The 124,288-nt window shown below is 37.5% G+C and overlaps 5 protein-coding genes across 9 annotated transcripts in view; 2 read left to right on the top strand and 3 right to left on the bottom strand.

Annotated features, from left to right (window-relative positions):
* Positions 1-18,076: 18,076 nt before the first annotated feature.
* Positions 18,077-38,968, bottom strand: LOC129279361 (adenylate cyclase type 2-like). 2 transcript variants are annotated; one of them, XR_010292605.1, is made up of 7 exons: positions 38,812-38,968; positions 33,078-33,210; positions 32,302-32,463; positions 23,949-24,007; positions 23,166-23,246; positions 19,981-20,711; positions 18,077-19,125 (listed from the first exon to the last, which is right to left on the bottom strand). XR_010292605.1 is itself a non-coding variant. In XM_064094853.1 (6 exons), the coding sequence occupies exons 1-6, from the start codon at positions 38,934-38,936 to the stop codon at positions 20,612-20,614; spliced, it is 660 nt and encodes a 219-aa protein (XP_063950923.1). In that variant the 5' UTR covers positions 38,937-38,968; the 3' UTR covers positions 18,083-20,611. The 2 variants fall into 2 exon arrangements, 1 of the variants encoding a protein (XP_063950923.1); XM_064094853.1 differs by having other exon boundaries at positions 18,083-20,711.
* Positions 38,969-60,550: 21,582 nt separating this feature from the next.
* On the bottom strand, positions 60,551-86,398 carry LOC129279373 (adenylate cyclase type 2-like). Of its 2 annotated transcripts, XR_010292604.1 has the most exons (6): positions 86,049-86,398; positions 81,183-81,332; positions 80,643-80,806; positions 72,898-73,009; positions 61,860-63,883; positions 60,551-60,958 (listed from the first exon to the last, which is right to left on the bottom strand). XR_010292604.1 is itself a non-coding variant. In XM_054915469.2 (5 exons), the coding sequence occupies exons 1-5, from the start codon at positions 86,232-86,234 to the stop codon at positions 63,752-63,754; spliced, it is 744 nt and encodes a 247-aa protein (XP_054771444.2). In that variant the 5' UTR covers positions 86,235-86,398; the 3' UTR covers positions 60,551-63,751. The 2 variants fall into 2 exon arrangements, 1 of the variants encoding a protein (XP_054771444.2); XM_054915469.2 differs by having other exon boundaries at positions 60,551-63,883.
* Positions 86,252-92,832, top strand: LOC135153236 (uncharacterized). Its single transcript, XM_064095656.1, has 3 exons — positions 86,252-86,256; positions 91,254-91,256; positions 92,025-92,832. Exons 1-3 carry the CDS (start codon positions 86,252-86,254, stop codon positions 92,830-92,832), a joined length of 816 nt encoding a protein of 271 aa, XP_063951726.1.
* A 17,724-nt stretch (positions 92,833-110,556) lies between these two features.
* Positions 110,557-120,422, top strand: LOC129260174 (uncharacterized). 3 transcript variants are annotated; one of them, XM_054898206.2, is made up of 10 exons: positions 110,557-111,230; positions 112,932-113,084; positions 113,852-113,945; positions 114,337-114,643; positions 114,983-115,550; positions 115,810-115,996; positions 116,424-116,678; positions 116,901-117,072; positions 117,280-117,428; positions 117,630-120,422. In XM_054898206.2, exons 1-10 carry the CDS (start codon positions 110,898-110,900, stop codon positions 117,794-117,796), a joined length of 2,385 nt encoding a protein of 794 aa, XP_054754181.2. In that variant the 5' UTR covers positions 110,557-110,897; the 3' UTR covers positions 117,797-120,422. The 3 variants fall into 3 exon arrangements, with proteins under 3 accessions (XP_054754181.2, XP_063950920.1, XP_063950921.1); XM_064094850.1 differs by having other exon boundaries at positions 116,901-117,059; positions 117,630-117,801; XM_064094851.1 differs by lacking the exon at positions 113,852-113,945 and having other exon boundaries at positions 114,537-114,643.
* Positions 119,105-124,288, bottom strand: part of LOC129278654 (uncharacterized) — a 5,236-nt gene continuing 52 nt past the window's right edge. The window contains exons 1-3 of the mRNA XM_054914801.2: positions 123,619-124,288; positions 122,741-122,977; positions 119,105-122,437 (exon numbers count right to left, since the gene is read on the bottom strand). The exon at positions 123,619-124,288 is cut by the window's right edge and continues 52 nt beyond it. Coding sequence (XP_054770776.2) covers positions 122,287-122,437; positions 122,741-122,977; positions 123,619-123,821 — 591 coding nt within the window. The 5' untranslated portion in view covers positions 123,822-124,288 and the 3' untranslated portion in view covers positions 119,105-122,286. The remainder of the gene's footprint in view (positions 122,438-122,740; positions 122,978-123,618) is intronic.

The following is a 124,288-nucleotide window of genomic DNA, read 5'->3' as shown; positions in this document are numbered from 1 at the left end:
ACTTCAAGACTGAGGAAGTACACCTCTCCTCACAAGAGGTATATCCTTCAGATAAAAAGTTGTGAAGGAAATAGCAGAGCACAAGAATGCAGCCCTAAAAATATCGCTGAGGGAAACATTCTGGAAAAGTGCCCACAACATGCCAATACTTAAAGCATCATGGGCCTCAGGCCTCCAATCAGCAGGCAACGTGCCCATGCACTCCCACCTAAAATATTCGGGCGCAGTACATAACGCCAGCGGATTGGCCGTCACCTAGCCCAACATGTCAGTGCTCGTGATCACCGGCGGTTTGAATGAGGTGAAAGCATTCAAGAAACCATAGCAGCACTAGAAGCTGTAAGAGACACAGCTCAATTATTATCTGACCTTGGCTTCGTCATCCACCCCCAAAAGTCAATCCTGAAGTCTGTACTAGAAATACATTTCTGGGTTTTATACTGATATCTCTAAGCATGAATGTAAGGCTGACAGAGAGTATGGCTCAAGAAATTGCCGACATATGTTCTCAATTACTATCTTCTGGCCCTGTTAAAATATGTTTTGTATCAACAGTGATTGGGAAGCTTGTTGCAGCTTCCCGGTTCAAGCAGCTCCCGGTGTTCAATTTGGTCAGTTACATTATCGAGAGCTTGAGAAAGAGAAACAGAGAGCTCTTAAGCTAAATAAAGGTCACTGTGCTGGTCTCAGGGTGTAAACACTCATCACCAGGCTAGCTTACCTCGCAACAAGATGAGGCTGGGAAAAAGCTTATGAGTTGGCGTACCAGTCTTTATTGGTGTTGCATAAATGGTAAAACCATGGAGCTATTACAGAAGGAGAACCATCTTCCAATTCCTCTGTTAATCCTTTGTTATCGCTTCCTTCAGGCGAAGGAACGATATCTAACATCAATCGGCAGCCGCCAGGCGAAATTTAGAGCCCGCTTACATAACGCGATAAGCCCCCTCGTAAAATCTGAGGTCAGAGATTTTTTGTAGGACCCTGCGAGGCACCGCCGTAAACGACGTTCTCCGACATAACTTCCCCCCGAGCTCAGTTTTTTTCAAAATTGAAACACGACTTGCTGTTCTTCTAACATCGATATCTCTTCGTACGGATTCCTGATGTACGTCTTTTATGTATGGTTGAACTTCTGAGATGATCCCCTTTGCATACATACCAAATACGTCACAATCTGATTTGACTCAACAAAATTACAAACGGAGGAAGTTGGATTTTGGTCATTTTAAGTATGTCTGTCTTTCTTCCGTAGTTAAATCTTTCCCTGCACGTACATGTTTTAGAAATTATAATACGGTGAAAAAGCATACTTTGAGCTTAATTTTTATGCAAAGATCATTTGCGTGATTACAATGGCTTTGATAATATAACGACGAATCTGCGGGGCATTTCTCTGGCGATTGTCGCATCGTGGAGTACCCTCCGCTGCCCCACGTAGTCCTATTTGTGTAAGTTGAAAGTGAGTGTAATGAATGACGGGAGCTCCGTGCTCGCTCAGCTCTTGTCTCTGGATCGTTTTTGGAAAATAGCAGGGGCTGCGAAGCGAATGAATTTAATTTACAAACCAGTAAAAAGGAGAACAAAGTACAAACAAGATGAATGCCTCTGGCCGTCTCACCTGCATCACGCGATTCAATATAGCAGCATATAGCAGCACTATAACTCGCACAAGATGTTCAGTGATACTTGGTTACTCTTATTTCCACGTTTTATAAACTAGACCAATACACTTATAGAGATATGATGGTAATTCAACAAATACCCCCAACGTGGCCAAAGTTCATTTACCTTACATGACCTTTGACCTTGATCATGTGACCTGAAACTCACACAGGATGTTCAGTGATACTTGATTACTCTTATGTCCAAGTTTCAAGAGTAAGATCCAACAACTTTCCAAGTTATAATGGTAATTAAACAGATACCCCAATTTGACCAAAGTTCATTGACCCTAAATGACCTTTGACCTTAATCATGTGACCTGAAACTTGCACAGGATGTTCAGTAATACTTGATTACTATTATGTCCAAGTTTCATGAATCAGATCCATAAACTTTTAAAGTTATGATGGTAATTCAACAGATACACCCAATTCGGCCAAAGTTCATTGACCCGAAATGACCTTTGACCTTGGTCATGTGACATGAAACTCATGCAGGATGTTCAGTGATACTTGATTAACCTTATGTATAAGTTTTATGAACTAGGTCCATATATTTTCTAAGTTATGATGACATTTCAAAAACTTAACCTTAGGTTAAGATTTTGATGTTGATTCCCCCAACATGGTCTAAGTTCATTGACCCTAAATGACCATTGACCTTGATCATGTGACCTGAAACTCACACAGGATGTTCAGTGATACTTGATTACTCTTATGTCCAAGTTTCAAGAGTAAGATCCAACAACTTTCCAAGTTATAATGGTAATTAAACAGATACCCCAATTTGACCAAAGTTCATTGACCCTAAATGACCTTTGACCTTAATCATGTGACCTGAAACTTGCACAGGATGTTCAGTAATACTTGATTACTATTATGTCCAAGTTTCATGAATCAGATCCATAAACTTTTAAAGTTATGATGGTAATTCAACAGATACACCCAATTCGGCCAAAGTTCATTGACCCGAAATGACCTTTGACCTTGGTCATGTGACATGAAACTCATGCAGGATGTTCAGTGATACTTGATTAACCTTATGTATAAGTTTTATGAACTAGGTCCATATATTTTCTAAGTTATGATGACATTTCAAAAACTTAACCTTAGGTTAAGATTTTGATGTTGATTCCCCCAACATGGTCTAAGTTCATTGACCCTAAATGACCATTGACCATGGTCATGTGACATGAAACTCAGGCAGGATGTTCAGTAATACTTGATTAACCTTATGGCCAAGTTTCATGAACTAGGACCATATACTTTCTAAGTTATGCTGTCATTTCAAAAACTTAACCTCGGGTTAAGATTTGGTGTTGACGCCGCCGCCGTCGCCGCCGCCGCCGCCGTCGGAAAAGCAGCGCCTATAGTCTCACTCTGCTATGCAGGTGAGACAAAAATTGTTATTCTACATAATAATGAACTTAAAAATAACATGTTTGGGACCACAAAGAAGTATACCCAATTCTGTGTCAGGACGATTCATTTTAAGTTACAAAGTCATTTGGAAAAATTTACAAGCGAAGTTTTACAATTTTTAGTACAAAAATAATTATGATTTTAAAAATATTATAGAGAACAAAATAAAAGATGATTACAACTATTGAATTCATATTTTTAGTTAAATCTAAAGAAAAAAAAGAAGGCTTCAAAAATATAAAGTGTCCGGACACCCAACCCCCCCCCCTCATTTCTAAAACATTCTATTTCTATTCTATTCTTTCCTGATCTTCTCACTCTGTTCATTTTTCTTTCTTTCCTTCTTTGTCTTACTCTCCTTCCTTTTTTAAATTTCCTTTTTTCCCTTCATTTTTTCTTTCCTTAAACTTTTCTTTGCTTCCTTCTCGCTTTTCTTTTCGTTCTTTCTCTCCTTCCATTATTTTCTCTATTTTTATTCTCTCCTCCCTTTATTTTTTCCTCCCTCTCTTTCATCCTTTCTTTCATTCTTTATTTCATTTTTTCCTTCTACTTTGTGTCCTTTTTTCTTTCTTTCTTTCTTTCCCTCCCTTCCTTCCTGTTTTTCTGTTTTTCTTCTTTCTTTATTTCTCTCGCAGTACAGGACCAGAGTACAACAATGAGGACCAGAAATATGTGATGAGTGCAGTTCTGTTATTTATTTCATTGCCGTATAGTCTCGGCTGTAGTTGTACGTAGCTCGCAGTATTTACAAGCGACAAGAGGAACAAATAGAAAAACCCAAGGGCTCAAAGACAACACACCCACTGAGCAACCGTCTAAGAGGTACCAATCTCACTGCAGAGTCACTGTCTCACTAATACTGCTTTGAATTAAGACAAGCGAGTCGCAACCTTGGACATTGCACCGTGCTACGTCTGTTAACGACCTTGGCTCGAACTCGTGTGGCTCTGTCTACACCCAATGCCACAGCACATGCATCAGACGCATTCCACGAGTGCAATAACTTAATTTACTTACACAACTTAATTTGCATGCATACAAACCAAGATCTCTTTCAGACTAACTAATTTGCATGTGCGGTAACCCAAAATGTCAAAGGCGATAATTAGCATGCTCGTTTAGTCAAAAACATGCGCACTGAGCAAATACATGTACGAACAAATTCAAAGAGCTACAAAATAGTCAATTTTCCTACATTTCTTTCTTTCAAAGAATGAAGGAAACATTTTTCTTTTATTTGTTCTTTCTTTCCTCCTCCTTTTTTCTTTTCTCTCCCTTATGTTTTCTTTCACACATCTTCCCTTCCTTCTTTTCTTTTTCTTTCCTTCTTAATTCATTTCAAAGAATGACGGAAACGTTTTTTTTCTTTTATTCTATCTTTTATCATTTTATTATAACATTCCTTTTTTTTTTCCCCCTTCATTTTCCCCTTCATTTTTTATTTCTTTCCGTTCTCAATTCAACTCTTTTCTTTCGCCTTTTCATTCCCTCCTTCATTCTTTCGTTCACCCCCTTCCAATTCTGTACATTTTTACCCAAGTTGAACACTGTGTAGCCTCCTTTGTTGTTCTTTTTTTTAAAGACCTGGCTCGGTCGATCCGCTCATGCAGCGTACTTTGTCGATTGTCCCGTACTTCTTTTTGTGAAATTGGGTCACCCTGCATTCAGCTGGTTCCAAAACCAGATTTTCGTCTTCGAAATCGTGAGCCGCCATGTTTGCATAAAATTCGTGAAGCCGAGGTGAAATGCATTATGGGTGAAAACGCAACTGCGCAAGTGCAAACCCGAGCTGTCGACCGCGTCGATCAACTTTCCTTATCTGATTTACGAGCGGCCTGTGTAATGCGCTGTGAGGGACCCTGCTGAGAGGGGATTAGCGGTGCCGCGCATGGGACAAAGCGTTTGAGAGAGTCAGATCTCCTTCTGTTAATAGCTCTATGGTAAAACTGTAAAACACAACAAGAACAAGAAAATTGTCTAAATTAAGTATACAGACAAATTATAATCTCATCTCAACAAGAAATTAGGCTCACATAACACAAAACAAGGGAAGGAACCAGCCCTGAACCTTGATTAACACAGGTTTTGTATTATATCGAGCCTCCACTGTACATACTCATTTATACACAAATATTAAAGTCTTTTAAAAGATCACCTCTTGGCATGAACAGCTGATCATAAGTAAGATTAAAAATCTGTATAAACTTCCCTAAAAACCATAGACATTTTCCACTAAGGATTTAAAGGAGGGTAAATACATGTAACATCATACTTTAATGTGATGACGATATCAACTTACAGACTTGTGCACTTCCAAGCTCTCGATGACGCAAACAGAGATAAAATTACCCAAAGATCTGTAATGCTTGGGTTCCATTCATACAACTGCAAATAATTTGATTTATTATAAAAAAATAGACAGCCCAACTAAAAACTAAATACAAGATAGATTTCACTTCAAATACAAGATACATGTACTATAATGAACAAGATTGCATTATGCCTACTGTCTGTACTGAGACTTAAATAGGAGGGGAAAAGAAAGCAGTGATAACATATCAAAGCATAACAATTTGACATTCTGACACAAATTTTCAAAATGTGATAATCTGTCAAGCTAATAGAAACTGCAATAATTGTTTACACATGGCAAGACAAGTAAGACTTCATATGGTATCCAGTAGGCTAGTAGTAAAAGATCATGACACAGTTCAAAGACAAATAAACCTGTAGAGTCTACAGTGAGATTTGTGCAATAAAACAAATTACAAATAGGTCTCTGTATCAAATCTTAATTAACATTTGTATTTGAAAAGTAATAGCGTAACACTTACATTAAAGGATCGGAAACTGGAACTCGGTTCACACAGTTGAACAGCAATTAAATTGACCACAACATTGCATTCAATTTACATAACCCTAAGCAAAGGCTTCAAAAAATAAAACGAAACATAAGATCGACACCACTTTGCTGCGGAGCGCCATTTTTCTTTTCCACCTATGGAAAGCCAAAATGTTAAACAGCACAGTCACTATGAACGCATTATGACTCTGTCAAGTGCTGCTAAGGATGACTTGAGGTGGTGGATCTCGAACATTCAGTCCTCAAATTCCAGTGTCTCTAAGGAAGCCCAGACTATGCACATCACAAGTGATGCCTCTGGCTTAGGATGGGGTGCATCTGATGGTTCAGTCCATTTGGGCGGACGATGGAATGCTCAAGAAGAGATTAGAGCGCGAAATAATGAGATAAACTATCTAGGCCCGTATTCTGATAGCAGGTTTAATTTAACCCTAGTCTAAAGTTAACCCTGGTTTAACTAAACCTCACCTCTGGTCTAAGTGTAGTTTAATTATTTTGGTATTCTGATAGCCGGGTTTAACTAAACCTGGGTTAAACCCGGGTTTAAAATTATTTTTGGAAATAATAACCCTCTTTTAACCAAGACTAGCACCTTTTTGGTAAATTACTGCTGCAGGGATGATTGCAACAAAGTTGAAAAAATGTTACTAAAGTTGTTTTTTCTTAAAAATTTGGATTTTATGGAAACTAATTACAACTATTGAAGTGAAAGAAAATCATTCATCACCCATATATGGTAAGAAATTTTCATTAAGTTTTTCTTTATTTTTGTTAATTACTAAAACATTTCAACCCCAAACCGAGTGACTTGCACAGTTTTTTGTGTATCAGTCCCATTCATTGCTTTTCATGTTTGTCAAAATCTAAATTGAATAGATTCCCCTCAACCATACTCTAGACTACTGACTAGAGTCTAGACTCTAGTCCTAGATCTAAATCAATAAGTTAAGAGGTCGACGTCTTTATTCTAACTTTAAGTAAGGGAATTGTTTTAACTTTTGAGAGTAGTCTTGGGTATAACATTAGGCCTATAGTTAGATCTAGCCTAGGCCCAATTGTTTGGAGGAGAATTGAACATTGTCATTGTTTTGACTGTTTTACTTTTACTTTCCTGAAGCAAAACGTGTATACGATACGTAGTCTAGTGAGTTAGTGGAGCAACCGAGACTGAAGATACATATAGGTCTAGGACTAGAACAACATTCAGGACTTAGGCTGGCTTAGCTTAGGGACAGGGATAGATATAGATTATTATTCTAACCTTAGATCTATCAAAGTTAGTGGAATACGAATAGATTTGATTTGTCTTAGACAAAAAGCTTTGAACAGTCTCTGGGACCGGGTCTGGGACAGGGATCATACTAGATAGGCCTATATAGATTATTCTAACCTTAGATCTAGGCCTAGTGGATAGATCTGATACTCTTACTTCGACAAAAAGCTTTGAACAGTCTCTGTATTGGTTGCTCGCTGAACTATGACAGTCTATGTTGGCCTCTCTCACCAAGGCAATGTGACACGACAGTAAAATGTCAGAATTTTTAAAATAAATCCCCAGAAACAACGGTTATTCCTGTCTACATTACACTTAGGATGGGGGATCGGGTGTCCGGACACTTTATATTTTTGAAGCCTTCTTTTTTGTCATTGGATTACACTACAAATACGAAATCAATAGTTGTAATCATCTTCTATTTTGTTCTCTATAATATTTCCTAACATTTTGTACTAAAAATTGATAAAACTTTCCTTGTAAATTTTTCCAAATGACTTTCTAAAATTGATCGTCCGGACACACAACAACTGGGTATACAGTGTTAGATCCAACTATCGCTGCATTGCTTGCCAAGTATAGTAAAACTTGGCCTGGCTAAATTTAGAATTAGTCCTAGACATCTCTCTACTCCGGTTTTAGGTCCATATCTGTTTCTTTGAAATTGAAGAGTTTTTTATTTAATTTTAAACATTTTTTGGGACTCGTTTAGGTTTCCAGATCCAGGACTAGAAAACAGGCCTAAACCTAGACCAACAGCTCATTCTTGACTAGACTAGGCCTGGCCTAGATTTATGTAAGAATTTAGATCTTGGCCTAACGTTTGTCTGTGCTATCTATTCTTTCTAGATTCTATTTCTAGCCTAGCCGGTAGCCCTAACATTAGGACTGGCTGATCTAGTCTAACAGTTACTGTATGATCTAGAATGTTTAACGCTGGCCTAGATCTAGTAGACTAAATAACTTAGACTAAAAGTTAGACCCTATCTAGACCTAGAACTAGATCTATATCAATCTAGGTCTACATGTAATAGGTCTAGATCTAGAGGTTTGTAGACTCTCAACATGCTCAATGTAGATTCTAAAAAAAAAGTAAATGTAGGCTAGTCTACAATAGATCTACTCATCTAACTTTAGGCCTTTAAAGGAAGTAGGCTATATATCTGTTGGATTATTTATATTACTAGTATCTAAAGGATCTAGATCTAGGTCTAGATCTAAAGCTATGGACTGTAGTTCGAGATCTAGAGGTCTAGCACCCCCTTAAAACTAGTACTAAGCCTACAGCTACATGTACTATGTAGTTCTCTTTGTAGCCAAACAACAGTTAGCATTGTCTTAATCTTATTTTGGTGTGTGTAGTTACCATACAAACACATATTTTGATGAATGAGAAAATGTGCCTTGCAGATTATTTTACCTCAAGTCAAAACCTAGTGTTCTAAATTTCATGAGCATAGGCCTATGTCATAAAATGAAGAAGTAGTTCAATCCATTAGATGTGCTTACACATTTATTGATTTAATATGCTGTCACCATGGCAACACAGTTTCCATCACATGTATACAAATATATGTCTTGCAGAACTATACCTCAAAACCAATGTGTGAGACAACTTTTATAAGAACTGGTTGAAAACTAATGAAGGAGTTCAGATTTTCACCTAATTCATTATGTAATATGTTGTTACCATGGCAACACGATTTCTGATACATACAAAAATATGTCTTGCACATCTTCAATTCAAGACTAATTAGTGTGCCAAATTTTATGAGCATTGGTTAAAAAAAGATGAAGGAGTTCGAACTACCAAATTTTCACCTTATTTTTGTTATTTAATATGTTGTTACCATGGCAACACGATTTCTGATACAGACCAAAATATATCTTAGACATCTTCACCTCAACATAAATGTATGTGCCAATTTTTTTTATAGAATTGACCACTTGGAAACTGATAAAATAGGTCAAATCACTAAATTTTCATCTAACTTTGATATTTGATTTGTTACCATGGCAACATGATTTTTTTTATAAAGTCATACTATATTTTGCACATCTTCACATCAAGACTAATGTTTGTGCCACATTTCATGAGAATTGGTTAAAACTGGGGAAGTAGTTGGAATTGCAAGATTTTTACATAAGTTTTGCCATAATATACCGTTACCATGGCAACACAATTTCCGACACATTAAAAAATGTGTCTTGCACATCTTTACCTCAAAATCAATGTGTGAGCCAAGTTTTTCACCTAATTTTCGATATTTAATATGTTGTTACCATGGCAACGCAATTATATACTTTAGGCATAGAATACGTTTTGCACATCTTCACAATAAGACTAATGTATGTGCCAAATTTCATGAGAATTGGTTAAAAACTGAGGAAGTAGTTGGAACAGCAACATTTATACATAGCTTTTGCCATAATATACCGTTACCATGGCAACACAATTTCCGACACATTAAAAAATGTGTCTTGCACATCTTTACCTCAAAATCAATGTGTGAGCCAACTTTCTTGAGAATTGGTAGAAAACTGATGAAAGTATTTTAAACGGCAAAATTTTTGCCATAATATACTGTTACCATGGCAACACAATCTCCAAAAAAGGGGAAAAAACTTCTTACACCTCCTTACCTTGAGAACAATGTGTGTTCCAAATTTCATGAAAATCGGTTAAAAACTGAGAAAGTAGCTTGTAATGCAATATAGGCATAAATTCTAAAAAATTGTTGGCCATGATTTGTTGGATTTAAACCAGGCTTAAACTACCCCCTGCGCGAGTTTAACTTTTTGAGGATGTATTACCACACTTAGACCAGGGTTAACTTAAACCTTGCTATCGGAATACGAAACTTAAACCTAGGTTTAAATATGGCAGTTTATTACCACACTTAGACCAGGGTTAAGTTAAACCACGCTATCAGAATACGGGCCCTAGAGTTTAAGGCAGCCTTTTTGGCTATTCGATCTTTTTGCTCCAATAAGAACTTACATGTGTCCCTACAGTCAGATGTTACGGCAGTTGCCTATATAAACAATTATGGAGGAATGAAATCCTCATCATGTAATGAACTTGCTAAGGTTTTTATGAGCTGGTGCACTGAGAGAGATATTTTGGTCTCAGCTAATCATTTGCCAGGTGTGATGAATACTATAGCAGACAGTAAATCACATACTTTTACTGACCAACTGGAATGGACATTGTGTGATATCTATGGTCGGCTAGAGATTGACCTGTTTGCAACACGCCTTAATGCTCAAGTTGAGACATATATTTCATGGCTCCCAAACCCAGGTGCGGTAGGCACAGATGCATTTTCTCTCTCTTGGCAACAAGGGAAATTGTTTTATGCCTTCCCACCCTTTTGTCTAATTGGGAAGTGTTTGCAAATATAGAAATTGATGAATCTGAAGTCATGATGATAGTGCCTCGGTGGCCCAATCAGCCATGGTTTAGGAAATTGCTTACTAAGCTCATCAGCGAGCCAATCATTCTTCCAAAGTCAAAGTACTTCATAATACTCCCGACCACCATGGATAATCACCCATTGATTAATTGTTTGAACCTTATGTCTTGCAGATTGTCAGGAAAGACCTACAAGACAAGGGCCTTTCGAGATTGACTGCAGACACTATCCTTGCCGCATGGAGGCCCTCAACAACTAGGCAGTATGCTACCTATAGTAACCAGTGGTTGGACTTTTGTCATGCACGGAAAATTTATTCAGTGCAAACATCTGTAATAGCTGTGCTGGAATTCTTGAGTTCATTGTACAAGAGAGTAGGATACAGTGTAGTTAACACAGCTAGATCAGCATTGGCAGCTTCAGTGACTTTGTCAGATGGTATTAGTCTTAGTACACACCCTCTTGTTACCTCTTTATTTGAAGCCTCCCAGACTAAGGTATGAAAGAACCTGGGATGTGACAATTGTCTTAGGTTATATGTGAGGATTATGGCCCTCGGCATCCTTATCCCTTCAGGATTTAACTATGAAAACTTTCATGCTTGCAGCCTTAGTGAATGCTCAGCGACAGCAGACTCTTCACCTTCTTAGTGTTACCAGTATGGATGTTACAGACTCAACAGTCACCTTTTCAGTGGATGAACTGTTAAAAACAAGCAAGCCATGAAAGACTTGACAGAAGTTAGTTTTTAGGAAGTATGAGCAGGACTCGCATATCTGCATCTATACTCATTTAGCACATTATGTTGGTCGCACCAAGACTCTTAGCGAACAGGAACTCTACCTTTTAGTCAGCACCCGGAAACCATAATGGCCGTGTGTCTAAGGATACTATTGCCAGATGGCTGAAACTAATAATGTCTAGAGCAGGAATAGACATTAAGATGTTCAAGCCTCACTCCACGCCATCTGCTGCGGCCTCCAAAGTTGGATGGACATTGCCAGTGGAGAACATTTTGCGCCATGCGGGATGGCATTCAGAATCGATGTTTCAGAATTTTTATAACAAGCCTGTAGTGGAGGAGAATGATTCTTTTGTATCAGCACTCCTTGATACTGCAGTTTCGTCCAATGATGTCGCATATTTGTAATGTATAACGTGAGTTTCTTGTCACAAGTTTACTTTAAAGTCTCACATTAGGTAGAACGTACGCCGTTCGAAGTAAAGTGAAGAGATTAAACGAAAACGTACCTGTTTGAAGTTTGATCTCCATTTTACGAAGAAGAGCTAATGTACCCTCCGCTCCCTCCCTTATTTGAATAACTGGAGATACATGTATAAGGGCAGTAATAGCTTCACGCTCCTACATACATGTATACATGTACCTCCACATAGTGGATGGGGTGGTAAGAAAAGCAAACCAGTGGGCACTAAATGGGGTTTTTAAACTCTGCCCTCATGTTGAATTGTGGCAAGGCACATGCGGGAGGCGGGTTTCTCACATTAGATCTTCACTACACCTACTTGAAGTAGGTGAAGTGAAGACCTGTTTCAAGTTTGATCTCCATTATACGAAGTAACTTCGTAAAATGGAGATCAAACTTGAAACAGGTAATTTTTTCTTCATTCTGATGGGGGATAACTTCCACTGGAAAGGAAATCTGCAATTTAGTTGTCCTTCCCTGGGATGTGTGAGGCAGTAACTCTGGTCTTGACAGAATCGCACCATTTTAGTATTTCCAGTGTCAGCTCGCATAAGTTTCTTCCTTCCTTCCTTGTTTAAGTAAGAGACTACTGTCAGGATGTCTGATTTCATCAACAAGTTATGACATTTCAAAAACTTAACCTTGGTTAAGATTTCGATGTTGACGACGCCGCTGCCGTCGGAAAGCGGCGCCTATAGTCTCGCTTTGCTATGCAGGCGAGACAAAAATTAATTAAAATTAATTAACAATTTATAATTTAAGTAATAGAACAATGGGAACAATAAGTTGATTGAAAAACAAAGGGAACTATCAACCAACTCGGAAAAAAAAACGTCAAGTTGTAAACAAGTTTGAAAAGAACCAAAATGTCCATACGTAACCTAAGCTGTGGAAAGGAGGAACAGATTACAATTAAATTCAAGACGAAGCAAATATATCAGCAAGTCAAGAAATACAAGAAATAAAAGAAAGCGTTGAACAGAGACCCGCAGGAGAGCGCGGAGGCTGTGAGGAACGAATCAAAAGGTTCAGACGCTCACAAGAAAATAAGGAAATAAATCATGGAAATACCACAAAAGCTCCGCGCTGTGGGATACAAAGAAGAGACAATCTAAAGCCAAAAGGAATAGATTGAAAGAGGGAATGAAATGCAAAATAAAAGTACCAAAATACACATTAGATCGCAAATTTTTAAGAGTGCATTTATCTGACAACCTATCTCAGTGGCAGGCGAAAGTAAAAGAGGAAATGGACGCCAATTTGTGCAATGATCTTAGGATAGTGCGTACATAGGGAGATGCAGCGCGCGCGCGCAGGAAAAATTGTGTACTTCTTATCCGGTGTGCAAGTTAATTGTAATGAACTAGCAAATCAAATGAATATATCCCAGTATATTTTGAGCTTCCTGGCCCTAGCATCACCTACACAAGGGCAGCTTTAAGAATTTGAGGGTGCTGAAAACGGCATTAAAATCTCCACTATCAAATCTAAACCCAATTTAGGAACCCTTGCGTGCCGCTCGCAGACGTTGAGCTTTGTCTGCTAATTTATTACAGCATGTGGAAAAATCTAGTTTTACTGTGCTACCATTTTCACTGAAGGATTTTAGCTCTGAGTCAAAAAATGGGCTTTGGTTACCCTTCCCATCGGAGGACGATTCGGCCTCAAGCTGCGGACAATATTTGATATTAAGTAAATCTGCAGTTAATACACCATCTTTCTTCCCTGTCTGCCACTCGGGGACAACAGAAACAGACTTCGGAATGCTTAAAACACTTCTATGCTTTTCTGATCCAACTGAATATGAATGGGAGGAAGAGCTCTCATCATCAGCGCATTTCGTAGATCAGGAAGCAATTTGAGGACGATGGAACCCGAATTCTTTATCAGATCTTTCAGTCAAATGAATAGAAGAAGCCACAGGGCAAGCTCGGGACCTGATATCGGAGGTTTCACGGCTTCGGTGAGCAGCCGTGTTACTAACACGATTCCGAGGTCTAGCAGGAAGAGGAGTCTGGTCTCTCCCCGCTCAAGACGGGGGAGACTCCCGCTCCGGAGAGTCGGGCGGACGCGAGACGGTGCAAGGAGCGGAGCTACACGGTTCTGTCGCATCACCTGCCCGGGCAGGTAGGGTCCGCGGAGCAAGCTGGGAAGATGAAATACGGTCGCCGCTGGTACCTGTAGAATCGCCCGCCCGAGGGTAAAGGTAGCAGGGCTCTGACATGTCTGGTTTTGAAGCATAGACTGAAAAGATTGAAGAAAATATTGAATTGTCGGTTCTACCGAAGGTTGGTCTGAATGAGGTTTAGACGGAGAATAAAGACCCGAGAGCGTGTTTTTGACTGGCGGGAGCGTGAGCTACAGCCAGGTCCGAACTGTATTTAGCAGTGGGACGTGTCCCTACAGCCACTTGTTAATATTTGGATATATCGGTGGGAGGTTTTCCTACGGTCGTTATTTTTTATTTGGTTGTGGTCTTCTTAGGAATGGTATTTTTCTTTCTTTTTTCAACCACTTTCCCCTCTTTGGAAGAAGGAGATCCACTGATGAAAGAGACTGAGGTTCTCTTTTTTGACGGAAGATTATCCAACTCCGAATTCTCGTCCCTTGGCCGTTCTGACCAAGAAGGAGATCGAGAAGACGGCTCTGCCTCGCCAGAGCCCAAGGCAAGCTCATCAACAGGTCTCACATTAGATCTAACAGACACAACGAGGTTTAGATTCTAATGGACAGTATGAAGAAAAATGGTTTGAAAATATTACAAAAGTATTGATAAAAATTCTGAACCATAATATGACAAGTGAAAAACAAAAAAATTGAAGTCGAGTCAATATACAAATATTTAGCTTAGTGGGAGCTTCGATCTTTGAACGATCGGCAGGAAACAGGACGTGTTCTGGCACACAGGGCCTTTATATACAGGGCAGGAGTAGAGTCTGCGCTGTCTGTTGTTAGGCAACTGGGGGTCAAAAACCTTTTTCTGCCGGGAGCAACTCTAATTGGCATTAGATTGGCTACTGTTAAAATTTGTAGGTACATGTAGGTAAAGAAATATGAAATAGATATAAAGGTTGGCAATAATTTTGGTTGCAAGAAAAATAAGTGAAAATGTGCAAAACTTAAAGTTAGATAAGCGTACTAATAGCTGCTTTCAGCAGACACATCTTATCAGCTCGAGAGCGAAAAGACTTAAAGTATAAAACGTGACCTTTGTTCTCATGGGGTTAACAGGTGGAAGTGCATGTCCATGGCTTACCAGGAGATGACTCTATAGCTCATCAAATTTGTGTACTAATTATTCGGGAGCGAGTCATCAGACAATAACTAGTTTATCAAAAAGACGCATCGAGTTATTGAAGTAAATCATGCTCTTACATAATAAATGAATAATTAGCCTTTTTAATATGAGTTGAAGAATTAACTGATTGGATTATAAATAAGTGGTTGGTGCCGCAAAAAAACTCCTTGACATGCATTCATCAGAGTGAAATTGTATGAATGAGCAATATAGAAGAACCGAAAGGGACAATGCAAGCTAAAGGACGAGATGTGATATATACTGCCTTGAGCATTCACATTAAACAACACATGCCCACCTCTATCCAAAAACGTTAAAAAGAAGCACGCGTTCAACACCTCGGCGCGCATGTAGAAAACCTAAGGTTAGTACTGCGACGGATGTGGTGGTAGGTCGGCCATTGCTAACCACCTGCTGAGCAAACCAAGCATGTGCGAAACAATACCGTTCATCTTGGTTTAAGCTATTCAGCACAGCACGGAGTTTCACTCATCTGCTCATGCTCGAGCAGAGATGCCAACCTCCAAAAAGCAAAAACAGTATTCTGAGAGGAAAAAAACAGTATTTTGATTTAAAAAAAAGTATTTTGTAAAATATAACGAAGCGAAACGACCGAACCGTGGCACAAAATAAAAAAAGGGAATCACTGAAAATAATTATAAAAGAAGAAAGAAAAAATGAATTAAAGAAAATGAAGGAAAAAAGAAAGAAAGTTAGAATAAAAGGATGAAAGAAATAATAAAGGAAAGAAGAAAGGTTTCCTTCATTCTTTGAAATAAATAAAACAGAAAAAAGGAAAGAAAAAGAAAGGAAGGGATGATGAATGAATGTTTGAACAAAAAAAGGAAAAGAAAAAACATGGAGGATGAATGAAGGAAATAATTTTTTTTTTCATTCCTTGAGATAAAGAAAGAAAACTGGAAGGGAGGGAGAAAGGAAGGAAGGGAATAGCAAAAAAGGAAAAAGAATGAAATAAAGGATAAAAGAGAGCAAGGAAAGAATAAAAAAGAAAGAAAATAATAGGAGGGAAAGAAAAAGAAAAGGGAGAGGAAGGGAAAAGGATGCAAAGACAATTTTAAGGAATGAAAGAAAAAATAAAATAAAAAAAAAGAAGGAAAGTAAGAGAAAGAAAGAAAAAACAATGAGGGACATGTAAAGAAGGAAAGAATGAAGAAAATAAATGAACACAGAACACAGGAAGGAAAGCTAGGAAATAATAAGAAATAAATATAGATGGAATGGAAAAGGGAATTTAGAAAAGATAGGATGGAGAAAGAAGGAATGGAAACTAAAAAGAAAAAGAAAGAGAAAAAAATCAGGAAGGAAGATAAAAATAAGGGAAAGGAAAAGAAAAGGAAGGAAAGAATGAAGCAAAAGAGATAGTGAAAGCAAGAAAATGAAAGAAAAGAAGAAAGAGGGAATGACAGAAAGAATGAAAAGAGAAGAGGAGAGGAAGGGAACAAAAAAAATAAGGAAAGAAAGAAGAAAGGAAATAAAAGGAATAGGAAATAAAAGGAATAAGAAATGGAAGGGAAGAACAAAAAATGAACAGAGAGAGAAAGGATCAGGAAAGAAAGCTAGGAAATATTTAAAATAAGATAGAAAAAAAAAAGCAAGCAGGAAGGATAGAAGAAAGGATGAAGAAAAAAAGATAGATAAAAAAGAAAATGAACGAAAGAAAGCAATAAAGAAAGAAATGAAGAAAGAATTAAAGAGGAAAAATATTCAAGCTTCAAGTAAACAAAACAAATGTAATCATCTAACAAAAATCTTACTGATATTTGTCTTTTTTATAATATATTTAAAAATTGTTAGAAAACTAAAATGTTTTAGAAACGAATAAAATTTCAAAGTGAAACATTGTCAAACTTTAATAAAATGAACATCGCGGCATCACACCATCTCTCTTCCCATTGTCTTGTCTTCTTGTTATCGGTGCGAACACGAGAAGACTCAATTTCACTCAAAACAAAAGCTGAAACAACTAGACCGATCTAGTAATGAAAACTCGATAACTTGCTCCTACGACTACATCACCAAATCATTAATCTGAGGATCCATATATATGTAATTATAAAAATGTCCTGCCGATTTTGTGATTATTTTGTTGGAAAACTGTTAATCATGTGAGATTGTACACTTTGATTCAGAGTTTGCAAATCTCCTCCGATCATGCAAGCCTGCCACACACCGCACAGGCAGGCAGGCCAAGCCACGTGCGGCAGCTGGTACATGTACACTGTATGCTAACTTTGCGTGTGTGTGTGTGTGTCTGTGTGTAGATCCCAGAAAATCACGGAAAATGGCTTGCAGTAGGAGAATGAAACCCTTGAAACCAGCTGAATCCATATCAAAGAGAAAAATCAAAGAAACATATTGTTGAAAGTTTGAGGAAGATTGAATGAATAATAAGAAAGTTATGAGCATTTGAATATTGAGATCACTAATGCAATGTAGATCCTCCAATTGGCAATGCGACCAAGATCTGTGATGTCACACACGTACAACTCCCTCATTACTTTAGTACTTATTTCACTTATATTCTCACTTTTATAGAGTCTATCACAAGGTGAGGTGTTCTCTTTATGAGAGGACAAGTACAGAGGTTTCACAACATTATATCATTGATGAATCGTTTGTCATATGATTAGAATGAGCAAAAAGAGATGTTTTGGGGTATATTTTCAGTGTCCAAAAGGGGAGAGTTGTTCATCTGTGACATCATAGATCTTGGTCGCATTGCCAATGAGAGGATCTCCATAGCATTAGTGATCTCGACATTCAAATGCTCATAACTCTTCTATTGCTAGTCCTATTTTACTCAAACTTTTGTTGATCTTATTCTTTGATTTTTCTGCTTTCACAAAAGCTAACTTGCTCCAAGAGTTTCATTCTCCTTTAACTTTAGTTTTTTCTCTCTCTCTTCTGTATTTTTGCTTGTGAAATATGGGAGAACTTTGTAAACTTTAATCTTACACTGAGAAAGGGCATGACCTGTTTTGAAAAAGGGCACGTCGGCCAGGTAGAAAAAAAGGGCACGGCCTTTTTGGCCGTGAATTGATCACTTTTTGTAAAGGCATCAAGGCCAGTTATAGGGGCATCGACGACCTGGCCGTCAATTAATTTTATGGTATACCTTTATTTATGCCCTGCACAAAGCACCACCACATTGGGGATTTTTTATGCGTAATTCATTACCGCACTACCTATCGTAATGCACACTTCACCTTAAAGTGATAATTTCACTTTGTTCTGATTAAAAAAATTCTCCTTTTGGTTCCTGAAAATGGGCTAAACATTAGGCTTATAGTGTAAAAATACCATCCCAAAAGTTTCAAAGTATTATATTTACAGGATCAATTTTAAAACCTTGGAGATATAAACCAAAGTTTGAAAATAATTGGGAGTTGGTTTCAATGACTATGTGTATACAGAGAATCTGAGCACCACAACACATTAATTCTAGATGAACACATCATGACCTACATGTACATACAGTGTGTACAAGGTATACACTGAATGTACAGTGCAGATAATAGCGTGTGTATAGGAGATACACACAACAGAAGGCAGTCAAAATAGCCAACAGACTTTTTGAATTGGAGAAAACTGGTCATAAGCTGAACCCGTCTACTAGATGGTTCTCAAAATCAGGCTAATGAATTGCTACAGTGTACTTGTATCTAAATTAGAGTTTTTCATCCTATATTGTGGTCTGTTTCAGGGTTTTTTAGGACAAATACAGGCACTCATACGCACGTTTCAACTCAGTTTGAGAATTTTTTAAATCAGCTGCTCACAAAGTTAAACGATCCCTTTAAACACCCAGCTAGCTAAACACAATGCATATTGTACACGATCGAAATTTTAAGAAAACGTATTTTACAAAGAAAAAAAGTAACGCCGTATTTTGGGTGAAAAAACGTAACAAATACGGCAAAAACGTAACGGTTGGCATCTCTGCTCGAGGCAACATATATTCATCTTAGGCCGTGTTTATGCTTCCACTTTTCAGGCCAGAATCAGCGTTTCCAAACGTGATTAGTCCAAAACACGGTTGCGTCCATGCTTACTTTCATTTAAACGCTGTTTCAAAACGCCGATCGTAAACTCACAAAAAGGTGCGTTTGTAAACGTCGTTTGACCAGAATCAGGCTTTCTGGGGAAGTATAAACAGAACCACGATCGTAAACGTGTTTAAATGACGTCATTTGGTGCATGCTTCCGGTGAGATGAAAATCCGCGGGCAAATACAGTCGCATTGCTCCATGGTCGCATGTTAACGGAATTACCTCTCATCTCTCTTGTTACATTTGCATGTGTGATAATTGATTTAAGTACTATCACTAGTATTACTCTTCCAATTTGTCATCACGATGAACGTTGAGGGATTTACAAAAAAAACCTGGAACATGAGTTATAATGAGGAGACATCGCCAGATTCCCATAAACAAATAGGTGTTTTATTATTTTATTATGTATACTTTAATATTCTTGATTTTTTTCTCACTATTATCCTCACCATGGTGAAAAATATATTGCTATGTCAAGTAGCTCCATGCAATGACTAAAATATCGGAAATTGTTCGATATGTAAATAACAGTCAACGTACCTTCCCCATAACTCTCGGAAAAAAAAACTTTCGAAAAAGGGCGCGCCCAATTTGACCTCGCTTTCCTGCTCAACGAAAATTACGATGATAAGCCAGCTGGACTTCGTGATTTCGCCTCTGAAAAGTGAAGCATAAACAGCACTCCCAGAACCACGTTTACGATCGGCGTTTTGAATCGACGTTTGAAAACGCTGATTCTGTCCTCGCAATGGAAGCATAAACACACCCTTACTGACCCCATTCTGTGCCATCAGAAAGAGCTAAAAAGAACCCTTGCATTTTTGTATTTACTTTGTTTCATTTAATAGCAGTCAACTAAGCCTATTTTGTTTACCTTGTAAGCAAATTAAAGCTTGTCATTAAGCATCCATTGTCATACTCGTTTCTATTATATATTGTTTTGCTCTCGCAATCTGTTTATTCATGTGATTTTACTCTGATGAGTGCATGTGGAAAAGCGTAAGTACATGTATGTCCATTTTTAAGGCTATTTTACATAATTTGATTATTTGTGCTTATCAGGAATGAAATAGGCTAAAATACATCCTAATGCCTACTGATTTATTTTCTTTCTTGAATTATTTGAAAGAATTTTCATCAAAGCAAGAATTGTAAAAGTTGCTTTTTTATTTACTTTACCAAAAAATCATAAATCCATGGCGAGCTAGATCACATAGTTAATTATGACAAAAAAGAAGGTTAAAAAACTTTCAAACAAATGTACATACATGTACATGTATTATCAAAATAGATTAATCTAGTCTGTAAATATTATCATAATAGAATTGATTAATGGATGACATAAGTTATATTATGAGGTATAGCTTAATGGTTAGAGGTGTGATAGTAAAAATTAACTAAAGTATAAATATTCCATAATTCCTTACCTTTTTCTCATAATGTGACTCTCTAAAAAACATGGTTCCTCTATGTATGTCTTCTGATCTAGACCAGGGTCTGCCAATGAATTAGGAAACCATGTAACACTTTCAACCTCATAAATAACTTAAAATAATCTTATCCTACTTAAATGGGTTCCCATCCAAGAGAGATGAAATTATTTCAAATGTTAAATGATTTTCTAGTTTGATAATGAAATTATATATAAAGTGTTAAAGTAAAAGGCTAACTACGGAGCCTTTAAAGTTCCATCGACTTGATGAGATAATCTATCTTGCCATGTCGACATAATAGTCTTATTATGTTGACATGGCGAGATATATTATCTCACCAGGTCGACTTATAAAACATTATATGTCGACATGGCGAGATATGAAGTGTCCAAGGCCCGGCGAGAGTCCAAATATCTCGCCAAGTTGACATATAACTTTTTAAAAGTCAACTTGGCAAGATAAAATATCTCGCCATGTCGACATAATAGCCTTATTATGGCCAAGTCATCAAGTCTCCGTAGTTAGCCTATTACTTTAACACTTTATATACAATTTCATTAGCAAACCAGAAAAGTTCGGCTGCGCGCAGTCGATGGGTATACCACTGCCCACTATGTACATGTATCTAAACCATAAGATAAGACTGTAAAATGGTCTAAATAGAAGATAGACCATTTTACCATCTTATGATGTGTAGTATGAGTGTTTACATGTGCTGTGGTTAAACAGTCTATCTAAATGATATTTTCTGTTTTTCTAAATCAAACCTGGGCCTACTTATTAAACATTTTCAAACAACATGAAAAGTTCATACGTGGGGGGGGGGGGGGGGAAGAGGCACTTACATAGACAAGTGGATACCATGCGCGACCAAAAAAACATGTAAAAAGGATGTTTTTTCAAGATAGGGCACGTTACGTACGTAACGTAATGAGGGTGTCAAAAACACTAAAATAATTAAAAAAGGGCATCTATTTCTTTAGGAAGCTACGTGTTCAGGGTCGATTTGCTAGGGTATAAAAAAGACTAAAATGTTTTTATAAAGGATGTTCTTTTTGCCCTTACTGTCAACACAACGTGTTTAGAGTCCGATTTGCGCGAGGTGGGGCCAAACATGAAGGTTAAGGTAAAACCGACGTTCTTGACATATTATAACAATTAAAATATCACTGTACTTGTTTAGGGGTTCAATTTAGGGAATACTTGCCAAGGGTATCGTTTTGTTTCCAATAATTGTTAAGGGTAGGGTTTCACACGCCAATACTTGGTAAGGGATGCATTTTCAGAAAATGGAAAATACTTGTTTAGGGTGCTTTCCGAGACCCCAAGGTCGCGCACGGTATCCACTCATCAACGGAAGTGGCCACCCCCCCCCCCGGTGTTCATTAAATGCATATGTAATGCACAAAGCACTGGGTTAAGTTTACTCAAAGTCAAAACAGAAATGGGTAAACAAAGAATTTCTCCCACTGGTGCATCAACTTGGATTAATTTACCCTTTTTAAAGAAATGCCAAGTCAGAGTCCTCGTTTCGTTGGCGTTACAATAATCTGTTTGAAATTTTGAAAAGTGTTCAAATGTGTGTAATATTTGTACATATGTTATAGGGGCTCCAAGGAAAACAGAACAACAGTTTACTAATTAATAAATAAATAATAAATAAATATTAATAAATAATATAAAGAAAAGTTTGGTTGAAAAGTGATTTACGGTTGCAGAGTTACAGTATGTGTCATAAGAGCTTTGACATGCAGGTCTCATAACTACATCAACAATCAAAGTTTTGGTGAAAAGTGACTTGCCGTTGCGGAGTTAGGCGCCATAAGAGAGTCTTGCATGTAAACTTTAACGTTGACCTGAAATTACCTTTGATCTTACCATGTGACTTCCGACTGCAGCATAACATGCAGGTTACCTAAGTACATTTACCATCCGATTTTGGTTGAAAAGTGACTTACGGTTACGGAGTTAGGTGTCATAAGAGAGCCTTGCATGCAAACTTTAACGTTGACCTAAAAATGACCTTTGACCTTACCATGTGACCTCCGACTGCAGCATAACACGCAGGTCCCTCAAGTCCATCTACCATCCAAGTTTGGTTGAAAAGTGACTTATGGTTGCGGAGTTAGGTGTCATAGAGTCTTGCATATAAACTTTAACGTTAACCTGAAAATGACCTTTGACCTTACCATGTGACCTCTGACTGCAGTATAACATGCAGGTCCCCCAAGTCCATCTACCATCCAAGTTTGGTTGAAAAGTGAATTACGGTTGCAGAATTAGGTGTCATAAGAGAGTCTTGCATGTAAACTTTAACGTTGACCTGAAAATGACCTTTGACCTCACCATGTGACCTCCGACTGCAGCATAAGATGCATGTCCCCCAAGTCCATCTACCATCCAAGTTTATTTATTGATTTGGAAAAGATCGATAATTATGGCAGAGCAGACAGGAAGATTCCTTCTAAAACAAGATGACTAATTATAAGGAAAATCTAAATGAGGTCTTTCAACTTACTTCCTAGAGTTAATGGCTTCGATAGCTTCCACCATTCTTTCATTGACTTGTTTATCAATAATGATGGATTGACGAAGGATTCTGAGGAAAAAATGTAGGACATACTGTATTGTCGTCACTGTCGCTATGGTAATGAACACATCATACAAAGTACACATCATTACGATACATCCTCTTATTTTGAGAATTTTTCAGTCTTTATAAAATTGATTGGATCTTGTATAATCAGCAGAATAATGTCACAAATATTTTTTTTATGATGAATTATGTTAGGCTTGCTCCATGCGCTAGTTTTAAATGAATAAAAACAAATATTTTAACAAATGTCGAATGTTGATCAAGATCAGTATTTTACATAGAATAGTACTTGGTTTAATAAGTATCTTGTATTTGGTTAACATCTGAAAATTTTAGTCAAGAAGCATACTGATGAATAAACAACAATGCTAATCCAACATATTGTGCAGTTAACATTTAAATTTGAGGGAGTGCTGAAATTATGTACATAAGATTTTATTGTTGTAGGTTTATTCATATAACCCATGTCAAATGTCATTATTCTTGCTTTTCAAGTCCTCTAAAATAGAAAATAGAGTCATTCTTATTTCTTACCTAGCATGCCCATAGTTGAATATCAGACTAAAAATAATGAAAAATATATGGAGATAAGTACAGATCAGAACCAAAATACTTGACAAATCATGAATTATTTTCCTTAGCAAATTACTGAGAAAAAAAAATGAAAAGAAATTGATAAAATGGACAAAATGGGAAGAATCTCACCTTGTATTGTGATCCATAAGTGTGAAAGGAACAAGGCAAGCATTCATGGCATAAATACCCTACAAAAGTGATAAATTATAGAAAATAACAATATAAAAAAGATGGAATCATTAATTATTTTAAATGGTATCAAGAATTCAGTCATAGCACCATTTAATATAATTTAATAGGAAATTGAGATATTTTCTAACATTAGGCCCAAATGCATGCCCTTCTAATTGGCATTGCATATTGTTGTGCTCTTTAGATTTTTCCAATTTGTGCTGTAATATGACAATGAACTATACACAATATCCCCAAGTACAATATCATCTTGCCAACCTGAACAAAGGACATTTCAGTATTACAAGGCAAATGCGATTTTGTGTCTCGCCCACTTATGAAATAACCAGAAATATCGTGATTTGCGAGGGCACGCAACAGAATTGTATCAAAACTTCATTGTGAAATGACTGGGATGGAATAACACTTATCATAAGAGCCTTGCACATAAACTTTAATATTGACCTGAAAATGTCCTTTGACCTTACCATGTGACCTCTGACTGCAGCATAACATGCAGGTCGCCTAAGTAAATCTACCATCCAAGTTTTGTTGAAAAGTGACTTACGGTTGCAGAGTTAGGTGTCATAAGAGAGTCTTGCATGTAAACTTTAACTTTGACCTGAAAATGACCTTTGACCTTACCATGTGACCTCCGACTGCAGCATAACATGCAGGTCCCATCCCCCCAGTACATCTACCACCCAAGTTTGGTTGAAAAGTGACTTACGGTTGCGGAGTTAGGTGTCATAGGAGAGTCTTGCATTTAAACTTTAACGTTGACCTGAAATTACCTTTGACCTTATCATGTGACCTCCGACTACAGCATAACATGCAGGTCATCCAACTCCATCTACCATCAAGCGACTTACGGTTGCGGAGTTAGGTGTCATAAGAGTCTTGCATGTAAACTTTAACGTTGACCTGAAAATGACCTGTGACCTTACCATGTGACCTCCGACTGCAGCATAACATGCAGGTCCCCCAAGTCCATCTACCATCCAAGTTTGGTTGAAAAGTGACTTACGGTTGCGGAGTTAGGTGTCATAAGAGAGTCTTGCATGTAAACTTTAACGTTGACCTGAAATTACCTTTGACCTTACCATGTGACCTCCGACTACAGCATAACATGCAGGTCATCCAAGTCCATCTACCATCCAAGTTTGGTTGAAAAGCGACTTACGGTTGCGGAGTTAGGTGTCATAAGAGAGTCTTGCATGTAAACTTTAACGTTGACCTGAAAATAACCTTTGACCTTACCATGTGACCTCCGACTGCAGCATAACATGCAGGTCCCATCCCCCCAGTACATCTACCACCCAAGTTTGGTTGAAAAGTGACTTACGGTTGCGGAGTTAGGTGTCATAGGAGAGTCTTGCATGTAAACTTTAACGTTGACCTGAAATTACCTTTGACCTTATCATGTGACCTCTGACTACAGCATAACATGCAGGTCATCCAACTCCATCTACCATCCAAGTTTGGTTGAAAAGCGACTTACGGTTGCGGAGTTAGGTGTCATAAGAGTCTTGCATGTAAACTTTAACGTTGACCTGAAAATGACCTGTGACCTTACCATGTGACCTCCGACTGCAGCATAACATGCAGGTCCCCCAAGTCCATCTACCATCCAAGTTTGGTTGAAAAGTGACTTACGGTTGCGGAGTTAGGTGTCATAATTAAGAGAGTCTTGCATGTAAACTTTAACGTTGACCTGCATGTACACTTTAACGTTGACCTGAAAATGACCTTTGACCTTACCATGTGACCTCCGACTGCAGCATTACATGCAGGTCCCCCAAGTCCATCTACCATCCAAGTTTGGTTGAAAAGCGACTTACTGTTGTGGAGTTATGTGTCATTAGGTTTGTGACGGACGGACGACATTTGGATCCCTAAGTCTCGCCTTCACCTCTGTTGGGCGAAACAATAAAAGCTGAAAATCAGTATTTCGTTGAGCAAATCACTATTTTCAAAGAAATACCTAGGACAACACATAAAACTGAAACTTTAGAAATAAGTATTTTGCATAAAACCATCATAAGTGTGAAAGGAATAAGGCAAGTATTCATGGCATAAATACCCTAACAAGTGGAACGCCTCTGGCAGTCTCGCCTGCATTACGCGAATTTAATATAGCAGCAGTGCTAAATTTGAAAACTACTATGAAATAATCATTCACAAAAACACCATTCATATAATGACAAAATACCATGTTCATTGACCATAAATGACATTTGAACGGTGACTTAAGACTTGTCAACTACACCCATGTCCACATTTCATTCACTCTATCCATAAACTTTCAAAGTTATGATGGCAATTCAACAACTACCCCAACATGGCCTAAGTTTATTGACCTTCGACCTTGGTTTTGTGACCTGAAACTCACAGGGGATGTTCAGTGCTACTTGATTACTTTTATATCCCAAGTTTTATGAACTAGATCCATAAACTTTCAGAGTTAGGATGGTAATTCAACAAATACCCCCAACACGGCCAAAGTTCATTGACCGTTAATGACCTTTGACCATGGTCATGTGACCTGAAACTCGTACAGGATGTTCAGTGATACTTGATTACTCTTATGTCCATGTTTTTTCAACAAATACCCCCAACTTGGCCAAAGTTCATTGCCCCTAAATGACCTTTGACCTTAGTCATGTGACCTGAAACTCAGGCAGGATGTTCACTAATACTTGATTAACCTTATGTCCAAGTTTCATTAACTAGATCCATAAATTTTCAAAGTTATGATAGTAATTCAACAAATACCCCCAACTTGACCAAAGTTCATTGACCCTAAATGACCTTTGACCTTGGTCACGTGACCTGAAACTCAAGCAGGATGTTCACTAATACTTGATTAACCTTATGCCTAAGTTTCATGAACTAGGTTCATATACTTTCTAAGTTATGATGTCATTTCAAAAACTTAACCTTCGGTTAAGATTTTGAAAATAATTCTCCCAACATGGTCTAAGTTCATTGACCCTAAATGAACTTTGACCTTGGTCATGTGACCTGAAACTCAGGCAGGATCTTCAGCGATACACTATTACCCTTATGTCCAAGTTTCATGAACTAGGTCCATATACTTTCTAAGTTATGATGTCATTTCAAAAACTTAACCTTAGGTTAAGATTTGATGTTGACGCCGCCGCCGTCGGAAAAGCGGCGCCTATAGTCTCGCTCTGCTATGCAGGCGAGATAAAAATGGGATAAATTATAGGAAATAACAATATAAGGATGGGATCATGTATTATTTTAAACGGTATCAAGAATTCAGTCATCTCAATTTTGCTACTAATTACTGAAAATCAGTACTACATGTAGTTAATTAAAGGACAAGTCCACCCCCAAAAAAAGTTGATTTGAATAAAAAGAGAAAAATCCAACAAGCACAACACTGAAAATTTCATCAAAATCAGATGTAAAATAAGAAAGTTATGACTTTTTAAAGATTCGCTTATTTTTCCAAAAATATTGCGCAAATTGGTCACATGCAAATGAGAGAGTCGATGATGTCCCTCACTCACTATTTCTTTTGTTTTTCATTGTTTGAATTAATACAATATTTAAATTTTTACAGACTTGACAATAAGGAAAAACTTGACTGAACCATAAATGTTAAACAATGGTAATTCCACATGTTCAGGGAGAAATAAAACTTTGTTTCACAGGACAAAGGGGAGAAAATGAGAATATTTTATATTTCATACAATAAAATACAAAAGAAATAGAGAGTGAGTGATGTCATCAGTTCCCTCATTTGCACAACGACCGGGATGTGCATATAACTGTTTTGTGAAATTAAGCGAAACTTTAAAATGTCATAACTTTCATATTTTACATCCGATTTTGATGAAATTTTCAGCGTTATGCTTGTTGGAATTTGCTTTTTTTATTAAAATAAACTTTTTGTTGGGGTGGACTTGTCCTTTAAAAGCTCTGCAAAGTAAATGAGATTACACTTTGTACATCTTCTTTGTTTCAAATGTAAATTTTAACACATTAACAATAAACATAAGCACTTCAGTCCATAATAAATTCTCTGTTTCTCACTTGTTTGTTTTCACAAATGTATCTCTCAATGTAATACCTACTGGCATGGGTGTCGATCACGGGGGGGATGGGGGGGATATATCCCCCCCAATATTTCAAGTGGGGGGGATGGCCTGTATTATCATCCCCCCCCAATAATTTAGGGTAGAAAAATTATAATAATGATGATGAAAAAATTAAAAGTTTGATCATGATAATTATAGTGATGATTATGTCATCAATCAGTTTGTTTCCTTCGCAATTTGTGTATATTGTTATTAAGTAAAAACATTCTTTTTCAGTACTATTAAACAGATGGGTGGAGGTTCAGGATGAAAAAGAGTGAAATGTTTTTGTATGATATTTTTAACACATGACATAAAAGGACCCCAACGAAAAACAACTTTTGTTGATAGGGTGTTCCATCCCACCAGTGGTGAAAAAAATAATTTTAATACATCAATTAATTCAAAAGGGTGGACAATAAACGGGAGTAAAAGGGTGGCAAGATAAATCGTCTAAGGAATGACCATATAGCTATTACATACAGTAATAGCTCTATGGAATGACGGTAAGCCCGATGGCGCACGAGAAGCCACATAGTTTGTAATTTGTGCTAGTCCTAATTGGTCCGAATCTGCATGTTATCATCATGCATTAAGAAAAAAGATATTGCCAGTCGGGTTAGATTTAAGAGAGACATTGTATACACAGAGGCGTCGATTCGGGGGGGGGGGGCGATCACCCCACCAATGAAAATATTTGGGGGGAACATATCGTTTTGCCACCTCCCAATAATTCCGCATGTGCAACTAAAAAATAAGATTGTAATGCTACACTGAAACCAGCAAGCGAGATTGAGATACCAACTCGATTTTGATTTAAAATCGTGCTCAAAATGTCTGCTTTTCAGATTGGAATATAAAAATTTTCAGCTCGCGCTTCGCGCTTGCATCATTTCTGTACCAAAACCCCATACTTTTCATGATTAAATAGGTGAATAGAATGTCCCGCTTTCAGTTCTATACCTCAAAAGAATTCCCGCTTCGATTTGCAATAATCTTTTGATGGATATATATATCTTGTTCTTTATTAAAAGCGTCCATTAAACTGTTTTTTTTTTCCAGATCGAAATATCAAAATTTTCAGCTGGCGCTTTGCGCTCACATCTATTGTTCTTCTAGATACCCATCTTAATCATTGGTACCAAAAATGCTTAGAATATCAAGCTTTCACGTCAGAATATAAAGAAATTTTTAGCTCGCTCTCTAGTGAGATTCATGTATTTATGCTCCTCATGAGTTACTACAAACAAACCTAAACAGGTACATTTTTCCTGTTTTCGTGTCATACTAAAAAAATTCAGCTCGCGCTTCGCGCTCGCATTGTTGGTGAGGGTAAGATATGTGTCTATTTCTCATGAGTCATATATATATGTATGCATATATATATATAATATAGGCCTAGTGTGTGGGTGAGTTTGTTCGTTTTGTATGATCGAGCGCCTTTGGAACGTTGATTCATGATTCCCCCCCCCCCCAATCTGAAAAATGGATCGACGCCCCTGCGTATACATCATGCTCAGTAAACAGATCACTATGCACATGGTCCAGACAATTTTTGTCATTTTTTTCTTTCGTATGAGTTTAGAATAGGCTTACTTGTAACACAAATTGAATTTTCAAAAAGTACAGTACACTACAACAATGAAGGAGTTTCCAAGAACACCATGCATATCAATTACTCCAAAATGTCCTAACTTGTGATTTTAGTGGGGGTAATGTTGAAAGATCCCCATCCACAAGAACTTTTGTGTGAATCATCCCCCCCAACCAAGAATACCAATCGACACCCATGCCTACTGGAACTAAAAGGATGAGTTAAAAACCCCTGATTAGGTTCATTCAATCAATTAAGTGTTCAGTTTTCTCAATCATTTCCCAAGTAAAAAGTAGAAAGATTTTGAACCTTGTTATCAATACTAAAAATGCTACTTTTTCATCTGGAATTGATTTTTTTTTATATATCAGGCGTGATAATATTTCTTCAGGAACTCTGGGAATATTTGATGCATCAACCAACTCAAAATCAATTCAATTTCATTGGTGTAATTAAATTGTAAGAATGCAAAACACACACTGCCCTTCGGTAAATTTGATCAATACCTTTCAGTTGACCAAATACACTTATTTTGCAAGACAGTCTAATTCAATTACAATTTATTGATGGGAAAGGGTACTGTTTAACTGTGCCAAAGTATGAATAGAGTTTTATCACTTAAATGCAATATTAATTCAACATGATGTTCTTAACAATACCAATTCACCAACTCGTGGCCATAACCTATTGGCAATGATAATCAATTCCATGCCATGATCATACTAAGCCTGAGTCGAATCGATTTTAAAATCGATGTTCGATCGATGTCATCGAACGCTGGTGCAGATTTTGCAAAATCGGTGCATCGAAAAAAAAAAAAAAATACCGTCGGCCGTCCGATTCATTTGGTTCACACAATCAGACATAAAAAATAAATAGTAATATCCAACTTGACTACTACTTACTTCATTTATATTGCCCCCAAAATGAAACCGATTGTGTAATTATGATGCCTATTCACCATTAATTTGAAGTTTATTTTGATCATAGTTCGAGTCTTACTCGTCTGCCCGGCTCGTCTGCTCGTGCCGAGATAATTTATGCACGATGAATTTATGAATGGAAGTCGCCATTCATCGTGCATGCGCGTGCAGTACTGTGCTTTAATCAAATCAGAAAATGGCCGGAAAATTGATGCGATCAACGTAAAGTAAATCTTGCTTTTCATGAACAATATTGATATCATGACCATAGAACATGATTTAATCGTAATATTTAACAATAATTTGCATATGATAATCATTAATATGAATTTAGAGCTTGATGTGAAACGTTTGTATTTCGTTTCAATTTTGAATGGCGGACATCACATGACGATCGACTTGAGTGAGTGCACTTGTCTAAAAAAATAATTATCACGTCAGGATTGATTATCGAACATTGTCAACATGTAGAAACTCTTTTGAAGATCGTAATATCACCATTTAATAATATTTTACATGACAAAACAGATAAAAATTACGTTTGATTTTTTTTCCCATCAATTTGAAGCTTGTTTGTGCCCAACTTTGGGCTCTGATTTCATAAATTTATGGAAAATATGTCAGACGTCATCGAACGCGCATGCGCATTGTGCTTCTTTTCTCGGAGCTCGGAGACGTCCAGAGATGGAATAAAAAATAAAAATAATGCCAGTATATAATACTATTAATTCTTCCATATGAACATAACATAGTTTGCTGACATCGTCAATATTTTTAGTATGGCCATAAAATCTTATTAAATCGTAATTATTTAACATCCAATAATAATTTATATGAATTTAGAGCTCGATCCGAGACATTCGTATTTATTTCGATCACAAGCTCTTGTGTTTAAAAAAAAATGGATTATCATCATCAGGATTAAGTCTCGAACATCGTCAGAACTCATATTCCACAATCTTTCCTCACAGTCGTTATATCAGCATTGAATACCAATTCAAATGACCATCCAGAGAAAATTATGTATTTATTCCCATCAATTTATTTGGAGCTAATTTTGGATCCAACTACCCCACCAACTACACAATTTCAGGCAAGTACAACGCTCTCCCCGCTGTTTGCACTTGTTAGATGGCGCTGGCAAGCATGCTTGTCGTTTCGGGAGAGTGAGTGTACGGGGCTGGTGTGTGCGAGTCTGGACTGCGAATGCTAGTTGACCGAAAATCATTCGGATCAACTCTGCGTGATTCATGTCTTTAATATTGTTCCATTTTAAACTTTTATGTTATCATCTGCAAATATCATTGTTGAAGATATTTTGGGAAGAATTCTGCATTGCTCCCCGGCCTTTTTTGTGTTTTGTGATCATGGAAATGTAGTGCATGCATTGCGCATGCATCGACGGCCGGCCGGAGCAAAAAAAAAAAGACTTGATTTTCCCCGCCTTCAAATTTTGATGCATCGATGTTCGATCGAATTAAAGCTGTCGAACACCGGTTTTCAAAATAATCGATATGACTCAGGCTTAGATCATACTATGACTTGCAAACACTGGGATTGTACAAGGTAACAGTGTGTTATACAGTGTGAACGCAGGGCATATAAAGTTGACACAATGACAATGTCCATATCCTTACATGTTTTAATGCTGCATTTGATTATTAAATGAATGTGTTCATACTTACTGATAAACCAATAGATTTTGGTACAGGCATAGTGGCATTGTGTTGAAATGGTTTATCCGCACCAGACCAGGACTCAAGGAACAGGGCCATCCTACGGGACACTTTACCCCTAGGCTTCTCTTGAGTCGCAGCTTGTGTCTCCTCAACTTTGTTAGCTGATGACTGAAATCAAAATCATTGTCAAAGGCACGGGCGTAAATCCGCGACGTCATGCTATTCAATAGGTGGACGCAAGGATTTACACCAGTGCTCAAAGGTATTTCTCAGATGATCTAAACAATAGTGTGACACTTATTGCTCACTTCTTTTATTCATCAATCTATAATTTCATATACTGCTTCTGGATTATATTTTACATTCACATATTTCTGCTGTTATGTCCAAAGTTTGTAATTTCACATGGGAATGTTCTGGTTCTATGGTGATTTTACTTCTATATTGATAAATATTCTATTTAGGTTACAAGTTCCACAAAGACTCACAACAGTGAGACCTTTAGACAAAAATCACCGCTTTGACAATTAAAAAAATGGACAGCATAACACAATTTGGATAAGCATTAGTGCTGTGTCTTTCGGCAGGAATTCTATATCAGGAATTTTACAGCAGCTATAACAATATATATTAGCTTTCCTCCATTTTACTTAATGGGAGGATTAGTGTGGAAATAAACATGTGGGATTCCCACAGAAAGACAAAGCTCATAATTTTCTTACGGCGTCTTTAAGGATAGGGCATTTTCATAGAACTTTAATTACTTATTCCAAAATAATTACCTTTGGATTTACAATAAAGAAAGTTTCAATGTTCATATCTCTGAGGTATTCACTGCGTTCATGGCCTCGGCCAGGTTCTACCTCGTACTTCAAACCAAGATTGTCTAACGTTGTCTGGGTTATGTGAACACGCCTGTGGAATAGATCATATCAAATTGAGAGAGAGAGAGACATAGAAAGAGAAAATGGACAAAGAAAGACAGGTAAGGAGAGAGACAAAGGAATATAGAGAGACTCCTACAACGGATGTGCGTGTGAGGAGGACGTGCTGCGGGCACTGCCTGTTTTTTGTTTGATTTTCTTTATTTTTTTTATAATCATGTTCATTTAATGGACTCTTTTTGTTGGATTATGTTTCGTCATGATATTGGCGCAAATTTAAGCCCTTTTGAGTCCAAGGATAAAGTGTAAAATAGACTTTCAAAATTGGATCCTACCAGCCCGATGTGTGCAATGAAATGCTACAGTCCCATCCATAGCTCCTAATGTTTTGTGCATCTCCCTCCATCTATGACGTATGCACTTCCCGGCGGGAATTTGGCTATTTTGAATCCAGTTTGGACATTGTTTTTGCTTCAATACAAGGACCTGGCAGACTTTATACTTTAATTTTCTTCATCTGTTTCTGCAATTTTGGGACTTGGTCATCATGATTTCTTTTACACCAGCTTTGCGCATTAATTGTGTGTTGCGTATTTTATGTAATAGCGCCACCTTGTGGTCGCTTTGGCTTGTTGAAGTGTTTTTACTGTATTGCGTGCTTTGTAGGCACTTTGGTAGCATCTCCTACAAGCCGCGGTTCACGTTAAATAAAGAGTTCAAATTGTACGCCTTGTCTGTCGACTTGTTTGTTCTTTTGTGGTGGCAGCTTTGGAAACGGATCCTAGCCTTTTCACTGCCCAAACGGTCTTCATGCTTTCCTAGCAGTCAGGCATCCAATTCTAGCTTGTTGGGGTTAGTGTACTAACTTTCACTCACAAACACGGCTTGGCATAACGGTACGGTAGATCTATTGTAGTCCCATCTATCCAATTACGTGTCACTAAAACTATGGCTACCCCCAGAGCACCCAAGCAATGGTGTCTCATCAAAAACGAATCCGTTACGTCTTTCGAGAATTGGAAGCAGAATTTGATTTACATCCTCACTCTCGATCCCAACTTTGCCATATTCTTAGGTGCCGATTTTGCGTGGAATAAGAAACCAAACATGACCCACTACGTGGTATGTCAAGTGACCCCATTTCTGAGCTGTCAGAGACTAGGAGGTCGGCCCAACAGAAAGCAAGCATGTTGGAGCTAATCCTTGGGCAAATTGCGAATTACTGCCCGATAATATTGCGTAATTCTATCATTCGTGATTCTACTTCACTAGGTGACATTTGGGGAAAAATCAGGCTACATTATGGCTTTCAAAGTAGTGGTGCCCACTTCCTTGATTTTTGCGATATCAAGCTAGAGGCGGACGAACGCCCGGAGGATTTGTATCAAAGAATTCTTGCCTTTGTTGACGATAATCTCCTTAAGGTTAATGGTGGTATATCTCACCATGGTGAATTGATTTCAGAAGATGAAGAGTTGACTCCTACACTTGAGAATTTCATAGTCATCCAATGGTTACAATTGATCCATGCTGATCTCCCTCATCTGGTAAAGCAGAGGTATGGCACTGAGCTACGTGCTCGATCTCTCTCGTCTCTCAAGCCAGTGATTTCTCAAGCCCTCAACAGCCTGCTCGATGAGATTCACTCCACCGAAAACTCTCGTGCTATGCGTGTTACTGCCTCTTTCCCTCAGCGGAAGGGACGCATGAGCAAGTTTCCCACTCAGGCTCAACCACGCCGCACTACGAAACCACAGTATTCCGATAAACCACGTCCTATCAAATACTGCCCCTGCTGCGAGGCGCGCCGATACCTTAGCGAATGTACATTTTTGCCAGAACAAGATCGTCGCTTCATAGCCAAAGCCTGACAAGCTGCCAATATCTTTGGAGACGAGGACTTTGACGACAACAGTGATTCCGGGGAGCCTGAACGAGCTCCATCAGCTGTCAGCCCCACAGATGAGAATCCTCAGCATTCTCAAACTGCTGCCCTGCAAGTACAGATTCGCCAGTCTCCGTATTTTGATGCCTTTTTTGGACACCATACCACCAGTATTATGGTGGACAGTGGTGCCACAGGTAACATGATTCGTGCCGCAACTGTGCAAGCCCTCGGCGGTGAAATAAAACCTAGTTCACAATCTGCACATCAGGCGGATGGTGTATCTCCCTTGGAAGTAGTAGGGGGAACATGCCTCACATTCTCACGTGAATCTCAGCAACTTGTTTTTGAGGGCCTTGTTGTTCATGAGTTGGATGTTGAAGTTCTCCCTGGGACTCCCTTCATGGAACTCAATGACGTCTCTGTTCGGCCTGCCAAGCGCCAAATATGCATCGGCGATGACTTTGTGATTACTTATGGCTCTAAGCCCTCGTTTAACAAGAAGTCACATGCTGTTCGTCGGGCACATGTCCTTTGTGCCCCTCCTTAGTCCACCGTCCTATGGCCTGGTGTGATTTTGTTGAATTGACACTTCCTGCTGATTTGTTATCCCATGAGACTGTTGCCCTCGAACCCCGTGCTGTCAGTTCGAAAGTTCCTGAATCCTTCCAGCGCTCGCCAGTCATGGCCTAATCCCTGTATCATATCAAGTGTGGCAGGCAAAGTTCATATCCCAAACCTCTCGGATGAGCCTCGTCTTCTCCGCAAGAACGAGCATTTTTGTCAAGTTAGGCCTGTGTATGTTAATGAGTCAACTGAATCTGGCACACTTGCACCTGAGCCTGTCAAGCCACAGCCCTCCGTGCCTAGAGTTACTAAACACTCTGGTGCTATCTCTTTAGATCCGGATAGCATCCTCTCTCCTAGCTTATTGCAGGACTTTGCCATGCTCTATTCTGAGTTTGATGACGTATTCAATCCTGCTTTCAAAGGTTACAACGGTTCTGCTGGTCCATTTGAGGCGGTGGTGAACATGGGGCCGGTCCAGCCTCCTCAGCGGAAGGGTCGCTTGCCCATGTATGCCCGCCCATCCCTCGTTGAACTACAAAACAAATTTGATGAGTTGGAACAAGTCGGTGTGTTTGCCCGCCCAGAAGATGTGGGCATTACTGTACAGTATCTCAATCCCTCTTTCTTGGTGAAGAAACCCAATGGTGGTTTTAGACTCGTATCAGCCTTTGCCGATGCTGGACGTTACTCAAAGCCCCAACCATCCCTCTTACCTGACATTGACTCAACCCTTCGCAGTATTGGTCAATGGCAATACCTTATTACCTCAGACCTTGTCAGTGCCTTCTATCAGATACCCCTTGCGAAGGCCTCAATGAAATATTGTGGCGTGGCTACCCCGTTTCGCGGAGTAAGGGTTTACACTAGGTCGGCTATGGGAATGCCTGGATCAGAAACAGCTCTTGAGGAGCTGATGTGTCGTGTTCTTGGTGGTTTGTTACATGAAGGTGGTGTTGTCAAATTGGCCGATGACTTGCTCTGTGGGGGAAATACCCCAATGAGCTCTTGGATAATTGGACTCGTGTCTTACATGCTCTCCGTTCTGCTGGACTTCGCCTTTCCCCTAAGAAGACAGTCGTTTGCCCCAAGTCACCTGGCATTCTTGGTTGGATCTGGTTTCAGGGTACTCTTAGCTCTAGCCCCCACTGTGTCGCGGCCCTGGCCTCTTGCGACCTACCCAAGACTGTCAAGGGTCTGAGATCATTCATTAGTGGGGCGAACAATACCTTTCCTTCTCTTATTTGTTTTTTTCCCGTATTTTATCATGAAAACGCGTACTGCCATATTTTAAATTGATTTCGTTCTACTTGGCAGCTCTGAATGAGTATATCCCAGTTATTGATAGTAAATAGATCGAGTTAAACTCAACTGAAAATAATCTTTCGAAGTAAAAAAAAAAATATATATATATATAAATTTTCTTGATAGCTTCTAACTAAACCAGATCTATCACTGAAGGTGATAAATACCCTGCCCTATGCCGTAACCACGACAACAGTGTCCGACACATGGAAAAAATATGTCTTGACCACCTTTACCCCAAGACCTATATGTGAGCAAAATATCATGAGAATAGGTTAAATACTGATGAAGTAGTTCGAACCGCACAATTTTGCCCAATTTTTGACATATATTGTTCCCATGGCAACATGATTTCCGACACATGCAAAAATATGTCCCGCACATCTTTACCTCAAGACCAATGTGTGAGCCAAATTTCATGAGAATTGATTGAAAACTAATCAAGTAGTTCAAACCGATACATTTTACCTAATTAGGGGCCTATAATAATGTTGTAACCATGACACAAAATATGAATCTCGCACACCTTTACTTCGAACCAAATGTATACCAAATTTCATGAGAATTGTTGAAAATTGTTGAAAATTGATGAAGTAATTAAAATGCCAGTTTTTTACCCAAGTTTTGTCATATAATATGTTGTTGCCATGGCACCATGATTTAAGACACACACAACATACCCATCTTGCACATCTTTACATCAAAACCAATGTGTACCAAATTTCATGAGAATTGGTTAAAAACTGACTGAGGAAGTAGTTTGAACTGCAACATCTGTACCTTATTTCTGCCAAAATAAACCGTTGCATGGCAACACAATTTCCAACACGTGCGAAAAGTGTGTCTTGAACATCTTCACCCCATCACCAATATGTGTTCCAAGTTTCATGAGAATCGGTTAAAAACTGATGAAGTAGTTCGATGCGCAAGATTTACAGTGGACCAGCCAACTGTACGCTGATTCATATACCTCTTCAAACTTCGTTTGTCAGGGGTGTAATAAAAAATTAAGGAAATATGGAAAATAGATAGCCATTTCATGAATGTACAGATGTTAAAGTGAAATTTCAGCAAACTTTTTGGGAAGGGTTTTCTTTTTTTCAAACAGTAACAAGTCAAAATAGAAAAACATTTATGCTTTCAATGGTCATTTTACAGCGTTTAAACATTTTTACTCGGCCCAAGTATAAAAGCATACACACATGCATGAATCAGTTATAGATATATGTATGAATGTAGTTGTACATTCTAGTGAAAGGTCACACCACATTCAATATCCACATACAGATTCTTTTTCTTTATTTAAATCATATTCCATTTCAAATGTAAAATCTAGTTACATTAATGTTCATGAATCATGAACAATAGTTATAAATTCAATTATGATTATTGCTATTTATTTTTAGCTGCATTCTTATGAATTTGTGTAATTGCATATTTTTCTTATCCTGTTATTTAATAGTGACAAGGGAAAATAATACATTGTCTTTTTAATTTGATCATACATAGCGCATAGAGGAAAACTACTCTGTATTCCCCATAGGTTTTTTACATGCAATTCAGAAGTCAGTGTTATAGTACAGTTTTTTACAATATAGGTCATCGTCATGTTAAATTATGTTTTCCCTATTTTTTATATTATTATCATTAGTAGTAGTATCAAGTCTTTACTACATCAAATGAGAATAGCCACTTTATTCATTAACTTCACAGAGTTAAGTCAGAAAGTAAAGTGTTAATGCATGTCCTTTTTGCGTCACAGTGTTACAGTGGTACATGTACGAGCCAATCCTGCTGCAACATTCATATTTAAACATATACTACTCCGAATGACACAAGATATTTCTCAAATATCAAATAAAAGAAAAAACTTACCCAGGAACACCACAACTCTCCATGTGATTGGCTAAAGTAACATCATGTGACCAGACATCGTACTGCCACTTCCTCAGGCCAAGTACACCACATAGAACATTACCTGTATGAACACCAACCCTCATGTTTACATCAACACTCGTGGCATCACGAACAGTCCTGAAAAGAACAAGAAGTTCTAAATTAATTTCTATCTTTCTAAAATGACTACATTACACATATGAGTATTTTTGTGATAGTGGAGAGATTTTCCTACAGAAAATTTGATCATGTCATATTTCAAGGTCAATTGAGTTGATTTTTTAAACAAGTGGAATGCCTATGGCTGTCTCACCTGCATCATGCAATTCAATATAGCAGCAGTGCTGACTTTGAAAACTAATATAAAATAATTATTCACAAAAAACACCATTCATATAATGATACAATACTACGTTCATTGACATTTGACCTTGATCATGTGACCTAAAACTTGTCAGTGATACGTGATTATGATTACCCCTATATACACATTTTATACACTATATAAACTTTGAAAGATATGACAGCAATCTAATAATTACCTCTAAAATGGTCAAAGTTCAATTACCTTAAATGACCTTTGACTTTGGTCATGTGACCTGAAACACACATGAGATGTTCAGTGATACTTGATTATTCTTATGTCCAAGTTTTATGAACTAGACCAATACACTTACAGAGATATGATGGTAATTCAAAAAATACCCCCAACAAGGCCAAAGTTCATTGACCTTAAATGACCTTTGACCTTAGTCATGTGACCTGAAACTCGGACGGGATGTTCAAAGATTTTTGATAACTCTTATGGCCAAGTTTCATGAATCAGATCCATAAACTCTCAAAGTTATGATGGTAATTCAACAGATACCCCCCCCCCCCCACATGGCCAAAGTTCATTGACCTTTGACGTTGGTCATGTGACCTGAAATGCGCACAGGATGTTCAGTGATACTTGATTACTCTTATGTCCAAGTTTTATGAACTAGACCAATAAACTTTCAGAGTTATGATGGTAATTCAACAAATATCCCCAATTTGGCCAAAGTTCATTGACCCTAAAAGACCTTTGACCTTAACCATGTGATTTGAAACTTGCACAGGATGTTCAGTGATACTTGATTACTATTATGTCCAAGTTTCATGAAACAGATCCATAAACTTTCAAAGTTATGATGGTAATTTAACAGATACCCCCAATTTGGCTAAAGTTTATTGACCATAAATGACCTTTGACCTTGGTCATGTGACGTGAAACTCAAGCAGGATGTTGAGTACTACTTGATTAACCATATGTCCAAGTTTGATGAACTGGGTCCATATATTTTTTAAGTTATGATGACATTTCAAAAACTTAACCTCAGATTCAGATTTTGATGTTGATTCCCCCAACATGGTCTATTTACCCTAAATGACCTTTGACCTTGGTCATGTGACCAGAAACTCAGGCAGAATGTTCAGTAATACTTGATTAACCTTATGGCAAATTTTCATGAACTAGATCCATATACTTTCTAAGTTATGCTGTCATTTCAAAACTTAACCTTAGGTTAAGATGAGGTGTTGATGCCGCCGTCGCCGTCGGAAAAGCGGCGCCTATAGTCTCACTCTGCTTTGCAAGTGAGACAAAAAGGATCCGTATTTTATGATGTAGAGATAAAATTAGGCCCAAAGACAAAGAAATTTTCATTTTACAAGGCTTTTAAATGGGAAAGTAGTCAAATTGAGGACACTAAGATGTGACATCCTCAAACAGGGTATACATGTGATGCAATTTATCTACAATTTCATTTATATATTTTGTTCTCATTTGTTGTAATAATGTTGCTACCATGTCAGGTATGCAGGGAATAGAAAAAAGTATACAGTATTGTAACTAAAGGTTTCAAATTACTGATTTTCCAAAAGTGGAACATGCATTTCTCTTGGTGTCCAGTTTACTTTTTTGGTAACAAATGTTCCACAGCACAACTAGAATATGGACTAGCAAATGAAATACATTTACTAAATCATCTTCAATTTGAAGAACTCCCTGTACAGTGCGTCCCACAAAAAACGAAACCGAGATTTATCAATGATTTATCACAACTTAATCACAAATACAATAGACAATTGACCTACCATTGTAAAGCTTAGAATCCCCTCTTTCATCTGAAATTACTTAGATTATTTCTTATTCAACGCATGAGTGAGCAAAAACAATTTGAAGAGGGGATACCAAAAAGTCATTTGGCAGGCTGTATCTGGGTTTCAAAAAGAAAACCACATTTTTAAAAAGTTCAATATCTGCTCTTTAATTTGATACCTCAATTACAGAAAATGGTCAAGAAATAACAAAGTTCTGGTTATTTGAAATAAGGCTTGAATTTCAATAATTTCATAAAATTAAGAAGTTCTACAGGCTAGCGTTCAAACTCACTTGACACTCCGTTTTGTTGACGATCAGCCATGCATAAAGTCTTTTGTTAACCATGCGATAGCTTCTGTGGGTAACCGGTGAAAACACGTTTATTTAATGAAATTATTGAAATACAAGCATTGTTTCGAAGGAACATAACTTCTTGACCATTTTTTGTGATTAAGGTATCAAATAAAAGAGTAGATATTGAACTTTCTGGCATGTAATTTTCTTTTTGAAATTCAGATACCCCCCGCCAAATGAGTTTTTGGTATCCTTTCTTCAAATTGTTTTTGCTCACTCATGCATGAATGGGGAATAATTTAAGTTATATCAGATGAAAGAGGAGATTCTAAGCTTTACATTGATAGGTCATTTGTCTGTTGTATTTGTGATAAAGTTATGATAAATCATTGCTTAATCTCGGTTTCGTTTTTCCTGGGACGCACTGTATAATGGATAAACAATAGGAAATTGCTTTCAAAATGTACTAAAAGTGTACTAAATGTACTAAATAGATTTAGGGTACATACCTACTTGAAATTAGGGGAAATATTTAAAAACTGATGAAGTAGTTCGATTTACAGTGAACCAGCCAACTGTACGCTGATTCCTATATACCCCTTCAAACTTCGTTTGGTGGGGTGTAATAAAAAAATTGTAATGTGTGTTCCCCGTGCATTTTGCAGGGGTCAGTTCTGTTAATTTTATAATCTGCAATCAAATACTCATAAATAGAAATCTATAGCACAAAGGTCTATAAAACAGATAAATAAAATCAATCCAAAAATACATTTTTTTAATATGTGGCAGCCATTTTCATTATGTTGTCCACATTTGCATTTTCAGAGGTTTTTCAGAGGTAGGACAAATCTGTGAAGAAATGAACGCAGCCACGTTTAACTGGCAGGATATGATCACATGTAACCACAAACTAAAGACTTGGAGATGTTAATCTTTTGCATGAGAAAATAAGCTAATTCTCTAATTCATGCAACATTTCTTAGTGGACAACAAGCATAATTCATAAAAATGCCAATAGAAACCCATACAAAAGAAAAATAAAATTATGTTCATATCATTGGAGACTGCTTGAACTCTCTCCTCTGGTTTATCTCATGAATGTTTATTGATTACTCAGTGTGTTTAGAGCATCTTATAAAGGAATTTATATTTTCAGTCTGATTTCACACTTTCCCTCCCCAGTATTGTAAAATTACTCAATTTAAGCAATTTTGTGTCTCGCCCACTTATGAAAATAACTAGAAATATAGTGATTTGCGAGGGCACGCAACAGAATTGTATCAAAACTTCATAGTGAAGTAACTGGGATGGAATAACATAATGTCATAGGGGCTTGCATGTAAACTTTAATGTTGACCTCAAAATGAACTTTGACCTTACCATGTGACCTCCAAACACAATAACATGCAGGTCTCCTAAGTACACCTACAACCCAAGTTTGGTTTAAAAGTGACTTACGGTTGCAGAGTTGTGTGTCATTGGGATGACTTTTTATGGAAGTTAGTAGTATTTGGTTTGTTTTTGTTAAATCTTCAACTATTGCTCTCTTCTGTCCTTTCAGTTTTCTTCTGTTTGGTATCACTTCTTGACATTTTCTATAGGACTTGAATTTCACTATAATTCCACACGATGATTTAAGTGCTGCTCCTCCTTCTGAAGTGTGCTCTGATGGACTGACTTGGTGGCTTCTTTCTATGTCTTCAAGCCTGAGGTCGACCTTGAGGGTATCCTAGACAATCTTCATCACTATATTGTCTGTACTTTCATCTTTTCTCTCAGGACATCCAAAAAATCGAAGACAATTTTGATGTGAATATTGTTCTTGTGCGTTGATGCTCTGTCTGATCCCTTTCATCTTGTCTGTCTGCTCATTTACTCTTTTCTTTAGGTCCTCTATTTCCTTTTCTTTGGCAGCTTTACTGATCTGTAAGTCCATTATCTCTGATTCCTGCTTTTCAATAGTTTCTTCCAGGACTCTAATCTTCTTGTCAATTGAGTCATGAACCAATGATATAAAACCTTTGTTCTGTAGGAGGTCCTTAATGACTTCTTCTTTACCTTTACTTTACTGGAAGAATGCTGATGATCCCAGCAGTCGTGCTTCCAGTTCAAGTCCTTCATCCTTCTCGTTAGTTATGTATCTTCATAGCAGTCTAGCTTGGAAATCTACACCGTCCTTGACATTAGTATGGTTTCTATGAGAGTTGAGTTTTCCTTTGAACGTGATTTGGTGGCCACAGGACAGATTGACATACTGGACAATCGGAAGCTTATCTTCAGTAGATTTGAAAGTCTTGCTATTGAAAACAGGACAATATGGTTAAAGCCCAGGTCATCAAATATTGCACTACTGGAGTTCACTGAACTGTGATGTATGTTCCAGATCAACTTGAAGTGAAGCTAACATAGAAAGTAGTATATGGGACCTCAAAAAAATGATGACAAGAACACCAGTCCTTGAGATATAAATATCACTATAAATCCATGTCATATGATACCATCTTGATTGTCAAATGTCTCCTGGAGGGATGTACTCCATCACAAATTACAACATTGTAGAAAAAACAATTCAATTCAGAGAGAAATTAAGGTAAAATCATCAGAGAAATATCCATGTGTGTGCACTCCAATGTGTAAAAAAAACTATTTAAAAAAAGGATCTGGCTGCAAGATAATATATTTTATATTTCAGCTTATATTTATATATATTTTTAATTGTTCATTTAATTATTTCAATTGCCTGATTAGGTGTATTGTCCAGGGTGACCAGATTTCACAAAAAAGATTAACAAAGAAGGCTACACAGTGTTAGACTTGTGAAAAAAATATAAAGAATTGGAAGGGAGGGTGAACGAAAGAATGAAGGAGAGAAAGAAAAGACGAAAGAAAATACGAAAGAAAATAGATGAATTGAGAAGAAAGAAAGAAAAAATGAAGGGGAAAATGAAGGATAAAAAATTGAAAAAAAGTTAGAATAAAAGGATGAAAGAAAGAATAAAAGAGAGAAAAAAGGTTTCCGTCATTCTTTGAATTGAATATAGATAGAAAGGAAAAGAAATGAAGGGAGGATGAATAAATGTGTGAATTCAAAGACAAAATAAAGGAGAGAAAAACAGTAAGAAAAAAGGAAGAGGAAAGAAAAAATGAAGGAAAGTCATGTTTCCTTCATTCTTTGAAAGTAAGAAACAGAGAAAGAAGAAAAAACAGGAAGGGAGGAAGGAAGAAAGGAAGGGAGGGAAAGAAAGAATAAGGGAAAAGAATAAACGAAAAATAAAATAAAGAATAAAAGAAAGAAGGAAAGAGAGGGAGGAAAGAATGAAGGGAGGAGAAAATGAAAATAAAGAAAGAAAATAATTGAAGGAGAGAAAGAACGAAAAGAAAAAGGAGAGGAAGGGAGGAGGAAGCAAAGAAAAGTTTAAGGAAAAAAAGAATGAAGGAAATAAGAAAAAAAAGGAAATTTAATAAAGAAGGCAGGTAAGAGAAAGAAGGAAAGAAAGAAAATGAACACAGAGAGAAAGGATCAGGAAAGAAAGATAGGAAATAAAGATAGATGGAACAAAAAAGGGCAAGCAGGAAAGATAGAAGGATAACGATAGAAGGACAGAAAAGAAAGAAAAGTTCAAACTTCAAGCAAACAAAAACAATCCAATCTAACAAAATTCATATTTGGTGTTTTTTAATACATATTTTAAAAAAAAATGTTTCAGAAATGAATAAAATTTCAAAGTGAGACATTGTCAACTTAAAAATTAGATGAAACATCACGGCATGATACACAACAAGACTCAAAACGAAAGCTGAAAAAACTAGATCTACATGACGAAAAACCTCAATTTGAGAACACTATACCCCAGTTTCCCTTGCAATAAATTCTCTTCTCAAAGTACGACAAACCCTACTGCCCCAAGCATGCAATGTAAGTATCAAAACACCTGTTTCTTGACCTCGGTCCGAAGATAACACAACAGCCCGGCATATACAGTCACAGCAGGGGGCCACACACGATGGGATGCATGCGCAGCGCTGAGTGCGGACCCGGTAAGCAAGCCGTCATTTCTATTCGCTTACTTTCCTTATTTCGAGGTCGATTTTCTTCGTTCGAAATTAAAAATGGACTAACATTGAATTTCTGAATACAATATGCCTTTGAAAAGTGATTAAATATCGAATACAATAATTTCATTCAGAAGGTCCTACTACAGGCAGAGAAGTCTTACGTAATAGCACAGCTGTTGTTTATCATTTCGTCCTTGGCTCAACGCTCATAATCTGGCCTGTGGAGGTGAAATTGAGACAGCGGGGATTACCTGGGCAAGCGGGGTTGATCAGGCGGGTGTTTCATAAAGCTGTTCGTAAGTTAAGAGCGACTGGTGATCCTGTCTTGCGGTAAATGAGTACACACCATTGGCGATAATCACCAGTCGCTCTTAACTTACGAACAGCTTTATGAAATGGCCCCCTGGGCTTGGAAATGATGTTTTAGATTTTCAAATGCAAAATGGGGTGAAATACCGCAGTTTGCAATCTGAACTGCGGTAAATTCTCAAACGGGGGTTTGACGTAATGAGTTATGAAAACTCATGACTTGTTTCTCCGATTACATCTCCAAATCAGTAACCTGAGAATCCATAATATAATTATACAAATTTTCCACCGATTTTGTGATTATTTTGGTGGAAAAACTATTTATCATGTCATTGTTTGCACCATTGAGAATCTGCTCCGATCCCAATTGCCTGCCACACACATGCAGGGGGCCAGTTTGCAATGTATTGAGTTAGCAAGAAAATCACCGCAGAACTTGCAAAGGTTTAGTTATCGATTTTATTGTTGTCTCTGCTTCGTCATCTGTTGGTTACTTGATGAAAATTCATCACTTTTATTCTGAAATACGGGACAAATAGGCATCCCGGGAAGGGTTTGTCGGGACGCTGGGACAAAGGAGCAAATACGGGACGATCACGGGTAATACGGGACGTCTGGTCACCCTAGTATTGTCTATCACATTCTTTAAAGTAGACATAAGACAATCACATCAATAGAAAGATTTCAACCCCTATAATAGTATTTAGCTCCATCCAAGTAAAAAACAAAACAAAAAGAAAATAACAAATTTAACCAACAAAACACCATCCAAATCTGAGGGCTGGAAATGCAATTTCACTCAAAGAGAAAGGGCCCGTTCATGTGATGTCACGTAATGGCATTGTGTTTCTGAGTTGTGTACAAGTTAAGTACAAACCCACATACTCTCCAGCAGAAGAGCTTGTATTTTGCCTTGGAAGCGTGGTTATTTCTGAGATTTTTTACTTTATTCAGAGGAAAAATAAGGAAGCAATATCATGCAATGGATATTTCTTTATGGATATTTCTTTTTATATCATCACAAAGATTATTAACAATTAGCTGAGGTAATAAAAAGGGAAACAAGGTTAGATATACAGATTATGATAATACTTGCCGTTTTTTTCTTATTTACGAGATAACTGGATATATATATTCATTTGATTTGCTAGTTCATTATGATTAACTTGCACGCCGAATAAAAGTACACAATTTTTCATGCGCGTGCGCAGCATCTCCCTACACACGCACTATCCCCAGATCATCACGCAAATTGGAGTCCATTTCCTCTTATGAGCCTGAACGCAAGACATGTTGCCACGCAAGGCGAGGGGCCGGTGGGAGGGTTCAAATTAATATATCCAGTTATCTCGTAAATAAGAAAATAACGGTAAGTATTTTCATAATTTACTGTCAATAACTGGGACATATTCATTTGATTTGCTAGACCAACACGGATTCAATGTGAAGGGAGGCATGTCTAGACTACAGGAAAGTGCGCAAAAAATAGGGAGATGAAGACAAGAGGGCCGCTGCCTTAAAGGCAGAGGAGGCAAATAAGGCCTCACCCGAAGGAAAGTCCTTTAAAGGACAAGTCCACCCCAACAAAAAATTTGGTTTGAATAAAAAGATAAAAATCCAACAAGCATAACACTGAAAATTTCATCAAAATCGGATGTAAAATAAGAAAGTTATGACATTTTAAAGTTTCGCTTAATTTCACTAAACAGTTATATGCACATCCTGGTCGGTATGCAAATGAGGAGACTGATGACGTCATCCACTCACTATTTCTTTTGTATTTTATTATATGAAATATTCTAATTTTATCCTCATTGTCAAGTAAAACAATGATTAATTCGTCCCTGAACACGTGGAATTAGCATTGTTGAATACTATATGGTTCAGTCAAGTTTGTCCTCATTGTCAAATCTGTAAAAAATGAAATATTGTATAATTAAAACAATAAAATACAAAAGAAATAGTGAGTGATGGACATCATCGACTGACTCATTTGCATGTCACTGAGTTGTGCATATCACTGTTTTGTGAAAAATAAGCGAAACTTTAAAATGACATAACTTTCTTATTTTACATCCAATTTTGATGAAATTTTCAGCATTATGCTAGTTTGATTTTTCTCTATTTCTTCAAATCAACATTTTTCTTGGGTGGACTTGACCTTTAAGTAAAAAGAAAGCGAAGGAATTAGGAGAACGCCAAAAGGCGGCCCTCAAGATGTCGTCTACGACGATTCCATTGAAAAGAGCCCAAGAAGTAGCGATACTTTTAGTATCGTGGACCCTCAGCCGAGTGTCAGGAGAACATCATCACCAGCAGACTTGATCGTTTCAACAATCCAGCGTGAGATGATGTCTCGTGAAGCTGCTGCAAACGGCTCGCGCGACAATACAAACAACTGGACAGAGTTGGGAATTGTCTGAAGATTGGCAAACAAAGACAAGGGTTGAAACAGGGAAACCACATTGTTTGATCTAAAAATCGTTTCAAGGACCCGGACACCAGATCCTATTACCAGAAGTTAAGCGATCTGGAGGGAGTTAAGGAACTCAATTGGAACAAGTGCAAACGACTGGATTTAGATAACAAGGCGTGGAAGTCACACCTAATCTACGCAAATCCCGTCAAATGTTCGGGAGCAATGCAAAAGTATGCAAAGCTACGTACTGTATATGGTTACAGATTAACGGATACAAGGAGGGATCTCGACTGATAAACGGACGAAAAATGCCCTGAATACCGACCGAAGAGGGAGTGAGTCAAGCGCCAAGAACGACCGACAGGCGCCATGACGGACTAAACCAAACGAGCTCGACGTTTGAGAAGAAAACTCAAGAGTTTGTAAGATTCGGATTGAGGGTATTAATCATCCATAACCGGTGGGATAATCGCCGATGATCAATAAAATTCGACAAGAATCGTGATCGGAAGGACTGAAACTTGTGCAGTTCAGTAAATGATCGATAAATCAATCCGAGAAGGAAAAGACGGGGCTAATAAAAGCCAAAGTCGAGTCACCGGCTTAATAAAATTAAGCCAAGCTGCATCAACGCAAACGTAAGGAATGCGAGATATCTCAGATGCCCCCGCGTTGGGGGAAGCGCCCAGAAGTCGATCTCTGTCTCAAATGCGTGAGGACAGACCATCTGCGGATTCTGATAGAGAGCTGTGGCAGGCCGTTTCCAGCGGCCCGATAAGGACATAGAACGACAGAGAGTAAAGGTTGAAGTAAACCACTTGTAAGGCAGTCAATGTGTAGAGAAAAACGACCGAGTGTAATCCTGCCAATAAAAGAAAAACTGCCACGGACCTGCTGTCTATGCGGAATAGAACACTCTGGTCAAACAGCTCAACTGGGCGTGTCGGAGAATAAACACGGCTCGCATCACGACGTACACATGTGTGATAGACCGAGCGGTCGAGAGAGGACCCCGGATCCCATCTCTTCGTACTAAAATAGCACCCGCCCAAGGGTGCAGCACCCGCGGCAGGAGAGGTGGGAGGTGGCTTGACCCAAGCCACCATCGGCGTGAGGGCCCATAAGGCTAGGCTGCGATGGATGTCTGCTGGACGGGGCAATCCCTAGCCGCAGCAAGTGTACGCCAGAGGTGAGCTGGCGAAAAAATGCCTGTCATGACCTCACATGTAAGCGACAATCAAGAGATGTCGGTCAAGAAGACGCTCTGAACCAACAGTCATCGCCAGACATGATACCTCAACAGTTACGTTCCCGTAACTATCAAGGTTACCTATCAAGGTTAGGGACAGAAACTGGCTAAGAGTGTCTAAGTCCTCGCTTGAAGAATCAAGCGAAGGAATATCACGACGTGAGGAAAATAATCACCAATATTTCCCTTAGTCTGCGATGAGAACCAGTTGTTTCCAAAAAACAACAGCCACAAGGCCTGGTTTCTCTGGTGATCACAAGGGTGAGCACCCCCGGCGCTAGAAGCATGGAACAGTCCGATATCGGTAAGATAAAGAGTTCCGAAAGTTGCAGAGCAAACTGTCGCCCTAAGCAACGGGAGATGAGAATCTAAGCTTCTAAGAGGAAGAGCTCCAGTGAAGTAAATCACTTTCATGGAGGTACTCATCCACAGTCGGCCCGAGGGATAGCGGGTCCCGGTGATCGTGGGTAGACAGACATAAGTGTACATCCACACACGCATACATACACACATATATAAACATATATCTATATATATATATATATATATACATATACATATATATACATACACATACATGCATATATACATACATCTATCCACGATCACATCATTCTCGGTCGCGCAGTGACCATGGCCACAAACATAGCATGGATGGAGGATGAAAGCGGCCTGCTAGGTGACTCAAGTGTGCCGAGTGAAGAAGCTTCTAAGTAAGACAACTCGTCAAACGGGCAAGGTGAATGCATCGACCGTAACCCTCTCCACACAAGGAGGAAGCGGCGGAGACGCCCGCAAGCTTGACCCACATAGAGGGCAGTCTATCAGATAGACTGTTTGAGCTCGACCGAAGGCCTGGCGGCGGACAGTTTGGTGTGAACTCGCCAACCCGGCAGGGTGGGTGCGCCCAGGAAGCAGGCATAAAAATGCCAACAAGAAAAACCTGGGGCTTGAAACAAGCCTGAACGCACGTACACAGACGACAATCTAATGAGATATAAGGCTGTTACTTTCCTCCGAGGTGATGCTTACTCGACCGGGAAAGACTCGGGGAACAAGCTGTGAATGTCAATGAGAGGGGTATCTATTTTAAATAGCCGATTCCCTCCGGGTGTTCGGTGATGATGCAGACAAGCAGATTAATCATAACCATAATGCATTGGGCAGTGAAGGCATAGCAATTACTAAGTATAGGAGAACTATTAATCTCTGTGACATTCAGCTCCGATATTCGTGCTCATAAGCTCGGCAGAGATACGAGTGAGCCATACCGCTGAGCGGTAATGGTGCTTATATCAGAGTCGCCCTCTCTACAGCGGCGATCGCTGGAGAAAGGGTGTCTGTACTAGCCCTGACTCTAACCTTACAAGAGTACGAGTTAAAAGTAAAGAGAGGGCACCCTTACTTTCATATAGAAAGTGAAATTCAAGCCAAAAGCTAATGGTCCCGTCGCCTGGGCGGACGATAGGTTGCCCTCTCAAAAACAGCCCAAAATTCTCATGAGAGAAGGAAGGCATGCAGTATGTAAGAAATTCTTTCCTCTAATCTACGGGCCTGCCCATGGGGTAGAATAGAGAGAGTTACCGCTGAAAGAGCCGTCGCCATAAACGATGCCCAGTCAAACTCTGAAGCTTGACGTAGAGGGCAAATTCCGAAAATCGGGAGTACCTGCATATCAATGGGGGATACCCATGCAGGTGAACGGGCCGGAAATTCAGAAAACTCGCCGATGGCTCCCCGGAGTGCAGGCTGGCGGGAGAAATCTTAATCCGCTCAATGCCTGACACCAGCAATTAGACAGACAGAAAGCAGCAAAAGCGGCTGCAGCGTCCAACCAGCAAAACTCGTGGGCTTGCCGACTTCCTGGGTAAGACCCATACGTCTGCAGCACCTGAACATATTGAGAGATCAACCGTGCGGGTGAAAGGGCCGGCAATTTCATAGAAAAGGCCGGCGGCTGGTGAGAGACTGCTGATAAGCCCGGCCGTCGCGTAGCGGCGGCCTATAATGACGGAGAACACGAGGATAAGAACCCGTCATGCTTGGGGACGTATTGATGCAACGTCCAACCGTCGGTTACTGAGAGCTTGCCGACATGTTGGAGCTTGAGAGCCGTATGTCGGAAGCACCTGCATAGAAACGGGGGTCACCGTGAAGGTGAGTGGGCCAGCGTTTCAATAAAGGCCCGGCGTGAGAGGGCAGGTGACTGCTTGAACCGCACGGTGCTTAGCACGGCGGCTGAAGCTGATAGGAAGCAGTCAGTCCGCAAGCCCGTGTTAATGAGCAAATGAGCAAGTCCTCTCGTGGCTGAATTCATGTCCCTGCAAAATCTCGTGAATTGTGAGACTTTCTTTCTTAAAGAATTTATCCACTTTCTCCTTGAGTAATATTTATTAATTTTGTATCATGGGCAAGAGTAAATGTTACTCTTTTATATTGGTCATTTCTTTTGAATGAAATATTTTGATAAATAAGCGTTTTTTTTACCTGAAAAGATGCATCAAACAGAATTTTCTTCCTCTGTTTTCACTTGCAAATTGTGCAACATTTTGTGTTTTAGGCACCAACATTATTTATATCATCAGAAAGCTCAAACTCTATACTTTCTTACAACGTCACTCTTGATATGTGGCATCTTTTAGATGGGTCAGCAGCCAGCTTTTTCCATCAAGATGCAAGACGAGATTTCTGAAATTTCTGAGTAACATAAAATCCAGAGTTCTGATTGGCTGAATAATGTTTTCAGGACAACTGAAGAGATTACCACATGGTGAGTGTGACCTTGCAGAGGCCCAGTGTGGGGAACATTAGAATTTGTGTGGGTTTGTGGTCTCTATGACCAATCAGAGCACAGTATTCTTGTTTTTGAGCTGCTAAATGTACTTGGCCTATGAAAAGCTGGCTGCTGACCCATCTAAAATACATCTTCTTACAAAAATTATATCATATTAAAGCTTAGATCTTCAGCTTTATCATGATCTAATAATCATTTGTGCTCAAACAGAAATTAAGTGTGAAAACAACAACCTTTGTTGCATGAAAAAAATTATTTTGTTTCATGTTTTAGATCAAAGGTTTTTCCTATATTACAACATCCTTTTAAAAATCCAAACACATGACCTGAAAAAATGATTCTTCTTCTTTACAAAGATACCAAAAACATGAAGTTTGGTCAATATTTAGAGCAGCAATGGCCGAATAAAAAGAGGTGTTTTGGTTCGCACCAAGCTCATTAACTATGCAAAAATCCTCTAGTCATGAATATCACTTGGATAAAAGAAGCTACTTTTTCAGGGCTTGCTGACTGACTGGAAGCGTGAGGGAAATTACCCGCACTGTTCGTGGGCGTGTGAAGCAACATGAGAGTTGCGACGCCTGACCGATAAATATCGGGAGTCTGATGACAAAATGGGGGCGACGCCCGTATGTTGATACGTATTAGCAGGGATTTCCCTTGCAGGTGCGTGAGCTGGCAAATCATAAAATTGCCGGCGACTCTCCGAGGTGTGAGATGGTGAATGTCTGCTTGACCTGCCCGGTGCTTGACACAGCGGTTTTAGCTGACGGGGAGCATGAGGATAAAAATCTGTGATGCTCGAGGGCGTTTGGGTGTAACATGAAGGTTATGACGCCTGGCCATCGGCGCAAGAATCAGAAAGATAGGTCTGCCCGCGAAGCGGGGTTAGCGACCTAGAATTTCTTCTTCTTCCTCTTCTATGCAGGCCCCGCCGGGATGGAGAAGAGGGCACATGAGACAGGGGGCTGTGATATCTTGCATGAGAAAAGTCACCCAAATCTGATCAAACCGTTCAGGCACATGGACGCCATTCCACGGTTCCACCGTGATCAGATAATCGTGAGTTTGACGGGGTCGAGCTCACGTGTCTCTAGCGACTAGGGGCTGGTAGCCCTTTGCTGATGCTCCCTGACGGAGACTGATAAAGCATCGAGCCTAGTCTGTGGCGGGAAAAGAGTCCCACACTCTTAACCAGGACTTGTTGGACCCGATAGCCGGTGGGTCAAGCAGACCTGGAGGAGATGAGGTTTTCTCCACTACTCCCCCAAAATTGGTCTAGGTCCCGACGAGGGATCATTGGCTATCACCTTTCGGGCACATGCATGCAGTGCCACGGTTCCACCCTCTTGGGCGCGTGGACATGACTCCACGGTTCCACCCTTCCTTCTCAGGGCACGTGGAAACAATTCCCTGGTTTCACCCTTTATTGAGCCCTACGGAAAGGGCCTCACTCTCATACTCACCGCCGCTGATCGCGGGAACAAATATACCTTGTCTGGCTCTTCCCCAGTGGCAGACGTGGGGTCATCTGGCAAGTTCTTAACCTGAAAGAACAAAAGGAGGGGCGAAATCCGAGGACGGGCGGGGAGGGGGTGGACAAGAAAGGTAGATAAACCAAGGTCCCTTTCAGATAATATTGATAATTCAGGTTATTAGCAGGACCAACTTTTTAAAAAATGAGTTCGAAGACAAAAATAAGATCAACTGAGAGAAAAAAAAAAAAAAATTAAAAAAATTATTATGACAAGATAATTATCGATAATTAAACAATAGAAAGCTTCGAAGGATAAGCTCCGAGGACAAGCCAAGAAGCCAACTGAAGAACAAGAGTCCGTCTGACGAAGAAAAAATTCTAAGACGGAAAAACAACAAGTGGAATGCCTCTGGCTGTCTCACCTGCATCACGCGATTCAATATAGAAGCAGTCCTGACTTTGAAAACTACTATAAAATAATCATTCACAAAAAACACCATTCATAGAATGATACAATACTACGTTTTGTGCGTGAGACTCATGCATCCAGGGTCCGTCTCACGATCTCACGCATGGCACCCATTTTTCTCAGGCATCAGGACCCGACAGAAAAAAAAAGAGAAAAAGTAGCATTATTCGCTAGATTATACGCACTGGCCGACCGCCTTCGCACGCCGTCACGTCTACCCCGGCACGTGAGACGAATCGAGAGTACAGTCAGCGCACAGCTAGTACGTGATAAGATGAATTGCTCGCGTGCATCGCATGGTTTTGTAGTATGGATCAATATCATGATGAAGCCCATATCTCAAACGCACGCGCGCGCGCCTTTTCGAAGCATGCGCGCAGAGTCATGAAAATCTCACGCATAACTTTTTTTTGAACTTGGCATGTCTGTAATAACAACCATGAATAAGAATAGATAAATACAATTCTGAGAAATAAGGTTATAGAAATTTGTATTATGTACAGCTTAGGCCATTGCTTGATTCCTTAGCATGGAATTTGCATAATTACTTTAAAGTGTGGTCATGATGATTTTATGATCATCATCACTATTCTATATCTTGCTAGTTAGTTACCCTTGATCTATCAAACAAGGTAAAACAATATTGAAAGGAAAAAGGTCACCACCATTGGATTATTTCAGATTTACAATATTTCTTATGGTGATTGCTAAAACTCTATATTTTAGGTGGACCTGACATTGAATGCTCAATTGTTTTTAAAAAAAGTCTGAACAGAATCACACTTAAATTTATCTGTACAGTTCTGGCCATTGCTCTTTAGTGATTATTTCTTAGAATTGTTGACGTTGAAGATTTATCTTATATTTCATAGTAAAATTAGCTTTCATCTTACATATAAAGAATAAACAAAATATAAAAACAACCATGAATAAGAATAGATAAATACAATTCTGAGAAATAAAGCTATAGAAATTTGTATTATGTACAGCTTAGGCAATTGCTTGATTCCTTAGCATGGAATTTGCATAATTACTTTAAAGTGTGGTCATGAAGATTTTATGATCATCATCACTATTCTATATCTTGCTAATTAGTTACCCTTTATGTATCAAACAAGTTAAAAACAATATTGAAAGGAAAAAGGTCACCACCATTGGATGATTTCAGATTTACAACATTTATCATGCATGTTATGTCTATGGCATAAGTATAAACATGGTGAGTGCAAACACTCTATATATTATTATAGGTGGAACTGACATTGAATGCTTGATTGTTTACAAAAGTCTGAACAGAATCACACCAAAATTTATCTGTACAGCTCTGGCCATTGCTCTTTAGTGATTGTTTCTCAGAATCGTTGTCATTGAATTTTTATCTTGTATTTCATAGTAAAATTACCTTTCATCTAACATGTATAGAATAAACAAAATATAATAACAACCATGAATAATTCTGAGAAATAAAGCTATATAAAATTATATTATGTACAGCTTAGGCCTTTGCTTGATTAATTAGCATGGAATCAGCATGATTGCTCTGGATGTGACCATGATGATTCTATATTACACCTGTGGCTCTATGTACAAGTTTCTTTCCTGTTGATATTAACCATAACAACATCAACAAAGACAGCGACAGATGGGAAAAGAAAGTTGTAAAATAATGACTTTCTGTTGTTGTTATGTTTTTCTCAAGCAAATTGATACTCATTTTGTGCTTGCATACTGGATTTTATATCTCGCTTTTTGGTGAAAGTATGCCTCCAACCAATGATATTTTGTACACAATGAAACAGAATTGAGTTGCCTTCTTTTTATTTACTTCAGCTGGTGAAAATTTGTATCTAGCAAATCTTAATTACTTTGTAATATAAATTTATAAATTATATCTTTGCCCAAATATTCCATGCATATTTAAATAGAAAAAAGGTAAAGTAAATGGACTCAATACAAATAGAGATTTTTTTTCTTTAGGCCATGTAGGCTGGTAATTTATTCCAGTCATTCATAAACAAATACCAGCCAGTATACCACTTGCCTTTTTGCTTTTTGTGATGCTTTAAGGCGCAGCATATATTAACTTTAACTTATAATGAAAAAAAGAATGATAAAATACTCATGAAAATGTAAGTTTTATCTTGTTCAATTACTCTTAACTTCCCAAAAGGGAATCCTGTCTTGTTTTATGACAAGACAATCAAAGAAGATTGTAACATGTTCTTTCGATTCGTATACATGTATGCTTACAAATAAAATTTTAGAAGGAAAATAATGAAAGCATTCAAAGCCGTTTATTTTATTTTACCTATTTTGAAAATTTTTGAATAATTGCTGCCTAAACGATATTACTTTTGATGCAGATACATCCACTTAATTTCCATTTGCCTTACTATGGCTCATTTTGTGTTATATATGATGAATTTTGTTGTTGGATTAAGACGCACAATGTTATTAATTTTGTATCAAATTAATTCAATTACAAGGGCGAACTCTTCTTCTTTACATAACTTTCCATTTTCTGTCAACATTATTCTCTTTTACCAACCTTCTAGTGGGCGTGATGTTGCTTTGTATACCAATAGACGTACAACTAACTTTTAAAATATACTCATTTTGTTCGTGCTCTTTCAATATGCAACAACAATGCACATATGTTGTTATGTAATCTATCCTAAAGCCATAGCTACAATATACATAAAATGCAACCTAAAAAATCTTAATGATAGTTGTCAAAGGTATCTGTCAGAGTGTAAATTCCTACATGATAAAACGTTGCATTCTCATGATGATGATTGGTGAACCCATACAAGAATTTCAAGACTTGTTACATAATCAAATATATTGTTACATGTGTAAGCAAATATATCTAAATCATGACTGGAACTATTATTTTTCTTGTTGTAAACGCTGTTTTGAACACCTATTCCCTTTTAACCAATTAAATGACAATGAGCTTGATGATGTAATATCGGCTGACGAACCCCTAGAAAACAATTTTGACAGGCTTTCTCATTTACATTTGTTCCTTTTTTAGCACATGAAAGTATTATCCAAAACAATGATGTTGACCCTGACTTCCAATTCTTTACTGAAAGTTCAAATGACTCTCGATACTACAGTTCTGAGGAATTCAATGAAATATTTGGGAATGTAGATGTTCCGAGCAGTGGAAAATTTTCCAGCGTTCACTTCAATGCTAGAAGTCTTTTAAATTCTTTTGATGACATTACAACCTGTCTTAACTCTTTGGACTTTACATTTGATATAATTGCCATTTCCGAAACCTGGCTAAGATTCAAAAGTCCCCTGGTAATCTGGTATATATGCCCAACTACACGTTCGTTTGTAACAATAGGAAATATTCCAGAGGCGGTGGAGTTGGAATACTAGACTGTTATACTCAGACGTGTCAGATCACTTACCAATATTTCACGTAACAGACATGAATGTTATTAAAATTAAATCGAAAGATCACGCGGTACCTTGTAGGGCTTTTACGACAGTAAATATTGCGAAATTTAAAAATGAAATTGAAAATTCAAATTGGGGTGACATTTTAGATATGCAAGATGCCAATCAAGCATATGAAACATTCATAACCAAATTCCGTGCAATGTATGATAGCAATTTCCCATTGAAAAAAAATCTAGAAAGAAAATTAAACTTAAATAATGGATGACCTATGGCTTGCTTCAATCTATTCATTATAAAAACAGTCTTTATAAAAAATATATCCATAAACCAACAGTTCGAAACGAAATTAAATACAAAGATTCTCTTAAAAACGTTAACTATTTGAAACGGCAGGCTAAAAAATGTTATTATAAATGTAAATTTGAAGAATATAAAATAATATAAACCGTACGTGGCAATTGATCAAATCAATATTGAATAAAAAAAGAAAATCCATCCCCAAATCTTTAGTTTGTAATGGAAGTGTATCGACAGACCCACTCCAAATAGCAAATACTTTTTTTTAATGATTTTTTAGTTGAAATAGGTCCTAGGCTAGCTAACACCACTCCTCGAAATTATACAGATTTCAAAACGTATCTATCTGAACCAAATTCTAAATCATTGTTTTTCAGTCCGGTAACCCAACGTGAAATATGTAATATTGTCATGCGTTTTGGTAACAGTAAGGCCCCGGGTCTAGATGATTGCTCTCCTAAGATTGTCAAACTTGTAATCGAATTAATAAGCAAACCTTTGTGTCATATATTTAATCTATCACTTGCCTCTGGGATATTTCCAGATAAAATGAAAACTGCAAGAATTTCTCCAATTCTTAAAACCGGTAATAGAGAACAGGTTAATAATTACAGGCCCATATCAGTCCTCTCTATTTGTCTAAAATATGGGGAAAGGTTATTTATAAAAGGACCTATAACTTTCTTGAAAAAAATAATTGTCTTTTTAAATCTCAATACGGTTTCCGTAGTGACCATTCAACAGAACTGGCTCTCCTTGAATTAACAAATAAAATTATTGACTCTTTTGAACGCGATTTATTCACGATTGGAATATTTATTGACCTGTCAAAAGCATTTCACACGATTGATCATACTATACTTTTATCAATGCTAAATAACTATGGTATTCATGGGACTGCCCTAGATCTTTTCTCTAGTTACCTCTTAAATTGTAAGCAATGTACTTTATATAACTCTGTTCAGTCCGAATATAGGACAATTATATGCGGAGTTCCACAGGGGTCATTACTTGGCCCGCTCTTATTTATTTTATTTATCAACAACATATATCGTTCATCAAACCTTATTTCCTTTATCATGTACGCTGACGATACAAACATAGTTTATTCTGATAAAAATATGTCTGTAAATGGTTCTGTGCAAATTAACTCACAATCAATTATAAAAAGTGCAATTACATTATATTCCGTAACTCTACAAGGCATATAGATTTTAATCATGTAGAAGTTAGGCTTAATAACCAAATTATTCCCAGAGTTGAAAATTCAAAATTTCTTGGTATTATCATTGACAGTAATTTAACTTGGTCACATCACATAAATGAAGTTGAAAACAAGGTGCGAAAATCATCAGAATTATATATCGCCTAAGCTTTTATCTTCCTAAACCGTTCCTACGTACATTACATTGCTCTCTAATCCTGCCACATTTTTATTATTGTAATTTGGTCTGGGCTAACACATACCAAACCCATCTTAAAAAATTATGTTCTTTTCAAAATAAAATTGTGCGTATGATTTCTGAGAACGACATCATACCACCAACAGACACAAAATCTTTATTTCATTCCCAGAAACTGCTGAAATTAAACGACTTCAATAAACTTCAGCAATGTAATTTTATGTCCAGGTGATTAAATTCTCAAATTCCAGAAAATTTTCGTAATTTCTTTAAGCATGTATCAAATATACATCATTTTGATACCCGAAAAAATAACCAAATATATATTCCTAAACATAGAAAGATTATCTTTCAACACAACATCCGTTATTCTGGCCCGAAAATATGGAATGATCTTCCGGACTACATAAAAAATCCTTGTCAGCAACTACCGTAAGTAACGGTGTATTAACTGCACCTTTTTCTCGGCGGGATATAAGCAAAAGTCGGGGGTGCGGTTTATCCACGGTGACGGGTCTGAGCCCGCCCGCGTAACCCCTCCCGAACATGTAAGACGTCTGCCAGTTCACAGCGCATCGAGTGGCCGGGCGTAGCCGCCCAGGACAATGTCGTTTAGAGGGGTATGAGCCGCGGGTAATGGGAAGCGATTATTACGATCTTAATCAAATATTGTCCATAACAAACGCACCCACCATCATGACACTAATTTTGACTTTATTCTCGATTCATAGCAGCGAAGTTCCCTGGCTAAGTTCAAAGAGACGCCAAGCATTCTCGGTAATAATTTGTCACAGCTAGCTGACCAAGAGCCGATAGCTTGCGTTGTATTGTGGTTATAGTGCGACTTAAGCTGGCGCTATTCATTTTAACCACTCTCCAAAGTCCCGTTTCGCGCCAGCTTATTTTTTCTTTCCCGTTTGCTTTTCATAAGATACCATGTACACCGTGCACCACGCACGAGAGAGACGGCACAAAGCCGTAAAACAACTGGAAAAAATGCAAATTTCCTTGTTTCTTGAACCTTCCTGTAATCCCGTATCCAAAATTCATGCTAAGACATCGAATGCTAGACAAATTCTGAAAGTGATTGTGAGGTTGTGATGCAAGAAATGTGATCACAATTTGATAAGATGTACTGGTAAGTGGTACCGTATCGTAGTTTGCAATGTACAAGAACGGCAGTGCTGTGTGTGTGTACACTGTGACTGTGAGGTGAGTGTGTAAGTGGCCAATATTGTCGGGACCTTTCTTTCTTGCTAACATTTGTAGATGAATTGATCAAGAACAGCAGATTTCCATATATCTGTAATCTCTTTGAATACTTTGAAATCTTTAACTTAGTTTTTGTTTCTTTGTACCTCAGATATGCATGTAAATGTGAGGATTTTTTTTTTTTTTTTTTTTTTTTTAGTCCAAAGTTGGGGGTGCAGTTAATACACGGGTGAGGTTTATAGTCCGTTACTTATGGTAGCTTAAAATTTAAGATAAAAAAAATGATTTTATCATCCTATGCATGAATATCCTCATACCTTATATTCCTTTTGATCTTAAGTTAACATGATAAAATGAATAATGTGCAACTGTTGCTGCGGCATTATTTTTTTTATCTCTCCCTCTCTCTTCTCCATCATACATTGTTGTACGATCTATTTGCTCGGTACTCGGTAACTCATGCCCACCTTCCTGCTCACTTCTCCCTCTCTCGTTTTCTTCCATTCTTCTCTTTTTCTAGCCCTTCTTATCTTTGTATTGATTTTGTGTATTGTATATATCTATATGTCCACAAGCATGTGCTTCTATAGCCTCTTGTCGAGGCCCTGTCGGCTGCTTTCCGAGCGAACATGGCGAAGCAAGGGAGAGAGCGAAGCAGAGCGCCGCAAGACAGGACCTCTTGACAACTGAGCCGAATTTCACCGACTTTCTTTTATTTTATTGTTTTTACCAATATACCGACCAAAAACTGGTCGGTGAAAATCATCCAATGAGAGCGCGGGCTGCTATGACGTCATATTGAATATTCATGAGCTCATCTTGAATGGCGACCCGTGGATTCTTGGCGAAGAGTGACGACGAAATATCAAAGAGCATTGAATATGCCTCTAAAATGCTGAATATTGACCGATTTAAGGATTTGCAAGTCGATAAAATTAAATCTGCACTGAAAGGACGATATGTTTTTGTAAATCTACCCACAGGATATGGAAAAAATGTTATCTTTCATGCGATTCCACTATGTGTCGAGTATCGTTCTCTGCTGTGCAGTGAGGGAATGCTGGAGTAGAGTTGTTTCCCCTTGACTCGAGTCTGACCAGCGGCTGACCAGTATCTCCCGGGAAGTTTTGGGGCGGTGATGGGTCTTTTACGGCCAGTACTAGTAGTAGTAGTAGTACCACTGTTTGTAGCATTTTGCTGGTTATATCCCCTTTAGTGTCCCGCAATTCTTGAATCCCCTGCAGAATAGTGGACTACTATATAGTATTCCGAACCCCGTACGAAACAGCTTTGACATTATTTTCATTGGTTTACTATGTGACCAGTGATATTACAACTGATGTATATTCATTAGGAAGACGTTCCTCATGAATATATAATTCAGCCCAGATGTCAAGAGGCCTTGGCTCGCGTCAGGCCTAATTTGCTTCGCGAATTAGGAAATCCCTCGCTTCGCCCGGGAAGCAGCCGCCAGGGCCTCGACAAGAGGCTAGTGCTTCTAGGGACCTACGCCTTCTTCTGTACACATAAGTTGTATATATTTATATTCTTTATGGTAATTGATTTCATATGAATTCTTGTTAACAAAAATGAAGAAATTTTGTAAAATGGAGGAAAATAAATGTTTATTTGAAATGAAATGAAAAGCTCTATCAAACTCTCCACCCATACAAGCGACGTGTGAAGGCAAAACAAGCTCAAACGAAGATGACCAAAAATGGTCTAAAAAATACACGAAAACCCGCGCAACCTAGACTCAGATTGATATAACAGCAAAATGAGTCATACAAATAACAAGAACGCCAAGAAAAGATTCTCCAAACATTAAATTTCTAATGTTGAAGTGAGACTTCGCTTTGAACGTCTCGACTCGGTTAAGACACGAAGTGAAGAGGACGTGACGTGGCCGTGATTGATTTACTGGGCGTAATGCTCGGGTCAGGGAGATGGGTCACCGCGCAAGGAATTTTATGTGTGTTATTTTCTATGTTTAGTCATTCATGTGGATGAAAAGCAATAGTTAAAGAGATGTATCCCAGTTATTGAAATAAATAAAGCATTTATTGTGATTTATGAATAAATTTTGCATAAATTAGCATAATTTTCTAGTCAAAATTTCAAAAATTTTGTGTACAAGTTTGGTGAACCTCAAGAAGCTCTACCAGATGGAAGAAAAAAAATCAAAATTGGTCAACAAATGAAGAAGAGGCATTTCTCTGTGATTTATGAATAAATCTCACATAAATTAGCGTAAATAATTTTCTACTCAAAATTTCAAAATTCTTTGTAAGTTTGGTGAACCTCAAGAAGCTCAACCAGATGGAAGAAAAAAAATCAAAATCGGTCAACAAATAAAGGAGAAGCATTTTTTTGTGAATTTTGAAAAATGCGCATAAATTAGCATATTTAATGAGTTTCAAAATTCTTTGTAGAAGTTTTAAATCCCCCACCTAGTGCTATCATATAAAGCAAACAGAATTGAAATCGGTCTTGAAATGGCAAAGAAGGAGCATTTTGAAATAGTGGACGGACGACAGATGACGGATGCCAAGCCATGGTATAAGCTCATCTAACCCAGATGAGCTGAAAAGATATAATTGGAATCATAAACAAGGTGGCCTAATTTATCCCCACTCTCCCCTACTAATTTACTTAGGAAGAATTGCATTTTTCTTTTTCACCAGTTAGCTGAAACATATAGAACAGATAAGGAAACTGGGGAAAGGGATAAAAAGACAACTCCCATGTTCATTAATGAAAAGGTGTTTTGCAATGGATTTTACTACAACCCTTCTAGGATTATAACATCAATGACATCTGGATTCATTTATTACAGTCATGCCTTACTTTGGCGCAAGTCAAAATTTACATCCCTGCAAAGAATACCTAATTATCCAAGCATGAAGACATACCAGTGAATACATACCACACAAATATGGTATCACATTTTTGGGGAGAAATTACTCTTTCAGGCCATATATAATAATGTGCTCATGAACTATTTTCCCTTAAATTAGGGATTTGTGTGGTGTAATTTTTTTTTACTCACACAGTATAACAAAATTCAAAGTATCTACAATGGACACCTAGCTAATATTATAACAAAATTGACTGTTGAATGTAAGAATGATTTATTCCTTGAAATAACTTTTAATCTCCCAGTGAGTGGAATATTGTATGATGCTTTTGTAACAGGACTCCCAAGAAAATATAATTTTTTTTCAAATAGAAATCAACAAGATTTGTTACATATCTTGTACTTTCATTCATCACATTTTTATAGTGTTATAATGAATATATTGTACATTTGACTAAAATAGAATTGTAAAATTGGTACACAATTTCATATTTTACACTCAATTAATTAGGAATAAAAGTTATAGAGGATCAAAAGAAACTTACTTGATAGCTTCACACATAGCTAATCCCATCTCCACACAGTTGATAGCATGTGTAGGTCTGGATATAGGAAGACCTGACACACAATAATAACAGTCACCTAAAATCTTGATTCTCATGCAGTCAAATTCCTGCAATAACAATGAAATAAGAACATAAACATGAGGATGATATTTCTTTATATCCAACAAATGTGGGCGTACAGCACACCCCTAAAATGTCCCTCTGATATACCTCTGAATTAATTCCAATATAGAATATTATTCTCAATTAAATGTGCAGAATTAGGAAGCTCATTTCATGCTCTAACTATGAAAATACCATGATTTTATTTACGATACAACTGAATATATACAATTGATTTGCTAGTTCATTACGATTAACACCGAATAATAAGTACACAATTTTTCCTGTGCGCGCGCTGCATCTCCCTACGTACGCCCTATCCCTAGATCATCGTGCAAATTGGCGTCCATTTATCCTTTATATGAGCCTGAACTCAGAGACATGTTGCCACGCAAGGCGAGGGGCCGGTGGGAGGGTTCAAATGAATATATCCAGTTATCTCGTAAATAAGAAAATAATGGTTATTATTTTTGAAATATAAAGTCAATAACTTGGATATATTCATTTGATTTGCTAGACCAACACGCACTCATCGTGAAGGGAGGCATGTCTAAACTAGAAATTTCAAGTGTCCAAAGAACACAGATGCCCCCGCATAACGCGATCAGAAATTCCTTCAATATGATTGAACTTAATTTCGTGCAGAAGCTAATATGCATATATATATATAATGAACAAATTTAGACCTTTTAACCAACTCGCATATATAATGAGCTGTGACCTTTGACCTGCGGACTCCGAATTTGATCTTAGCCTGTATTTTGGTGTCATCTACCTACACACCCAATTTTTTTATAAATCTGTTGAATATTTCAAAAGTTATCATGCGGAAACCAACTTGCATACCTAATGAGCTGTGACCTTTGACCTGCGGACTCCGAATTCGAACTTAGCCTGTATTTTGGCATCATCTACCTACACACCAAATTTTTTGTTAAATATAAAAAAAAAACGAGTTATTGCGCGGAAACCAAGTGGGGCAACGCTTAATGTCCTCTCCGGACTTCGTCTGCAGGGGCATAAAAACGAGAAAGTGCGCAAAAATTAGGGAGATGAAGAGACGGAGGCCGCTACCTTAAGGGCAGAAGAGGCAAATAACGCCTCGGCCAAAGGAATACCCTTTAGGTAAAAAGATGTAAAGGAATTGGAAGAGCGCCAGAAGGCGGCTCTCAGAATGTCGTCATTGAAGAGAGCCCAAGACGTAGCGACACTTCTGGTATCGTGGGCCCTCGGCCTAGTGTCAGAAAGGAGAGCGTCATCGCCAGCTGACTTAATTTCTTCCACGATCCAGCATGAAATGGTATCGCAGGATGCTGCTGCGAACGTCTCGCGTGAAGTGACAAACAACTGATCAGAGTTGCAAATTGACTTGGTCCTATCTAGATACCACTTCAATGCCCGGACTGGGCACCAAACCTTGTCCTCCAGAACCGAGGAAAGATCCAAATGGGGAGCTGGAAAAAACTCAACAGATCCAGAAAAAGCGTCTGGGTTTTAGCAATGAAGGAAGGTGTAGGGATCAGCCGGAAACACACGCCGCTCCCACCGAATATGACCAGGTGAGATACACAAAGCGTGGATGGAGCTGCGTCTTTGACAAGAAAAGCTGTCTTAATAGACAAAGGAGGTCTTGGCCAGAGGCTCAAAGGGGGGCTTGGCCAGAGCGTTAAGAACAGCTGGGAGACTCCATGCTGATGCCAGACTTTTCTTTGGTGGTCACTTTAGAAAAAAAAAAGCTCTCATAAGTCTAAAATTAGAGACATTAGTGCTATCAGGGAATCGAGAATGAAACGCGGCAATAGCCAAACGGAAATCCCCGATGGTTGATAACGACCGACCCATGTCAAAAAGATCAACAAGAAAATCCGTGATCATGGCTATTGAAGCCTTGCGAATGTCGACAGACCGCGCGGCACATCAATCTAAAAACCGGCCAAGACGGGAGTTGTAAATACCAAGTGTCAATTCTCTTCGACTCTTGATGACCAACGCTTTCGCATCCTGCCCGATAGCGGCCATACAATTGGATGGAGGGACACTGATGGTTCCCCTTCCAACAGTTCTAGAAGCTGTGGACACCAGTACCTCGTCGGCAACTGGAAGGAGCCATGCCTGATCTTCCTTCACTTTCCTCAACACTGGCGGTATCAGGGGGAAGGTGGAAACGTAAAACACCTCTGACCCCCCCCCCCCAGTGAAGTGAGAATGCATCCAGGAAGGTGGCTTCTGTTTCGTTCACACGAGAACAGAACACCGGTAACTTCCAATCGAGAGCTGTGGCAAATAGGTCTATCTACAAGGACCCCCAACGGGCTTGGATCAACTGAAACACCTCCGAGTGATATGACCATTTGGAGGGAAGGCACCAGCCCCGAGATAGAAAGTCGGCTATCAGGTTGCCGCTGCCTGGAATGTTAGGAGGCAACCGGGATGATCTTCGACTTGCTGCACCAATCCCAGAGCTCCACAGCGAGGGTGTTGAGGGAATTCGATCAAGTGCCGCCCTGACAATTTATGTACGCCACAACAGATGTGTTGTCCGTGCGAACCAGTACCGTCCGGCCGAATAATTTGTGTTGAAATTGCTGAAGAGAGTTGAGAACAGCCCTCATCTCCAGCACATTTATATGAGGTAGAATGTGCTGGAGCAACCAGGTACACAAGACCATCCCCCCCCCCCCCGCACAGTGACCACCCCAGCCTGTAAGCAAGGCATATGTGGTCAGAGCGGCTGATGGGAGGGGAGTGCGGAAGGGCTTGCCCCTTGCTACAAAGGACATTCGCGTCCAGGCGGCAAGGCTGAGTCGGATCTCCTGAGACAAGGGGATCCGGAGATGCAGAGAATCTGCGCTTGGTCTGTAATAGCGCAGGAGGTGTCTCTGAAAGGGTCTCATAAGCAGGCGACAATCCCGTAGGATGTCGACAAGGCTTGCCATAAACCCGAGCAACCTCAGCCATGTGCGAGCTTTCACAGAGCTGCGCTCTCTGAGAGAGCGAGCCAGAGAGACGATTGCCCGAACTCTGTCGGGGCTTGGTCGAGCGATCTGGTTTGGCAGGTCTAGAACCGCGCCCAAGTATGTAGGTACGCGGGAAGGCGAGCGATCCGACTTCTCCCAAATCACTACGAATACCAACTCCTGGGTGACCCGCAGAAGGGATAAGTGAAAAAGGAGTTTGGTCTTTGAGTTCGCGACGAGCAACCAGTTGTCTAGATAAACAAAAAGTCTCAGGCCTCGTTCTCTCAGGTGGGCAGCCACTGCTGTGACCACCCGAGTGAAAACTCTGGGTGCCGGGCGTAAGCCGAAAGGCATTGCCCGGTATCTCTACATTGCTTCTTTGAAGCGAAAACCCAACAGGTCCCGTGAAGCGGGATGAATTAGTATGTGGAAGTAGGCGTCCCTGAGGACTAGGGAGACGGCCCAATGCCTGTAGAGACGGCAGAATCGATGCCAGTGTTTCCATTCTGAAATGGTCTAGCTGGATAATTTGTTGATCATTTTCATGTTCAAAATCATCCTCAATTTCCCCGAGCGCTTGAGGACGACGAAGATAGGAGACAGAGATGTGGACTGTCTGGAACCCTCTCTGTTGCCTCCTTCTCCAGCAGACAGATTTCTGCTTCGATGTACTGCTGATGAAGAATAGAAACTGTCTGCGGGGCGGATCGAATCGCGCCGTGCGGGAAGACCTCTATATCGATATAGAAGCCATCTCGCACGACGGATAAGTTAAAAGCGTCGTCCGTTATTCCCTCCCATGCGGGGAGGAAATAATGGAGACAACCGCCGACCTGCACCAGCGCTCGGGGAAACCCGTCATCAAAGAGGCTGTTTGGGCCTGGCCGGAGCCTTGGAGGCTGGCTGGCTGCCCCTACCCCGACCACCACGTGAGGCACTCACCGGAGGTCAAGTGCGAGCTCTGCGACTAGGCGGAGTGGGTGCACGGGGTTGAGATGGGGCCACCACGGGACGAAAGGTAGGACGGGCCTTGGAGGCCAGCTTCTTCGTGGGTGGAGCCGTCGGGCGCGAGGCTTTGAGTTCTTTAAGAAGCTCCGAAGCCTGTTTGCATTCGTCGATCTCTTCTTTCAGAAGAGAGGCCACCTCGCCCCCGAACAAATGTTTGTTCAATTGGGGGACGCGCGGGAGGAACTCTAGCAAGTCCTTGGACGCGATGCCCAGTCTATTAAGGACGCGAGTTCTGCGCGAGTTGGATGCAGTAGTAGCTATTTGCATCCAGAGCTCGCCTACCAAGGACAAAAGTGCCTCATCAAGAAGGACACTGTCATTGGCTGTCACTTCCAGTTTGGAGGACTGTGCTCGTAAACCGAGCAAGGCCCCGATGAAGGCTGTAGGTCTGAGGGCTGAACGAGTCAAGGCCTCATATCTAACGTCCGCTTTCTCAACAGTAGCAAAATAACTGGAAGAGAAACGAGTCCCCAAACGTGCCCCGATGCGGTTAAGCTGGGGGGAGAACGTTTTGGGGGTGAAGAACGCCTCGGTGTCGTCCTTGGAGAAGGCAAAGCCCTTTCCGAAGGACACTGGTTTTCTTCCCTGGGCGGCAGGCATGCTAGCCTGTGCGGCCGCCCTCTCGTATGCAGCCTTGAAATCATTGGTGAGTGGAATACCTTGAGGGGTTTTCTGTGGCTGCGAGAAGAAAAGAGAGTCCATATCTCCCTCTACCGGCTCATTAGCAGGATATGCGGGAGATATCTATGGATCTCTGTGGCGTCCTGGGCCATGCTGGCAGATGGTTGAGCCGGGCTACCCGGGGGATCGGGAGTGAACTCGTCCTCCATCCGTTATTCCCTCCCATAAAGCCTGTTCCGCCTCCAGAGGGGGGAACCAACCGTCTCCTCACCGGGCGGAGCCCCGAGGGTAGCAGGCGCCCGTGAAAGACTTGAGTGGCGGTGCGGGCCATGGCCGGGCTCGCGGGGGCGGACCCCCGAAGTTGGCCGAGCCTGGATGCTTACGGGCGTAGCCTGAGTGGGTTCGAGAGCCGGCGATTCGTAAGAATCGCTAGAGACGCCTCAAGGTGTCGGATGGCCAATGTCTGCTTGATCCGCTCGGTTGGTACCGTCGGCTGAAGCAGGTGAGCCTGGGAGTAATAACCCGCAGTGCTCGAAGGCGCTCTGAAGCAACTTAAGTAGTTGTGAGGCCTGGCCATCAGCAGAAGAATTAGAAAGCGGACCGCCCGGTGGAACGGGGCTTACGGCCGCGGATTTTTTCTTCTTCTTAAGCGGCTCCGACGGCGGAGCAGAAGAAGGGACAAGAGACTGGGCGGGCCTTGATCTCTTCGCCTTATCTCTCCCCCGCGGAGTGCTCACCAACCGAGAAGAGAGGTCAGCCGAATCTGACGGGGTCAGATGAAATCGAGAGTCTGACGGGGTCGGGCTACACTGTCTCTTGCGACTAGGGGCTGGTAGCCCTTTGCCAACGCTCCCTTGAGGAGTCTGACACGGCATCGAGCCTAGTCTGTGCTGGGAAGAGAGGCCCGTGCCCTCCCCCTGGTCTTTGGGTGACCCGATAGCCGGTGGGTCTGGCAGCCCTGGAGGAGTCGGCGTTTTCTGAGCTGGTACAACGCTCCCCAAAAATGGTTCAGGTTCCGGACGGAAGCCTGGGCTATCACTTTGCGGGCACGTGGTCGCAGTTCCACGGTTCCACCCTTCTTAAGTGGGGCATGTGGACGCGCTTCCACGGTTCCACCCCTATGGGCACGTGGACTCGGATCCACGGTTCCACCCTTCTTAGAACCCACGAGGGATCTTTCTCTGTCGCTTTCTACATTACCACTGGTGGGAAACAGAACCCCGGAGTTGGACACCTCTTCAGCGGCCATTTTGAGCTCTTCTAGGAAGGAATCCGAGAGGGTCATGCTCACATAGGTCAATTAAATAAATAATTAATTAATTCAATTAATTAATTCACAAGGACAAAAGAATACAAGGATTGATTGGAACAAAAGAACAATCAACTAACTCGAAACGAGAACAACAGAAGTTGAAACGAGTTTAAGATAAACACGACCCTCCTGACAGTCCAACAGAACCTATCTGTGGAAAGAGAAAAAAATTCAAAGAAATTCAAGACGTAAGCGTAGAAGCGAGAAGTCAATAAATTAAAAAGAATCAATAAAGAATAAGGAGAGCGACGGCGCAACGCCCACGACACACAGAAGAGCGCGGAGCTACGGGGAGGGGAAGCGAAGGCAACCCTTCTTACGAGAAAACGTATCTTATGTTTAGACTCACAAAAAAAGAAGAACAAAGTACGTGAAAATGAATATCACGGAGGGCTCCGCGCTATGGGATATACTTAAAACAATCTTAAATCAAAAAATAAGATTGAAATAAGGGAAAAAATGCACAATTATAGAATCCAAAGTGTGAAACAAAATTGCAATTTTGGGAGTGTACTTAGCTTGCGACTATACTCGACGGCAGGCGAAAGTAAAAGAGAAAATGGACGCCCAATTGCGCGATGATCTTGGGATAGTGCGTTCATAGGGAGATGCAGAGTGCGCGCAGGAAAATTGTGTACCTTTATTCGGCGTGGAAGTTAATCGTAATGAACTAGCAAATCAAATGAGTATATCCCAGTTATTGATAGTAAATTAACACTATTATACTGCGATGCGTTGCCAAAAGCAATTAAAAAAAATTAAATAAAATCAAGTATATAATTTGAAATGATTTTTATCTTAAGTAGCAGCATTTAATGCATTATAATATCTAAATCAAGGTTGTCGTGTCTTTTTCTCTCCAGCGATAGGCCACTCACCTCAATGCAGTAATAAATACTATAAACTATTAGCTTAATCTTCTGAAAATGGATATGATAGGTCTAACTCTCATGTCACAGCTCGCATCATCTGAGAGCATTTCCAAACAGCAGAGGGATGATGATGAAGATGAAATGAAGGCCATCATTAGAGCTGCAGCTTCTGTCATACATTTAGTAAATGGCATGTATATCAACTTCAATAACGATGAAGTCCCGTATTATTGTTAATTACCTTTCATTGCGAGCTGCCAGAATCTCTTGAGATGCTAATGCTGCAGGACAATTCATATCTGCTCTCTGCCGTACGTCACCCATGATGCTATTTATACTAAGTATCAGTTTGTACAAGGATCATGTATTTGGTCCAGAACAACTGATTGTTATCATGCACAAATTAGGCATATATTAATGAAATTCAAAAGGAGATAATAGCTTACAAGTACACATCCATCGACTTAACAAAACTCCTACAGCACCACTTCCAGTAAATGGCATGTATATCAACTTCAATAACGATGAAGTCCCGTATTATTGTTAATTACCTTTCATTGTGAGCTGCCAGAATCTCTTGAGATTCTAATGCTGCAGGACAATTCATATCTGCTCTCTGCAGTACGTCACCCATGATGCTATTTATACTAAGTATCAGTTTGTACAAGGATCATGTATTTGGTCCAGAACAACTGATTGTTATCATGCACAAATTAGGCATATATTAATGAAATTCAAAAGGAGATAATAGCTTACAAGTACACATCCATCGACTTAACAAAACTCCTACAGCACCACTTCCAGTTCGAGAATCAAGCTATGCAGCATATCAGTAATAATATAGATCCTGGTCTGATATCCATTGACAGAATGTTAGGCTTTCATTGAATGAGCCAGATCAAAGTCCTGAAAATGTCAGAAGGTTTTCAAGAGTTTAATTACTCTTTGCTGAAGTTGAGACACTTAAATTCATTTACTATGACAAAAGTTGCAGCTCTGATGATTGCCTTATTTGAATTCTTCATCATTGTCCCTGGCTATATGAAATTGTTCTCGGATGATGCTTGCCATAAGAGTTAGGCCTAACCTTTCCATTTACAGATTAAGTTATAGTTCTATAGTATTGATTGTAGCATTTGAGGTTAGTGACCTATTGCTACAGAGAAATTAGTACCTTGATTTAGATTTATAAAATGCATATCTAAATGCTGCTACTTTAGACAACCATTTCAAATTATATCATACATGATTTTTTACACTTTTGGCAATGCATTACTACAATATATATTAAAAAGTGCTATTTGATCTCAATTTCACCTCGAACTTGTATTTTGACATAGATCATCATTGGTCAAGGATTCAACTCTCAAATTTGTGTTCATTTTCCACTCAGGTCAGCCTTTTCCCCATCAGAATCACTATGCCTACATGCCACAATCACGTTATATCGACCTATTTACTTAAATTCCCTGACGTTATTGACATATTTGATTGACCTCTAACCCCTAAATATATTTTTCATGGCCATTTTTTTCCTTATTTCAGAGTGAAATTATCAAACATCCAAGTTTTCATTACAAATAGCTATCTTTCTTTCTTTTATTCACAAATAAAATGTGAATATAATGGATTAATTTCTTTTTGGGGGGAATTATGCATGGATAATTTATTAACTTTTGACCTTTGACTTTGAATATCAAAGGTGAAGGATTATTCTTTATGATTATTTTGTGCTGTACCACTCCAATCTCATCCATTAGAATTTGCATTTCATTTGTAAACTTTTAAGGAAAACTAAAACACTTTCTTTTCAGAATGTTGTAAGCAAGCGATCTATCTTTTTGAACCACAGAATTCTGTGTTTTGAACATGCTGAAGCTAATCCTTGAATTATTGATTGATCGATCTACATGTAGCTAGCTGTGACTATGAATAGCCAATCAACAATGTATGTTGCTAGGGGTAGAACTTAGTATGGACGAAATTTCTATCCTGCTGAACTAGCAGTGTAAAACCACACTCACAGAAAAACTGTTTTTTCAACACTTTCTCATAATCACTTTTGATTGATTTTTTTACAGAATATACTTGAAACATCAAACATCCAGAAAATGTAAATAAATAACTTTAGACAATTTTGAATTTTTTCTATCATTTTACCAATTCCCAATTTCACATATCGCGAGTTCTGTCTGATTTCAATATGATGCATCACATATTATTAGCAAAATAATTGATAGATTTCTTACCTCTGCAAGCTGATCAAATCTTCCAAAGAGTTCATTGAGAGTTTTGACAAGTTCTGGTGGAGAACATTCACTAGCTAGTGCTGTAAATCCTACAATATCTGCATACAGTATGCTACAAAAACAATTTTTTTCCTTAGATTTAGTATCAACATCGAGATGATAATGATAGTAACAATATTGTTTTTGAATTGCACTTAAGAGATTAGGGCCCTGTTGCATAAAAATGTATGTCTCGATGACATAAATCCCGAATTTATCATGACATAAAATCATACATAGCTTATGTTATTGACATAAATTCCATTGCATAAAAATATTATGTATTGTTTTAGGTTATGTCAATTTATGACGTGATATAACCGTCATTACATGAACCAAATAGTCATGAACAAGCCTGTTGACATAAACTCGGCGAAGTTGTTATTTTTCAGCCTGCAGCAAGTTGTTGCGGAAAGGGACTTCTCCTTCACATTTTGACGGGATTAAGGCATATTTTGGTATGTATCCGACTTTTCATTATTAGTTAGTAGATAGCTAGTAGATGTATCTCACGTTCTGACCAATATCCAAAGTTCTTAAGAGAGAACTGTTGCATGAATTATTATCGCCGTCAATTTATGCTATGATTGCTTGGATACTCTCCAGCTGCTTTTAGCCGGCAGTCCTTGCCGGAGGTTCTGGCGTCTTACAAACAGGAATAATGCATGGAATCAACACTGACAGAAAAAAAAATTTATTTGAGGACAGGGAATTTGTAACTGTTACATTAGACATTGATTTTTATTTTTGTAAGAGCATCCCCTTTCTGGAAAATTCTTACACACGCATAAAGCTCCGGAGCTAAGTAAGTTAGGCCAGCCCTAGGCTAGATCTAGCCTTGCCTGGCTAAAGTTAGAATAGATCTTATGTTAGACTAACTGTAGTCTACTAAGCCTAGACCCTAGTTAGATCTAGGTTCTACTTCTAGGCCTAGTAACAGTAACATTTTTAGGCTACAGGAACAACCGTCGTTCCTGAGGATTTCTTGAAGAACAATTTCTGACATTTCACTATGTATTGGTGAGAGGAGCCAACAAAGTTCATCGGAACAACCAATGTAGAGTCTACAAAGGCGCTTTTGGTCTAAGCCTAGACCAAAACAAGCTTCGGTCTCTGTTACTTAATGTCAATTAGTGGAGCCAACGGAGTTCAGTGGAACAACCAATATAGATCTGACAGTGTTAGATCTATATTGGTTCTTCGGCTGAACTCTATTGGCTCCACTCATCAATTAAGCCAAAGGAGAAAAAAAAAATGTGTCTCCTTGAAACAGACGGCTGCCAGGAATAACCGTTGTTTCTGGGGACTTATTGAACAATTTCTGACATTTTTCCAGAGAGGCCAATGTAGTTCAGCGGAACAACCGAAAAGGCCTACAGAGACTGAAGCTTTCGGTCTAGGCTAGATCTAACGGTAGGCCTAACATGGTAGATCTAGATTTCTAGAGTCTACTAGAGACTAGACTTTAGCTGTAGGGCCTACCAGTGCCAGTAGCAACTTACAGGTTTAGATGGTCTTACTTTTACATTAGATCTTGAACTAGGCCTAGATCTAGCCAGGCGTAAGCTAAACTTGGATGAGCTAGCCCTAATTCTAGCCTTTAGGCCTACCCAGGGCCTAGGTCCTGGCCAGGGAATGAGCTGGTGCAGCCAGGCAAAGGCCTGGACCAGTACTGCTTGAGGCTCCTTTCATGACCAATGAATCATGCTTTAGACTAGTCTTATATAGATCTAGATCTAGACCTTATCGGAGACCTCTAGCCTAAGTTAATTCAACTTTAGCAATATAATCTAGATCTATGTAGCTCAGGCAGAAGGAGCTAGATCTATGCATACATGTAATTAACTTATTATTTTTTTTTAAATTAGAGTTTGGGGCCAAAATTGAAACTTTATTTACTACCTAGATCCAATGTTACTTTATTTCTAATCTTTGACTTTAGCCTGAATTTTCGCTTTCAAAATATGTTAAAACTTTTAAAGTAAATTTGCAGTAGGACTGGGAGACAGGGTGCCCGCTGCCTAGGCTTTGCTACGGCAGTGGAGCCCCCTGGGTTTATGGTAGATCGTAGTCTAGCTTTAATGTAATTTTGTTTTCTAGTGCCAGGGTGGCTGCCAGGAGAAGAGGCCTAGTGAAGATTTATCAGGTGGTAGATCTACATGTACATTTCAATGTAGAGTCTAAAACCCTATAGAAGTGGGTCCAAGGGCAAGGGCATTCCTTCCCTGTTAAGTAAAAAAAAGCTAAGAGATTGGAGTGTAATAAACATGATAAAATCCTTGGTCCGCCCGTGTTAACTAATACTGGAGACTACGGAACAAGAAGAAAAAGCACAAGGAGAAGAATTATTTTTAAATGACACACTGATCTAAAAAGTTGCGTTACTTAAAAAACAATCCTTTCTGATGACTACATTGTATATCAATATCTAATATAGATATTAATGTACATCTTTATGCATATTTCAGCCCCTCTAATTCTTAACAAAAGCAATAATACACTACAGGCTAAGAATCTAAAAGAGATAAAAGTTACACAATTTAACCTTATCATTAGACTAAAGGGGGATTGACTGTGAAATGTCAAGAAATCTCCGGAAACGACAGTTATTCCTGTCTACCTTATCAAATGCCTCTTCTATCCATTTTTAAACCAATACAGAAATAATATGCTTCAAGATAAAGCATTTGCATTAACTGCAGAATTATGTGTGGCTTCTGATGTGTGGATGAAAGTAATTATTATAATTGAAATTCTCTTGATGTTATCAAGAATTTATTATAATATTATTCCTTTCACCTAGCATGTTTAGTTTATTCATTTTGCTCTGTTATGTTCTCTTGAAACATTTTTTTTTTTTAATTTATATTTCCTTCGTGTACATGTATATATGATTTGGTTTTCATTGTGTTCTTTTTACTGAATTTGGAAATAAACACTTGAATTGAATCGAAAATTTAAATAGGCCTTTTTACTGAAAACCTTACATTTTAATCTTCTTGCAATTTTGAAGTATTAAAAGAAAATCCCTTATTAGTGTATAAATAAAATTCTACAATTGTTTACCTATCAAAACCTATCTCCATGAAAAATATTCACAGATTGCATGTATAAACCTTGTTTTTGATATTACATACAAAAACCATTTCTAGATTTACTTACCTTACAACTTGTATTGATTGTTATTATTCGAAAGAAAATACCATCATGGCCTTGGAGAATTACACTTTTCTTGCCTTTGATATGTATTCACAATTCAAAGTAATGATATAAATCATTTTCTAAAAGGGACTTCTGTTGTTGTTTTTTGTTAATACAAAATGTAAATAGGAATTCATTCTCAACCTGTTACTATTAAAAAATGGTATTCATTTTCCTAACAGGTAAACCACATCAATGGCGAGAAGAGGTAGAAAGGGAGGGACAGCAATGGAAGGAGACAAAAGTCCAGACACTGCCACTTTGTGGCATTGAGCAAAAAAATATCTCTTTGGATCAGGGGGTCAAGTTTCTAGTACTGTAGTGAGTTGTTGTATAAAGTCATGTTTATTAAACATTCTACAGTACTCTTAAATACTAGTATACTGTACCATAATACATTTATTTTAATTCTTTTTTTCTTAACCCTAAAAGAGTCTGGTTATTTGGACCTATCTCACAGCCGGGGAGGGGGCGGATTCCGCCCCCCGCCCCCTGAGATATCGGCCTTCGATCGCGCAAGCGCCGCAAAAATTTGCAGTGGTAGTGTGCGATATAATCTACAAGGCTTTATGGTTAATTTTTTTGAAATAATAACATTTTTTATTTTATGAATCAATTAAGCTAATTTATTCAAGAAATAAACATTTGCTCTAATCAACTATTACATGTATAATGCCTCAAAACTGCTAATTTTTTGTTCACAGACTCTTTGTAGGATCCGATCAACGTACTTAAAAAGAAAATTGGTATCGCAATTTTTTTTGTATGTTTTTTTGATGGAAATCGTTGCAGACTTAATTTTGATCATTAACAAGACAAAATCAATCAAATCTAATCAATAAAAGTAGAAATAATGATACATTTATGAATTTTGGCTAAATACACAATTTGCATTGGATTTGTACATGAATTCACGTTTTTGAGCCGTTTTGGGTCTGACATGCACTTACATAATGTCGCACTGAATTAAGCACGTAAGGGGGCAGTTTTAGACTGAATTCTAATTTATCATAATTTTTTCGGGGAGGGATGGTAATTGAAAAATGTGACGGTGATATAAATTTTAATACAAATCTAAGGGACATAATATCCTCAATAAAGCATATAACGATAATGCTTAGGCCTATACCTCTGCTTATTTCTTAGGGGTAATTTTCAGAATTATTATTTATTTATTTCAAATATTGAAGGAGTACATCGTAAGCTATCCAATGATACAAGAATTATTTTGAAGCTCCAAGTAAAACTCAAAATATCATCACATTACAAAGGGCTTAATAAAAAAAATAATCATAAAATTACCCTTGATTTTAATCATGACATAAATTTATGCAAATCAAATGGATTTATGTCGTGATTTATGTCGTGACTTATGACATAAAGCTTTATGCGACGGGTCTATGTCAATATTTGTATTTACGTCATGATTTATGCTACATGTATATGACATAAATCATGACATAAATCAATACATAAATTTTAATGCAACAGGGCCAAGGAGGAAATCACTAAGTGCTTTTCAGATATATTTTTACTATATCTTCATTATATCCTATCATAATCTTTTAGAATCTTTACTCTCAAGAATCCCCATTGGATAAAGAATAAAATGCTGCCAAGGTCAATATTTCGTTCTATAATTATGACAATATAAAACTCTGTCTTTAGTAGCTATAAACATTAACCCTAACCAGAGACCAGGCTTTTTTTGGTGTTATATGACGGGGGGGGGGTTGTGGAATCAACCGCCCCTTGAGATCTCGGCCGCCAATTACGCGAACGCCATGAAAATTGGCATGATAATAGTGTGGGATGTAATCTACAAGGCTGTATGGTTAATTTTTCCGAAATCATCAGATTTTATTTTAAATAAATTATGCTAATTTACATGTATGCATAAATCATACTTTTTGCTCTAATTCACTATAAAAAGCTCATAGAATGCCAATTGTTGGTGTAAATGTTTTTACACCATTGCTTACAATAAACAAGTGGAATGCCTCTGGCCGTCTCACCTGCATCACGCGATTCAATATAGCAGCAGTGCTGATTTTGAAAACTACTATAACTCGCACAAGATGTTCAGTGATACTTGGTTACTCTTATTTCCACGTTTTATGAACTACATGTAGACCAATACACTTATAGAGATATGATGGCAATTCAACAAATACCCCCAACGTGGCCAAAGTTCTTTGACCTTACATGACCTTTGACCTTGATCATGTGACCTGAAACTCGCACAGGATGTTCAGTGATACTTGATTACTATTATGTCCAAGTTTTATGAACTAGACCAACACACTTTCAAATTTATGGCTGTAATTCAACAAATACCCCAATTTGGCCAAAGTTCATTGACCCTAAATGACCTTTGACCTTGATCATATGACCTGAAACTTGCACAGGATGTTCAGTAATACTTGATTACTATTATGTCCAAGTTTCATGAATCAGATCCATAAACTTTCAAAGTTATGATGGTAATTCGTCAGATACCCCCAATTCGGCCAAAGTTCATTGACCCTAAATGACCTTTGACCTTGGTCATGTGATGTGAAACTCATGCAGGATGTTCAGTGATACTTGATTAACCTTATGTATAAGTTTCATGAACTAGGTCCATATATTTTCTAAGTTATGATGACATTTCAAAAACTTAACCTTAGGTTAAGATTTTGATGTTGATTCCCCCAACATGGTCTAAGTTCATTGACCCTAAATGACCTTTGACCTTGGTCATGTGACATGAAACTCAGGCAGGATGTTCAGTAATACTTGATTAACCTTATGGCCAAGTTTCATGAACTAGGTCCATATACTTTCTAAGTTATGCTGTCATTTCAAAAACTTAACCTCAGGTTAAGATTTGGTGTTGACGCCGCCGCCGCCGCCGTCGGAAAAGCGGCGCCTATAGTCTCACTCTGCTATGCAGGTGAGACAAAAAATCCTGGTTTGAAAATGAATTTCTTATGTATTTCATTGTTTTATGAAATTCATTATGTACATGTATTGCTTTGTTTTTGGACTTTTTGTTTTTCTTTGTTTTTTCACCAAATTTATAGCAGAAACTTTTTTAAGCATAATTATGCAAAAATTTATTAATTTCAGCTGATGAAAGCAAAAAAATCATATCTTTATGAATAAGGTGAGAAAACTCAATTTACATTGACTTTGTACACAAAATCACGTTTTTGAGCAATTTTTGGTCTGACATTCACATACAAAATGTTGCGTAATTATCAAACCGCACACCTGCACATCGTAAATTTGGTCTCAAAAGATGAGCAAGACTTCAAAGTAAAAAGTCAGGGAGCGGCGTGGTCAAAAAAATTTGCGCAGAGGAATGGTCACGGAAGTTGAGGGGGTTGATTCAACCCCCCCCCAACGGCTGGATTAGGGTTGATGTTGTCACAGTAACACATTCAAAATTATGGATTAAGCATTTTAGTTTTGAGAACACACTAGAGGCCCTTATTCTGAAGTCGGTTTAACTTAGACCAAGGTTTAAATTTATGGGAAGCTAAACATTTCCAATTTTTTCATTACATTTTATGTTTCTTATATTATTACTATGCTCTTTCATGATTCTTCAATTGAGTTGAGAGTGAAATACTCTCATTTATTTCTTTACATTTAAAAACGTACACATATCATACATTTGAACATCAATATACAAATAAAAAATTTAATGAAAGCCTCAAAGGCTTGAAAAAGGGAAACCAAGAATAAAACATAAGAATGATTATAGAAAATGATTCACAAATAGAGCAGAGTACCGGAATGTGTAGCTGCAACAGTAACATCAACCATCACACACATAGCTGGAGACATGTGTAAAGAACGGTAAACCACTAGTGTTTGATCGCGATGATCGGTGGCATGTCATCAGTACTTTCTTTCGAACCAAAACACCGACGACATGCCAGCTGGTCACTAAGGAACCATCAAGAAAAAAACAAAACAAAAAATGAGGCTGCATTTGATAACGCGAATTCATGCAAACAGGTCTGTGAGAGGGATTAAGAAAAAAAAAATTGAGAATAATTTGAAAGTCAAAAGAGCTGAAATATTATATCTCTACTGTTAGTGATTTACGTCACAATAGGCAATCCATACTTTAATTAAACCACAACTTTAAACCTGAGTTTAAATTAAATCCGACTTCAGAATACAGGGCTAAGAAATGAAAGGGTGAAATACACTCTAAATTTTAAATATTTAAAATACACCCAGATTGTCTGAGGAATAGTGACCAGCTGAATATTAGATTTAGATTTAAACCTCATGGATTTAAATATACAGCTAAAAAATTTGACTTGAAACATTTTGAGATTTAAATATAATCCTTAAGATTAAAAATAAATATTTTGCTTGTCATCATTCACAGCTGAATGGATTTATTTGAAATCCTTGAAATTTAGAGTGTATGTTGACACACCTTTACCCTTTTCTATTATCTCCCTTTTCACTTTAGAATATAGGAAATTGAAAACTGTACGTACCTGACATTTTTATGTCTCTTGACATATAGACTGTGAAAGTGTGTGCTGTTACTAGGCCGATGGGATGAGAAAGGGCTCATAGAAGGATCTCGAACCCTTTCCATCATCTCTGTTTTCATCTCATATGCAAGGTGAGCAGGTAACACAGATAGTAATAATCTCTCCTACCATTAAAAAAAACATGTATACTTGTTATTGGGATAAAACTCAAAATATGAAATTTGTAATTTTTTTAATTTTGCTGAGATCTAAGATCAACTTATACTTATATTTAGCTTGCTTAAGTGCAAATTTTGTAAGGCCTTCACCATACATGTAGGTAGTATACATGGTAATTTTCAACTCATAAACAGTACTACATTTTCTAAATAAATGCAAAAGAGGATGATTACGTGAAAGTTAAAGAATTACTCAATCCAAGGTTTCACTTTTCATCAGGAATATTTTCATCAGAAGTGTAAAAGAATCATTATAAATGTGATTGAAATTTTAATTATTTTTATTAATCATATCATCTTGAAATTGTGAAATTGTTCCAACCTGTTGTGCTTGTTCATGCTCAAGTTTTATTCTAGACTCTATACAGCTCCTTGTGTCTAGGAAAGTCCTACGTTGAGCCACATCAAGGAGATGTTTGTGACACACACCAATGAAGTTCACACAAACAAACATCACTATATTACTAAGAATCTGTATCAGAAGAGAATGGAAAAAATGTGCTATGTTAATCACAATGAAAAACAAACAAAATACTTGAAAACAGAAGAATAGCTAAAAGCAAATACCAATTGGTGGTGGTTAATCCCTCAGAACTAGTTTTTAACTATTGATCATGTCCTCCTGTTTTCAGGAGTAAGGTTATGAACAAAGCTTTATTCAAACTTAGTAGAAAGAGAACCAAGATAGATGTAATTCACACAGAAATAGAAATGATAACTACTCCTAGTAGTCACCTCCATTTAGTAGAAGCATAGATAAGTAAATTATACTTGAATAGAGCCTATAATATTTAAAGAAAAAAACTTCTTCAAATATTAAGACATTAATATTAACAATGTGTTTCTTTATAAGGTACACAGCAGTAACAAGTTTTAAAGATACATAAAAGAGCAAATTAAAAGAAATTGAGAACAATATCCCATCACCAATGATAAAGATTTATAGGTTGCTGTATTTTTATCTTATTAGGCGGTGCTGCACCAGCCCGAGTTTGCTCAATCTCAAGATTTTAGCCCGATCGGCCCTCTTCGCGATTAATCTAAAGATTCAAGAAACCCTGTCTTCACCATCGCAAGAAGAGCGATTCCTTCTGGTGCGAGGCATCGATGCATTATAGTCTGACGCCATGAATAAATAATTCCGAGTGCATCTGCACCTGCGAATTAGCGGGATAATTCGTAAAATAGCGCGCTATTTTGCAAATAATCCCAAGTTGACTTGGGATTGCAATCTCGAGATTAATCCAACGAACTAGCGCGATAATTGCGTCTCCATTACAAATAATCTTGAGATTGTTCAGATCAGGATAATTTGCCGGATCAGAAATAGCGCGCTAATTTGAAAACTTGGGCTGGTGCAGACGGCCCTAATTACTTGGGAAAAAAAAGAATGGAAAGACCTGCCTTCATAGTAGTCACCTTTTAACTATCACACACGTTATTTGGTTTACTTTCAGACTTAAAAAGAAGTATTGATCTCATGAGAGAACACTGTTATCCTGTATACCTCATTTTATGAAGTCAAAAACATTAATGGTATCCAGAAGGAAATATGAATCTAATTATTGGATCGAAAGATTGCAGTCATGCAGTTTTCATCACTGAAAATTGGCAGTGTAGAGACTACAGATTATCACTTTCAGCAAGTGAAATCAAATCCCGAATTCAATACATAAGAGGTTGCTTTCACTATGTATTCCCTCCCTCAGACAAGCCCCCTTTACTTTGCTTCACAAACGGATCTTGATACTCTCCAATCAAATAGACAATAGCCCTGTCACATAAAGCTTAGTAACTGCAGAGATGCCAACCCTTCAGGATGATTGTAAGTAACATTTACCACATTTGTCAGTAACAAAACAAAAACACTCAAACATAACTCCATTACAATTGAAAAACCTTTGGCCTGCATTTTGTGATTCAATATAGCAGCAGTTATGACTTTGAAAACTAAAAAAAAAACACACATAAACAACCCCCAAAAAAAATCCAACAAAATCATATGATAAAATACTAAGTTCAATGACCTTAAATCAACTTTGACTTTAATCAGGTGACCTGAAACTCGTGCAAAATTATCAGTGATACTTGATTCCTCTTATGTCCAAGTTTCAAGAAATAGAACCATACAGGCCTATATTAGTTATTTAGTTATCTATAGTTATATTTCAAAGACATAACATTGGTTATTAAGGTTGATACCCCCAATAGGCCGGGGCGAACAACAAGTATTTTTAATCTAGCCCTGGCAACTGACAATGTGATGAAAACGATGTACTAGCGACCCGTACAGCAGCGCGGCATTTTGGCATCCCTACAATGCATAATATACAAACATCGCATTCATAATTTGTGATGAACGCCACGATAATCATGTTTACCCATTTCAATGGGTCAGATGCATAAAAAGTAGCAATTTCTGGCAAGCAATTGCTTTAAGCATAAGAAATAGCTAGCCAAGCCAAAGATCGTGCTTCAGCAATTTCATAGTCATAACCCGTTTGCTTGTGCTTGAACGTTTTTCTTGCCTTAAAGGAGAAATATATTGAAAATCGTAAAAATGGAGAATCATATATCAAATGAAAGGAGAAAATAAGGAGAACACGATGGTGTACATCATTTATCATGGAGACCGATGGAACTCAGTTAATTGATAGTTTAAAGTTCTCTCTCTGATGCTTCAAACACGCAGAATTACGTCCGCGAAATGGGGATAATTTTCAAATTACGATAAAACGTTTTTTGAAGGAAAACGTTGAGGTAAATTAAAATTAGATGTAAAAGATCCCCAACATGCGTAGCTTGATTGAGAGCTGTGCAACACGTGCATAGATCTACTCTCTCAGCCAAGGCGAGCAAGCAATACGGCATGTTTGTGATTTTGATTACGATCACATATACGAGCTTTTAAAAGGTTTTATCATAATTTAAAAAATAATACGAGATGTTACTATATTTTTATATAGATAAATAATTCCCCGAGTTTCGTAATTTTTTTCAAATTAATGAGATAAAAATTACATCTAACAGAACGAGTGACAATCTATCCCAGCCACATTTATCGTCGGTGCATATCGTCTGCTGCTATTCGTTGAGTTGCCTTCAGGTTCGGATTACATTCACTTGTTTGTAAGTACAGTTTTATCATTATTTTCCTTCTTCATAGTCACAGAGGTAAGAGACTCTGTCTGGACAGTGTGGTAAGTCATTTTCGTGAATTCAATTTGGCACGCGCGGTGTAGCTAGCACTTAGCAGCTGCATGAGTTGGTAGCGAATCGGCATGTGATCGTGTTGCAAGTTGAATTGTCCGACTCCTCATCATCGATTCCCCCAATTTACCCCCAACTACGTCGCTTTGTTGTTCACTTCATCATCATTCTCTTCATCTTCAAAATCATCAATTTGAAAATCCAAATCTAGATAAAATTCTGGGTTTTCTTTCATTTCGTGATCGAATTATTCAGTGACAGTGTGGAGAAAACGTACCCTTGCAACAGGTTTTGCATGCAAGTGCAGCTTCACGTGGGAGAGCCAATCACGCATCTCGTACAGAAAGTGACGTCATCAAATTCAAGTCAATTCAGAGACCGATGCGAGGCATATTTCGGAGAGGCATTTTGAGCGTTTTTTAATCGGCGATTTTTAACTTATGTATTATTTTCGTTATTTTTGAATGACCCACTGATAATCCCCACATCATTACCTTTCCATTGACATATAATAAGACCACATTCATAATCAATATAGTTCTCCTTTAAGAAAGCAATTTCTAGCAGTTTTAACAATAGCGACGTCACACTAGTGCGAACACGACTCACGGAAAAGGCAGGGCTCGAACGCAAAGGTGTGGCAGTGCAAATTACTGCTTGTTTCCTGTAACATCTCTTCCTCAGACTTGGTGTCAAACTAACTTGTTCCTTTATTGATAAATTTAAATATTTGGCATTTGATTTGCACTTGTTAGGAAGAAAACATGTACATGTACGCTACGGTACACCTTGGGGTTCTCTGTCAGGTGCATAAATATGACAAAAAATCACGAACGCCCTCATCAAGCAAACGCTCAAGCTGCTCTGACGGAGCTTGAAAAAACCTAGGGAAGTGCTTAAATGCACAAGCGAAATGATCGCTTTATGCATACACTTTTTAGCAATGGCTTCATCATGAAGCAAATGCTAGCGGGCAGTCCTAAGTTTTCAAGTGTGCTCACTCAACCATGAAAGTGTAAAGAATGAATACATTAATGAATTTGCCAAGTTGACCTTTATCATTGCGCTGATGTGCGTATTGTCTAATACACGTACAAAACCACAGTTGACAAGGGAGCATCGTACAAAATTAATATTAATGAGGGCTTATTTTAGCTTCTAATGAATTAAACAAAATGGCGGTAGCTTCAGGGGCCTGGTTTATGCTCCTCCTGGCCACATGCACTGGGCTGTGATATGTTCTCTATGCTCAAAATCTGTGCTAAGGAACTGTCTCAAATAGTAATCCATTTGACCCTAAGTTTCTTGAGCAGTGAGCCAAAAACTAACAGGCGGCCTTATTTACCCCTACTTGATAACAATTGTGTCCAATTTTCATGAACTAGATCCATATAAGTTATGATGACATTTCAAAAAACTTAACCTTAAAATTTCTATGTTGATTCCCCCGACATAATCTAAGTTCATGGACCTTACATGACCTTTGAACTTAGTTATGGACTTGAAACTCAGGCAGTATGTTAAGTAATACTTGATTACCCTCATGTTTCATGAACTAGGTCCATATACTTTCTAAATTATGATGACATTTCAAAAGCTTAGCCTTAGGAATAGATTTTAATGTTGACGACACCGTCGTTGGAGTCGGAAAAGCGGCGCCTGTAGTCTTGCACTGCTATGCAGGCCAAACATAAACAAATCACTCGCCTTTCACATTCACATTACCTTGAATGAGATAATAATCTGCTCAATGTGGATTAAACTATTTTTTCGCCTCCCTCCTATTGGGGAAAGCTGGATCCGCCCCTTGCAGTAACGGAACCGAACACAAGGGCAAGCCTGATCATAAACTAGAAAGGGCCACTTTTTTATAATTCAGATCCCCACCGCCAAAAAATCCTTTCTACAGACCTGTCACAGAATACCAGTATGATTGGTGACATGAAAATATTATCTGACTAGATCTTGACCTACCTACCTTCAATAACTTATTGATGGGTTCATCATGGCTGCCGAGAATGGCAGAGAGAATAACATGAGGGAGACAAGTGAGGGTGCCAATGACCACGGCAACGATGTGAGAGACCGGTAACATGGTGTGTGCAGCAAGGGTGATAAAGAGGACCAACCCCACCCCATCGGTGGGTACATGACCAGGGCGCATGATTTGTATGGTGTAGGATGAGGTGAGTAGGATTAGCCAGAGGAAGATGGCTAGAGGGAAAGAGAAGCGAGGTACGATGAATTCCAGACAGGATAGTGCCAGAAAGCACGTCAGCAGGAAGGTTGACCCAATCAGGATTGCTGTGCGCCCTAATACCTGATCAAAGTTCTGTGTAACATACAAAAATAGGATGAAAAAAAGGAAACTCAGAAATTAATCTCAAAGAGAACACAAAATGTCATGAATAAAACACCAGGATGGCTTTCATTGGTAATATTAACAATATTTAAACTGCCAGCAAACATATACTCATTTGTGAAACAAATTTAAATGAATCTAACTTTACAGTAAGGAGTATTTGAAAAATAAACCTTAAAGGGAAAGTACACCCAGACAAAAAGTTTATTGCAAAAATATAACAGAAATATTGGCAAAAGTTTGAGGAAAAACCATCAAAGAATGACGTCACAAATCAAGAAATTGAAATTCTTAAAACGTTTTCATTGAAAACGTTATTAGAATTTCAATTTCTTGATATGTGACGTCATATGTGAGCAGGTTTCCAACATATCATATGGCCAAAAAATCAATGAAATGTCATTTTCTCAGATAATTGAAAATGCTTTCTATTGTAACCCTTCAGTACATCAATACACAAATGATTTCACACCCGTTCCTAATAAGAAACTACCTTAAGAGTTACATTAATATATATATTGTACCATTTATGCAAAACATCTTTTCATTAAAATGCATGCTAATTTGATAAATGTTAAATTTATTCACTCGTTTGCATTACCTGATGCATCACAACATGCAACAACCTTGAATGCTTCAAGTTCAAGTTCAATTTATTTAAAAAACCAGACATATTACGAGTACAAATCAATGATCAGATGGTACAAAAGAATACATGATACAATATGAACGGTTTTCTAGGACCCCGAAGAAGCACAGCTTGTGAGTGGGGCCCTATATACCTCTAAATAAGATGTAGATCTAAATGTATAAAATGACAAAGGAGGATACATAATAAACAGATATATCGACTACAAATATGTACAAAATGTACATTAAACAAGTGTCGGCATAAACACAAACACACTCACAAACACAAACACACACGCAAACACACATGACTAGGGTGGCCAACTACGAGATACATGTAAAACATAATAGACTCTATGGAAGAAAAACTTTCTAAATTAACTAAGATAATAGATTGTCAAAAGAGGTATTTTTTACATAGCACTTTAAACCGATAAAGAGTTGTACAGTTCCTAATATCAGAAGGTAACCTGTTCCACTCCTTGATACAGGTTGTTATGAAAGAATTTAAGGATACATTAGTTCTAACATAAGGTCGGTGGATAAAGTTATGTTGACGTGTATTGTAATTGTGTATCTGAGAGTTAAAGGGGAATCCAACCCAAATAAAAACTTGTTTTTATAAGGAAAAGAAAAATCAGACAGGTTGATAGGTAAAAGTTTGAACAATATTGGACAAACAACAAAAAAGTTATGAATTTTTAAAAGTTGTAAATATTGGTAATCACTATACCCATGGAGACTTCAAATTGGCCGCATATGGGATGTCATAGTGATGTAAGGCAAGGACTACTCTTCCATGTACTCCAATACATATTATGGCTAAAATGTCATTTTCCCCAAAAGTTTTATTTCAAATGATATTTTTCTTTCATGAGGACATAAAACAATATACTACCTGGGTTATATTTGGATTACTGCCCCAGGGGAATGGGTACTTAAGAGAAAACCACAAATCCCTGATAATAAAGTACATGGCCTATGGGAAAGTTGTCCTTGCCCCTTGTCATAATTTACTTACCTAGTTGCCAATTTGAAATCTACATAGTATTAGTGATCTCAATTTTTAAGCAGCCATAACTTTCTTATTGCTTGTCCGATTTCTTTCAAACTTTCACCATTCTGTTTGATTTATTTTTCTCCTTCCCAACACAACATTTAATGGCCAAGGCTGGATTCCCCTTTAAGGGGAAATAAGTCTTTTAGTTGGCAAATTTGGGGGCAAAAATGAAGATTAAACATGAAAATCAGACAATTAAATGCAACTAACTCGTCAAAAGGAAGCAATTTTAGCTGAAGGAATAAAGGTTTACTAGGGTGTCTGAAAGTTGAACTGGTGATGAGCCTTATGATTTTCTTTTGTAAAACTTTTAGTTTGTCAATGTAAGTCTTAAAAGTAATACCCCATGCAACATTGCAGTAAGTCAGATAGGGAAGCACAATGCTGGTGTATAAGATTCTTAGAATAGACCCAGGTAAAACACACCTTTAATAACCTACATATAACACCTACATGTATGTACACCTCGAGAAACATTTGTACACACTGATTCTAAATGGGGTTTCCAAGTCAAATGCTCATCAATAATTACTCCTAGAAATTGAATATGCTCACTACGAGCAACATTGTGGCCCCCAACATCAAGAATATTGACATCGTCTGGAATAATTTTGCCTCGTGATCGAAAAATAATACATTTAGTTTTCTTAACATTTAGCAAAAGTTTATTACAACAGAACCATGCAAGTAACTTTTTAATTTCTACATTTGCAACTGAAATAACAGTAGCAACGTTTCTATCAGACAATAGTAAACTTGTGTCATCAGTAAACAGAGAATACAAAAACACATTTGATGAGTTAATGATATCATTGACATAGATTAGAAATAACAAAGGACCAAGTACCGAACCCTGGGGCACACCATAGTGAATATTCTATTGCGATTTAACACCATCAACCATGACATATTTTGTACGATCTTGTAAATAGCTTTGGAACCAAGCCAATGCTACTCCGCGTACTCCATAGTGCTCAAATTTACTAAGAAGGATGACATGGTCAATCGTGTCAAACGCCTTGGACAAATCAAGGAAAATTCCAAGGCAAAAATTACCATCATCAAATGATTTTATAACAGTATTTAATAAATTGAAAACACCCATGCTAGTAGAGAAGTGTTTTCGGAAACCATGTTGCTGAGGGATCAAAATGTTTCTTTCCAACAAAAACCCGTTCAATCGCTTGTAAACAATCTTCTCCAAGTCCAAGAGCTTAGAAAATATTGGCAAAAGAGCAATAGGTCTGTAATTAACAATATTCTTCTCGTCATCTTTTTTTAAAACAGGAACAACCTTAGCCACCTTTAACTTCGATGGGACTATCCCATGTGACAAAGAATTAATAAAAATAACACACAATGGTTCAACAAAATAATGAATACATTCCTTAACAACCCTAGGGGCAATATCATCAGAACCGCTTGACTTTGATGACTTAAGTGATGAAACAAAATTAATGATTTCAGTGACAGAAGTTGGTCTAAGAAACAGAGAAGTATTATCAATGTTTGGCTTTAAATACTCATGAAAAGACTGCGGTACTGTCGGAATTTCTCTACTTATTTTCGCAGGCAATCCAATGAAATATTTGTTAAAACATTCAGCCTTATGCTTACTAGACAATAAAGATGAGCCTTCATGGAACATCTCTAATGGGATCAAATGCTTCTTACCCCTGCCCAATAATTCATTGATGTGTGACCAAGTTTTCCTAATATCTCCCTTAACACTTTGAAATAGGTGGTCATAAAATACCTGTTTTGCTAGGCGAAGCGTCCTAACAAGAACATTTTTATATCTAACACATTTTGTTTTATTAGAATAATTTGGCGTTTTGACATATTTGGAATATAGATTATGTTTGCGATTGATTGATTTTAATAAACCACTCGTAACCCAAGGTTTCTTGCTTTTCTTCTTACTGATCACTTTGATGAGAGGGAAACATTGATCATACAAATCAGTGAATATACAAATAAAATATTCATAGGACTCATCACGATTATCTAGCAGGTACAGATCCTGCCATTCAGTTTGCAGTAGATTTTGTTGAAAGGTCAAAATCCTTTGGTCTGTGATTAATCGTTTAAATGAGGGTTGGTTGTTTGATCTGTCATCAACAAAATCACCCTTATTAACACAAAAAATAGGCAAATGATCTGATAAATCTGAGCACAAGATACCAGTATCGAAATCATTATGGATACAGTTGGTGAAAATATTGTCTATCAGAGTTGCTGCATTTTGTGAGATTCTAATGGGCTTTGATATAAGAGAAAATATACCAAAAGAATTCATCAAGTCAGCAAATTCTTTGACCTTTGCATCAGAATTATTATTTAGCAGATTAAGGTTAAAATCACCAATAATATAGACATCTTTATTTTCTCTGCTAAGAGTCTGAAGCTGCAATTGGGCTATTTCACATTAAGTGTACACTTCCGAAAAAATTGATTTTCCCCCTTTTTAGCTGATTTGTAGCATTCAATTTATTGTACTTGCAATTTGGTTTGATGCACCTGATCTATTCCAATCTACAGTTGCAATTTCATGATGGTTCGAGTACTTTTTCTTTTAATTTTCAGCATTTTTTGTGCATTTTTAACAGAAAATGGAGTCTCATTCAACATTTTCAAAAAAGTTCATTGATATCTTGGATAAATTTGACGAGAGATGTGTTAAATATTAATGTTATGGAAAAGTACAACTAGTTATCAATATAATAAACTTTATTTGATCGAATTTGACCCATAATTGAGAAACTTATGAATATTCTTGTAAAATGTGTCTTCTCCGTTAAACAAAAAAGATATGTCCTCTCCAGAACATATATGTCACCAGCAGTGAATTAAATTGATAAATGAGCGCAAAAACTCTGCTAATTCAATTTTCAGAATGCATGTAAGTCAAGACATATGTCAAATCTTTGACTCTAATTTGCTGGATACTTTTTATCTCTTGGCTATTTTGATGTATCAATTCTCTGTTAAAAGTGCGTCCTCTCCAGAACGTTAAACTTTTTCATTTTTTGAAGCACTAAGGAATCTGATACCCATTATTGTGGTGTAGAAATAATAGTATACTTCAGTTCAACATTATAACATTGAATTTTCCCTCTTAATTCATATAGATGGTGAGTAATTCACACTTATGCAAAGTTAAATGGAATGTCCTCTCCAGTACAAAGGTACTTCATTTTTCAACAATGTGCAGAAATAATAATTTTAACAAGAAAAGCCCTTCTTTTATGTAAGAAAATAATGATCTGTTGTTGGTCACAGAGATATAATTCATAAAATATTATTTTATTTATGAGAATTTCAGTCTCAATTGAATTATATTTTACATTATCAATAATTGGGCAATATAGGAGGATCAGACGAAAAAATTCTCACTCCATGTTTGGATATTCAAGAAAATTTAATGTGATACTATTTGTAATTGTGTAAATGACAAAATCTGCTGATCCTGGCACTTATATACTACCCTTACAAGCAGCAAACTGTATGGTTTCATGTTGTTCTGGAGAGGACATTTATTTCAACACGATGGTTGCATTTACTCTTGGGTCACTTGTACACATATCTAGAGCTAACTACTGATTTATTTTTTGTTTGAAGGTTTGCATGGTGGTATGTACAATCGCTGATGTGGTTTACGGTACACCATGTGAAGTGTTGTAGAAACAGTGGATAGGAGAAGAGAAGAAATGGATAGGCGAGAAAGTGGAGATTTGAGAGTAGAGTATTCTTTCTTGAAAGTAGTCCTCACGTGCTTGAGTTCCTGCTGTAAGTGTGCCTTGTCGCTGAGTTGGTGGGCTCGTCTGATGAGAGTGCGGGCGACTGATTGGTGGACTCAAGCACGTGACCAATGCACTCACCACCATCAACCATTACCCCAGGAGAAGGATTAACACTCAACCGTCCAGCCACCAACCCAACACCAACAGCACCGAAAACCCATCCGAAACCAAGCCTATCGCCACCATAGCACTTCCCTACATCGGCAAGACTTCACACCGACTACAACGCATCCTTCACTCTGCCAACATCCTCGTCAGACACCAATCCTCTCGCAAGCTACACTCCATCCTGCACTCTCATAAGGACAAGCACCCATCCAACAAGCAACCAGGCGTCTACAAGATCCCATGCGACTGTGGCAAAGTCTACATTGGAGAAACCGGCCGAGACTTCGACACCATACTCAAGGAACACAAGACCCACCACCGACGCAGCGACTGGGACCGATCTGCCATCGTCAAACACGCACAACAGGAAAATCACAGCATAGACTGGGACAAGAGCCACCTAATCACCAACGTCCGGCACTGGAATACCAGAAGGGTCAGGGAAGCCATTGAGATACATCAACACAACACCGTGCCTCAAGACCCTGGTCTCCACATCAACACCATCTGGCACCCAATCCTACGTCACCACCCAACTTCCAACCAATCCACAACCAACTCCACAAGCAACTCGCCGTCCACCGTCACCCTACCAAGCCCTCCTACCCAACACAGCAGTCTGATCGAATCACCAACTCAACCAGCAACTTCGCCGACGCACACGCCACCGACACCGACGCCTCGCTACAACCTCCGCCGACGACCCAACACCTCATCCGTACACCAGGCCACCCACTCAATCCCGCCGAAGCCTACCCGACGAGTCCGCCGACCAACACGCACGGAACGCCACCACTGATGTACCTACCACGCCGCCGACACACACCGCCGCCGTAACTCACCCCGCCGTCTACTCACCGCGTCCGCATACCACGCCAACTCGTTTCCCGCCAAAAACCGCCGACCCACGCACAGAGCGCTACCTACGACGTCCGCCCGCCGTGACCGCCGGCCCAGCGCTTTCCCCCACGTCCGCACGAACGCCATAAGTACCGCCGCATGCCAAGCGAACACTCACTCCTGAAGACGGACAGTCAACCTGCCCGAAACGTCGAGTCTCTCTACTACTCATCATCTCTACTCGCCGACTCAAGCCAGCATCTCCTCACTAGCTCTACTACTCAAGCTGTTCTCAACTCATCAATCTTTCCTGGTTTACAGTCCTTTTCAGGACTACTTTCAAGAAAGAATACTCTACTCTCAAATCTCCACTTTCTCGCCTATCCATTTCTTCTCTTCTCCTATCCACTGTTTCTACAACACTTCACATGGTGTACCGTAAACCACATCAGCGATTGATTTATTTTTATTTTAAAGTTGTAGGGTGGCTAAATGGCATTATGGTTCTTACTACAGGGCAATTCCATGTAGCTCAAATTACACATTGTAGGCACCCTAGAATATATTGTAATTGCCACATTTTTTACCATGGAGTTTGACAATCTCTTTTCTGTACATGGTGTGTGATTTCTTAATACACCTTGGTAAAGTATATTATTATAATTTTTGATTCAACATGTCTATCAGAAAATTTGGAAATTATGCAAGCTTTTGGTACTAATAAGAGCATGTCTTTATTAAAAAAAGGGCCTCATACACTGTACAGTATGTACATACCAAGCAGTGGGTAATGGGTATGTGATTTCTGACAGAGGTTCACAAGTGTACATGTAGAAGCTCAAAATTTTAGAAACATAATGATTGACAATTTTACCAAAATTAGTTTTACTCATGTTACACATTACATAATCATTGTCATGCTCCTGACCATGAAACTTTAACACCTTGAAGCTGAATATTTAGATACATGATTATTCAATATTTGGGGCGTAAAATATTCTAGTTATAGTACATTTTATTAAGTGAAATGGTGCAGAGTGAAAAATATTGTCTCTTTAAAAATCGCATTACTTGCAAGTTTCTGTGGTTCACTCAGGAGACTCTTATATTTTAACCGTAGTTAGTCCTTTAAGATTTTAATAATTTTTTTTTTTTTTACAACTAGCAAAATGAGTATTTAAAATATATCTAGACTCAAATGTGCAATCTTATCCAACCAAACACGTGAATCAAGCAAACCTATCTGATGATACTTGTACATTATAACTACATGTTCTTGAAGAACAGAATAATCTCGTAAAAGATCATTAAATTACTCTGACCAAAACATTTTCTCTATTGCATTTCTTGGTGAAAGAAAATATACCCCAATAAAAAAAAATGTGAAAACAGAAAGTGCTACCCTTTGTCCTCGACCAAACTAAAATCAAATGCAGATGTACATGTATATTGATTGGTATCCATTTGTAATTCTCACCCAGGTTAATAATTTAATTTATATTTCTACTTGAAAGCAATGTACATGTACATGTAGTACCAAAATGGTAGAAATTATTGGTCGTAAGCATTTGGCCATATGCAATAATCATATCGACTTGTATAACGAAAGATACAGTTTCATTCATCATTATTGATGAAAAGTCTGAGAAAGGTGTGATCAGAAGACCTGAAATGGCTGTGATTTTTGGTTAAATCTGGTTTATCTTACTTGATCTTCAAGCTTTTCTTTCGGTAGAAAATTTTATCTCTAGGATTTGGTCACTATCAATGCACTCGTTCTGTGACTATGACTTGGTAGTCACCCATATTTCCTACTGCAATTACTTCTCCTGGCCAAAGGACCCCTTCATTCAGAACAGCATAGCACTAGCCAGTCTCACTGAAATGGACAGCAGGGTGCGACATAAGCGCTTGCCCAATTGCCCGGGGCAAGTAAAAGTTAGAGTCGGGCAAGTGTTTTGAAGTAAAAAAAAAACTGCTTGCCCGAATCGGGCAAGCAAAATTCTCACTGTGAAATTAAATTTTACAAAGTTTTCCCATATTTCACAAGAAAAAATACAGAAAAGATAGAGAAAAAACAAAGTTAACAACTTCCCTCAATTCACATTGCAAGCCGATTTGCGCTATTTTCTTAGACAGTCAGACCGCAGCTCGCACGATAATGAGCATATTCGCGGAGATTTATTCAGCGGCCCTCTAGCGGTCTCCGAAGGAAAACGTGCGATCAATTTGGCTTGATTTTCCCACTGAATTGGAGGGGCTGAAGTTATAGCTCTGTACTGGTCGCTAACTTCAGTTTACGTCAAAACGAATTGTGGTAAGTTATTCTCAAGACCTTCATCTACATTTTGGTATATAATTTTCCATATTTCGACATTTTCAACCTACCATTTTTACCTCTTTAATTGATGCTTATTTTAGTAATATTTTAACTGCGATTTTGTAGTCGGAATTTCACTTTTGGTTCCTGACTTTGCTACATAACCAAATTGTTTCGATCGGGGTTTTTTAGAAAGAAGAAAATTCACTGTTCAAAATATGTCAGAACCAACTTGACGCAAACTCACCTTATATTTTTATTTTAGAGAAAATGATACCCTAAAAATCAAGAAATTTACGTTTTACCCGGAAGTAACCTTCTCGTTCACTCCACGATGGCGCGAAATAATGCCAAAATTACGTTCGTCGCTGGTTGGTAGAATTTCGACTTTGGTCCCATACGTTGAAACTTCTGTAATGATGGCAGATGGCTCGCATTATATTTGTGACTGTGCCTGTGGACGGTGGACTTGTTTTTTTAAATTAAGACTTAATATAAACGAAGCTTAATAAGTAGATCCCTTCTAAAGTTTTATTCAAATGATTTTTTATAGATTGAGATATTTCTTGATTTATGTTGAAAATTGTTAACCTTTTTTCTTAATTAATCGAAGTTGAGCCCCATGATGATTTTTGCCCCAAGCTGCGGTTAAGAATTAAATGATGATTAGCTCAGACAGTCTACTCTAGAGACTATAAACAGTTTAAAGTCAAAGTAAAAAGTCTGGTACTACCGTACTCAGTAGTATTTATAAACCATTTTGTTCAAATAAAAAAATTGTGGCTGTCACATGCACAGACAGTACTTAGTTAGTCTCTTAATTGACTTACATGTAACATAATTCATACTTTGAATAATTTAGACTATTTCTCTCTTTTTTGTCTCTTCTACACACAGATCTGCATACTTGCTGACTCTGGTCTCTGCTTGCTACTTCATTCTGGGAGATTCCATCATGTACTATAATGGTCAGACCATGATTTGGACAAAGCCTTTTTTTCGTTTGCAAATTTTGGACTGATAATGATACAACAGACAATTGATCTTTATCGATATTGGAAACAAAAAAATTAGAGCACAGTTTGGGGGAGAACTAAGAATACTGACTTGGACAGGAATACAGCTTGACAAAAATAAAAATTCACAATTCAAAACCAAAGAACATTTTTAATGCATTGCAAGAAACTTTCTACTCAATCACACATTCCAAAATTAAGGGTAAGTCCTTTGATTAAACACAAACATGTAGTTGATTTGCAATTGAACATAAGTTTCTTGCAATGCCCCATAATTATATTTTGTTCTCAAGCAACTCTGTTATATGTTATCTAATGTGCTGAAGGTTAAGTGCCATGTATGTTCACAATTTTTTTTTTCGAAAGGTATAATATATTTGTCCTTTTAAACGGTATTTGAATGTGGTTACGCCTTGTTTTTGTTTTCCACAGTAATCATTTCATATATGAACAGAAGTGAAATATTTGTTGTGAAGCACTGTATGAATGTTGTGTGATCATGGAGCTATGGTGTGATGGTATTATAATTAATTCATAATTTTTGTTATAAGACTGTAAACCTGGTGGATGTGAGAAAGTGGCCTGGATGAAAGGAAAGTGAGCATGTGTCCAATTACTGATTTGCATATGTTTAGACAATTTTATTCTTGGATAAATATTAATGTGCATTCCCTATTCCAAGCAAAGAGTAAAGGAGAAGTCCACCCCACCAAAAAATTAATTTGAATTTAAAGAAAAATAAAGTATTGCAGAGAATTTCATAAAAACTATGATTCAAAATTCAAAAAATTACTATTTTGACATTGAGAAATTTGCCTAATTTTATAAAACAATTATATGCTCATCTTGGTCAATGTGCAAATTACAGAACCGATTATGTCACACGCACTCTAATTTCTTGTGTATTTTTTTGTTTGATACATGTACATGACGTGTATATTTTATTTTAATTTTCATTAACAAATTTTGAGAGGGATTTTAATTCCTCCATTAACATTCGTAGTTTCCATAAATGTAACCTATTGTGATTCGAGAAAGATTTTTTACATCAAATTTGCTAAAATTTATATAATAAAAATGCAACAAAAATTTAAAAAGTAATTTGATGTGAGTGACATAATCAACTCTATTTGCATACCATTGTTTTGTGTATATAACTGTTTTGTGTTAAAACAGAAAAATTTCTGTATTTATTCAAATACTTTTTTGTTGATGTGCACTTGACCTTTAACTCACTTCCCTTCCCACCCCTGCCCAAATAAGTGTAATCAAGAACTTGAAAATCAAAAGCTGTGATTAAGAAGAAGTAAGAATTAATAATAGAGCTATTAATAGCTCCATGATTTAATAAATACAGGCCTAAATAGAACTTCATATGAAAGTAAAAAGAGAATAAAGCTGGGTAGGAACGATGAAGGAATATGATTTAAAGAAAAAGCATAAACATATCCCCATCAACCACCCCCCCCCCCAAAAAAAAAAAAAAAAAAAAAAATGCAGTCTGGCGGGTTCGAACCAGGGTCCTTGCACATGTCAAAAACATAGCGCTCACGCAGTTCGCCATCGATCTCTTCCGTACTACTTCCGGGTTTTTTAAGCTATATATAATGTTGTAATTCTGTGCGCCGCTGTTGACCAATCAGAACGCGTCGGCAATTCTACTACAATTCCAATCATTTCGCGATGGACATTGCCATGGTTTTTTGTGGTTCCTGACTTTGCTACATCATAAAATTTCATAATTCTTTTTCAGTCGTAAAGAAGAATGTCTACGCTTTATATTGATTATAATATCAATTTGACGCAAGTGTGATTTCGATGCAAAAATGCGCTCTGTTTATTCACATATATTTCTTGAAAAAAATAATTTTTTCTAAGCTAAATATTGGTCTTCAAAATACATTAAATGTGCATTTTATTTAGCTGATCAGAAATTTCAAAGTTTTATCTATAAAATAAGACCAATTATGTGAGGAATAAAAGATTCTAAGAGCAAAAAACACCGATCGGAAAGTTCGTCTTCACAGCTCATTACGTATGCATAACCACGGACGGCTATGCATACCGCTGAATAAAATAGAGCACTTTCGGACGGGCTGCGGACTGACTGTAGATCTACACACAAAGTCAGCATAGAAACATGTACTAGCCGGTGCACGTGGCCGGGCCTTCCTCCTGTGTGTGGCAGGCATGAAGGCAGGCCGTGCACACCTGCACTCCGGACCTGTACATCCCTGATCAATCAGAGCATGGACCTATGAAAGCTGGACATTCATCGGTTAGTTAATGAATTCACTAACATCTGACTGTCATTGTCATGTGAATAACATTCTCTTCATATTGATCTCCTGTGATACCATCATGGTCGCCGTCAATTAAACCATGAGTTACAGAAGCTTTCGGTGATTAGACATTTAACATTAGACAAATTGTATGCGCAGAAGGTAATAAATTACCTGAATTCTCGGAAATTAATGTGCAGTTCTGGTTTACAAATGGTTATCTTAGTTCCATGGTTTTTATTTGGAAAAATGTATGAATATTTCAAGATAGAGGCTGAAAAGAAATTGATTGATTGTAATTTATAATCACATTTTAAAGATTTCCTCATAATATTCCAGAGAAACATGGTGGGTTTCTTGTAGGGGTCGTCCCCCTCTCGTTGTTAGAAAAGTCATTATGAGTGTGCAGAAGCGTGCAAATCGATAATAATAAATTTGATATCACAAAAATCGTCTGCTTCTCAATTTGCTGTTCCAAATCTGAAACATCTTAATTGAAAGGTATAATCTGCTACAAGACATCAGCCAACAAACAGCAAAAGAGCAAAACATTCCTTTGTGAAGATCAGATTCGCCTTGGTAGTGAGCAATCTCACATGAAAAATAGTTTTTCCACCAAAATAATCACAAATCGGCAGGATTTTTTTTATAATTAGATATATGGATTTTCAGATTACTGATTTGTTGATGTGATCGGAGGAGCAAGTAATCGAGTTTTCATAACTAGTTGTTTCAGCTTTCGTTTTAAGTCTTGTGATTAGTGCAAACTTGTAGCTACGTGTGTGTGATGCCTTGATGATTCATCTAATTTTTTTAGTTTGACATTGCAGGCCTGGACATTGTCTTGCTTTGAAATATTATTATTTATTCTAAAACATTTAATTTTCAAACAATTTTTAAGATATATTGAAAAAAAAATTATATCAGTAAGATATTTGTTAAATAGATGATTGGATTTTTTTGTTTGATCTTTGAACTTTCTTCCTCTTTACTTCCTTCCTTTCTGTCCTTTTTCTTTTCTATCCTTTCTTCAATCCTTCCTGCTGGCCTTTTTTGCTCCATCTGTCTTCATTTTCACTCTTTCCTAGCTTTTTTTCCTGATCCTTTCTCTCTCTCTGTTCATTTTTCTTTCTTTCCTTTTCTTAATTTCCTTCTTTATTTCCTTTCTTTCTTTCCTGAAAATATTCTTTGCTCCCTCCCTCTTTTTGTTCTTTCTTTCTGTCATTCCTTCTTCCATTCTTTTGTTTCTTCCATTCTCTCTTCGCTTCATTCTTTTTTCCTTTTCTTTTCCCTTATTCTTTCCTTCCTGATTTTTTTCTTTCCATTATTTCTTCTTTCTTCTATCCTTCCTGAACTCCTTTTTAATTCCATTTATCTTCATTTCCTATAATTTCCTAGCTTTCCTTCCTTTCTTTAAGTCTGTGTCCATTTGTTTTCTTCATTCTTTTGTTCTTATGCCCCTCTTTGGTTTTTCTTTCTTTCCTTCTTTTTCTTACTCTCCTTTTTTTATTTCCTTCTTTTTAATTTCCTTTTTATTTTTCTTCTCTCTTCCCTTCTAATTTTTCTTCCAGTATTTTCTTTCTTTTTCCCCCTTCTCTCTTCCCTTCATTCTTTCCTTCCTCTATTTCATTCTTTCTTTTCCCTTCTTATTTCTTTCCTTCAATGCTATTTCCTTCCTCACTTCATGTTTTTTTTTAATTCTTTCTTCCAAAGAATGAAGGAAACCTTTTTTTCTTCATTCTTTCATCCTCCTTTTTTTTCTTCATTCTTTCATCCTCCTTTTTTTTCTTCATTCTTTCATCCTCCTTTTTTTTCTTAACTTTCTTTTTTTTTTCCTTTTTTCACACATTAATTACTCTTCCATTTCTTTTCCTTGTTTTGTCTACAGTATATCTAAAAGGATAAAGGATTTTTTTCTTTCCTTTATTTTTTCTTTCATCCTCATTTTAGTATTTCTTTCATCCTCATTTTATATTTTCTTTTCATTTTTTCTTGTTTCTTTCATTTTCTTTACTTCATTTTTCCTTCTTTCTTCTTCATTCTCCTTTCTTTCCTTTTTTCTCTCTCCTTCATTCTTTCTTTCACCCATCTGTTCACCCTCCCTTCCTTTCCTTTTTTCTTCCTTTGTCATTTTCTTCTTTCTCTCTCTCTTTTTCTTTCTTTCTTTCTTTCTTTCGTTATTTCTTCTTTCCTTCTTCCTTCTTTAGTTATTTTCAGTGATTCCCTTTTTTATTTTGTGCCTTGGTAATACAAAAGTACATGAAAAAATAGGATAGAGGAAATTAATAAAATGGCATATTGACACTAATTTCAGTCATGGCAGGCAAGATAAAATCATTTTGAAAAAAAAACCCAAAATATTACAAATACAAGGTACGCAGGCCAGTTCATGTTTAAATGAGAGGAAAAAGCAATAGTATATAAAACCGCACTACTTTCTTTTGAAGCAGTAAAACATTTTGAAAGATTTTTTTCGGGCAAGTGAAATATATTTTCGGGCAAGTATTTTCCAACTATTTAGGAATTCACTTGCCCGATCGGGCAAGTGCTTCAAAAAAGTTATGTAGCACCCTGGGACAGTATCATGGCTCATGGTTATAGTGATGTGGGCATGCTACTTTCATCAAGAGGAGCATCTTCCAGAAGCTGGTATGCAGCCACACTCCCCATGCGCCTTGAAAAGATTCTATTTGATAGGCTTTGATTTCTGAAAAAATGATTGCAGAATAAAGCTTCTGTTTCTGTGATCACTTTGATTCATTAGTGAAACACTGAAATTCATCATACCTGATGCAGCAGCAACAGGAGTGGAAGACATTGAACCATTCGTGACAATTGCCTTTTGTGTTTTACCTGCATTGAGACATCATGCTTTATAAAACCCTGATCCCTTAAAACTGGACCTTTTCCCTGCTAGGTCGCAAGAAATTTTAATTCAGATTGATCAGGGGCCCGTTTCTCAACACCGTCATAAGTCTAACTTCTTGACTAAATCGGAGATAGTGAGCTTCTTGTCCGCTAACCGTTTCACGAAGCCCTCTTTACCAAGATCGGGTACAACGTGGGTAGACTATGACATGCAAAATTGCCTCGAAATTTGAAAATTGTAATCTTACGTAACCGTTCATAGAAGTTGAAATTACATTGCAAAACAGGTGTGATAGATCATTCAATAATAATTGTTATGCTCAGAAACTATCAAAACTGTTGGTAAAACGCAACAAAACCACTCATTTTAAAATAGTAAAGTAATTGAATCGATAAAGATTCTACCACGGCATGTCATCCATAACTGGACTCGTATTCGTCGTTTTCAAACACTTATCAACATTTTTGATAAATTCTATCTCTAATTTATGCAAAGAATTTGTCAAATCGTGTGTTTCGGTATGTAAACAAATTTTAAAAAATTAATTTAAACTATATTTTGATGATGTTTGGAACCATAAATAAACGTATAATTATCATTATTTTACAAAGATAATAATTGTGGTTTACTTTCGTAAACTATCAAAATTTACTATCCCGGGGATACCCATCTCATTGTCCCCATGTGATTTTTTAGTCATGAAATGATATATTCATAATTTGATTTTCTCAGCAATTAGATGCTCAAGTCTTCATGGTTTAAGTATGCATGGTTCATATTTTGCCTCTGCTATTATTTTTATTAGATGTATTTCCAAATTAATCACAATAATTGCAGTTTTATCACATTTTTGCTTTTCAAAAATTATGCTATTTTGTGACTAAGGCTACGTCTCGTCTGCTCTTTCTACCGATAGTATCGATATCAAGGGATTCTAGTTAGGAAGCCCTTCGTGAAACGGGTTTAGTAAGATTGGAACTAACTCCGTGGTTGGTGGATAAAGATATGACTAACTTGTCCAGGTGTTGAGAAACGGGCCCCTGTTGTCTGGCTTTAAGAACTGGTATTGCTTCAGCAAATATACTGGTTTTTAAACAGCATTGCTAGTCCATCAGACTGCCAACACTTTGTTCTTTGTGTGATTCAAGTTGTCACATACAATCAGGAGTCAAGTTTTCCTGCAGACCACTTTGCCACTGTCTTTGGTTCCAGTGTGCACTTTGAATATCATCTTGGCAACACATGTATAGTTTTTTGAAAAATCCACAGGCACAAATTATGTGGTAATTTACTACTTAGTAGTAGCCTAGTAGTTTATATCGCATAAATTTTAGCACTGTCAAAAGGAGACCTCTTTGCATATTTAGCTTCTTCTTTTTTTTCTCTCTACAGTGCAAACACTTTTCAGGGTTTCTTCTTAAAGTTGGTTACAATAATTAATTTCCTTCAGCTAAAAAACCAAAGACGGGGGTATTTAGTCACTCTCTGCATTTACATACTGCCATTTATCTGTTCTATATGAACTCGAATGCAATAGCAATAATAATAATCATAATAATTATAATAATGTTATTAATAATAATAATAGTAATGGTAATAACAAAAACAACAATAACAATTTTTGATAATAATAATAAAACACTACTACAACTACTACTAATATTATAGTAATAATGGTAAATAATTAAAAAAAATGTTTCATTAAGCTTGTTAAACATAGTCAAAGAAAAGCAGGTGCTAAATGTGCACTAATGTGATGTTATTTTTCATGAAGACCTGATGATAACTATGAAAAAAGAAAGGCCTATGCCAGTATTATTAAAGGTAGGCCTACATGTATTTTAATAATTAATAGTATATGTACTTTGTTAAACATTGTCCTCTGATACTACAGGACACCTGTGTAAGTTTTCATTTTGGCAAATGGGCTGCATTTTTAGTGTTTTAAGCATTCATCATTTACAACTGCACCAGCAGTTAAATATACAAGGAACGTTGGTTTGGATAATATATGGTGATGTTTTATATAAAATTCCTACACCTGTAAATACTACTTTTATTGTTGTATATAGGGTATATATGTTTACTTTGCATTTCTCTTATTAAAAAGCAAAGAATGTCAAATGATTAAGTTCCAAGCAAGAAAGTTGCATTCAAATACACTGTTAAACAAAATGTCCTCTCCAGAACTTATCAATGAGTAACACTTCGAGGGCTCACACTACAAAAATCTAAATAACATTAATAATGAACACACCAAGAAACTTCAGAGACCTGTATCACTTTAATGATAAAATACTGATTATTTGATATGTCAGTGTGTGTTATTAAAAACTTAAACAAATTAGGGCCATATTTTCTGACATGTTATATTTAAGTTGCATTTATGGTGAAAACTTTGTAGTTTATATTATTCCCAAATGTGTCATTTTGCTCTGTAACATTGCAGTAACACTTGGCATGTTATATAAAGTATAATTGATGCACAGTTATTCACATATTAACTCACATTCTTGGAGTTTATACATGTAGGGAATATCGTTAAACAATTGTCCTCTCCAGTATACTGAGATAAATGAAGGTTTGGAAGCTCATGTTTGATTAGGTCTCCCACTTACTTGATCATTATACCCCTAAATAAATAGTTTAGACCTAAATAAAACAGTGTAATTCAAATTTGAAGCTATATCAAAAGAAAAAAATGGATTCCATGATGTTATTACATAAATTTTACCCCTTTGTATCTCATTTCGCCATACCGCACACTAATTTCATGGCAAAATACAGAATGCCTGAAGGTGAAATGAGTATATTGACATTTGATAAGCAATACAGATGCCCAACGTTCTCGCCAGGTTAATTCTGACACTTGGCGGCACGAAGTGACGCAAGCCGCGCAGCGGCCTCGGTGAGTGCAAAGCACGCACGGGGGGAGGGTTCGGGAGGGGGGTGTTCCTCCCGCGCGAAGCGCGGTAGCTATTGAAAATATCAACGAAATATTACGAACCTCATTTCGTTTTCGGATTAACGAACCTTCGGAATTACGAACCTCACTTCGTTTTCGGACTAACGAACCTTCGGAATTACGAACCTCATTTCGTTTTCGGACTAACGAACCTTCGGAATTACGAACCTTCGGAAATACGAACCTTCGGAATAACGAACCTTCGGAATATCCGAACCTTCGGAATAACGAAGCTTCGGAATTACGAATGTATGCGTATATTTCAATAATGCAATTTTTTTTACATTCCGACCTTAAAAAATGGTAATTCTAAGCACTTTTTGTATTAATAAATGGGATAGGTATGTAACGAAACAATGGATGCGAGCACGAAGCGCGAGAGGAAAAAAAAAAGATTTTAGACCTAAAAGCGGGACACTATTCATATATTGTAAATCATAAATAGGATATAGTTAATTGGGTATCATTAATAATGCGATCGTGCAGCGCGAGCAGACAATTATTGATATTCTGATGTGAAACTGGATAATTCAAGTAGATTTTAAATAAAGAACATGCAGGCTATCGCGCATGTTTTAGATTTAGACCTAGAATCTGGGCATTCTGAATACATTTCTTTAATGGAACATTGTGGAATACATGTAGACAATAGGAACTTGGCAAATCAAACAATGTGACCACGCAGTGTGAGCTTTAAAAAAATGCTGATATGTAGACAATAAAACTGACATTTTACAGAGCACTTAAATTTCTAAATGAAAACAAATATTGAAAGCTCGATGTCCGAGCTAATTATGTTTTGTATAATGACTTCAAAACTTGCTCCATATCAGCCTATTGAGCAAGATATGAATCTCATCGAACAGGCAATTCTGGCGCGAAGCACAAGCAAAGATTTTCTTATAGTAACATGAAAGATTTGTTTCTTTTTTTGGCAAGTCTTCCCCTCACATTATTTCATTCACTCGTCTTCCTCCTCTTATTTTCCTCTTCTTTTTTCTTCTGTCTTTCTTCTTCTTTTCCTTTTTTCTTTTCTCCTTTCTCCCTTTTTTTGCTCAGCCAATTTTTTTTTCAGGGGGGGGGGGGGCACCTGGGGGGCACACCAAATCTCAGGGGGGCTCCCAGGCAACCCCCCCACCCCCCGTAGCTACGCCACTAGCTGTTGTGTTCTTAATTTCTTTCTTTTCCCCTCTTGTTTTTTCTGTTTTCTATTCAGATTTCATGTTAGCATTTTTGCATCCCGTTTATTTTGGCCTCTTTTCCTTCCCTTTCCCGCCTAAAATTTCTGTTCCACTTTGCCATCTCTTTATTTCTAACCCCTTTCTCACTTGTTTATTAGTAGGCCCTATTTCAGGATGATTAGATTCGTTCATTCCAATTATTGCCCCTTTTCCTTTCTCCTCTTGTTTCTTCCTTCTCTTTCCCTTTCCCTTTCTCATTGTTTGTCTCGCCCACAAGAGGTGAAGGCGAGAGATCCAAATGTTGTCCGCCCGTCGATTCACAGAGAGGGTTAGCCGATTCTGCGGTGCAAGATAGACCAAAAGCCAATTCTGCATCGGCTCTTGGTTCTGAACCAAAAGCCAATGCACGTGTAAACAGGGTAGTTTTCTTCCAAACGCGTACTGAATGTTGCTGTCTCGAAATGTACGCATGGAAAGTTTAACCGCAAAGTAGTATACAAGCGACGCACTTGTGTTTTATGTGCGCCGACCGTATAGAAAACATAGCATATACCGACAACAACCTTCTACAAAGGCGCGCTTGCCACCTGTCTTAGGTCGATGACATTGCTTTCTATTACAATTAGGTTTATTCTATACCGAGCCTTTAAGGACGTTCCACAGTTAAAATGAATTCCATGTCATTTTCACCAAATTTTGCAGAGAGTTACTTTGGTATCTATGCATTATGAAAATGCAAAAAATAACATAGGTTCATGTGCTTATTTTTTTTCTACGGGTCTTCAAAGTCGCCGTATTTGAATGATATGCAATCTTGCGCAATCAAGAGAATTATGCCTCTCTTAGACCTCACGAATTCACCAAATGAGTGTAAATCATCTTTACTCAGTAGATACCGCCTCAAACTTCATCAAATTTTCAAGACATATAACAAAGTGTATACAAAAGAAAGAGAAAGTCTTTTAATTGGTAGAACTATATCTATTTTGGAGTCAGCAGCGCCTTCATTTGGCAAGAATGGTGCAAAAACTCGGAAAAAAACAAATCTTCAAAGACGTGAATCTACTCAAAAATTAAAAAAGTATTTTGTAAGCTGCACTTTTTTCAAAATCCATGTCATTTTCATCAAATTCGGCTAAATTGTAGAGGAATGCATATCGAAGGTGTAGGGAAGTTAAAAATATGGATTCCATGTGCTCGTTTTTTAACTATGAGTGTTCAAAGTGATGCGGGTTGGCATGAAAATCGCCCAAATGCGCCCAAAACGTGCAAGTCTAATAATGCCGTCTAAAATGCGAATGGTTCCGTAGTTTTGCCCCCAAACATTCAAAATCCATGTCATTTTCATCATTCTCTCCAGATTTGTAGAAGAATATATTCTGAAAACATAAAAATATTAAAAATATAGGGTCCATGTGCTCGTTTTTTAACTATGAGTGTTCAAAGTGATGCGAGTTGGCATAAAAATCGCCCAAATGCGCCCAAAACGTGCAAAAGTCTAATAATGCCGTCTAAAATGCGAATGGTTCCATATTTCGCTCCAAAACATTCAAAATCCATGTCATTTTCATCATACTCTCTAAATTTGTAAAGGAATATATTCTAAAGACATTAAAATATTAAAAATATGGGGTCCATGTGCTCGTTTTCAAATTATCAGTGTCCAAAGTGTTGCGAGTTGGCTTTAAACAGTCTATAATGCGCCTAAAACGGGCAAAAGTCTATTACCGTCCAAAATGTCTAAAATATGAATGGTTCCTTAGTCCTGCTCCCAAACATTCAAAATCTATGTCATTTTCAACATATTCTCTAGATTTACAGAGGAATATATTCTGATGACTTTAAAATATTAGAAACATGGGTTCCATTTGCTCGTTTTTAAGCTATCAGTGTCTAAACTGTTGCGAGTTGGCTTGAAACAGCCCAAAATGCGCCGAAAACAAGTAAAAGTCTGATTATACCGTCCAAAAATGTCTGAAATACCAATGGTTCCTTAGTCCTGCTCCCAAACATTCAAAATCCATGTCATTTTCGTCATACTCTCTAGATTTGTAAAGGAATATATTCTAAAGAAGTTAAGATGTTAAAATTATGGGGTCCATGTGCTCGTTTTCAAATGATCAGTGTCCAAATTGTTGCGAGTTGGCTTAAAACAGTCTATAATGCGCCTAAAACGGGCAAAAGTCTAATACCGTCCAAAATGTTTAAAATACGAATGGTTCCTTAGTCCTGCTCCCAAACATTCAAAATCCATGTCATTTTCATCATACTCTCTAGATTTGTAGAAAAATATATTCTAAAGAAGTTAAGACATTACAAATTTGGGGTCCATGTGCTCGTTTTCAAATTATCAGTGTCCAAAGTATTGCGCGTTGGCTTGAAACAGCCCAAAATGCACCGAAAACAAGCAAAAGTCTGTTAATACCGTCTAAAATGCGAGTGGTTCCGTGGTCTTGCTCCCAAACATTGAAAATCCATGTCGATACTTTAGCACCTGAATATTCCAAATATGCAAAAATTAACATCGGTCCATGTGCTTGATTTTTTGCTATAGAGCTTAAAAGTTAACCCAAAATGGATGATGTTCTTAAGAATTGCGCATCCAAAAGAATTCGGCATTTTTAGACCTCGCGAGATCACAACATTGAGATTAAAGCCCTATTAATCAGTCAAAATCCATGAAAATTTCGTCAAATTTTGCAATATGATTAATAATTGTATCCGTAAGATGGATAATCTATCGATTGCTGTCAATTGTTTGCTCATTTAAGTCTAACAACACTCTCAGTTCTTAGAAATTGCGGGAAAGATATAACCTCAAAAATGTCAAATTTCAATAACAAACTTGAGAAGTAAATGCTGCACTTTATTCAAAATCCATGTCATTTTCACCAAACTTTGCAAAGTTGTTCAGGAAGGTATACCTAAGAGGTGCAAACATTAAAAAATATGGGTTCATGTGCTTGTTTTGAAACTATCAGCACTCTTATTAGAGCAAATTTGCTTCTTAAAACACCCGAAAACGCGCCAAAAGCAGTATCTGTGAGGAAAAATTCAGAACCACTTTTCCATTTATTCATACTCGGGGGTCATAATCATCATACTTTGCAGCACTACAGAGAAACTATTTTGAAATTGTAGAGGAATTATAAAAAAATGGTCCATGGAATAATTCCAGTTTATTAGCTTCATTTAAAATAACACATCAGATCTGCAGTTAATGTAGATAAGGAGAAAAATCAGCTCACATTACCTACAGCTGATTAAATCACAAGTTCATCCATTGTGACGTCAGCGCGCAGAGTGTAAAATATGCGCAGATCATGATGCGCACAAACATAACTGTGGAACATCCTTAAAGGGATGGTCCGGGCTGAAAGCATGTATAGCTTAATGAATAGAGTAGAATTCACTGAGTAAAATACAGAAAATTTCATCAAAATCGGATAACAAAGTTATTGAATTTTAAAATTTAGCAATATTTTGTGAAAACAGTCGTCATGAATATTCATTAGGTTGGCTGATGATGTCACATCTCCACTTGTTCTTTTGTATTTTATTATGTGAAATTAGGTTTATTCAAATTTTTTCATCCAAGAACTAGAAAAATTGGATTGGCAACTGATTAAGTGCATTAAATATTTATTGCTGCAACTTATTTCATTATAAGGGAGACATACTATTCACACAAATATGAAATAATGTAAAAATTATGATTATATATAACAACATAGGAAAACGGAAAGTGGAGATGTGACATCATCAGCCCACCTAATGAATATTCACGACGACTGTTTTCACAATATATTGCTAAACTTTAAACTTCAATAACTTTATTACTTGTTATCCGATTTTGATGAAATTTTTGGCACATTGCTCAGTAAATTCTACTCTATGTATTAAGATATAAATATTTTCAGCCCGGACCATCCCTTTTACATGTTTTAAGTGCCATCGATTTGGCGAGAAACTTAATCATGGCATGTCGACATATATGACCTTTTATAAGTCGACTTGGCGATATATCGTATCTCGTCATGTCGACATATAACTTTTTATAAGTCAACTTGAAGAAAACGAAGTACAATTGCACGAAAACGTGTCCGTAGCACACTATAAGTGGTAATTAGCTAGACAAATGAAATCCCCGGTCTTCGGTCTTCGTTTTCCAGACACCCAACAACAGGTTTGGAAAACGAAGATCGAAGACCGGGGACATGCGTAATGTCAATGTTGGTAAAATAGTTGCAACTCTGGAAAATGAAACAACGTCATACTGATCTAACTGTTCCAGTTCATTGTACTAGCTTGACCAGTTAAAAATTAATTGGTCTTTATACTGGTCTTGAGTTGTTCTTGAATTAACTGGAATTTTGAATCTGGACTTGATTGATTACTGGAGTTCAAGTTCAAATTTATTTAAACCAATCAAAACAAGAGACATATTACATAGTTTAACAAAATGAGAATACATGATAGGTGTGGGACCCCATGGAGTTTGTTACTTGTCTCGGTGGAATAGCCGGTGTAAACTGGTAGACATATCCCGCCTCAACTGGTCTAAATTAACTATACTGCTATTTATTCACACAAGCATTTCATATGACTTAATTATCAGCCAATTAATGATATTAATGTATTCAAGATCAGAATATTCTTGAATTTGAGCTGAATAATAGAGGCCTTCGTAATGACATTTATAAGTGGTATCTTAGCTAAACGAATGCGATACCCGGTCTTCGATCTTCGTTTTCCAGACACCCAACAACGCGTTTGGAAAACGAAGATCGAAGACCGGGGACATGCCTTAAGGCCACCGCACACCTTACGACTGTTCGCGATCCGATTTTGGAACAAATCGCATTTTGCTCATTTTCTGAAAATGTGAATGGAACATATAATTTTATTTGAGGTTTAAATTAATTGAAAGAATACTAATATAACCATTTTGAAAGATTGCAAGCCTTTATTTCGGAGTAAAGGCCAAATTAGTTTCAAATCGTAGCCAATCGTACGACTGCTATGACGTCATTGCGACTAGATATTAAAGGTTCCATGAAAAGCCTCAATGATTTACTGTTATTCGTTCGGGAAGAGGTTTTTAAGCACAAAACCATCAACTATTCGCCTTAAAAATATCACATTTTAATTTCAGAGCCAAATTTAAGGTCATATCTTGGCTATTTTTTAACCAATATGCCCCGCCCACCAAAAAAATCTCAGAACGGCATTCGGAGAAGCACGTGACCACTGACGTCACCTAAAGAAGAAAGTTGCAGTTCGCGAGATTGTTTTGCCCGCACGGTCTATGGGTTTCACGTGTGTAGTGTATTGTCTTTCAATCCTTGCGGTCGCCGTCGTCATTATTTATTTTAATGAAAAGTTACAAAAATGCCAACCAGATGTATCGTTGCTGGATGTTCTAATACTACTAAAGAAAACGTTAGTTTGCACCGATTTCCAAGAGACCCCAGTCTTCGTAAAGTTTGGACTTCGAAAGTAAAACTTACTCGAGCTAACTGGGCAGGCCCCTCGGACACTAGTGTCATTTGCAGTGTACACTTTGCGGAGACCGATTTCGAAGAACCAGGATTGTGGACAGAATTTGGACTAAAAAAACAAAGGCGGTTGAAAGCAACGGCAATTCCTAACATCAGGAGCAGTTCTTATGAAGAACCGAAAAGGAAGCAGAGAGAATCAGTGGAGAAAAGGAAGAAAATACGGGTAAGTTTTATTGCATTTTTTCGTGATGATGATGATGATTGATATGATGGATGATGAGTTCTGCATCAATAATGAGCTGTTGAGTGCTGTGTTCGCGCATCGCGACAACTTGCTAAAATTCGATTTTATTAATTAATATTAGACTCTAGTCTAAGTTAGAGCTCTATTTCTGTAAAAACTTGGCTTCAACCGACATTGCACTGTCGTGATGCCTAATTTGAGAGGATATATATCATGTAGAATCTACACTGATTCACGAAGGTTGTTGCGATAGTGTTGTGATGGCGTATGCTTGTACGAAGAAGTTGGAAAAAGTTGAAGCGGACATAGCTTGCCCCGCGCCGCTACGGGGATGTACCGGGGACCGGACAGCTGGGTGGGCCGTAACAGTTGAAAAGTCAATCTGTGATGATGTGAATGTGATGAGCGCGCTCTTGCCCCTTATCAATTTCAGGCCAGTCTCGTGCCAAATCTTTTTGATCAACTCTGTTGCTATCGAATGTAAAAAATCGCAACCCGAAAAAGAAGAAAAACCCAGTAGAAATCGCTGTATTCTTTGATTGAATTTGAAGGAAGCACTCCCGTGACTAGTACGAGATTAGTATGCCAACACAGGATATGCATTTTGTCATAGGCCCTGTTTTGATTATTGTAATTGATAATCCTGCAGATTATTATCACTGTTTTCTTGGCAATTCTTGAATAATTATTGATATTTTCCATAATGTTATTGAAGGTGCCAGATGTGGTTGACCCAGCCTAAATTCTAGATCTACAATTAATGTGCATACGGTAAATGTTTTGTGAAAAATAAGCGAAACATTAAAATGTCCTAGCTTGCTTATTTTACAACTGATTTTGATGAAAATTTTCAGGGTTGTGCTTGTTTAATTTTTATCATTTTATTCAAATCAAGATTTTTCTGGGGTGGTCTTCACAATCTTATCAAAATTTTCATTTTATTTTAAAAATAATTTATCATGTATTTTAAATTTTTTTTTACCCATATTTTAATTTGTCAAGTTACGTAATTTTTTGTTATTGCTGATATTATTCCAAGCATAAACTGCACAAATTCAATGATATTTCTTTTTACCAGTAAAAACAAAAATAATCACACATTTATGAATTTTGGCTGAAACCATTTTTTTTCATTGAGATTGTACATGAAATTATGTTTTTTTTTATTTTTTTAGTATTATTAACCGCCACTCCAAAAAAAAAGTTTGAGCGGATTTTTAACTTGAACTTTATGATTTATTTTTCTTTTGTGGTCTAATATGAGAGTTCATACATTTTTGTTAATGACATGATAATGAATCCAAGGTGAAATGTCATCAAAGTCTAAAAAAAAATTTATTCTGTCATACATGTAGGTATCCATCATACTATAATAACACAGAAAAATCCAAATGCTTTTAAAGTATTTTTCAGAGGTTGCACATTTCTGGATGTCCCATACATGTATGTAAGGTTGCAATATCTTGGATGCCTTCATGCAGTTAAATGATGATTTTCATAATTTCATCCACAGTATCAATTCCAGCAGTGTTATGGTCTTTGATGAAATGAATCATGGAGCTGGAAAAATATGACCACGCTGTATAGTTTTACACAAGTTGACATTTTCATGGAAAATATATTTAGTAAATGAAGAACTATAAACTCATACTCGTTTTATGTTACTTGTGATTATAACAGATGCTAGATGAACTGCTTAGCCTTGGAAATCCTGAAAGTACTCATGATGATGATGATGACAGTGATGATGATGATAGTGATAATGATGGGGTTGATGACATCAATATGCCAGGACCAAGCTGGGCTACAGATGCCGATGTAGCACCCATGCAGGTATTGATTCTTCATAATTTTTACATTTTAAAAAAATGATGTATACTGGTCTTTTTTCTGCTTTTGTCCGTTTCTGGTGCTATCAGTCATTTTGATTCCCTGTATTGTCTTTGTATATATATAAGCAGGGACGTGAGAGGGAGTACACTGTATGCTGATTAATGTTATGGTGTTCTTAGAAGCATGCAGTCTACATGACATGTATTTTCTGAAAAAGAAAATTGGTTAAATCAAGAGTGTAAATCTTGAAAATTTATATGGTTGTAACCATACAAACATGATCACCTTAGTCTCATTCTTTATTTCTGCATCTTATGTTGACACTTGTTACACTTTGGTAATAAATGTATCATGTGTTCATGAGTGTGGTGGGGTTAAAGGTCATCTAGCGGTCATAAGGTCAAAAATGGTAATGTCATTTTTGTTCAGCTTGCTCTCATTTCTTTGTTTCTGCATCAATTGTGTTTACACTTACAAATAACCATTGGGTAATACCACACATGTATTTATGAGGATAAGGTAAAATATCATATTGCATATTTTATTGATAGCGATATCAGGAAAAACTTGTGGTTCATGAACCATCTTGTTTTTTTAGTAGATTACTTCAAAATAATACAACTTCTTGCTTATGAATTGCAATAAACACATGGATAGGATGCATTGTTTATCACTTAATTTCAAAATAATACAATGAGTTTTATGCATTGCATCATGATCAAGCTCGATGTACATGTAAATAAAAGTAATTTGCTTCTGTTCTGCAGGTAGAAGATGTTATTCCATCATCTCGTCGCCCAGCTACTACCTGTAGATCTGTAGGTATCCAGACAAAACTGAAAGTTCCGACCAGAGTGAAAGGTGAGATTGTCTTAGCTTCAAATGGATTATTTTTTTTTGTTTTCTTTGTATATGTGCTGTTGCATCGTTATGTGCCTTTTTCATTTTATATATTCAGAATGTGGAAAATAGGTCTCTGAAAATTGTGCAGAAGCATGTACATGTACATATATTGTTTGTCAGCAAACAAAAAACTTTTATTAAACAACACATATCATCCTAGTGTCCGTTGTCCAAAATATTGTTTATTCTTATTTGTTTTACTGACTATTTATTTTCAATGAATAGTCTTCACTGGTTGTGAATTACCTCCACTTGAATTAGAATGGAGACCTTTCGTTTATGGAAACAAATATTTGTAATTATTTTATTCAATTTCTTTCATTCACAATTTTTTTTTTCCTTCTTTTAGGAGTTCAAATGAAACCACGCACAAAAACAATGGGTGTGTATGTCTGCACACTCGAGGCAGAGCAGATGGTGCCCATAATAACATCGAGGGGGACCAGTTACGACCCAAAAGACGGGAAGGTAAAAGAAAGAAAAGCAGACAGCCCACCTTCACCTGATGAGAGCTCATCATCAAGTGACAGCCCATCACCATCACCTGAGAGTCCACCATCACCTACGTCGAAACAGCCCCATTCACCTGGATACAAACCAGATGAAAGTTCATCTTCAGATGAAGAGAGCTCACCAAGAAAGGCGAAGAAGAAAAGGTTTGTATATCTGTTTTGTCCAGTATATTGTTACTCAATTTGTAAATTTTGCAGTTCAACTTTCAATTTGTAAATGTGTACGAAAAATGGAAAATGTTTCTGTTTATTTATTTTAGAAATTGTTAGAAATCGTGTATTTCTTTTTCTTGGTCCCCCTTTTTATCTGAAAACTCGAATGGAAAAGTCTTTTCTTCAATTCAGTATTCTGCCCTGCCCTGCATGATGATTAATTTTACTTTAAATAGTTATTTGTGGCAATTGGATTTTTTTCACAAATCATTATCTGGAGTCATGATTCCAAATTCTATTACCCTCCTATTTGTATTTTGACTCTTACAGGCGAGGTCGTAAGCCGGGCGAGCAGTTTGTTGCCAGATCGAGAGTGTTGCCCCATGAAGAGCGAAAATATATTGTATTCGAATCTAACCTAATGCAGCTTTTCAAATGCTGCCAGAAATGTTCGTCCGGAAATGTGATTACAACAAAAACTGTAATAGGAACATTCCTCAGGGTAACCTGTGAGTGTGTGACATGTAACAACTTATCCAAGTGGGATAGTCAGCCTCGTTATGGGTCCGCTCCAGCCGGGAACATTCTTCTTTCAGCTTCAACTCTATTTGCCGGAGGGAGTCCATCCAAAACTCTCAGAATCCTGAACTTTCTTAGAGTTGAATGTATTAGTGAAAGAACATTTTTCAGGCACCAGAGAGGAATTCTTCAGCCTGTAGTTGAGAAGGTTTGGAAATCGCAACAAGACACCATCTTGGAGAAGTTACGGGCCAGAGGGGCTCCGCTTGTTATAGGGGGCGATGGACGAGCTGACAGCCCTGGGCATTCAGCCAAGTACGGAGCGTATACTGGGATTGAGCTCTGCGTCAAAAAGATAGTGGATATACAGCTAGTGCAGGTATAATTTTTTTAATTGTTAAAAAAGTATTTAAAAAAACAATTTTTATTCCTTTATTTCTCTTTGATCTTCACAATTTTTTTTTCACACCTTCAGTGGATGAAATTAATTTATTGAAGAATTCATTAATTCTGTTGCAAGACTTCTTCATTTTTCTAAATAAGAATTCCATTGTCCAAATAAAGATCCATAAGCATACTAATGAATGTATTAATCTTGATATTTGTAGTTAACTCAAAAGATTTTATTTTCCTTTCAGTCAAATGAAGTGAAGAATAGTTCCCACATGGAACTAGAGGGGTACAAAAGGCTACATCAGAAGCTGACAAATGAAGATTTGACAATAGGAAGGTTAGTGACGGATCGGCATCGCCAGCTGGCAAAGTACGTCCGGGAAACATCACCTGGTATCGTCCATGTCCATGATGTATGGCATGTGGCCAAAGGTGAGCCTTACTAGTCTTTAATATTGCTATTATTATTATCGTCATCATCACCTCCATGAAAATTTTGATTTGTTTGACCACAAATACATAACACTAGAAACAAACAATTGTAGTGAAAACCTGCAAAAATGTGGGAGTAGGTCACCAGGTAAAAAAGTGAAATTTTACACTGTTGCCTGCAGGCATGAGCCCACATTAATGATAATCCCATGACATAACTATAATAAGTAAATTCTTGCACATGGGACAAAAGTATTTTTACTACTACATAATTTTCAATCATCAGTAATATCTACAGAGTTTATTTATTTGGTAGAGTTGTTATTATCCCAGAAAGGTATCAGTTTATCACACTAAATGGGTGATATTTTATATCCTTAAGAATAAATTGATTTATTTGCTATTTATTTACTGTGATTGTTTTCAGGTGTCACAAAGAAAGTCCATGGGCTGTCCAAGAAGAAAGGATGTGATGTGATGGGTGACTGGGAGCAAAGTGTGAACAACCACATGTATTGGGTTGCCTCGTCAACACCAGAAGAAGAACCTGAGCTACGTGAGGCCAAATGGACTTCCTTGGCTAACCACATTCAGAATGTCCATGAAGGACATAGTGATGTGTTTCCCCGTTGTCTCCATGGTGACCTTGATGCAGGCAGGCGTAAGAGATGGCTAAAGCCAGGTAATTATATGCAATATTGATCTTCAAAGCATAGACTGGTAAATTTCTTGTTGTACTGTTTAAATACATCTTCAAATATTAAGCTATACATTGATTATAAATGTAGGGTAGGTGAAAATGTTTATTATTATTATAGTATGTGGTCAAATACTATATGATTTCAGTAATTTTGTAACTTTAGTACTTTATCACTTCTTTCTTATTCTTGTTCTAACTGTACAGGTACCATGGTTTCTGAGAAGTTTGAAACAATCATTACTAGCAAAACATTGATCAAAGATGTGAAGAAGATGTCCAATGTGGAGCAAACATCTTATGTAGAGTCATTTCATGCTCTCATCAACCAATTTGCACCAAAGATGAAGGCTTACAAATATCATGGTATGATTTGCAGGTAAATGTACAATGCAGTTTTTATTGCTTACTTACTTTTTTTTCATTTTCTGTTGGCATAGGGTCTTGAAAAATGTCCTTTAAAAAGGACATATCATAGAGTTGATGTACAATTTGAGGAAGTAACTTGATTCAAAAGATGTATTGGTTGGAGTATTAATCAATAAAATATCAATGTTTATTAATTATTTGATTTTGTCAAATTTAGATTACACCTTGCTGCTATTCATTTCAACACCAACATTGAACGCCCACAAGCAACAACGAGAGCTGGTAAAAAATGCTACAAACTTAAGAAGCCTAAATACAAACCTGGCAAGGCAATTGTAAGTGCCTTCAAGGGACCACAGGACTATGGTATGTATATTTTTTCAAAGCAATCATACATTTTGAACAAATAAGATCCAACGCTCGCCTGTTGATGAAGTATACACCAAATGTTTGATCACAGCAATTAATAACATGAAGGATAAAGTTTCTGATGTGACTGTTTCCAGGTAATTTATTTCATTTGCTGAATTAATTTTTCTTTTTTTTCGTTTATTCATTTTATGACAGGCTATGTAGCTGAGCTTCTGAGTGAAGTAGCAAAGAGATCGAAAGACTACAAGGGGAAACGAGACAGAAAGAACTCTCCACCACCACTTACCAGCAGATTCACCTACCCAAGCAAGGATGAAGTTATCAAGCGACACAAGAGTCGGTTTAATCTCCCGAAGGAATGAATTTATTCCAACTGTTTACCACTTTGAATCTACGTCTTTGTTATGATCACCTTGAAATACATCTTTATGCTATGCAATATACTTGATAAAACCATATAAAAGGACTTTTCACCTGGATGTACAATGCTTGTATAAGGGCTAGTCTAAGCCATTCTCCTTTCTGAGATATTTTATTCTTTTTTGCTCACCATATCACTGCCTTTATCACATGATTGTGGAATTGTATGTAGTTGTCTAATTGAGAAACTTGGAGTGGAATGACCCATCATCTCACTATTCTAATTTGTACTCAAGAATGGTTTGACATTTATCAAATCTGTGTGAAAATTAGATAACTTCATTGTTGGTGGATGTAGATAATTGTATGTAAATGATGCACTTGGTTAGTATTAGCTTATTTGCCATGTTATCTTTGATGGACATTTTGTAAAGAAAGAATGGTAGATGGACTGAGGGATAATAAATAGTCCCATATGATCTGTTTCCTACCAGATTCGAACTGTAGATTTTTTTTCATCATCTTCTGATGAGATATGAAATGAAAAACAAAGAACTGCAATCAACATTGTGGCAATATCCAATACTGAATTTTCACCAGGAGTAGGAAACTGAATTCACGTACATTGTCAGTATTGGATATTATGTTCGTTTGTTGTATAAATTGAATAATTTCATGCATTACTGCCTGTGGAAATACTTAGGTGTTGGTTTGAATTTTCAACTGCACAGAATCATCTCTAATGCTCCCGGTTTTGTTTCTACTTAAAAAATCTTTTGTTACATCCAGGGCTACATGTAGTTGATACACGTTTCATGAATATTTGCTTGCATCTGATGAGATTAAATGCACATTTAGGCTTCCAAGATTTTGCTTTCTTTCAAGTTGCCTTCTCGCACCTCTTGGAAGAAGTGACCAGAGTGCTTGCCCTTCCTCATTCTGCTTGCCACTATAGTCAATGTTTATTTGTATGTATTGCCAATATCTTTACCCATTGATAGATTTCCTATACATGTATATGTATTTCCAAGAAGTTTATCAGATATGCAATATCCTTTTCTTGCCCATATCTTAGAGCATCAGTATTGCCAAAAGTATAACCAAATATATGACTGCTAAAACTTTTGCCCATATGTATTGCTGAAACCAATGAATGAAAGATGTAATTTGCTATTACCCTTGCCTTTTTATTACATTGCCAAAACCAACCTAAAATATACTTTCCTATTACATGTACCCTTGCTCTTTTTCTGCATTGCCTAAACCAACCTTAGATATGTTTTGCTATTAAATATTCTTTCCCTTGTATAAAAAAATGTGTATTTATTGCCAGAACTTTAATTAAAGATATGTATAAATGTAGGGAAAAGTAATCTGGTCTACAAAATGTACTTTCAATGTAGCAATTAAGTTAGACATGGAAGTATTTTTTATGAAAAAGTTACATGTTGTAGTATGAGCATGTGAATAGTATTACTCAATTGATTCAGGTTTTTATTTGTGTCGTATAAAGTATACTGTGTGTTTCAAAGAAATTGTATATATTTTTGTCATATCCAGACCTTGATCTTTTCAAGTGCTACAGAAAAGAGAATCATCATTCATGGTCGGATGACAAAAATGTGATTATATCCTTTACGTACATTTAATTGATTCCTAAACAAACAGCAATATTTCATGATGCTAGAAATTTATACTGATTGTATGGACATATTTAGGGTTTTCATTTGTCACATTTCAGTACAAGTCATATTTACTTGCCATTTTTTACTTTCACTACTAGCCAAAGCATGACCAATCTTTTCTATCAGTGGCACTTTTATAGATGAGACTACATGACTATTGGAATTAAGAAACTATATACATGTTTTAGCTATGTATTTTTTACATTTTATTTATTAATATTATCTGTTAGTTTTACATATATATAAAACCATGCTTGTAAATATACACATATGCACATCCATGAACTGCAAGTTGGGATTAATTGTGTTAGCTTGGTACGTTAGCTGATTACATTTGTAGATGCATTTGCACTTTACAATGTTTGCTTCTCCACTATTGTTGTTTGATTTTGACCCCCCTTCCCCATTAGAGCAAATTGAAGGTGTACGATCAATTGCAATTCAGAAACAACTTTTATGATTGGTTAATAGTTGTGAATTAATACATGTATTGCATTTTATGTATTGCAATATTGCCTTTATGTTATGATGATCTGGATTTACTTCATATTGTCATTAGAAGGGATCTGATGCACTGTTGATCATCTTCCGTTCCCTGTTGAATAACATACATAAAGGACTGATTGAGCTATTCACACAAAAATCATCTCTCATGCATTTTTATAAATACAACTCTCATTCGTTTTTATTAATACACCAGTGATTTGTAAATTTCATATTCAGGAGTATTATTTCTCATATCTTATATTTGCCAAAGATGTGTTATTCAATGTACTATTTTTTAACAAGAGATTTCATGTTTCTAACCTTGCCTGTATTATACCAAACTATAAAAAGATGTTATTTTGCTTTTCGATAAAACTTATTGTTTGCTGTAGCTGGAAGATATGTTTACATTTAGACAGCAGATTTAGTTCGCTTGTTATTAAAATTGAAAGATATTATATTTGGATTGAAGTTTTTATGATATTTACAGTCTCGCCTAATTTCACAAAACAGTTATATGCACATCCTGGTTGCTATAAATGAGAGAATAGGTGATGCCACACACTTCTTTTGTATTTATTACATTCATTATTCAGTTTGATCAACTCACTAACACTTGGAATGCCATGGTTGTAACCTATTGTGATAGGGTGAAGAGTGCTTAATGCCAAATTGGCAACAACAAAAAGAAGAGAGCATAGGTCATAATATTTAGAAGAAAAAACAGTTGGTGACATCATAAATTTTCTCATTTGTAAGTACAGATAAGTGTGTGTGCATGTAATTTTGTGAAAAAATAAAAAAATCATATTTATCCTGATTTCTATTAAATTTCCCATTATACTAGCGAGATTTTTTTCTTATAATTCAAATCCACATTTTTTTTTAGGTGGGGGGGGGGGTTTCGTGTGGTACAACAGTCGAAACCAGGGGCGGATCCAGGATTTTCCAAATCGGAGGGGCACATTTTTCTGATGAATATTTGACAAGCCCCCCTCCCCTCAAAAAAGGTTTTCACCTGAAATCGAAGGTCATTTCATCCATGAGAATAATTGACAAGCCCCCCCCCCCCCAAAAAAAAAGGGTCCTCGCATACAAAAGGAGGGACACCCTTGTGTTAGAAAGGCATCTTTACATTTCAAATTTTAATTGTGCCTCTCAAAAGGGGGAGGGAACAGACCAGCTGTGTCCCCTCCCCTGGATCCAACAGTGAAACTATTAAAGAATAGAAAAGTGTAAAAAGATAAAAATGCTTTATGTGAATTCTATTTAATGTATTTTTTTTGTACATTTTAAATAATTATTGTGGCACCCCTCCCCCCTTTCCCTTGATCAGATCTGAAGCTTATCATGCACAGATTCAATGTCTCAGAGTTGGCACTGATTATGGAGGATTCAAAACCTATTTTGATATTTTCTTTTAAAATTCATGTGCTCTTCACATAATATCCTGGATCTCGATCTTGTCTCACGATATCCAATATCGTACCAAGATTGCTCGAACCCTTGCAACAACTTTTTGAACGTTTGCCTACTTAAAGCTTTGTACCAGTTCACCTTCATACAAATAAAAACTCATTCCCTTCCTCTTACAATTTCTTGCATAATCACTCGTCCCTCGCCAATCTCACATCAGTACTCTCACTTTTATTGTTTTATCATTCGATGTGTACTCTCTCTTCATAAATCACACCTTTTCCCAAATTTTTAACAAAGTAGCAGGTCTAGATGGTGCCAAGGGCAAGCTAATTAATTGCACCCTTTTCCAACCAATAATAGTTTCTATAGTTACTGAATTCAATTAAAGTATGCAAACCTTTTATGGATGTAGGTATTTGTTTTATCTTGGTAAATGCAATTAAATATGGTGCTTATGTGTAGATTATGTGCACCTTTGCTCCAACTAGATATGCTACTAACAAGTTATGTCATATACACTGTTAATAATTTTTCTTTCAATATGCATTCTCATATACTATTATTTTCATTGAATAATTGTCCCCCTTATTCTCTCATTCACATGACTGAAGTACAATTTTTAAAAAATATATAATCTGCATTATTTAATAAATAAGTCCATTAATTTTTCCTGTAATAGTAATATCAACTTCTCATATAATCTTTACAATCACCGCACAGGACACATCCTTTCTAGTAACACACCAGTAAACAAATAATGAAAGACACAATGAAGTGTTGGTTATTTTTCAACTTTATTATCTAAAAAAATAACCATTAAAAAACAATAAGATTGCAATAAAAAAAAAAGGTGATCATCATACAGTCTCTTACATCCAAAGGGCTGGCTTTACTTGCTTACATCATAGCTCCTGGAAGCCACGGTAGACTTCTGATGGGAAGGTATCCCTGATTACTCTCACGGCGCACGATGGAAGGGGGACCCTTACTGCTCGTCCCAGGAAACCCCAGCACCAGCGGGCAAGTTGACGATAAGCCACATGACGGTTCTTCCTGAAAGTAGAGTGGAAAAAAAATGTCATCTCAACAGAGTGAATGAATAAGGCTCCAGCTACGTAGTTTTGTTAAATGGAAACTACGTAAAATTGGGGAGATTATTTATTCAACTGAATTTTTTTTATAGTTTTTAAATCAATCAAATCAATCCAAGTACCCATAATCCTTTTTAATTTCCCGAAAAAGTAATCGTGTCCTAAATTAAACAAAACAAACTAGTCCTAAAAAAATGTCTTAAAAATTTCATTTCCTTTACTGCTCTGATTCACATTATCGCATATTACATGAACATATACATACTCATTCTCTGTCGCATCATTGCGACCTCCTCCTCCATACTGCTGCCGGTAGTGGAAATAGGCCGTCTCCAGGACCCAGGGGTTGAGACAAACCCCCTCAAAGCCTGGATGGTTTGTGATGCAATCAAGTTCACCACCGTTGAAAGAATCCATCTTATGGACAACCTCTGGGATCTCTTTACAGCAAACACACTCCCGGACGATGGGCATTGGTGCACAGTCCCCACTGCATGAACACCTGTAAATATAAAAATTAAGAGACAGTTGCAAACAAATTCATTGCTTTTCTCTTCTCTTCCTTTTCTTTTTTAATTACCATATTTGGATTTAAAGTCCAGGAAGAGAATCTCAATATTAAATTCAGGGCTTTAAATTTAATGGACGCTAGAAAAGAAACCTTAGGCTTAGTTAAGTTAGAGATGATTGAATGAAAGGGATAAGGAAAATAAGCAATCATTTCGGCCATCAGTAAATTCGTACTATATTTTCTGACTTAAATAAATATCAGCGGTGATTTTCACAAGAGACCAGCTCTATTGCAACATTTTTTGTTGCAATAACAATTGTGTGCATGAACATGTGGACACTCTTTGAGTTTGATCTTGACGCAAATCACCTTCTACCGGCATAGCCATCGGCTGCGGAGCCCATCGTTCCCCGGGTCTGAATCGTCCCGCGAACGGCAAAGTTAGTTGAACGCTCGCCGAATTTTACGGCCAAGCTTTACTCGCTCTGCCATAGCTGGCCGGGAAAGAAGGCGGCGAGTTGCGTTCAAATTTTCGTAATTATTCCGATGTAAAATGAACCGAGAATAACGTGGCAAATAAAAAGTAAGCAAATATAAGTATTGGAAAGCATGAAAGTTCAGAATAGACGTACCAGAAATTGTTTTCAAGTCTCTCTTGACGTAGGTTGTCGACTACAACTTCTTCCACCTCCTCCTCATCTGATCCTGCCTCCGGCTCGAATCTGTAAGGTACAATCCCCTCAATTTCATCGCCTGAACTGCTACCAGAATCTGATGAGTCAGTAAACGAGTACTCAGACCCTGAATCAACGTCTGATGAATCCGATGATGGCATGATGGCTCAAAATTACCAAAAAAATTGAAGCAATTGGATGAAATATTCGTCGAAGCAAAGTTGAGTAACAAGCGAGCGTGTACGAAATAAAGCTGAATAGTAAACCCGGAAGTCGGGCAAACGCGATCGATCGTTCTTCAGGTGACGTCACAATGATTGACAGCTCGATTTGCCGATTTTTCTCAAAAATAAAGTGGGCGTTCCCGTTGAAGTTCATTTTCAAGGAATTACTCGAAACCTGTAAGCCGAGCGAGGAAAACGATGACAGATTCGGGTTTTGCACGAAAAACTACAGTAAAAAAAAGCTTACTTCTAAAATGAATGATTTCTGTGTCATGGAACCTTTAAATTCGCTTTTATTCCAAGAAGGATGATAGCATAGTCACAGATTTGAACATAGGTATTCGTACAATGATTTAGAACATTACACAGTAAGATATTCCAAGTCTCAATGTTAGCATCAAATT

The sequence above is a fragment of the Lytechinus pictus genome, chromosome 2 (assembly GCF_037042905.1).
Source record: "Lytechinus pictus isolate F3 Inbred chromosome 2, Lp3.0, whole genome shotgun sequence".
Classification (NCBI taxonomy): Eukaryota; Metazoa; Echinodermata; class Echinoidea; order Temnopleuroida; family Toxopneustidae; genus Lytechinus; species Lytechinus pictus.
Note: the sequence above shows the minus strand (reverse complement) of the source record. Positions and strands in the feature narration are given on the sequence as shown.

Coding starts and splice junctions, on each gene's coding strand:
- LOC129279361 (XM_064094853.1), bottom strand. CDS start 38,936: ATGAGGGTTGGTGTTCATACAGGTAATGTTCTATGTGGTGTACTTGGC. Junction 33,211..38,811: donor GAGAGTTGTGGTGTTCCTGG/GTAAGTTTTTTC, acceptor TCTATTCCACAG/GCGTGTTCACATAACCCAGA. Junction 24,008..32,301: donor CAAAATCTATTGGTTTATCA/GTAAGTATGAAC, acceptor TCACTTTTGTAG/GGTATTTATGCCATGAATGC.
- LOC129260174 (XM_054898206.2), top strand. CDS start 110,898: ATGCCAACCAGATGTATCGTTGCTGGATGTTCTAATACTACTAAAGAA. Junction 113,085..113,851: donor CCGATGTAGCACCCATGCAG/GTATTGATTCTT, acceptor TCTGTTCTGCAG/GTAGAAGATGTTATTCCATC. Junction 115,997..116,423: donor TGTATGGCATGTGGCCAAAG/GTGAGCCTTACT, acceptor GATTGTTTTCAG/GTGTCACAAAGAAAGTCCAT.
- LOC129279373 (XM_054915469.2), bottom strand. CDS start 86,234: ATGCGCCCTGGTCATGTACCCACCGATGGGGTGGGGTTGGTCCTCTTT. Junction 81,333..86,048: donor CCATCAATAAGTTATTGAAG/GTAGGTAGGTCA, acceptor CTTCTGATACAG/ATTCTTAGTAATATAGTGAT. Junction 80,807..81,182: donor AGCATGAACAAGCACAACAG/GTTGGAACAATT, acceptor TTTTAATGGTAG/GAGAGATTATTACTATCTGT.